This window comes from Stenella coeruleoalba, assembly GCF_951394435.1.
Source record: "Stenella coeruleoalba genome assembly, chromosome: X".
Lineage (NCBI taxonomy): Eukaryota > Metazoa > Chordata > Mammalia > Artiodactyla > Delphinidae > Stenella > Stenella coeruleoalba.
This window is the reverse complement of record NC_137152.1, coordinates 110618817-110744922: the sequence shown is the minus strand read 5'-3', so window position 1 is coordinate 110744922 and position 126106 is coordinate 110618817. Positions and strand designations below refer to the sequence as shown.

The following is a 126106-nucleotide window of genomic DNA, read 5'->3' as shown; positions in this document are numbered from 1 at the left end:
ATTGATGTCACCTTTTCTTGTTTCCCATTGTTGCTGTGATTTCATTCGGTTTACATTTATTTGTGACTGAGTAACACATTCACATGGTTAAATATGTGATAGAAAAGAGTGTGCAGTGTAGAGTCTTCCTTCTGCATTTTCCTCCTAGTTCTTCATTGGCAACCAGTGTTGTCAGTTTCTTATGTACCTCCCAGAGATGCTTTTATGCACCTTCAAGCAAATACATAGATATTCTCTGACACTCTTTTTTACACACAGTAGTATACAATATACTGTCTACATCTTTGTTTTTTCATTTAACACTATACATTGGAGATTACTCTACATCAGCAAAGTGCTCCCTTTTTTTTTGGCGGTACGCGGGCCTCTCACTGTTGTGGCCTCTCCTGTTGCGGAGCACAGGCTCCGGACGCGCAGGCTCAGCGGCCGTGGCTCACGGGCCCAGCCACTCCGCGGCATGTGGGATCTTCCCGGACCGGGGCACGAACCCGTGTCCCCTGCATCGGCAGGCGGACTCTCAACCACTGCGCCACCAGGGAAGCCCAGTGCTCCCTTTTTTTTTATTACAACTGCATGGTATTCCATGTATGAATGACACACCATCGTTTAACTAGCCTCCTCTTGATGAACATTTAGGTTGTTTCCAGTCATATGATATTAAACAATGTTGCAACAAATAACCCTATACTTATTCACTTTTCTTTTTATGAGTCTGGAGTTTGGGGGGTAGGGGCCTGGGCTGGACCCATGAATTTGGGGGTTTTATTTGTTTATTTATTTATTTATTTATATAAATTTATTTATTTATTTTTGGCTGCGTTGGGTTTTCGTTGCTACGCGCGGGCTTTCTCTAGTTGCGGCAAGCGGGGGGCTACTCTTTGTTGCGGTGCGCAGGCTTCTCATTGCAGTGGCTTCTCTTATTGTGGAGCATGGGCTCTAGGTGTGCAGGTTTCAGTAGTTGTGGCATGCGGGCTCAGTAGATGTGGCTCGCAGGCTTTAGAGCAGAGGCTCAGTAGTTGTGGTGCACGGGCTTTGCTGGTCTGCAGCACGTGAGATCTTCCCAGACCAGGGCTCGAACCTGTGTCCCCTGCATTGGCAGGTGGATTCTTAACTACTGCACCACCAAGGAAGTCCTTATTCACTTTTTTTTGTTTTTATTTTTTTAATTTTATATTAGAGTATATTTGATTTACAATGTTGTGTTAGTTTCAGTTGCACAGCAAAGTGATTTATACTTATTCACTTTTTAAAGTTTCTTTCCAGGCATATCTGTGGGATCTGGAAGGCTAAAAATCACATATATATATATATGCTTTTAAACCTTGACCAATCAACATGTTAACCTGAACACATCACAGTCAAAGGAAGGTAAGTTAAAAGCTATTGCTGTGGCACATATATACACTGGAATATTACTCAGCCATAAAAAGGAGCAAAATTGAGTTATTTGTAATGAGGTGGACAGACCAAGAGTCTGTCATACAGAGTGAAGTAAGTAAGAAAGAGAAAAACAAACGCATATATATGGAATCTAAAAAAATGGTACTGATGGACCTAGTGGCAGAGCAGGAATAAAGACGCAGACGTAGAGAATGGACATGAGGACTTCGGGGGGACGGGGAAGCTGGGACGAAGTGAGAGAGTAGTATTGACATATATACCCTACCAAATGTAAAATGGATGGCTTGTGGGAAGCTGCTGCATAGCACAGGGAGATCAGCTCGGTGCTTTGTGACCACCTAGAGGGGTGGGATAGGGAGGGTGGGATGGAGGGGAAATGGGGATATATGTATACATATAGCTGATTCACTTTGTTGTACAGCAGAAAGTAACACAACATTGTAAAGCAATTATACTCCAAAAGACGTTAAAAAAATAATAAAATAAATAAAAGCTATTGTTTATTTTCCATTAGTCAGATCAATGCATAGAAAATTGTCTGTATTATGCACCCTCTTCAAAGCCAGGCCTTACATTGTAAAGCTTCCAATGCAAAGTCCCGTGTGGCCTTGCCGATTTTGGTTGCACTGTGTGGGATTCTCCATGCAGGTCTGAAGCAGAAAGCCAGAGATGATGTGATCTCTGCTGCTTCCATCCAGACGCTACACTTGCAGACGAGATTGGTAAGAAGCATTTTCAGGAGACATTTCCTTCAATCAGTTTATTTGCTCAAATTAACATTCACCGAGTGCCTACTGTGGCCCAGCTGCTGAGCTGGATGCTGGGGATACAAAGATAAAAATGATAGTCCCTACCCTGTCAGGAGCTCCCAGTCTACAGAAGCCAATCAATACATGAGCAGACAACCATGAAACAACGTGAGAAGTACCACGGTAGAGGTGAAGACAGAATGCTGTGGGAGTGTTAAGGAAGAGGATCTACCCAGCAGGGAAGTAGGATAGAGAGAATGTCCAGGAAGGCTTCCTAGATGAAAATACACCTGTCATAACTTTGTATCCTGACTTCTAGCACCCCACTGACAAATCCCCATGTTCATTGTCTATCTACTGTCCTTGGCTTTTCTAGTCTGAATCTTCCACCCCTTTTCCTTCTGCAGCTATCTTTCTAGTCGGCTGTACTCACTCTGACATGCCAAAGGCTTAGGAGGAGTAAGATAGGAGAGGGTTGGTGATATTCATCTCCAGCATGGATGAATTGGTTGGGGATGGGGATAATTGGAATGTTGGCCTCGTTTCAGATATTAGTTTTGAGAGTATGATCAGAATCCTCAATCTCTAGCTGCCTACCTCCATCCCATGTCTCCAAGGTGAATTTTCTGGGCAAATGTCTACTCTTTGTTTCTAAATTTTAGGCACCATGACTCCACTCTCCATTAGTGTAAGAAAAAAGCTGTATTTGTTTATGTGTTTAAGGAGACAAGAAACACAGGTAACAGTGGTTACCACTGGCAATACAATGGAGTTTATGGGGAGCAAGTTTTACTTTTTAATCTATACCTCTGTGCCCTTTACATTATTTTTATTTATTAAAAAATTAAAAAAAAATTTTTGGCCACACCATGTGGCATGTGGGATCCTAGTTCCCCAGCCAGGGATCGAACCCCCCTCCCCTGCATTGGAAGCATGGAGTCTTAACCACTGGACCACCAGGGAAGTCCCTGCATTATTTTTATAATGAGCATATTTTACTTTTGTAATTTTTAAAACAAACTTAAAAATATTTATTTGGTTGCGCTGGGTCTTAGTTGTGGCAGGCGGGCTCCTTAGTTGCAGCTTGTGGGCTCCTTAGTTGTGGCACGCAAACTTTAAGTTGTGGCATGCATGTGGGACCTAGTTCCCTGACCAGGGATCGAATCTGCATCCCCTGCATTGGGAGCGTGGAGTCTTAACCACTGCGCCACCAGGGAAGTCCCTAAAATAAACTTCTTATGGAAGTAAACTTTTACATACAGAAAAAGTGCACAAATCATAAGCTTAATGAATTTTCATAAAGTAAATACACCCATTGTAATCATCACCCAAATTGTAGACTTGTAGATTTTTAATAGTATCTTGGAAGCCCACCTCTTGTCTCCTTCCAATCACCTCCACTTCTCACAAAGGTAACCACTATTCTGCCTTCTATCACCAAAGAATCGCTTTGACTAAGAGTTCCAGTTGCTACTTATCCTCACTAACACTTGGTATCATCAGTATTATTTATCTTAGCCATTCTAATAGGTCTGTAGTATTGTCTCATTCTGGTTTTGATTTGCATTTCGCTAGTGGCTAATGATGTTGATCATCTCTGCATGTGCTCACTTGCTATCCACGTCCTCTTGGATGCTAAAATCTTCCATAAATACAGAACATAATCATTTAAGAAAATTGTTTGAAGATAATAACACCATTAACCAGACTAGGGGTTATTCTTTGAGTGCAACAATTCTTCTGAGAGGCAGATTAGGGTGGTGGAAATAGCCAGATTTTGGTACTTGTTGTGGGATCTTAGGCAAATTATTGAACCTCTTTGTGCCTCGGTTGCTCTGTCTATAAAGCAAGGATAATAATAGTTCTTGCTTCATAGGGTTGGCCTGAGGATTAGATGAGAAAATTACGTAAGGCTCTCTGCTCCATGCCTGACACTGGTTCATCAGTGTCTCTCTGCCCTTCTGGCAAAGCCTGGAAAGAAGGCATGAAAGAGAAGGTTGTCCTTGAGGCAGTCAACGGCTTAGTATCTGAGGGAGAATGGATGAGTGATTCCTCTTTCTCTAGGTCTAAGGAAAAATACTCTAGAGTTGTGTCCTAGAGTTTCTGTGCCCTCACTTCCTGCTGCTCCCTCCACCCCACCCCCACCAAACAGCAGGAGAAGCCTGCTTTGAAGGAAATTCTAGAAGAAATTCTAGTCATAACTGGGCTCTCAGATGCTACTGCATCCCTTGTATGATTTAAACACCTACTGCTGTGTGTCTAGCAGAAAGACACAAGTCCCACAGTGCACTGGGGAAGCATCTCAGTAGAGTGAGTGCAGGGGGTTGCGGGTGTACGCAGGAGAAGGAAGGTGACGGCACCAGCGGGTCCAGGAAGGTTCCTGGAAGAGGTGACATCCGAGCCCTGAAGGAATTTTCTGAGTGAGGGAAGAATGCATCCCAGGTACAGGGAATAGCATGTACAAGGCCCCAGAGGCTGGAGACCAGGGGCTCTTTCTCTTCTTGAGGCTGCGTTCTTGGGACCACAGCCTTGTTCTGGGCTCTGAACAGCACCTCAGGTTTTTCCATTGTGCCCTTAAGGTGGAGCATCTCCTTATGAAGCCTTTATAGTTAAAACATCCCCTTTGTTCCAGGTTGAAGGGTCTCAGGGATCAAGTGCTGTACAGGCGTGTACATTTTGGGCACCCATCTTTCTTCAGAAATCAGCCTGATACGCTTGAATATATGATACTTGTCTGTGTGGTTCTAGCTCATTTCTCACCTCCCTCACTGCAATCTCAGATTGCCTTCTGCATTCCCTCCAGAGTCCAGGACTTCAATAGACTGGCTCCTAGCTCCTATGCCCCAAACCCTTCCGCATAGCCTCTCCCTGGGGCCCCTAATCTACCCCTACCCTAAACCTTCTTGACTTAACTTGTTCAGCGTTCTCTCTTCTCTCTCCCCCTCCCCCAGCTTCTAACTGCTCTCCTCCAAGCTGCCTTCTTCAGCTCTGACCCCAGGCTAGGGCGGTCCCTCCCTCATCCCTCCTGTGGTCCGTTCCGACAACCCACTGGGGCTATTTCTGAAATGAGCGCTTCTGCTCCTGACTCATGTCCTAGGTCTCCTCACAGGAGACTGTCTTCTTCATGGGGACTGACTCAGGAGCCCTCTAGTTCTCCCACCGTGTCTCCTGGGGCCAGCCTCAAGGTTTCCGAAACGGGGAAACTGAGGCTCAAAGAAAGGGGATGACTTACGAGGGTTAGCAGGCGGCAAGTTAGTGACAGAGCAGAGACCACCCCAGGCCTCCAGACTTCCAGCCAATGCTCTTTCCCAGGAATCAGGTTGCCTCTCAGAAGGCTCAGGTCTTCTCACTGCCATCAGCTCCCATCCACCGACGGCACCGGGTACCCATCTCTCTCAGTACTTCCTTCCTGAGCCACTTCACTAAGACTGGAGCTGACGCATCCAGGCTTCTGACTCAGCAGTCCAGCAAAGAACATCCAGCCATGTCTGCATCTGATTAAGGAGACGCCAGGGGCAGGAAGCCTATTTTTTCCTCTGGCAGGGTGGAGGGTGCAAAAGAAGGCGGGGAGAGTCAGTGAGATGGTAAGATGTCAGGGACCACGGGGGTGGGGCGGGAGGTGGAAGGGTTGGATCAAAAGATTTAGGATTCCTAGTGAAATACATTTGGGTACAGAAATACATTTACTGACTTAGAAGGACCGCTGTGATGCAATGTTAGTGCAAATATCGTGGCAAAAATAGAATGTTCCCATAGTTCTGCTTGTGTAAAAGTGAGTTGAGAGTGTCTCCAAAGTGCCTATGAGTGGCAGTTAGCAATTAGCTGTGTGTTGCCCTCCACTCTCTGCATGTTAATTTTTGCCCAGAAGTTAATAGTTGACGATGACCACAACCTTGGAGAGCTGCTGCAACACAGGCGTTCACCTGTAAATAAACGGAGCTGAAAACTTTCCTCCTTCACAATATCCCACAGCGAACAGTGCCATCTTGTCCAGTGCGGATTTAGACCGGCTCCCACAAGAGCACGTCTACATCTATTGCAACGTCTAATCCAGTCAGGGATTTTGACATCAAGTGTTTTCTGACTGGGAGGAGCAGGAAGCCCTGGGGCCTCCTATTGTCACAGGGTCACTGATGCCTGGAGACCTCTCTCTTGACATGGGGGATCCAACCGTATCTGAAGCGTGTTTAAATAAGCAACAGGGTTGACACTTGTACTGAGTTGAATAGCGTCCCCCTCACATTCTTGTCCACCTGGAATCTGTGAATGTGATCTTAGTTGGAAATAGAATCTCTGCAGATATTAGTTAAATTAAGATGAGGCCATACTGAATTAGGATGGGCCCTAATCCAACGACTGATGTCTTTACATGAAAAGGAAAATTTGGACTCAAATTGAGGAAAGATGGCCATCTGAAGATGGAGGTGGAGGTTGGAGTGATGTGGCCACAAGCCAAGGAACATCAGTGATTGCTGGCTGTCACCAGAAGCTGGAAGAGGCCAAAAAGGAGCCTTTGGAGGGAGCATGTCCCTGCCAACACCTTGATCTCAGACTTCTGGCCTCCAGAACTGTGAGCGAATACATTTCGGTTGTTGTAAGTCACCCAGTTTGTGGCACTGTGTTACAGAGGCCATTGGAAACTAACATGACACTTCCATAAATGGAAGAAATAAATGGCCCCACCTTCTGAAATGCTGCTCCAGTTGAGACATGAGGAGAAAGATGCTCATCAACAGAGGACACACTCTTAAGCCTGGGGACTATGTGGTCCCTCTGGTTATGCTCTACAGTGGTCTATATGTGCGTAGAAAAATGAGTCTGGAAGGCACCCCAAGATTTGTCTTTGGGTGGTAAATTTTGGGAGAATTTTATCCTTTTGCTTTAACTTGTCTGTATTTTCTAAGTTTCCCACATGGCTATGTATTACTTGTGTAAAAAATATATATCTCTATATACCTATCAACTATTTATCCATCTACCTATCTTTAATCACCAGTACGCTCATACACTCACAGAATCTTTCCAAGTTAAACAGCCCCAGAGTACCTTCATTTCTTGTAGATCCAAGGCTAGGAAATACTCCTGAAAAGCCCTGGCAGTGGGGAGGGTAGACAATAATAAAAGCCTGTATTTGTGTGGTATTTGATACTCTTCAAAGAGCACACCTCCATCTCCATCAACACATTCAACCCATTCAACCGCATAGCCCTCTGGTTGATAAAGAATCTGAGACTCAGAGAATTGTCCAAGGTTTCATAGCTAATAACTCATGGGGCTGTGACTAGCACTCACGGTCCTAACAACTGGTCCAGGAGCAGTTTCTAGAATGTAAGATCTATAAAGACAATGCTTTCTGTCTGTCTTGTTCTCCTAGCCCTTGTATCTCCAGCACTCAGAATGGTGCTGGGTATACGGTAGGTGATCAGTACCTTTCTAGTGAATGGATGTAACAAAAGCAAACTCCTCCCTAGAAGCATTTTCTGCTACTAGGAACATTTTTGTTCAGACCAAGCTGTTGTGCTCTGCAGACGGCAGCAGGGCTGCTGGAGAGGCCCCACTCTCTCCTCAATCCCTGTCCTTCCATATAACCTGCTCCTCTGACCCCTACCCCCGGTAAAGGGTACCTGATTTCCAGGGCTGGCCTCTCACATCACCTACAGAGTGGCCCCCAAGGGATATCGTTCAAGGTCAGTCTGTAAAGGGCTCCTTGTCCAACAAAAATGCCGCTCAACATAAAGATCCAGGGTCGGGGGAGGGCAGGCTCTGCCGACGGGTGGGTTTGTCAGCCTCAGAATGATTGGTTCTGGGACAAGGAATAAATAGGACTGGGACAAGGAATAAGACATATCAAGAAATACTCGGGGCTTCCCTGGTGGCGCAGTGGTTGAGAGTCCGCCTGCCGATGCAGGGGACACGGGTCCGTGCCCCGGTCCGGGAGGATCCCACATGCCACGGAGCGGCTGGGCCCGTGAGCCATGGCCGCTGAGCCTGTGCGTCCGGAGCCTGTGCTCCGCAACGGGAGAGGCCACAACAGTGAGAGGCCCGCGTACCGCAAAAAAAAAAAAAAAGAAAGAAAGAAAAGAAATACTGACACACAAGGGATTTCCCTGGTGGTCCAGTGGTTAAGACTGTGCTTCCACTGAAGGGGGTGTGGGTTTGATCCCTGGATGGGGGACTAAGATACCGCATGCTGTGCAGCCAAAAAAAAAAAAGAAATTAGAAAAGAAATACTGACACACAACACGGGGACTATAGCCAATATTTTGTAATAACTGTAAATGGAAAGTAACCTTTAAAAATTGTAGACAAATAAAAATTAAACTGCAGAAAAAAAGAAATCTTGACACAGAGACATGCTCACATAGAGGAGATGGCAGCAAGGTGGATGGAAGAGGGTCACAGTTCAGAAAGAGAACACGAGAAGTACAGAAAATGTCCAAAAGTGAGTCAAGAAGGAAGACTTCTTGAAACAAATGGGAAAAAGGAAGTGGGGTGAGGCAGGCAGAAAACACTCCCACCACTGCCTGTCATTGAAGCCCAACCCCCAGTTCTCACATCCCCTCCTAAGGATAGCCTCCCACCGCCCTCCACACGGGTGACACCTTCCCACAAGGCCTTGTGTGTGTGTGTTGGGGGGCTCCCAGAGGGCAGGCTGCTCCTTGCCCTGCCTGAGAGGGTGTGGGTGTGGCTACTCTCAGGGCTGAGAAGGGCTGGGTTTCCGGAAACCCAGAAGCCAGCAAAGAAATTGGAGAAGGGAGGGCGTGGGGTCTTCTGAGCACTGGGGTCAGGGAGCAGAGCTCTGGGGACCCCAAAGACTTTCACAATTCTCCCCTTCCCTGACCTTTTCCCACACAGCCAGGACAAGAAAAGGAAGCTTAAAAAGAATTATGGGGACTTCCCTGGTGGCGCAGAGGTTAAGAATCCACCTACCAATGCAGGGGACACGGGTTTGAGCCCTGGTCTGAGAGGATCCCACATGCCATGGAGCAACTAAGCCCATACGCCACAACTATTGAGCCTGCTCTCTAGAGCCCACGAGCCACAACTACTGAGCCCGTGGGCCACAGCTACTGAGCCCGTGGGCCACAACTACTGAAGCCCGCGTGCCTAGAGCCCGTGCTCTGCAACAAGAGAAGCCACCGCAATGAGAAGCCCGCGCACCGCAACGAAGAGTAGCCCCTGCTCACTAAAACTAGAGAAAGCCCATGCACAGCAACGAAGACCCAACACAGCCAAAAATAAAAATTAATTAATTAATTAATTATTTTAAAAAAGAGCAAGGTTTAAAAAAAAAGAATTATGGGCCAATTATCTGAAGTTAAGGAAGTTGCCTTAAAAAGGAACTCTCACACCCCTGCACCACTGTCTTAATTAAAGACCATTCCTGGCTAATTTGCTAGACAAGAGAGTTCACACATTTGTGATCTCTCTTGTCCAGCAAAAGTGTTTCGAGAGCACACATTTCTGTGTCCAGGTCAAACCACGTGTATTCTGGGAAAGGATGTCTTCCAGGCTTTGGAGCTCTATGGGAGGACAGTCGAGAGAATATTTGTCTTCTTCTCCAACACTGGATGCTTCTGCCCCCAGCATTCCAAGGTTTACATCATTAGTAGCCACCAGGTACAAAATGTCAATTACCAATGCTCCTATTTTCATACTTCTGAACAAAAGACCTTTCTCAAAATCTACTCCCAACTGGGAGCAAAATTATCATTTGCAGCTTAGGACGCATAAGACTTTTCCAGCCGCGGGGTGCGTATCCACAAAGTTGGTGAACAAGGAAATTTACTGCATTTTCAGAGTTAGCTCCTCTGAAACCGGAAATGTGAACAGAGCTGACTTAGTGCTAAGACTTTCTCTTACTCCTGTAAGAAAGAGGAAAGGCTGTGTGCAAGGTAGCAGTGATGTGCAAAAACCACAGTAGAGGTTTTGTGAAGAAGAGCAATTGCGGCTTTTGCACAAGTTATTCCTAAACCGAGGCTGGGGACAGCATATGACACCTTTCAAAGCAGCTTCTGGACTGGTATTTCACTGAAATGTAGAAGATCTCTGAGCAAGACCGGAAAGCCAAAAGTCTACGTTTCATGACCTCTGCAGGAAAGTAATCGTTGCATTATGGAACATTCTAGAATGGCAGGCTCAAACCATGGCCCGGAAGAACTGTAGGCCTTTTTGGGTGGGAGGGGGGGAGGCAGGGAAAATATAATTCCCAATTAGGTTTCTGATAGTTTTCCACTCTCTCCCCACCCCCTCACCTAGTTCTGTGCCTCTTCTTATAGCAGTCTCCTCTAGCACAGGGGATCTGATTCAATAGCTGGGAAAAGGATGTAGAGGAAACAGAGAAGAAAAATTAATGTCAATCTCAGGAAGTCCAGAACTTTTTTTTTTTTTTTTTTTTTTTTTTTGCGGTACGCGGGCCTCTCACTGTTGTGGCCTCTCCCGTTGCGGAGCACAGGCTCCGGACGCGCAGGCTCAGCGGCCATGGCTCACGGGCCCAGCCGCTCCGCGGCATGTGGGATCTTCCCGGACCAGGGCACGAACCCGTGTCCCCTGCATCGGCAGGCGGACTCTCAACCACTGCGCCACCAGGGAAGCCCAGTCCAGAACATTTTTAACTCAAAAGTTGCCTGCATATATAAAGAAACTGCATCACATACCCATTGTACTGGGAGTGCCCCTAAGTATATCATGTCCCTAGATGTAGCCCTGGAAAAACGCTTCACAGTAAATATTATTTTAGAACTAATCTATATTTGGATAAGAAGAAGAGAGAAGTTTTACCAGGTGAACAGAAGGATATCACTAATGAGTAAATAAGTGAACAGGAAGAGCAAAGAATTGGCCTGATAGAGTAGAATAAATTTCTTCTGTCCCTCATGGGGTTCCCTGGGCTGACTTAAGCCCCTATAGGATAAACTAGGAACGTTTTGGGGGGTTTTGGCCATTGCTCCTTGCAGTGGAAGGACAGAGTCTTAACCACTGGACCTCCAGGGAAGAACAAGGAATGTTTTAAATAGCTAACTCTTCTAAACAGCATTAGAGGGCTTCCCTGGTGGCATAGTGGTTAAGAATCCACCTGCCAATGCAGGGGACATGGGTTCGAACCCTGGTCCGGGAAGATCCCACATGCCGCAGAGCAACTAAGCCCGTGCACCACAACTGCTGAGCCTGCGCTCTATAGCCTGCAAGCCACAACTACTGAGCCCATGTGCTACAACTACAGAAGCCCTCACGCCTAGAGCCTGTGCTTTGCCACAAGAAAAGCCACCACAATGACAGAAGCCTGCACACCACAGCGAAGAGTAACCCCCACTCGCCACAACTAGAGAAAGCCCACGTGCAGCAATGAAGACCCAATGCAGCCATAAATAAATAAATAAATTCAAAAAAAAAAAAAAAACAGCATTAGGCCCAGACAGCTTCATAAATGAATTCTTTCAAACTTTCAAGGAGCAGGTAATCTTTTCTCTTTTTTAAATACATTTATTTTATTTATTTATTTTTGGCTGCATTGGGTCTTCGTTGCTGTGTGCGGGCTTTCTCTAGTTGCAGTGAGCGGAGGCTACTCTTTGTTGCAGTGTCCGGGCTTCTCATTGTGGTGGCTTCTCTTGTTGTGGAGCACGGGCTCTAGGCACACAGGCTTCGGTAGTTGTGGCGCACGGGCTCAATAGTTGTGGCTCTAGAGCACAGGCTCAGTAGTTGTGGCACATGGGCTTAGCTGCTCCATGGCATGTGGGATCTTCCCAGACCAGGGCTCAAACCCGTGTCCCCTGCATTAGCAGGCAGATTCTTAACCACTTTGCCACCAGGGAAGCCCAGAACAGGCAATCTTGTTACTTTAAAAAAAATGTTCTAGAACAGTGAAAAATAAGATCTCCATTTTTAAACCAAAGCCAGCATAATATTAATATTGAGTTCTGACAAAAGAAAAGCCTAATTTCACACTTCAAGGAATTAGAAAAAGAAGAAAAACTAAGTCCAAAGTTAGCAGAATGAAGGAAATAACAAAGGTTAGAGATGATATAAATGAAATTTAAAATAAATAGAAAAATATCAACAAAACTAAGTTGGTTTTTTGAAACAAGAAACAAAATTGACTGACTCTTAGCTAGACGAAGGAAAAGAAAAGGTAAGACTCAAATAAATAAAGTCAGAAAAGAAAGAAAGGACATTACAACTGATGCTACAGAAATAAAAAGGATCATAAGAGACTAGTATGAAGAATTATACATCAACAAACTGGATAACCTAGAAAAATGGGTACATTCTTAGACGCATACAACCTACTAAGACTGAATCATTAAGAAACAGAAAATCTGAATAGACCAATATGAATAAGGAGATTGAATTGATAATCAAAAACCTCTCAATAAAGAAAAAAAAGGAACAATCTGATTAAAAAAATGGGCAGAGGATCTGAATAGATATTTTCCCAAAGATGTCCAACAAGCACATGAAAGATGGTCAACATCACTAACCATCAGGGAAATGTAAATCAAAACCACGATAAGCCATCATCTCACAATTGTTAGAATGGCTGTTATCAAAAAACAAGAAATAATAAGGGTTGGTGAGGATGTAGAGAAAAGGGGACCCTTGTGCACTGTTGGTTAGAATGTAAATGGTGCAGCCACCATGGAAAACAGTATGGAGGTTCCTCAGAAAGTTAAAAATAGAACTATCATATGATCCAGCAATTCCACTTCTGGGTGTTTATCCAAAGAAAACAAAAACAATAATTCCAAAAGATATATGCACCCTCATGTTCATTGCAACATTATTTACAATAGCCAAGATATGGAAACAACTTAAGGGTCTGTTGATCGATGAATGGGTAAAGAAGATGTGATAAATCTCCCCAAAAAGAAAAGCCCAGAACCAGATGGCTTCACTGGTAAATACCATTCATTCTCAAACTCTTTCAAAAAATTGAAGATAAAGAAATACTTCCAAACTCATTTTATGAGGCCAGGATAATGATACCTGATACTAAAGCCAAAGACACCACAAGAAAAGGGAACTACAGGCCAATGTCCCTAATGAACATAGATGCAAAAATCCTCAAAAAACATATTAGTGGGGGAAGGATGGGGGAGGGAGGGATAGATTAGGAGTTTGGGGTTGACATGTACACACTGCTATATTTAAAATAGATAACCAAAATGGACCTACCATGTAAAACAGGGAACTCTGCGCAATGTTCTGTAACCTAAATGGGAAAAGAATTTGAAAAAGAAGAGATATATGTGTATATATAACTGAATCACTCTGCTGTACACCTGAAACTAACACAACATTGTTAAAATAAAAATTTAAAAAAAGAACAAAAAAATTAGCAAACCAAATCCAACAGCACATTAAAAGGATCAAACACCATGACCAAGTGAGCTTTATACCCAGGATGCAAAAATGGTTGAACAAAGACAAATCAATCAGTGATGGTCCACATTAACAGAAGAAAGGAAAAAAATCACATGATCATCTCAATAGATGCAGAAAAAAATATTTGACAACATTCAACACCTGTTCATGATTAAAAACTCTCAACAAACTAGGAATAGAAGAAAAGTACCTCACCATGATAAAGGCCATACAAGATAAGCCCAAAGCTAACACCATACTCAATGCTGGAAAGCTGAAAGCATTTCCTCTAAGATCAGGAACAAAACAAGGGAACCCACTATTGCCACTTCTATTTGACATAGAACTGGAAGTAGCCAGATTAGGAAAACAAATAAAGGAAAACAAATAAAAAGCATCCAAATCAGAAAAGAAGTAAAATTATCCCTGTTTGCAGATGACATAATCTCATATATAGAAAACCCTAAAAATTCCATTAAAAATAACTGTTAGGGGCTTCCCTGGTGGTGCACTGGTTGAGAGTCCACCTGCCGATGCAGGGGACGCGGGTTCATGCCCCAGTCTGGGAAGATCCCACATGCCGTGGAGAGGCTGGGCCCGTGAGCCATGGCCACTGGGCCTGCGCGTCCAGAGCCTGTGCTCCGCAACGGGAGAGGCCACAACAGTGAGAGGTCCACATACCGCAAAAAAAAAAACCAAAAAAAACAAAAAAAAACAAACTGTTAGAAGCAACCCAATCCAAACATGGGCAGAAGACCTAAATAGACATTTCTCCAAAGAAGATACACAGACTGCCAACAAACACATGAAAGGATGCTCAACATCTCTAATCATTAGAGAAATGCAAATCAAAACTACAATGAGAGGCTTCCCTGGTGGCGCAGTGGCTGAGAGTCTGCCTGCCGATGCAAGGGACACAGGCTCGTGCCCCGGTCCAGGAAGATCTCACATGCTGCGGAGTGGCTGGGCCCGTGAGCCATGGCCGCTGGGCCTGCGTGTCTGGAGCCTGTGCTCCGCAACGGGAGAGGCCACAGCAGTGAGAGGCCCGCGTACAACAACAACAACAACAACAAAAAACTACAATGAGGTATCACCTCACACCAGTCAGAATGGCCATCATCAAAAAATCTACAAACAATAAATGCTGGAGAGGGTGTGGAGAAAAGGGAACCCTCTTGCACTGTTGGTGGGAATGTAAATTGATACAGCTACTATGGAGAACAGTATGGAGGTTCCTTAAAAAACTAAAAATAGAACTACCATACAACACAGCAATCCCACTACTAGGCATATACCCTGAGAAAACCATACTTCAAAGAGTCATGTACCACAATGTACATTGCAGCTCTATTTACAATAGCCAGGACATGGAAGCAACCTAAGTGTCCATTGACAGATGAATGGATAAAGAAGATGTGGCACATATATACAATGGAATATTACTCAGCCATAAAAAAGAAATGAAATTCACTTATTTGTAGTGAGGTGGATGGAGCTAGAGTCTGTCATACGAGTGAAGTAAGTCAGAAAGAGAAAAACAAATACCGTATGCTAACATATATATATGGAATCTAAAAAAAAGAAAAGGTTATGTAGAACCTAGGGGCAGGACAGGAATAAAGATGCAGACATAGAAAATGGACTTGAGGACACAGGGAGGGGGAAGGGTAAGCTGGGATGAAGTGAGAGAGTGGCATGGACATATATACACTACTAAATGTAAAATAGATAGCTAGTGGGAAGCAGCCACATAGCACAGGCAGATCAGCTCGGTGCTTTTCTTTTCTTTTCTTTTCTTTTTTGCGGTACGCGGGCCTCCCACTGCTGTGGCCTCTCCCGTTGCGGAGCACAGGCTCCGGACGCGCAGGCTCAGCGACCATGGCTCACGGGCCCAGCCGCTCCGCGGCATGTGGTATCCTCCCAGACTGGGGCATGAACCCGTGTCCCCTGCATCGGCAGGCAGACTCTCAACCATTGTGCCACCAGGGAAGCCCCAGCTCAGTGCTTTGTGACCACCTAGAGGGGTGGGATAGGGAGGGTGGGGGGGAGGGAGATGTAAAAGGGAAGAGATATGGGGATATATGTATATGTATAGCTGATGATTCACTTTGTTATAAAGCAGAAACTAACACACCATTGTAAAGCAATTATCCTCCAATAAAGATGTTTTTAAAAAATAACTGTTAGAACTAATAAACAAATTCAGTAAAGTTTCACAACCCATAACACAAAAAAATCAGTTGTATTTCTAAACACTAACAAGAAACTATTGGAAAAGGAAATTAGGAAAACAATCCCATTTATAATAGCACTGAAAAGAGTAAAATACCCTTAACTAAGGAGGTAAAAGACCTGTCTATTGAAACTAGAAAACATTAATAAAAAATTAAACAAGACACAAACAAATGGAAAGACATTGCATGTTCATGGATTGAAAGACTTAATATTAAAATGTCCATGTACCGAAAGTGATCAACAGATCTAATGCAACCTTATCAAAATCCTGATGGATTTATTTACAGAAGTAGAAAAAAAACCCCTAAATATCATAAGGAACTGCAAAGGACCCTGAATAGACAAAATAATCTTGAGAAAGAAGAACAAAGCTGGAGGCCTCATACTTCCTGATTTCAAAATATATTACAGAGCTACAATAATCAAAACAGTATGGCACTGGTCTAAAAACAGACATATAGATAAATGGAACTGACCAGAGAGCCCAGACGTAAATCCACATATATACTGTCTACTATCTTTGACAAGGGTGCCAAGAATACACAACAGTGAAAGGATAGTCTTTTCAACAAATGATGTTGGGAAAACTGGATAGCCACAAGCAAAAGAATGAAATTGGACCCTTATCTTACACCATACACAAAAATCAACTCAAGATGAATTCAGAACTTAAACAGAAGACCTGAAACTATAAAACTCCTAGAAGAACACATAGGGGAAAATCTTCACAACATTGGTCTTGGTAATGATTTCATGGATATGACATCAAAAGCACAGGCAACAAATACAAAAATAGACAAGTGGGACTATGTCAAACTAAAAATCTTCTGTACAGTAAAGAAAACATTCAAAAGAGTGAAAAGGCATAAAATATTTTCAAACCATATATCTGATAAGGGGTTATTCGCCAAAATATATAAGGAATTATTACCAAAAAAGAAAACAAAAAGTAACAACTCAATCTTAAAAAGGGCTAAAGACTTAAATAGACATTTCTCCAAAGAGGACATACAAAAGCCAACAGATACATAAAAAATGCTCAATGTCACTAATCATGAGGGAAATGCAAATCAAAACCACAATGAGCCATCACTTCACACCTGTCACAATTGCTATTCTCAAAAAAAATAAAAGGCAACAAGTGTTGATGAGGATGTGGAGAAAATGGAACCCTTGCACATGTTGATGGGAATACAAAATGGTGCATCCATTATGGAAAACAGTATGAAACTTCCTCAAAAAACTAAAAATAGAACTACCATATGATCCAGCAATTCCACTTCTGGGTATATAACCAAAAGAATTGAAATAAGGATCTCAGGGAGATATTAGCACTCCTATGTTCATTGCAGCAATAGCCAAGATGTGGAGACAACTTAAATGTCCATTGACAGACAACTGGATAAAGAAAATGTGGTATAGACATATAACGGAATACTATGCAGCCTTAAAAAAGAAGGAACTTCTGCAGTATGGGACAACATAGATGAACCTTGAGGAAATTATGCTAAGTGGAAGTAAGTCAGTCACAGAAAGACAGACAAATACTGCATGACTCCACTTATATAAGGTATCTAAAATAGTTAAAATCATAGAATCAAAGAGTGGAATGGTGTTTGCCAGCGGTTGGGATGGGGGAAATGGGGAGTTACTAATCAATGGGCAAAAGTTTCAGTTAAGCAAGATGAATAAGCTCTAGAGATCTGCTGTACAATATTGTACCTATACTCACAATAGGTACGCTTTAAAAATTGTGTACACTTAAAAAATTGTTAAGAGGGTAAATCTCATGTTAGGTGTTCTTACCACAATAAAATAAAAAATTTTTAATTAATTTAAAAAATTTTTATTTTATATTGGAGCACAGTTGATTAACAGTGTTGTGTTAAAATAAAATTTTAAAAACCTCACAAAGAACATGGAAAATTGAACTGCCTATCAGTTTCACACATAAATATTTTCTGAAACTATGCTAAGTAAAATACTAGTAAATGGAATCTAGCAGTATGTTAATATACTCATACCTTCACCAAGAGGGACTCATTCAAGATGCAAAAATAGCTTAATATTAGAAAATCTATTATTTGAATTCCCTTTAGTAACAGAACACTATTGTGATAAATGGTGAAGAAGCAAAACAATTCAACATCAATTTCTGATAATGCTTTTATTTTATTTATTTATTTTTATGCCTCACCATGCGGCATGCCAGATCTTATTTCCCCAACCAGGGACTGAACCCGCGCCCCCTGCATTGGGAGCGTGGAGTCCTAACCACTGGACCTCCAGGGAAGTCCCCCTGATAATGCTTTTAGAAGAGAAAGAATAGTGACAGTCTTCATTCATAAGTTAATTTATAGTTCAGCCTTACTATCTCTAACTTCGGGCATGTCATACATTTATGTGCTTCAGTTTCCTAATATTTTAAATAGTGATAATAATATATACTTCTCAGTGTCTGACGATTCAGTTTTATATATATATATATGAAGTGCTATCACAGTACACTCAGCTCCCCCTCCACCTCTTACTGCCTTTTTTCTCACCTGTGTAACACTCATTAACACTGTGTGCAGCACACTAAGGTAAGTGATATACTGTCAATTTTCAGTTTTCCCGGTTTCTTCATTTGCACCAGTGGATGTAGAATGTTTTTACTGCCGCTCTAGCTTGTTTGTTCATGCATGGTCTTGTAAACAAAGTAACACTTCCTGACTACCCCTCTATGCTAACTCCTAGACCCTCTTTTAAGAAGGTCTTTAGGAAGATTGTACTGATTGGCTTCACTGGTTGTATTAACCATTGGTTCCCAGCCCCATTTGCACATTAGAATCACCTGGGCAGCTTCCCCACGTGATGCTACTGAGTAGCTAGAATTGCAAACTGGTGTAGTAGTCACTTCACTCAAGTTACTTTTACTACCTCTACACAAATTGACATATACAGTCACTCCTCAGTATCCACAGGGTATTTGTTCCAGAACTCCCCTCGGATACCAAAACCCACAGATGCTCAAGTCCTTTACAGTGATCCCCCTCTGTATCCGTGGATGCTCTGTGGCTCTGCATCTGTGGATAGAGAGGGTCAATATTCGGTCAGTGGTTAGTTGAATCCGCAGGTGTAGAACCCTGCGGATTCCACAGATGAGGATACAGAGGGTCGACTGTACATCATTTGATTCTGAAATCAGCTTTGATTCATGACTAAAAATTAACTGAGTGACTCACAGTACCTAAAAGATCATTCATTAGAGTGAATGCACTTTCAGAAAGAAAGACAACTTAAAAAAAGAGAGGGCGGAGAGCAAGTAACCATAACTTGGAGGAATCTCACAATTAGGTACAAGAAAGAAGAGAAGCAAGGCAGGGTCAAAGAATAGAGACTCAGGATTGGGCAGTACCATAGAAACCAAAGAGGGGGAAAGAGGCAAGAAAGATTAAGCTCAAACTTCCTGTTTGCCCTCAAGCACTGCCCACCTGCCCACCCAAGGAATGTTTTTCTGGGCTAAGCAGCTTGGTTGGACCCTCAGAACAAGAGCCACACTTCCTGGCTTCAAATCCCAACTCCATCATTCTCTAAGCACACAACATTGGACAAGTTACTAAACTCTCTATGCCGTCATCTCATCACCTGTGAAATGGGCCAACAATGGGTCTCTGCTCCTAGGGCTATTGTGAGCCCTAAACAGGGCACCAAGAACAGCACCTGGAAAACAGAACATAATGTGCTGAGTATTAGATTGTTGTTTCAAAGATCCCCATTGCAGACCCTCATAGCACCATGCGTTCCCCTCCTGTAGCATTTGTCCAAATTGTCATCTTACAATTTCTTTTGGTGATGCATTGTCAGGTCCACCAGGATAAACTCTCTTTTGAATAACTCAAAGCCAACTGATTTGGGACTTTAATTACATTTGCAAAATCCCTTCACCTCTGCAGTATAATGTAACCTAATCACAGGAGTGATGTCCCATCGTAGTCACAGGTCCTGCTGACGTGCAAGGGCAGGGGATTTACAGAAGGCATGTACACCAGGGCATGGGAATCTTGGGGGGCCATCTTAGAATTCTGCCTACCACCGTGATGATTTGATTGATCTTTCTTCCACTAGATCCTAAAGTCCACAAGGGCAAGGGCCATTTCTGTTTGGGGGGATGAGTGAGTGAATGAAAAATGAAAGAGAACTAAGGAAAAATAGTTGTGGGGATATGTGATTTGATTCACCAAAAACTTTACCACTATAGTCAAGAGGGAGCCCTTATAACTTCACAAAAAGTTGTGGAAAGTTGCAAAGCTGTATAACCCAGGTGAACATCAAGGCTGAACCCCTCTTTGGGGTTTGTTGTGTTGCCAGAGGCCATGGGGGAGCTGCCTGGGGCTTCTGTTGGCCCAAGTAGTTCCCAAACCCCAGGGTCTCCACAGCCCCAGCTAGCGCCCTGCCAGCACCCGGAACCTAACACCTGGTGCCCCTACGATCAGGGCACCCTCTGATCTCAAGTGTTTATGAAGAGATCAAGGGCATCCTGAGCAAGGGAAGGAGGGGGAGAAATGGCATCTAAGGCCAGACCTGAGAACTTCAGAGAATGAATTCAATACCTCACCTAGGTGGCACCCAGGCTTTTCTGCTTGGTGTGAGTGGTTTCGCAGTGGCGAAATGGTCTGAACGGTACCGCACTCTGCTGTCCTGCCGTTCACCTGCCCCATTCCTCTCCCAGCCGCTGAACCCCCGTCCTGGGCCACGACCCAGGATGGGCCCTGGGGTTTCAGTATTTTTATAACACCTTGATTCAGATATAATTCCCATAGCATATAATTGGGTGCATTTAACGTGTGTAGTTCAGGGCTTTCTGGTATATTCACAAATTGTGCAACCATCACCACCCTCAAATTCTAGAACATTCCCTTTAGCAGTCATGCCCCATTTTCCCTCTATTCCCCCCCCACTCAATTTTGACTAAGGCGGGAGCCCTGCCCCCAAGGCTGTCCCAGTCCAAGCTTCTCGTCCTGGCTGTGCTCCTGACCAGTTGTGTCGCCGCGTGGCCTTCCCTTTCTGGGTCTCAGTTTTTCTTGATGTAAAATGAGAAGTTTGGACCACAGAATGTTCCCCGAGGGTCTCTGCTGTTCCTATATTCTACCCACCAACTGCTGCTGTAAGTAAGCTGTTTATTTAGGCCGACAGCCCAGCATCCCTCTTGCCCCATTGTGCCTTCACTCTCATTCACCTTACCTGCCATATCCCCCTCTCCTTTCACACCTCCTTCATACCCCTCCCTCCAAGAGCCAGCCCCAGCATTAGCTCCTCCAGAAGCTCTCTTTTCTCTAAACTCCATGGCAACGGAATCATCTACCACACAACATGGCCCTTCCTTACACACAGAAAATCTGTGCTTCTTGTGGATGGCCAGGAAACGGTATCAAATATTTTCACTGCATCCCACATTGCCATCCTCTTTCTTCACCCGGTGCCTTGTATGGCTATGTTTTTGAGATTCTTTCCTCTTTGACCCTTGACAAGATACCGCAATACTTCAGAACCTGGGGTGAGAGTGGGAAGGAAATAGGATGGGACGAACATGGGCTGACTACTTACTACATGCCCAGTCCATGCTGAGGAGTTGATGTGCTTTACCTCATTCGAAGCTCCCAGCAGCCACTTGTGAAAAGAATCCAAGCCGGGAAGGGTCCAGTTAACTGGCCAAGCTAGTAAGCAGCCCAAAGCAGACGAAAATCCAAATCTGTCTGATTCCTGGGTTTGTGCTTTTAACCTCTGTGCTACGGTGGCTCTCACTACAGTAGAGGATGCTGAAAGGGATGTAGTCAGATAAAATGCAAATTCCTCCTCTAAGTAGTGGGCGTTGGGTTCACTGACAATGGAGAGCAGAAAGGGCAGCCCCAGCCCTCCCCATGCACTGCTGGGCACACAGTAGGCCCTCAGCTCCTGTTTGCTCAGGCCCTGGGCCCTCTGTCAAGATGCTCAGATACTAGAGCAGCTTTATGGGAGGGTGTGGCTGCCGCCCTGGATCTCAGTGGAAAAAAGTTTACCCCAAGAGGCTTAATTGCTGTTAAGAATTCATTTTCAGTTAGCCAGGGATTTCTTTAAAATTGTTCTTAAACCCATTTTATTATTTTTCACAGACACCTCTACATTTTAGAATGCTTCACCCACCGATGCCTGATGGAGCTCTGGTTTTCTGATGAGAAAAGTGATAAGTGCTCATTGTGGGAAACTTTAAAATGCAGAAAAATATAAAGGAGGAAACAAGAAGCACCCACAACCCAAAGATAACCACTGATAACAGTTTGGAGTGTTTCCTTCCAGGCTCGCCAGCTTGCATGCTCTCTCTCTCTCAATAAAGAAATAAATATGCATACATAAGGCATCACTGGACTCCAACTGAATATGTAAGTTTATGACCCCTTTTCTCCCTGAACACTGTGTGGGCGTGAGCATCTTTCTACTTAAGCTGTTTCCCAATTTGTCCCTAGGAGGAACTGATTCTGTAAATCATATGTAGAGGGCCCTGGCTCTCAGAGGCAAATTCCATAACTATCAAATACCAAAGCCTAATAATCAAATGAAATCAGCTCCAGTGCCCTGCGGGTGGCAGAGAAATTTGGAGGTTGTCATGGTAGCCTTGGAGTTCTCTTCCATTCATGTGGCACTTCACTCTGTAGCACCAGGCACTGGTACTTACCTGTTTCTTTTGTCCTCAGCAAGTACTAGGTATTAAGCTTCTTGGGTGCCCTGTTCCTCCACCCCTCATTTTTTGCAATGAACAATTGCTGGATTGATTCAAATGTATTTTCGAGATTTTTTTTTTTTGTCAATGTAGTAAGCAGCCCTCACAAAATATTTTGGTCAACCTAGATTCACTGGATGACCTGTGGGGACCGGGGAAAGCTCTAAGCGGCAAGTCCTAGCCACGAAGGTCATATTCCTTCCCGAGAAATGGAGGTACCAGCTCGCACCCAGCAGCCTCCACGTCCCTTTTCCCTACCTCAGGCCCCATGCCCTTGGCGCTGAAATCAGGGGCCTCCGTCTGGACCTTATCCTCCTCCTTTGGCTCAGCTGAGACTGCACTGGCAGGCACACGGAAGAATGGGCTGCACCGTGACCTCAATTTAGAGCAACTGACGGGACTGAGGCTGATCGTCTCATTCTGGGGTGATTCAGAGTTTCTCTGAGCCTACTCATCGCCAGCCAAGAGCCCAGCGGAGCCCCTCTCCTAGGCAACCTTTTTAGGATGAAGCATTGCTCACCTCGCTGAGATTCTCCGTTTCTGGAAGACTGAGTTAGGCAAGAGAAAAAATCAACTCATGCTGCCAGCCTGGGAACTTAGCTTTACAATAACTGGACAGAAACCCTTCTCTTAAATAAAATGCTGAAAACACATTCTTTAATGATATTGCCAAAGAAAAGAAAGAGAAAAGGAATAAATGAATCACAAACCTGCCTTTCTAGCATAGCCATTGTTGTCACAGTTCCTTCATCTTTTCTTCACACAAAAATGTTCCTTGTAATTATAGAACCCACATGTTTGTATCCTGCTTTTTTAAACTTACCTTTGTTTTTTAAGCTTTATTGAGGTATCATTGACAATGTTGTACGATATTTAGAGTATATGTTGTGATGATTTGATATACGTATACCTTGTGAAAGGATTCCCCCAGCTAGTTAATTAACACCTCCATCACCTCATGTGTTTATCTTTACTTACCCTTTCCTAATAAGCATCTTTCTATGTTACCCCACATTTTAATAACCACCGTTTTAAAAGGCAACATAATAGAATGCTTCCTTTAGTAACATCACACCACTGTGAGACTGTGATTTTTCTCCTATTGCTCTGCAGTAAGTGCAGAGTTAAGAGGTTTAAGACATGGCTGCTGCTCTCAAAGCGTTTCTATTCTCTCTGGTGGAGATAGTTATTTCTTCAAAGACCCTTAAGTTGGAGCTCCAAGGCCTGAGTAGCGTCAGGTTCAGGATTGTCTACACAGGTACCCCTCCATGAGCAATGGAGTACATGTGAGTGCCAAGGGACGAGTCATTTTCAGTGACCCACATCTGCCATCCTCTGTATTGGCACCTATATGACCTACTCCCAGCTAAAGAGCTGTTTCGATGGCCTTGATGCGGGGCTTGTATATGTGGACGCTTCTCCCACACCTTTTAATCTGGTTGGTGGGTTTGATGGAGAAGGTGACCTGATGGGTTTATACCCTACCTCCTCTGCGGTAACCAAGTGAGAAGATGCTAGCCTCTTGAAGGGTATCACATTACACCTTAAGGTGAGAAGCGGAAACTCTCTGACTCTAAGTGGCTCAGCTGATGGAGGTGTCATCCAGACTCTGTAGTTCTGATAAGGGTTACTGCATTTTGTCACGTCGCTGAAAACTTCCAACCCTACCTTTTACTTCGAAACCAGTAAACGTTTAGACGTTCTTGCAATCTATAATTTGTGTTTGTTGATTTCCACAAGCATTATCAATCCAAGTCATTTGCATTGTGGTCCTCTTGGAAAAAGTATGGACCCTCTAAAGTATCCTGAATTTCATGAATAAAGCATGACCTTCATCCAAAGAATTCTTCATCGCTGGCTGCCCGGATTCAGGAAGTAACAAAGCTTCCAGCGACAGTATTCTCAAGTGAAAAGGGCCATTTAAACATTTGGTGGCTTTAGCTATTCTGTCCTCTAAACAGCGTACCACGCCTTTAGTTAAAGCTCAGCTTGGCTAAAAATGAGTGTTCTGCACTCTTCTAGCTAGCTCTACAGTATGTTTTTATACTGAGGCCAAGATCATGTGTATTTGTGATCTTGGGACTCTGATCAATAGTATGCTGGACCAGTTGAAATAAACATCTTTCCCTGAGGCACCAACCCAGGCACTGGAATACAGGCAGTGCTAAATCAACTGGAAATCAAGGTTTCAACTTTGAATTATAGAAACAGATGTTACAGAAGGACCCAGGGAAGCAGCCTTCAATGCCATTCCCTATAACCTGTGGAGAGGGAGTCTTGAATACTCATATTTTCTCCTCTTCTTTAAGAACATCTTCTGGGCCTCTCGCTGCTCAAAGGTGGCAGCTTGTACCCCATTATTGTAAAAAAGACCTTTTCCCATTCGAATTACCTATTTGGCTTCCTCGATAAAATATTTCAGTCGTTTTGTCCACAGCCATTGTCTTCCTCTAATTGCTCTGACTCAAATGAAAATTGACTTTGTGGTTGGAAATTATGTGACATTACCAAGAAAGCTCAGTCAGTACCAGGACTCTTCTCAAACTCCTGTTTGCAAACCCAAGGAAAGACCTTTAGCAGGAAAGGCCAAAATACTGATATGCAAAACAATTATGCGAGGTAGAACTCAAATGATTAGCGAACCTACCCTTCTCTCCGTTGTTTTTTCAGTCAAAGGAACCAGTTCAAGGAAATTTTTAGTGAGGCTACCTACTGATTATTTGTGTTCATGAAGGACAAACAAGTTCTGGAAAATTAAAAGCCAGACAATATCAAAAGTTTATGTTAACTTAGAAGTTTCGAAATTATTTCCCACCAAACTTTTATTTTTGCTTTTCTCCTTGCTCTGGGCCATCCTTTGCTGGAAGGAGAAATATGGCTTTTAGAGCCAGAAAGCACAATACTAGCTGCACTAAGGATCAAACCGGAAGCTAAGAACAGCGAAGGGTCCAGGGAGAAAGTCATCCTGTTTCTAAAGGGATGATGGGGATGGTGGAGTAGGTAACAGGTCATAGACTCATGAGATACTGGGTTGAAAGAGACCTTGGAGCAATGGGCTAAAATGCAGATTCCAACACAGGAGATTCTGATTTGGTTTGTCCGTGTTAGGGCCCAGGATGCTATTGGGAACAGGTATCCCAGATGATTGGGCTGCAGCTGGTTCATGCTGATCCCACCTTGAGAAATCCTGCCTTAGCAGGAAGGGGGTACAACCCATTCATTTTTACAGATAAGGAAAAAGAGGCCCTGAGAGGTTGGGTAATTTGCTCAAGGTCCTTGAGAACCAGATTAAGAAGCCAGGTTTCTCAGTCCAGGGCCTTTGTCTCTCTGCTGTGGTCCTAGAGAGAGTTCTTTTCCTTTATTCTGGGCTCTTCACCTGAGTCTGTGTCAATGGCCAAGGCAATCAGGCCTATTGTTTCCAGTTGCAGCTGGTACCTCTTTTCACTACATGCCTCAGACTAGGTGGGCTGTGCTGGGAAGGGAGGGGCATCCACAAAATGGATGTGCCCCCCTGAGCTTCACTGTTCCCCATAAACTGAGTGGATCACAACATAGACTTTCCTGGGGCCAGAGTCCCAGGCTGTGAGGACAAAGTGCTGAGCTCTGTAGTCACCATTGGTTGAACCACAGCTATTTCACATCAGTGACCCTGAGCCCTGGAATATATCTGTCCTCTTGAGGACTTGCCCCAGGATACCTGGCCCCTTGGCATATACAGGTCATTAAAGACTTGGATATTTGATCACCTTACCTATCCAAAAAGAATAATATTAATTGACTGTAGACTGCCGTAACAAAGTACCACAGACTGGGTGATTAAACAACATAAATTTATTATCTAACAGTTCTGGAGGCTAGACATACAAAATCAAGGTGTCTGCAGGGTTGGTTTCTTCTGAGGATTATCCTCGTGGCTTGTAGATGACCATCTCCTCTCATGTCTCCACATAGTCTTCCCTCTGTGTGCCTCTGTGTCCTAATCTCTTCTCATAGGGAACACCAGTCATATTGGATCAGGGCCACACCCATGACCTTTTTTAACTTAACTACTTCTTTAAAGACTCCCATCTCCAAATACAGTCATAAGTACTGGGGGTTAGGACTTCAACATATGAATTTTGAGGGACATAATTTACCCCATAGCATGTTGTCGTTATTTCTTTTTTTAAAAAATAGTTATTTATTTATTCTGGCTGCTCCAGACCTTAGTTGTGGCATGCATGCAGGATCTAGTTCCCCGACCAGGGATCGAACCCCGGAGCCCCTGCATTGGGAGCGTGGTGTCTTACCCACTGGACCACCAGGGAAGTCCCGTCTTTCTTTGTTTCTACAATAAACAGGAATGAGCAACTGATAGTGGAGTGGGATGGGAGCAGTGTAGAGGAGCGGAAGAGTGCAAACAAATCCAAGTATAGGGCTGCCGAGAGAAGGGAAAAGTGTTTGTTAAGTAAGAGAACTCAGATCTCAGGGAGGAGATCCATCAATTCAATACTAAAATCATGCACCATATAGTTCTATTTGCACAAAACCCAACATTTCATAAGAATAGATGAATGTTTCATGAAAACTCTCCACATGCATGAATTGATATTATATTTTACTGAAAATATGTGCTCTTCTGAATCCATGAAAAGATAACCATGCCTTTTTTTTTTCAATCTTTTGGAGCTTTCCAATATAAAATTCCCCAAAGCTCTTAACTTTCAGGGAAAAAATGGTAACAGATTATCTCAGAAATTAAAAAAAAGATAATAACGGCATCAAATATTTCACCACTGAGAACATAATAGAGATGTTATAGACCTCCTATTCAGATGCTCCTAAGATGTGGTTTGCTATGGCTGACCTTGAAAAAATAGAGGTCTTACCTATCAAGGGTGGACTGGCAAGAGGAAGGAGTCCATCATGAGGGGGGGATGGAGAAAAACAACTTGGTGATGACAAAATTGTCTTGGATCAGTCCTGCAGTTCACAAAGATTAGGAAGCTATTTTTTAAAATATTTATTTATTTAGGATGTGCCGGGTCTTAGTTGTGGCCTGCAGGATCCTTAGTTGCAGCTTTCGGACTCCTTAGTTACGGCATGCATGTGGGACCTACTTCCCCAACCAGGGATCGAACCCTGGCCCCCTGCATTGGGAGCGTGGAGCTTTACCCACTGGACCACCAGGGAAGTCCCTAGGAAGCAATTTTAGGTGGAGCCCATTTGTTTCGTGAATGCGGGGTTAGGCTATTTGAATCCAACTAGCTACTGGGGATGTAGGCTTTGCTCAACCAGAATCCCATTTGGGGAAGGTCTGGAGCCCTAGACCAATAGCCTGATGGGTGTCTCTTTGCAAGGAGCCCTGCCCAGGCAGGGTCATTACAAGGGCACAGAGTAGCAGGGAGACTCGGAGGAGGGAGATGCTGAAGGAAGGAGTGAGAGGGGCCACCCAAAATACACTGCCAATGTCACCCACTGTTGTGGTTCAGACCAGCCTCGGGTTTAGAGTTCTATGGGGGAATTAGAAAGTGAGTGCTGAGTCACCTAGGCAGAGTTGCTAGAAGACGGAGGTGGGCAATTCTGAGTTTTGGTGTCAGAGAGTATGGCTTCTGGTGGGGCACAATCTAACTACTACTCTGGAATTCAACAACAAACACTGGAAAGGCGAAAGAGAAATACTTGGTGCACGGAAGTTTTAACTCGTAGGCTTAACCTTCAACTTGGTGCATCTGCTTTTTTTATGAGGTGGTCTGTCGGCAGGCCAGTTCTTCATCACAGGATCATTCCTTACTTGAAGCAGCATGGTAACTTATGGAGTGTTGCTACAGGCCAGGTTCTAAGTGCTTTACAAACAATAACTCAGTTAATCCACGAGACAGAGGAGGAAATGGAGGTACCCAAAGATGAAGTAACTTGCCTAAGATTATAGTGCTAACGAGAATCAGAGCCAAGAACAGAATCCAGGCAGCCTGACTGCAGAGCCTTTGCTCATGATCACTGCAACTTACTCCTGCTTAGTCACTGCATACAAGAGAAGACAGTGGAGGCAAGCAATCCCAACTTTCCAGAACCATTGGGGGAAAACTTTCCTAGAGAGGCTCATTTATCGCACAGCTGAAGGCCAGCCCTTTATGTGTGGGAACTTACAAATTATACCTGCTGTTGGCTAGAAATCGTCATAAAATGTTACTTTCCAGCAGAAGCCTCTAAACACGTGGTTCCATCTTCTCAAAGATTAAATTCAAGACCGACATGATTCATGCGTTCGCTCCTCATTCGAGCGCTTGTGCTGTTCATGCGGCCATTGAAGCCAACAGTGATGGTGGAGCTCCAGCTGAATGAGCCTTCTGGTCTGTGTAGGATGACAGATTCCCAGTGCCCTGCCCGAATGCTGTAGCAAACCGGTTGGCATGTCTTCAGCTGGAAACACAGATGCCTTAAGGATGACTCCAGAATCAGGGAGACACGGTGATTCCTGTTCAAGTGGCTCTGCCACTTACTAGCTCTGTGATCTCGGGCAAGTCAGTAAACTTCAGTTTCCTCATCTGTAAAAGGGGGATAGAGATACTTTATATCTTCAGGGTTATGAGAACCCAGTGAGATAATGCAGGGGAAGCACAGTGCCTGGCTCCAGAGTGAGCCTTGTGTTCATGAACCAATCAGAAGCTTCCTTTCATTCTACACAGGAAACCCACCACTCTTAAGCACTGTGTGTCATCTCAGGGGCTCTGGTCTTCCCGGCTCTGTTCGTTTCTGGCCGTATGCTCAGCTCGTAGGTTGTCAGAAAAGCCTCTTCCAGTCCTGAGCCAAGCAAGCCCGGGTCTGTCTGAAAGGGAGCAATAACATGGGTTATTGGTTAACATGGCTGGAGAATCATGCCTTGTACAAGGCAGGCACTCAATGAGCGGTGACTTGAACGGAGTCCGCAAGAAGCCAGCTTGTTGATTCACCTCACCCTGCCTTGGCCGTGCCTCACTTTCTCCACCTGCACATGTGCCTAATAATACTCGCCACCTACACACTTTATTGCTGTTGTGAGGGTTATTGTAGGCAAAGGCCATAGAGAGCGGGGGATCATTAGAAGATGTACATCTAACAAAGTGGAAACCTTTGAACTTTCAGCTCTGTGGGGTTGTCGTGTGGAGACCTGTTATCTTCATCTTTCAAACTCCTCTTCAGCCTTTCAATTACGTTAGAAGTGAAGTGTTACCTTCCAGCCCCAAGCTGGTGTGTACAGATCCAGGAGAGCGTTCTGGCCTCTGGCGGCCGGTACTCCAGCTTACCTCTCGCCAAAAGTACCTTGAGTGACGATGGTGACAATATAACGGGTGCTCCTTATCATAGCCACAGCCATATGCAATTTAATGTACAGGTGGGACAGAGGGTAGTCTTGTTTGCCCCGTAAAAAAATGTACAGAGTCTGAATTATCAAAGGCTATGGGGAGGTGAACAATTTATTTTCAGGAGAACTTTTAAAAAAATCATTTCAGTTCATTATTCTTTCACTCGCTTTCCAAATATTTACTGAGCACCTATTATGTGACAGACACTGTTTTGGGCCCTAAAGGATACAGGAATGAACAAACCATACTTGACAGGATAGGCAAACGGTAATCAAATAAATAGATAAATTATTAAGACGATTTTAGATAGTAATGAGACTTATGAAGAAAATGAAGAGGGGTCATTGGTTAGAGAACGACCAGGGTGGGGGAAATGGTTTAGTTGGGATCATTGAGAAAGGTCTCATCTAGACTAGCTCATGTCATTCTGGGGTTTGGGAACTAGAGGTCACAGAGGTTTGGGTGTCCACCACTAGAGATTCCTTAGCCTAGCTGGGATTCCCTTCAAATTGTAAACACAGCAAATTCCCTGGCGGTCCAGTGGTTAGGACTCCATGCTTCCACTGCTGGGGGCCGGGTTCAATCCCTGGTTGGGGAACTAAGATCCCACAAGCTACGTGGTGAGGTCAAAAATAATTTGTAAATCCTACCTAAGGGAGTCACACTTAGGACCACCAATACCTTCACGCGAATTTGGTGTTGAATCCTTTCTTCCTGTCCAGAGGGACGAAGCACACATGGGCCAGGGGAGTGAGTGGGACATAGGATGAGGTGGGGTAGAGAGGGAGCCCTTCGTAGTCTCTGCATCATCGTTTCCGCCTTCACATCAAGGTGCTTTACCCCTCAGGAACAATCTTTAGATGACGAGCAACTAGAAATTGGTTTGAGAGGTTTCCAAAGCCGTCGACATTGTGATCACTGTTGCCATATCTGCATTCTTCCCTTCCTATCAACAAACACTGGAAAAGCTCTGATTCATGGCGTCGGGCTTGCCATGCGGGCTTCTTGTTCTGAGTCAGAGTGGAAGAGCTCAGAGGCCTTCGGGTGGTAGGGCTTAGTAATGAGGAAGGAAACGGTTACTAGGAAATGAAGAGTTGCACTCATCAAAGTGATCGGCAACCGAAGAATGGTGACTTGGTTCTTTGTTACATGGTGGAATAGAAAAGAGTAGGTGTGTGACAGAACCAGACCCAGATGACCCCGCATTGCTCAAAGGGCCAATGCCAGCTTCCTATGAAGCTGCCTAGGAAGTAGGTGGGGGACGGCCCCAGTTGTATCTCCATGTTGTTTAATTTTGCTTTTCCTGAAATAAGCAATTTCAATCTTTAATTTCCATGCGGAAACACTCCCCACTCTCCCCTGCCCCCAAAATGTGGGTGTGTAGAATAAGACTTTGCGGGCGGTAATCGGTGACCTGAATTTGGAAGTTTTACTCACAGCAGCTCTCCTCTCATCCGCCTTTGAATTGCTCTGTTTGTAATGGCTGCTCACTAAACTGGCATAGCAGCCAAAGTCAGTTGAACATTCTAGAAACATTTGGAACTCAGAAACAATGATATAGAGCACTTATCATATGCTTAGCTGTGTTGGCATCATTTTCTATATAATAACACATTTAATCTTCCAATAATTCCTTAAGGTAGCTCTCCTCTTACTATACCCATTTTACAGATTGGGAAACTGAGGCCCAAGGAGGTTAATTAACTTACTGACCTATGGATAGCAAGGCAGGATCTAAACTTAGGCAGCCCCCTTCCACTGCCTATCCCTTAATCATTATGCTATTCTTGTTTCTCCCACTGTCTGTGACGAGTGTTACCCAGCTCTCAGTGTCTCTAGCTGCTCTTGTGTGTTTTTGTTAAACTCTACCTGTGACGCTCATTTCATGTATTATTTATCTTCTCCCCAGCTACTTCCAGAAAAGATTGGAGGTGGTGACTTATCCTCTAAGGATTCAACACACCTAGAACAATAGTTCACCAAATGTCTGGCTTATAATTATTTGTTACCCACCCACACATTTCCCCCAAGTGTTTTTCATACCTGCCTCTTCCTCAGAGAATCAAGGCTGTCAACTTCTAAAGGCCAAATGAGCACCATAGTACTATCTGGAAACTATGAGTTGGGTGGGCACCATGCCCAGAGGTGGCCCTAGCAGACACTTTACCTTTCAGAGATGACTGATTTCATTTTCAGAAAAGCTGAGCCAAAGCAAAATTTTGCTGAATACTGGGATGAGATCCAGAGTTCGGCTATTATATAGAGGAAGAAATCCTACCTGGGGCTCTTAGGCAGGACTTGACGCCTTAGCTGGCTTAGTTGTACCTGGTTAGCTGGTTGAAGCAGTGTGCTTATAATGACAGGGTCATGAGTTTGCTACTAGGGGCAAAGATATGGTGGCTGGGTGTGGTTTGGGTCTTGCTCCTAGAGACACTTGCTGAGGGGGAGAATCTGAAATCTTCAAACCAAAGATCCATGTACATTCCCAGAGGAGTAGGTCAAAGTGAAAATAGAAACCAGAGAGGCACATCCTAACTGACCTTTGTAGCAAAATGGGATGAGATGGTCTCTGGGAGCTAGGTGCCAAACTTGTAGTTATTTACAATAATCCGCAGGTCAATTTCAAGATGTCTCCTATAGGGGCTTCCCTGGTGGCGCAGTGGTTGAGAGTCCACCTGCCGATGCAGGGGACACGGGTTCGTGCCCCGGTCCGGGAAGATCCCACATGCCACGGAGCGGCTGGGCCCGTGAGCCATGGCCACTGGGCCTGCACGTCCGGAGCCTGTGCTCCGCAACGGGAGAGGCCACAACAGTTAGAGGCCCGCGTACAACAACAACAACAACAAAAAAAGATGTCTCCTATAAAAGAAAACGCAACAACAGTGCAACCTCGAATTCTATTTCCCCTTCCTCCACAGAGATGTCCTACCACTAGGGTCGTCCGGCACCTTTTTCTCTCCCTTCTTGACCACACTTTTTTTCTCCAACCCCTTCTTAAAATTCACTGATTCCATGATAGTAACCCATAACAAAGGGTTTTTACCTTGGGGAGGATTAAAACCTTGTCTTCTATTCCACGGAGAGAACAGGAGGAAATAAGCTTGGGAGAAGCGGGTTTGTCTGCTTACCATGGGCTCACTCCCAACATCCCCTCTGGTCCACTTCAGCACGTGGATCATTAATTTCGAATGTATTTCTTGGCATGGTCACCCATTGCTTCAAGATGGCAGTGTCTGTTTTCCATTGACCTGAGTATTTGTGTTTCCTAACAAAGCCCTCTGGGGCATCTCACAGACCTAAGTCAGGTTTGAAACATTCGAAAAAGGTGAACGACGTGAAACAAAAATCTAGAGGAGTTGTTTTCGAGTTTAAGTAAGCAAATGTCATACATTCCCATCTGGAACGAAGTTGTGCCTGGCATGGGGTAGCGGTGGTTCCCTGGGTGCCTCATGGCCTTCGCAGGGAGCCCTTTCCACTGCTGCACCCTCTAAACTACTGGAAAAGTCTATAGAGCCTGGGCTGACTGAAGGGTGGCACTAGTTAAAGATGCTAGTCTTCACTGAGTAAGAACCACTCCCTTCACTGAACACTGAGGGGAAGGCCCATCATCTGAGCACACCAGGAGGTCAAATGAAAGATGAAAATGGTCTCCATTTAAGGAGCACTTGCTGTGTTCCGGGAACTTCCCATGGAGTAGCTCTTTTTATCATCACAGCAGCTCTGTGAGGTAGAAAATGTTATGAATGTCCTCATTTTATAAGAAGCCGAGGATCAGAGGGCATAGGGGGCTCAAATGCACGGAGAGGCCCCTGGCTGTGTCTTCTGGCACTGTCCTACACTGTCCCTCAGCGGTCCCCAGTGCATGAAGGTGGGGCTGGAATCGGACTGTAGGCACCATTTAACCACCACTTGGATTTCCTCGATTCTAAGGTACTATTGGGTAGCTTAAGAGGCACCATTGGTTTAGAAAGAGCTCTGGGGAAAGAACATAAATCCCATGGTTTTGGTAAATTGCATGACAGTGTCGAGGTTAGGGTCGTGACTCTACCACTTAGTAGGTGTGCCCGTGAGACATCTTGGAGAACTGACTTCACCTTTTTGTGCCTCAGATTCCCCAGCTGTCAAAGAGGGGATAATCTAATCCCTAGGGTTATAAATGAGTTAATATAGATAAAGCGCTCAGAATGACACCGGGCACACATTAAGTTGTAGCCACCGTTATTATCATCATCGTCGTCATCACATCTCACCATCATCATAATCACACATTCTGATTTCAGAAATGATGAAACGTGGAAACGTACTTTTTAAAAGTGACAAAATAGAGAAGATATTGATCTGATTCAATGACTGCTGCCATGGGTTGTGTAAGGTGTCTTCTAATTTCATCAGCTCTGTGTCCTAAGCATTAGTCACTTCTGCTACCCCCAGGATCACTTTTTTCCTAAAGTCCGAGGAAGAAGCTTTGCCCCCTCACGTTTGCTCTTCAGTCGGATGTCCGTTGATCAGCCACTTCTCTGGGTGTGGGTCAGCCATTCTCCCACATAGGCCACTGCTCACTGCCGAGCCTGTCGCCACGTGGGGCTCTTGGACAATGGTCCTTCCCAGTGTGCTGCCACCCTTCTGCCTGGGCCCGAGCTCAGAGCTGAAAGTGGAGCAGACCCTGTTCCCCTTCTAGTCCTCACGAGCTCCACCACGCAGAGTTCTGTAGGAGTATTGGAGGGTTGGGGATGAGGGTGACTAGACAGATTACAATGACGGAGACAGGATGCAAAACTATACACTAAAAGTGGCTTTGGCCTTTGTGGTGTTCAACAGAAAAGCATGAAAGAATTAACCCCTCCCTAAGGGTCCTTTGTGGACATGTCCCGGTTCCTAGTCTCGCTCTGCCCTATTGAAGGCTGTGGGCTTCCTTTCTAAATAAGGCCCCCATTTTCAAGACGGGAATGACTATCTTCCTGGAGACTCCACCCCGTGATAGCAAACTTTGAGCACCTCCTATAGGCCAAGCACTGCTGTAAGCACCTTATCAGTATTAACTGTGGACTTCAACAATTAGGAAATGACCACATTTCACACTTTAACATTTCTGCCACCAGGATGTCTCAAAATCAGTGACGTATGGAGTTTAAGGGGTAGTTTGGTTTTTTCTCTTTTAGTAGCACATAAAATAATGGTCTATCCTACAGATGATGATGTCTTCGTCTCAGTGAGATGGAAATTTAATCCTTACAATGACTGCATCATGTAAGGACTATTTTTATCAACATTATACAGGTGACATATTTGAGGCTCCAAGTCACACAGCTAGTGAATGGTAATTGTGAACCTAGGCAGGCGGGTTCAAAAGCCTCTACCTTTAGGACGTGATCTGCCCCTCTTGGGATCAACATAGGTCCCCATTAATTATCAAGGACGGTCCAGTCTAATTCAAACTGAGGAAGAGGAACATCTTCCAAAGGTTCTCGAAACCTGTCCAGCTGGCCCCGCCAACTTCCACTGTCACCCAAAGCGAGTGCCTGTGTTTTGTTTCCCCTTCTGCTTTCAGACTGTGCAAACCTATCACAGAGCCACCTACTCCAAGAGCTGGTAGAAGCTTTGAAATGGAAAGCTTTTTTCTTTATTTTCGAGGCTGGGTCAAATTCCAGGGCAGGACTACCTCCTACAGTCTCTGAAAAGGGAAGCTGGGTGAGGATTTACTAATTCTTCTGGGGTGTAGAGGTGACAGAACGGGCAGTGTCTGTCCTTCCGGTGGCATGTATTTGTGATATTATTATTTATTATATCTTATCTATTCGATGTGTCTATTTCATCCGCTCATTTCCTGTGAGCTTGTGACAGAAAGAAGGAAGTTTGACACCAGAAGCAGAGATTTATGTCTTCAAACTGTACCTGCATCAAGCAAATAAGAAGCCAGAATACTTCAAAGTGAGGAGGGCCCATCCCAACCCAATTTCTAAAAATCGGAGGGAAACAACTATAGCATACCGAACAATTCATGAATGTCAGAGCAGTCTATTCTAAGCGTTTCCAAATGCTGCCAATTTGTGTACTTTCTTTTGCCAGGCAGACCTTTGTAAAACAGGATTTTCACATCACCAGGCAAGAAAGCAAGTTCAAGAAGAAACTTACTATTTTATTATTAACATTAATATACTTAACACAGGGATCATGGGACTTCATTCCTAATATAAAGTGAGTGTTGTGGGGAATGCTTTAAAAGAATACCTCACTGTTCTCATGTTTAAATATCTTGTGATATGTATCATATTTTGTGCAAAAATGTAAATAAGTATTGCTTTTTCTTGTTATATGTTGTACTTTTTAGTGGCAAGTAGAGTGATTTAGTTTCTCCATTTTCAAATTTTGTAATAATGGCTAAATCAGCAATATAAACCATATAAATCATATTTTTCATATAAATCAGTTTTTTTAGCACCAACTAATTGTGAAAACCACGTAATGTTTTCTACTATTTGCATGAGTGATCCGTAAGCCCATGTTGGAGTGCTAGCTATAGGTTATCATTTTCAAAATATTTAATGGTTAAATACGTTTGAAAACTTCTAAAGGAGACACTGAACTTTCAAAAGGAGAGCTGAATAATATAAATTAGCTTCTATGAAGGTCAGCCTTGAAAAAGCTTGCCCTACCGTTGGTTCTTTCCTATACGGCTGCACTGGTCTTTTCCCTATGTTTCTTTACGCTATTAGTTTTGGAAACATTTTACTGCTCTGTTTATCCTTAAAAATACTTTGAGATAATACCCTACAAGTTCTACAAATGCAGCTGTGATACAGAACATCACTTGTGGGCCCGTCAAACAAGCTGGGCCACTTTCGAGTTTCCAAAACTAGTTCTGACTTACTGGCCGCAGCCTGTCCCACATCTAAATGTGCCACTTCCCACAAACGACAGAAATTGCTCTATTAAACTCTAACGACTCCTTGGCAGAATCTAACGCCATCATCCACGCATGTATCCCCTTATGCTTTCATTCTTCACACTCGTGTGGGAAGACCAAGCGCTCTGGGATGGAATTTCACTACCACGCTTGACTATCTTTTGCTGGGATTTGTATCTTTGTGTATTTCATGACTCATCTCGTGATGAGGCAAAGTTAACTGGAAGTTAGGGTGTCTAATATTTTTCCCTCGTTTGAACAATTTCTCACTAGTCCAAGAAAAAGTCTTTCTGCAGTTCTGCCACTTTGAGTTTTGGGGAAATGTGAATTTTAGTAGATTCACAGATATGGGCCACTATCACCACAGTAAATTCTAGAATTTTAGAAGTTTCAAGACCTCAAAAAGAAACTCTGTACCGTTTAGCCGTCACTCCCCTACCCCACCCCCGCTCCCAGTCCTGGGCTACCACTAATCTTTCTGTCTCTATAGATGTCTCTATTCTGGACTTCCATATGAATGGAATCATATAGTATGTGGTCATTTGTGATGGGTGTCTTTTCCTTAGCATAATGTTTTCAAGGTTCCTCCCTGTTTTTGCACAGGTCATTACTTCATTCCTTTGTATGGCTGAATTATATTCCATTGTATGAATATACCACATTTTGTTTCAACAAAGATGCTTAAACAGAGTCAGTGTGGGACTGGTGACAGGGGCTGGGACAGGTATTAGTAGGCCTGATGGATCTTAGGACAATTGTAAGAGTCTCTGAAAATAGACTGGGCACAAGAATATCATGCAGGATTTGCAAGTCCCTGCAGATAGACAGAGCCCTTTGGTCTAGGTTATCATCAGAGCACAGTTTCCAGGCTTGCTGTACTAGAGATGCTAATAATTTGCCTGCCCACCCACAGGGAATCTGCCCAGCCCATCGCTCCTGTGACCCTAAATGTCCATGAGACCACACCCTTTCCAGTCTTGTCTGATTGCAGCTGGATTGGTGGGCATTTGAGCAATGATGGCCTCTTCATAGGCAGGTTAGTGCCCTATTCAGGACTCCTGTGGCCTGGCTGAAGAAGATGAACTTGAGCAATCAGATTCCCCTCTTGGGAATATGGTACTGGGGAGCCGAGAGTCTGAGCCATCGTCTAAGATGGTACCTAAAGGCTGTAAGGCAGACTTGGAGCTGGACCAAATGTGAGGGACCATCCCTGAGCAAAAGTTAGGAGGAAACAAGTCAAGAGAAAGAGAAGAATGGAACAGATATGCGGAGAGGAGCAGAGACACCAAGAGAGACAACGTAGGCCTCTGGAAGGAAAGTCAAAAATTGCGGCTGCCTCATTTCCTATCCCAGGTCCCACTGTGGCAGCTCTCTTGGGAGTGCCATGAGATCTGTGTCTCCTCACAATAACTTGTGCCCACCTTTCTGCTCCCTCACACACTTTGTTGTTAAACCAGCTTGAGTGGGTCTCTGTTCCTTGCATCCAAAGGAGCTCTGACTGAAATATTAATACGTGAAGAATGGTATGGATAGAGTGAGGGGCTGGGAGTGGGAATGGAGGAGGGTTGGGGCCGTGGAAGTTCAATAGGATGATGGACATTAGCCAGGCAGCCCTGGGGGGATCCGGCAGCATGAGTTGGGGATGGAAGAGGTGCCTGGTAACAGGTGAAAATACAGAGGGGCAGAGGTGCCTCATGTGCTTCCTGTCCAGAGCTACGTGTTTGTGCACTTGCACGTGTGTACACATGTGTGTATGTCTGTGTGTGGTAGGTGTACAGGGGTAAGGCACTAACAGCAAAATCTTTTTTTTAATTTAATTTTTATTTTATGTTGGAGTATAGCTGATTTACAATGCTGTGTTAGTTTCAGGTGTACAGCAAAGTGAATCAGTTATACGTATACATATATCCACTCTTCTTTAGATTCTTTTCCCATATTGGTCATTACAGAGTATTGAGTAAAGTTCCCTGTGCTATACAGTAGGTCCTTATTAGTTATCTATTTTATATATAGTAGTGTGTATGTGTCAATCCCATCTTCCAATTTGTCCCTCCCCGCCCCATCATTCCCCGGGAACCATAAATTTACTTGCTACATCTTTAACAATATTTCTGTTTTGTAAATAAGTTCACTTGTATCATTTTTTTAGATTACACATATAAGTGATATCATATGATATTTGTCTTTCTCTGTCTGACTTACTTCACTTAGCATGATAATCTCTAAGTCCATCCATGTTGCTGCAAATGGCATTAGTTCGTTCTTTTTTATGGCTGAGTAATATTCCATTGTGTATATATATACCATATCTTCTTTATCCATTGGTCTTTGAATTTGAATCAACTTTGTGTTCTTGGATTAAATTCTACTTAGTCTGTTCTCCATATCTATGAGTCTGTTTCTGTTTCATAGACAGATTCATTTGTGTCATGTTTTAGATTCCACATATAAGTGATATCATATGGTACTTGTCTTTCTCTGTCTGACTTACTTCACTCAGTATGACAGTCTCTAGGTCCATCCACGTTGCTGTAAATGGCATTATTTCATTCTTTTTTATGGCTGAGTAGTATTCCATTGTATATATGCACCACATCTTCTTTATCCATTCCTCTGTTGGTGAACATTAATGTGTACAGGGCTGGGGTGGGGCACTAACAACAAAATCTTAAACCGAAGGTGAAATAAGCATGTAGACCCTGGAGGTCCAGTGATACAAGTGACGGTCACACTTAGCTGGCAGCATGAGCACTGCCTGGCCCTCCTGCCTCTCGTCTCAGCCACGTAGAGCTGCACACTTCATTTAATCATTGGTTGATGTTAGCAGGGACAAAACCATGCTGCTTAGAACTGCCTCTGGTGAGAACAGCTGTTCTAAAGCAGAGAAAAGCTTGGGGAGAAGGGTAAGGGAAAAGTGTCTGATGAAAACATTTTCCTAGATTTTCTTCTTTAGATATGTATCTATGGAAATGTACACAGGCTGTAGTTGTGAACCTATTAAGGCTTCAAAACAATAACTCCAAACTCCTCAGCTAAGTCATGGGAAATTTTTAGTAACTGGAAGCAGAGCTGATTCCTCAGTCTACTGACATTGATAAGTTTGAACGCCCAGCTTATTGTTCTGAAGTTAGCTGAAGACACATCCTTGGTGCTCTCATGGGCAGGGCAATGCAGTAGAAGAGTCGAAAATCTGGGCCTGGGGAAGCCTCCTGCTTGTGGAGGCAGGACTTGACATCCTTTAAATTTTTTCTTTTAAAAAACGAAGTGCTAGGGCTTCCCTGGTGGCGCAGTTGTTAAGAATCCACCTGCCAACGCAGGGGACATGGGTTTGAGCCCTGGTCCGGGAAGATCCCACATGCCACAGAGCAACTAAGCTCGTGCGCCATATGAGCCTGAGCTCTAGAGCCCACAAGCCACAACTACTGAGTCCACATGCCACAACTACTGAAGCCTGCACGCTTAGAGTCCATGCTCCACAACAAGAGAAGCCACCGCAATGAGAAGCCCGTACACTGCAACGAAGAGTAGCCCCCACTCGCTACAACTAGAGAAAGCCCACACGCAGCAACAAAGACCCAATGCAGCCAAAAATAAATAACTTAATTAAACAAACAAAAAACGAAGTGCTTTTCTTTTTCATATTCCACAAGTACTACATGTCCTTATGGAAAAAAATCAAAACATACACAAAAACGTAAAGAAGATTTAAAAAAATATCTGTGGTAACCCCACACACAGATATAACCACTGGTCACATTATGCTGTATGGTAATTGCAGCCTTTTTTCCCTATATTCACACCACTCTTACTGGCATTCTGCCAGGAGCAGCCCGGCACGTCTGTGGGGTCTGATGCACAAAAGCCTGGCAGAGGGAAGAAAAAGTTGAAACAACTCTGCCACCTGCTGCCCGACCCGTTCTCCTAAGCAGCTTTTTGGCTTTTTAAAGCTCTTGTTCTTTTTAAAATGCCTATTGTTTGTATTTTTCTAATTACAAAGATAATATGTCCTGGCTATAAAAATTCAAACAATAGAGAAGCGTATGAAGTCAGACGTGAAAGTCCCCCTTCCATAATCCCACTCCCCAGAGGTACCGCTATGATCAGTTCAGTGTGTATTCACACAGATTTTCTTCTATGCCTTTATATACATACATGATTCATTCATTCCATCATTCAGAAAAATGTTTCTTTAGGGCCTCCTATATGCCGGGTTAGACACTGGGCTTGGAGCTGTGAAAAAAACAAACCTCTTCCTTTTTGGAGCTTGCATTTTAGTGCAGGCAGACAGGCAGTAAACAAATTAACAAAAAATTCATAATATGCAAGGTGATGATATGGAGAAAGTAAGACAGGATAAGAGAGCTGGGGAGTGCCCAGCAGGGTGGAGGCGGGTCGCTAGTTTACAGACGGTGGAGAAGCAAGGTTCTCAGAGAAGGTGACACTTGGGAAGGGCCCTTAATTAAGTGGAGGCAACCGATGTGGTTATCTGGGGCAAGAGTGAAGACCTGAAGCAGAAACAGACTTGAGAAACATCAAGGGGACTTACTGGCTGGAATGGAGTGACCCGAGGGGAAGGGTAATAGGAGACAAGGCCACAGAGATCACAGGGATGGGGTAGGGGCAGGTGACCCTGGGCCTGAAGAGGCAAAGAGAGGAAACAGCATTACAGGAGCCCCAAGAGAGCTGGAACTATGGAGGAAGGACCCTGTGATAACAGCCACTGGAGGGTTTTGAGGAGAAAAGAGGAGGAACATGGTCTAACTTAAGCATTTTAAAGGCTCACTCCAGCTACTGTTTCGAGAATAGATTGTATGAGGTTAGAGTAGAAGCAGACAAGTGAGCAAAGGTAGAAACAGAGGTCTGAGGCTGGGGGCACTCCAGTGTTTAAAGGTGGAAGGTGAGGAGGAGCCAGCTAAGGAGACTAAGGCATGGCCAGTGAGGTAGGGAAAAAAAGCCAAGGGGAGGGGGGCGGAATGTTGATTTGGAAGCTAAGGGAAGAAAGTCTATCAAGGAAGTGAAGTAATTCACTGTGTCAAATGCCACTGATGGGTCAAGGAAGATAAGACTTGAAAACTGACGATTGGATTTGGAAACATGGAGGTCACTGGGGAATGTGGAGGCCGTGGGAGAGCATGGAGGTCATTGATGACCTTGATACGAATATGGAATGTGGGAGCAAAAGCCTGATCTTGGTGGATTCAATAGAGAATCATGGCAGAAATTGGAGACTTATTTTTGTAAACACTAGAAAAAGAGTAGAATGAGAGGGAAAAATGTAACAAGAACTCCACCTGTAGAGCAGGTAGTTCTTCCCCAAATATGGAACTCAAAAGGTAGGGAATGAAAGGGGGTGGAGGACTGTTTTACAGGAGACAAAAGAGACAACTAAATGCAATACATGATTCTCGACTGGAGATCAGAATGAAAAGATAAGAAAAAGTATTATGAGACAGTTTAGGAAATCTTAGTTTGGACTGTTTGTTATTAATATTTCATCAATGTTAAATGTTTCAGGTGTAATTATAGCACTGTGCTTATGTAGGAGAATATCTTTGTTCTTAGAAGATACATGCTGATGTATATAAGAGTGAAGTGCTGGTAAAATGTCTGCAATTTACTTTCAAGTGTCCCACAATTTACACCCACACGCACCCACATACATAAAGAGATAGACCAAATGTGTCAAAATGTCTTGGGTCATCTGCATCAGAATTCTCTGGGATATTTCTTGAAAATACAGATTTCTGGGATCCTTCAACTCTCTTTCCCTTTTTTCCACTTGCATATTATTGCAAATATTTGTATATATTTAACTCTTTAAAAGGCTTATGAAGATTACAAAAGTAATACCTAGTAGCTGTAAGGAATAAAAACCCCTCAAACATTAAAGAAGTACAAAATGAGAACATCTCTATCCCCTCAACCTCCCCAGAGGTCATACCCACTGTCAATGGCTTCTTGTGTTTTCTTACAGACTTTACTTGTTCACATATACATATCTTTGACTTTCTTTCCTTTTTTTTCTTTTTACACAAATGGGATTATAGTATGCATATTGTTCTGTGTCCCCCTTTTTTCTTCACTTAATATTATATCTCAAAGATCTCTACATGTGTTAAGATAGGCTCAAGGACGTATTGTACCATGCAGGGAATATAGCCAATATTTTGTAATAACTGTAAATGGGAAGTAACCTTTAAAAATTGTATTAAAAGAGACTTCCCTGCTGGTCTAGTGGTTAAGACTCCGCACTCCCAATGCAGAGCGCCTGGGTTCAATCCCTGGCCAGGGAACTAAATCCCACATGCTGCAACTAAAGATCCCACATGCCATAACTAAAGATCCTGCATGCCGCAATGAAGACTCCACACACGGCAATGAAGATCCTGCATACCACAACTACGATCCAGCACAGACAAATAAATAAATATATAAATATTTTTTAAAAATTGTATTAAAAAAGATTTTTCCATGTGGATACATAGAGGTCTTCCTGCTTTTTATTGGCTTTTTAGCCAAAAAAAATCTTCCTTTGAAAGATCCACCATAATTTATTTATCCAAATATCTATTGATAAATTATCAGGAGCATATAACAATTGTAATTATTTATGCACCCAGCATTGGAGCACCTAAATAAATATATAAGGCAATATTAACAGATCTGAAGGCAGAAATAGACAGTAATATGATAATAGTAGAGGATTTCAATACCCACTTTCAACAATGGATAGAGTATCCAGACAGAAAAATCAATAAGGAGACCTTGGACTTAAACTACACTTTAGACCAGTTGAACCTAACACACATACAGAGCATTCCATCCAAGAGCAGCAGAATACACATTTTTATCAACTGTACATGGAGCATTCTCCAAAAGTAGATCATGTTAAGTCATAAAATGTCTTAATACAGGGGCTTCCCTGGCAGCGCAGTGGTTGAGAGTCTGCCTGCCGATGCAGGGGACATGGGTTCATGCCTCGGTCCAGGAAGATCCCACATGCCATGGAGCAGCTGGGCCCGTGAGCCGTGGCCGCTGAGCCTGCGTGTCCAGAGCCTGTGCTCCGCAAAGGGAGAGGCCACAACAGTGAGAGGCCTGCAAACCACACACACACACACAAAAAAAGTCTTAACACATTTAAGAATACTGAAAGCATATCCAGCATCTTTATGGACCACAATGGTATGAAGTTAGAAATCAATTATAAGAAGAAACCTGGAAGATTCACAAATATGTGGACATTAAACAACTTGCCCTTGAATAACCAATGGGTCAGAGAAGAAATCAAAAGGGAAATAAAAAATATCTTGAGACAAATGAAAATGGAAACACAACTTTCCAAAACTTATGGGATACAGCAAAAACAGCTCTAAAAGGCAATTATAGTGAAAAACACCTACATTAAGAAAAAAAGAAAGATCTCATAAACAATCTAACTTTACACCTTGAGGAACTAAAAAATGAAGAAAAAACTAAGCCCAAAGTTATTAGAAGGAAGGAAATAAAAAAGATTAGAGAGGAATTAAATAGAGCCTAAAAAGATAATAGAAAAGATCAATGAAATTAAGAGCTGGCTTTTTGAAAAGAAACAAAATTGACAAACCTTTAGATAGACTAATTAAGGGAAAAAAAGACTCAAATAAATAAAATCAGAAATGAAAGAGGAGACAGTACAACTGATAACACAGAAGTACTAAGGATCATAGGAAACTACTATGAACAATTATATACCACAAATTAGATAACCTATAAGAAATGGTTAGACTCCTAGAAATATGCAACCTACCAAGACTAAATCATAAGAAAATAGAAAATCTAAACAGGCTAATTACTAGTGAGGACATTGAATCAGAAAAAAAAAAAACTCCCCCAAACAAAAAAGTACAGGACCAGATGGCTTCACTGGTAAATTCTATCAAACATTTAAAAAAGAATTAATACCAATCCTTCTCAAACTCTTCCCAAAAAATTGAAGAGGAGAGAACACTTCCAAACTCATTTTGCAAGGCCAGCATTACCCTGGTACCAAAGCTAGAAAAGGACACTACGAGGTAAAAGATCTGTGCACTCAAAACTATAAGACATTGATGGAAGAAAGATGCTTAATATGCTTTCAGTCTTCTTAAATGAATTAAGACATTTTATGACTTAACATGATCTACTTTTGGAGAATGCTCCATGTACAGTTGATAAGAATGTGTATTCTGCTGCGCTTGGATGGAATGTTCTGTATATGTGTGTCAGGTTCAACTGATCTAAAGTGTAGTTTAAGTCCAAGGAGACACACAAATAAATGGAAAGATATTCCATGTTCTTGCATTGGAAAAATTAATATTGTTAAAATGCCCATACTATCCAAAGCAATCCACAGATTCAATGTAATCCCTATCAAAATTCCAATGACGTTTTTCACAGGAATAGATAAAGCAATCCTAAAATTTATTTGGAACCACAAAAGACCCCGAATATCTAAAGTGTTTTGAGAAAAAAGAAGAGAAGCTGGAGGCATCATACTTCCTGATTTCAAACTGTGTTACAAAGCTGTAGTAATCAAAACCATATGATATTGGCATAAAAACAGACACATAGATTAATGGAACAAAGCCCAGAAGTAAACCCATGCATGTATGGTCAATTAATTTTTGACAAAGGAGTTAAGAATATACAATGGGGATGGGTTATCTTAAAGAGTCCTTAATAAAGTCCATAAGGCTTGCTGAGGCTTTTTAAAAAACTATATTCCCAATGAGATAATTAGAGGGTGGCCCTTAAGTCTATGTCTAGGTTGACAGGTTTTGCAGGGAAGACGAACTTGAGAAGAGTGGAGGTCCTGAGAGTGTAAGTACATCGAAATTAGAAAAAAAAATAATAAAGAGAATTAGGAAAACTTTGGACTTCAAAGGTCATAGATTACTGAGTCAGACCTGAGATTTCTAAGGATTTATATATGCAGTTGATATTTGGATTACTTGTTGATAAAGGTAAGTGGAGAAACTAGAGTTGTTTCCAAGTGTAGGTAAGATATAATGAGAGGATGGAGGTGGAAAGTAGGGAGACCCAGAGAAAAGTGGGAAGGTCATATTGGGCCAAGATGGTGGTAATATCCAGCACAACAGATGGTAGGGCAGACTAAAAAAAAAAAAAAAAACAATGGGGAAAGGATAATCTCTTCAATAAATGGTGTTGAAAAAACTGGATAGCCACAGGCAAAAGAATGAAATTGGACCCTTATCTTAAACCATACATAAAAATCAACTCAAAATGGATTAAGGACTTGAATGTAAGACCTGAAACCATAAAACTCCTAGAAGAAAACCTAGGGGGGGTATGCTTCTTGACACTGATCTTGGCAATGATATTTTGGATTTGACACCAAAAGCAAAAATAAATAAGGGGGACTACATCAAACCAAAAAGCTTCTCACAGAAAAGGAAACCATCAAAAAAATGAAAGTGCAACCCACAGAATGAGAGAAAATATTTGCAAACTACATATGTATTAAAGGGTTAAATATGCAAGTAACTCATACAACTCAGTAGCAACCCCTCTCCCCCAATCCACCAATAACCCAATTTTAAAATGGGCAAAGGACCTGAATAGACATTTTCCCAAAGAAGACATACAAATGGCTAACAGGTATGTGAAAAGGTGCTCAACATCACTAATTATCAGGGAAATACAAATCAAAACCACAGTGAGATATCACTTCACATCTGTTAGGATGACTATTGCCAAAGAGACAAGAGATAACAAATGTTGGTGAGGTGATGGAGGAAAGGGAACCCTTGTACACTGTTGGTGGGAATGCAAATTGGTATAGCTACTATGGAAAACAGTATGGAGGTATATGAAGGAAACAAAACCATTATCTAGAAGAGATATCTGTACTCCCATGTTCATTGTGGTATTACGTACAATGGCCAAGGTATTGAAATGACTTAAGTGTCCATCAACAGATGAATGAATACAGAAAAGTGATATCTATATACAACAGAATATTACTCAGCCTTAAAAAAAGAAGGAAATCTGCCATTTGCAGCAACATGGATAAAACTGGAGGGCATTCTGCTGAGTGAAATAAGCCAGAAAGACAAATACTGCATGGTATCACTCATACGTGCAATCTTAAAAATAAAAAAGTGGAACTCATAGAAATAGATGGTAGAATAGTGGTTGCCAGGAACAGGGAAGTGGGGAAATGGGGAGGGATTGGTAAAAGGGTACAAGATTTCAGTTATAAGATGAATAAGTTCTGAGGATCTAATGTATAACATGGTGACTCTAGTTGATAATACTGTATTGCATAATTGAAATTTGCTAAGAGAGTAGGACTTAAGTTTTCTTGCTGCCCCAAAAAATAAATAAGTGAAATAAAAGTTCACTATACGAGGTGATGGATGTCTTAATTAACTTGATTGTCAGACTCCTTTCACAATTTATGTATGCCAAATCACCACACCGTACACTTTAAATATATTACAATTTTATATGTCAATTTAGCTTCAATAGAGCTGGAAAAGGAGAAGCAAACACATACACACACAAATGTCTATTGATATTTGCAAGCTCCTGCTTTGTAAGAAAAAGCTTAATGAAGCTACATTTTTCCCATACAGCAAATGACAGGGAGAAAAAATTGCCCAAAGTGAGAAAGGTAGTAAAAACACATCTGTTTATTTACAGATCAATGGAAAGGGAGAGAATGAGCTACACCCCCTCCCCTGACCTCCATCATTATGTTCATTATGTATGACTGCACTTCAAGGACATTGCAGGCCAATCGGAGTGGAGCCTGGGACTCATTTTGGAGCTCTATTCGTTGTTTGAGGAGGACCGGCTGGGTAAGGAGTGCAGAGTGGAGAAAGGATATTCAGATTTGTGCCACAGTGGGGGAAAAGTTTCTCCTCTTTCAATGAAAGAAATAATTACAAACCACCAGCAACAAACAGATCTTCTGAAGACCTTTTAGACTCTGGCTTATTTTTGCACAAATCCTGATCCAACGACTTGTCTGCTGATAAGGACGAAATCAATCTGCAATATCTGTCAGTGCAACTCTTTACCTAGGAATTACTAGGAAGCTTTATTTCTTATTTGGTGCCGTGATCTATCTGGTTGGCATATTTGGGAAGAACAAACTGGACATGCTTGGTTTAAAAAAAAATACTGAGAGGCAATAGAATTTTTCCTCTATACCAGAACCTGAGCAAACCTAAGGATTTCAACGGTTGGTTTCGTGTCATTCAGCTTTCTCCCTGGCATATGGTGAGAGGGTTTTTGTTGTCATGAAGCAAACAAAATAGGTAATCCTGAGCAGAAAGATGAAAATTCTCCAGATCATCTAAGGGGCTCAAACGTTCATCATGATCTGATTTTGAATTCCCATTACCCCTACTTTACCTAAGACAAGGGCCTTTGCTGTACTTCTCACCAGAAGCAACAGTCTCTTTTTTGAGATTTCTATTTCAAAGATGAAATCAATGGTAAGACGGCTTTGCTCTTTTGGTAGCAGAGTTGTGCAATCTTCCTCAACTCTGCAGCTGGAAAGCTGCGCTGTGAATGAGGTCCTGCCATCTCCCCAGCAGGTCCCTTCAACTGGCCTCAGGGAATTCAGAGGAGCCACAGGATGGGGAAGCCCTGGAATTTGCTCCCTAGTCAGAGAATCCCACGTGAGCTGGTTTTGATCTGCAGGATTGGAAACAGTGACCATGAGAATAGATGGACATAAATTCTACTTGAATTGTGTCAATAACTGGTAAAGAGACCATTCATGGTATTTGCTTGCAAGAATCTTTGCCCAAGTTGATGAGATCAGCTATCTTTTCTGTGAAATTGTGATGATCACCTGCTAATGTTGCTGGAAGCTAATTGGTATGTTAATATGTGACTTGGCAGAAAGGCAAAGGGGGTGCTTCCCTGGTGGCACAGTGGTTAAGAATCTGCCTGCCAATACAGGGGACACAGGTTTGGGCCCTGGTCCGGGAAGATCCCACACACTGTGGAGCAACTAAGCCCGCGAGCCACAACTACTGAGCCCACGTGCCACAACTACTGAAGCCCGTGTGCTTAGATCTTGTGCTCCGCAACAAGAGAAGCCACCACAACGAGAAGCCCGAGCACCACAATGAAGAGTAGCTCCCGCTCGCCGCAACTAAAGAAAGCCTGCGTGCAGCAACAAAGACCCAACGCAGCCAATAAATAAATAAATAAAATTTAAAAAAGAAAAAAGAAAGGCAAGGGGGGCAATACCAAGATGTCTCAAGAATGGACTAGTTGATTCCAGGAAGAATCAGAGGCCAATCATTAAAATGATCTTCTAATAGGAAGCTATCAACAAGTTCCCCACTTAGGTACTTTCCAAGAAAAGAGGAGTTACAAATAACAACAAGAAGCATTCCATTCAGATTCTGCTATTGCATACATTCCTTCCAAACCTGGAGTTCTGTTTTTGTTTGTTTTGCCCTAGGAAGAAAAATTTAAAGGAGAGTCTAGACATCATTCAAACACCCACCCTAATTCTGCTGGTACTAAATCCTAATATAAGGTGTACTGAGTTAAATAGTGCCCACCCCCAATTCATGTCCTCTCAGAACTTGACCTTATTTGGAAATAGAGTCTTTGCAGATACAATTAGTTAAGATGAGGTCATACTGGATTAGGGTGGGCCCTAAGTCTGAAGTCCGGTGTCCTTATAAGAAGGTTGTGTGATGACACAGGCACACACAGGGAAGAGAGCCATGTGAAGCTGGAGGCAGAGACTGGAGTGATGCAGCCACAAGCCAAGGACTGCTGGCCACCACCAGGGGCTAGGAAGCAGCCAGGACTGCCAAGGGTTAGCAGCAACTACTAGAAGCTAGGAGACAAGCGTGGACCTGATTCTCCTTCAGCACCTCCAAAAAGGGGCCTACCCTGCTTACACTTTGACTTCAGACTTCCGGCCTCTGGAACTGCAAGAGAATCCATTTCCATCGTTTCAAGCCCCCCACTTTGTGGAAATTTAATACGGCAACCCTAGGAAATTAATGCATAAGCTGAGATGTTTGGGGAGAATACTACTGTCTGATGAATAAGCCACTTCAACATTCCCCTCCCCCCTTCCTGCACTCATCTGACAACACCTTATTTTAAAAAATAAATTTACTTATTTATTTTTGGCTGTGCTGGGTCTTTGTTGCTGCACGCGGGCTTTCTCTAGATGTGGCGAGCGGGGGCTACTCTTTGTTGAGGTGCACAGGCTTCTCATTGCGGTGGCTTCTCTTGTTCCAGAGCACGGGCTTTAGGCACATGGGCTTCAGTAGTTGTGGCACACGGGCTCAGTAGTTGTGGCTCGCAGGCTCTAGAGCACAGGCTCAGTAGTTGTGGCGCACGGGCTTAGTTGCTCTGTGGCATATGGGATCTTCCTGGACCAGGGATCGAACCCATGTCCCCTGCATTGGCAGGCGGATTCTTAACCACTGCACCACCAGGGAAGTCCCTGATGATACCTTTGATGACACATCTACAGACCACCAAGCATTCTTTCTCCATTGAGGAGCCACCCATGTAGGCAACTTAGGCAATGATTACTCAAGAGATATGGGTTCAAATTCCAGCTCCACGGACCAGCTGTGTATCTTCAGGTACAATAAATAACATACCTCCTCTGGGTCCAAGATTTCATCAATCCATTGAGGAGGGTGAACCAACCTGGAGGCTCTTTAAAATTCCTTCATGCTCTCATCCTCTGTGCTTTCACTGGAGGATGTTCATTTCCCCCAACAGAGAGTGTGTATAAACTTCTTGAGGTCAAAGATCTTTGTCTTGTTCATTGCTGTTTCTTCTAAGAAACTAAGCCACAACTAATGAACCCACGTGCCACAGCTACTGAAGCCTGTGCGCCTAGAGCCTGTGCTCTGCAACAAGAGAAGCCACTGCAATGAGAAGCCTGTGCACCTCAACGAAGAGTAGCCCCCGCTCGCCGCAACTAGAGAAAGCCTGCGCACAGCAACGAAGACCCAACACAGCCAAAAATAAATTAATTAATTAAATTAAAAAAATTTTCTGACTGAGATAGACTTGAGGTCAAGTATAATTCACTTAGAAATCTAACAGAAAACCAATCCGTTCTGGATCTCTTACGCTACTGCAGTGGACTATTTCCACTGTATCTTATTACATTCTATGAACAGCATAGGAACAGGACAACTTCCCAAACCCAGATTGATTGCGATCAGATGTTCAGATGGGGGGAGGGGGGAGGAGAGAGAGGAAAGGCCAGGGAAGGACAAGGCCCTTCATATCCCCTCTCACCCCTAGGACCACCATCCATAACATTTAGTTTAGAAGGAATATCAAGGTCAGCTCTGATGGAGGAAAGAACTTTAAAAGGCCAGTGTAGTTTGAAGGATGGGGAAGGAGCTTGAGTTGGCCACACATATGCTGATTAAGTGTATTTGGTGATTAAGTGTGGTTTTCTTTTGTTTTGTCTTTTAATGCAGCTAGAGCCTCCTCTTCCATCTCACTGAGAGTTGGCCCAGAGCAACTTACTCATTTGCTGTTAAGGAAACGGAGGCCCGAGTCAGGCGCTGTTGGGTACCTGCTCAACGGCCTTCTCAGCTCCATGTCTTCCTGATAGTGTCTGGCTTTCAAGCCAAGAGCCCTTGATCTCAGGGAAGATGTCCCCAGCCACTGTCATTACTTGTTCAAGCCAAGCATGGTAAACCCGTCTCTCATATTATGTTATGGGTGGCCATGTGGCCTAGTTTGGGTCCATGAGACAAAGCGGAAGTCCACTGGGGGGGTTTCTGGAAAAGGTTTTCCTCTCTGATCAAAGAGAGAGGCATAGAAATAGAAAGTCTCTCCCCTACACCCACTTGCTGCTTTTGGAAGTTGGCAGGTGATTGATTGTGTGATGCTTGGAGCAGCTGAGTGCACTGCTGAGTGGGAGACCATGCTTACCCACTGAAGGTAGCAGCGTGCAAAGACAGAGAGAAGGGGGTGGGGCTTGAGCTGCGGTCTCCTCACTGGAACTATTTCCAAACTTTTTATTATGTGAGAAAATTAAATGTATTTGTCGTTTAAACTGGTGTTAGTTACTCTACTCCTTGAAGCCCAAAGCTACCTAATTGATTCAAGACACAAATAAACTGAATGACATGTCCAAGAGCACTCAGGTCATTGGCGTCAGTGCAAGGGCTAGATCTGGAATGAGTGTGGAGTTTGGAATTAAATAGACCCATGCTTTTTTTAAAATTCATTTTATTGAAGTATAGTTGATTTACAATGTTGTGTTGATTTCTGCTGTACAGCAAAATGATTCAGTTATACGTATATATATATTCTTTTTCCTATTCTTTTCCATTATGGTTTATCACAGGATATGGAATATAGTACCCTGTGTTATCCATTGTTTATACATTCTGTATATCAGAGTTTGCATCTGCTAATCCCAAACTCCCACTTCATCCCTCCCCCACCCCACCTCCCCCTTGGCAACCACACGTCTGTTCTCTATTAGACCCGTGTTTGAATCACTAATTCACTGTGTGCTCTTGGACAAGTTATTTGATCTCTCTGGGCCTGTTTTTTCCCTCTGTAATATGGGACTAACATGAGCATCCACCTCATGGGGGTGTCATGAGGTTTAAATGAGATCATGTAATGTGGCCAACAGTCAACGAATGTCAGCTTGTTCTGCTTCCTCCTTGACACCACGTCCAGTGCAATCTTTTTTTTTAATTAAAAAAACATATTTATTGTAAGAAACTTAACTTTAGAACTTTAATGCAGTAAAAATTTTTAAATTAATCTTATTTTTATTTTTTACAAAATGTATTTGAAACAGTGCAATCTTTCAACCTTGTCTTTTCTTTCCTTTAGAACTATACTAGCAGTTGTATTTTCATGATAAAATATTAGCTGCACACGATCTCACAGTACCTAGAGGATTAATTTTATTTCATTGTAAACATTTTAATATATTTACAATGTGTCTCCTCTTGGAAAGTCCCCCAAACAGTAGACTGCTTAGTACATTAGTATCCAGAAAAGTTACTGCTGAATGCCTATATCTCTTGCTCTGAAAAATAATAGAGACCTCTTGAAATCTGATGCATCATCCTGAAAATCTTTAAGTACTTCTTAAAAGTAATCCTGGGGCTTTCCTGGTGGCGCAGTGGTTGAGAGTCCGCCTGCCAATGCAGGGGACACGGGTTCGTGCCCCGGTCCAGGAAGATCCCACATGCCGCGGAGCAGCTGGGCCCGTGAGCCATGGCCGCTGAGCCTGCGCATCCGGAGCCTGTGCTCCGCAATGGGAGAGGCCACAACAGTGAGAGGGCCGCATACCGCAAAAAAAAAAAAAAAAAGTAATCCTTAAATCTCTGTTTTTTTATGCTATTTTCAGACACCTATGACAAAAGCAGATGAATATAAAGAGTGGCTCAGTTGTTTCTACCTGTGAATACTGGAGAGAAAAATGATGTCTAAATAAGAGTATTTGGGCTTCCCTGTGGTGCACTGTTTAAGAATCCACCTGCCAATGCAGGGGACACGGGTTTGAGCCCTGGTCCAGGAAGATCCCACATGCCGTGGAGCAACTAAGCCCGTGGGCCACAACTACTGGGCCTGTGCTCTAAAACTCACAAGCCACAACTACTGAGCCTGCGAGCCACAACTACTGAAACCCACGCGCCTAGAGCCCGTGCTCTGCAGCAAGAGAAGCCACCGCAATGAGAAGCCTGCACACCGCAATGAACAGTAGCCCTGGCTCGCCAAAACTAGAGAAAGCCTGCACGCAGCAATGAAGACCCAACACAGCCAAAAATAAAAGTAAATAAAATGAATAAATTTTAAAAAATAACAGGAATTTATGAAGTGGCCATAGTGTTTCTACAGAGCAGGTCCTAACAACATCACACGTGAGCAAATGCACTGTGATCAATTCTTTCCAGTTGTTATCTCATTAAATAGTGCCAACAACTCTATGTGGTGGATTATGTTATCCCCATTTGAGGGATGAGAAGACTGAGGCTTGAGAAGTTCAGTGATCTGTCCAAGGTCACACAGCTAAAGTGCTACAGCTGGGATTGGACCCAAGTTCTGTTAGATTTGAGAGCCCAGGCTCTTAATTCCTATACTTTACAGATGCCTAAAATGCCTGCTAAACTTCCCTGAGTTACCACATTTTCTTGAACAACTGGACTTAAATATATGTCGGTTATCCATCATAATACTAGTTAGCGTTTATTGAGCACCTACTATATGCCAGGTAAAAGATTTCATTACCAGAACAACCCTGAAAGATATGTATTATTGCTATAATAACAATAATAATAACTTTATTTATTATAAGTATAAATATCAATAGCATCAACATTAATTAATATCAACATTAACGGTAATAGTTATTAATGTTAACATTCATTAACAATGCTGATTAATAATATTAGCATTAATTAATAACATTAACATTGATTATGAATTGATGGTATACATTATAAGTTATTAAGAAGAGTTATATTATTTATTAATTAATAGTATTATGAATAGATATATTGCTTATTTGTTTTGTTTTGGGTTTTTTGCGGTACGCGGGCCTCTCACTGTTGTGGCCCCTCCCGTTGCGGAGCACAGGCTCCGGACGCGCAGGCTCAGCGGCCATGGCTCACGGGCCCAGCCGCTCCGCGGCATGTGGGATCTTCCCGGACCGGGGCACGAACCCACGTCCCCTGCATCGGCAGGCGGACTCTCAACCACTGCGCCACCAGGGAAGCCCTAGATATATTGCTTATTATAATAACTTTACAGATGAGGAGAGTGAGGGGCGGTGGTGGGCTGTAACTTCTCCAGGTTTGCACAATTAGTAATGGGCATTCAGTTCCAACACAGCCCAATTCCAAAGCCTGTGTTCTTTCCACTGTAGCACGTAGCTTCCTATTGTAAACAAGAGTAACTGCCATAAGGAAGCTGCTGCAAGTTTAAAATGGAAAGTATATCTATAGTAATATATCTTAAGTGTCTCAGGGCCTTTACATTTCTTTTGTTACCCAAACAACTAGAAGAGTACTAGATACCTAATGGGCACTCAGGGATTGATTGCTTGGTTGATCAACTGAGAGGTTGGTAACCAGCAATGATCTGTTACTTGCATACATTTCCTTCTGAAGAAATATTTAAGGGCCTGACAGTGATGTGAATCTCATCATGAATTCCAAGATATGTGCTATATTTTCACAATGGCTGCAGGACAATTTCACAACAATGACAATGTCATCAGTTTGTGAAAGTCTTAAGGATACAATTGTCAAAAGGAAAGCTGGTCACATCATTTTTTTTTAAGGCTACATACAGCAGTGGCTTTACAAGAGGAAAAATGAAAAGACTAGAGACGATTCTTCATTAGCCCTTCATGCTTAAGTCAAGAAATGGATTTGAATCAAAATAGTTTGTAGAACTAAAATCTTAAGTGTCATGGCCATAACTTTCCAGAAGATATATAACTTGGAATTCTTGACATTTTACATATTCATAAACTTGAAGGGATAGAATGAATGGGGGGTGGGAGTTGATGTGTATTTCATGAAGAAAATAAACTTTGGTGTTTTAAGAAAAATGCACTGCAATTTCATTTATATAATTTCAGACTGGGGGCCTGTGGAAAACTAGAGAGAAGGAAAATGGAATCCAGTTCTGGCCCAGTTGCTAACTTACTGTGTGACTTTGGGAGCATTGTCCCTTCCCCTCTCTGGAGTTCCATTTCCCCTTCTGTACAATGAAGGTTTGACCTTGTGACCTGTAAAGTCCCTTTCATGTCCAAGTCAGTCCATTCTCTTTCCTTTTACTCTCCAGGTCATTACTGCAGGAGGGAGAGTGGACGATCTTGAGAAAAGCCCCTTTGATAGCAAATATCCTGTCTCATGAACCTGGAGGACATTATGCTAAGTGAACTAAGGCAGTGACAGAAGGACAAATACCACCCGATATCACGTCTATGGGGAATTGAAAATAGTCAAACTCATAGAAGCAGAGAATGGAAGGGTGGTTGTCAGGGGCTGGGGGAATGGAGAAAGAAGGAAATATTAGTCAAAATGTACTAAGTTTCAGTTATAAGATGAATAAGTCTTAACAGGGAACTATATTCAAAATCCTGAGATAAACCATAATGGAAAGGAATATAAAAAAGAATATATATATATATATATATATAACTGAATCCCTTTGCTGTACAGCAGAAATTAACACAACACTGTAAATCAACTATACTTCCAAAAAAAAAAAAAGATAAGTCCTAGAGATCTATTGTACAGCATGGTACCTGTAGTTACCAATACTCTATTCTATACTGGAAAACTTGCTAAGAGAGTAAATCTTATGTTTAAGTGTTCTTACCACAAAATAATAATAATAGTGAAGGAGGTGGGAAGAAATTTTGGAGGTGTTGGATATGCTTATGGCAAAGGTTGTGATGAGAGTTTCACAGGTGTGTACTTATCTCTAAACTCATCAAGTTGTATATGTTGATATTTAATGTACAGCTTTTAGTATGTCAATCATACCTTAATAAAGTGGTTTAAAAAAAAAGAAAATACTCTGTCTTGAGTTGAAAGTACTTGGAGACTATAAGGCTCTTCATTCATTTTTGGAGCGAATAGCATGTTCCATATGTATATTAGTCATGACTCTTGTGGCTGCCAGACACTTAAACCCAGCTGGATTTTGCTTATGCAAAAAAGTGAGACTTATTGGTTAATGTAACCAAGCCATGGGCAAGTCAGGGACAACTGGAACAAAAGCCTCTGTTAACTGACAGGATTCTCTTTCTCCCTTCCCCCTCCCTTTCTTTTTCTGACTCCCATCTCTGCCTTTCTGAGTGTCAGCCTCATACTCTCAGACTAATTCCTTTCACACAGCTGGATACATGGTAGCTGGCCAGATCTGTACTCACGCCTCCCAGAGTTGATGTCAGAGAGGAATTTCTACTGGCTCTAATGTATTAGAAGTACCAGGAGAGATTTTGATTGGCCTAGCTTGGATCAGGCGCCTGCATCTTTACCAATCACTGTCCAGGCAACAGAGTTTTGAAAGAACATAGCAGTGGTCCTTCAACCGCATGGTGGGAGTGGAGAAAGGAGCACTTTCCAGAAGGGGAGTGCTGCTCTAGGTAGACAAAACACTAGACAGCGGCTGCAGTGAGGCTTCATTGTCTTTGATGAAAGACTGCTGAGCACAACCCGCAATAACACCAAAAGGTTCTATGGCATTTTTATAATCAGGAAATGCTTTGGACTGAATGTGTCCCCATCAAAATTTGTATGTTGAAATCCTAACCCTTAATGTGATTAGGTCAAGAGGGTGAAGCCCTCATGAATGGGATTAGTGCCCTTATAAAGAGACCCCATAGAGATCCCTCATTTCCTTCAGCCATGTGAGGACACACCTAGAAGACACCATCTGTAAACCAGGAAGTGGACTCTCACCAGTCATCAAATTTGCTGCTGCCTTGATCTTGGACTTCCCAGCCTCCAGAAGTGTAAGAAATAAATTTCTGTTGTTTATAAGCCGCCTATTCCATGGTAATTTGTTATAGCAGCCAGAACGGACTAAGGAGAGTCTTGGAAAAGCAAATACATTGCTACCTTGAATGTAAAGGACTGAGGGGTTTATTGTGTTTTATCAGTCTCCTTTCTGCAATGCAGATATGACTTGTGATTTGGCAAGAAACAACCATTTTCTATAATGTCTCTCAAGGAGTAAGCAACAGAAACTTCATCCATTTTTATTATTCATAACAGTACTTGATACTTACATACTATGGCATTTTCATCAAAGGATCTCAGAACATACAATTAGCAAGTATTAGTCAGTTTTCAGATGGGAAGTCAGAGGTGCTGAGAAGGCAAAGCCAGGCACTGTAAGTCTGCCTGGGATGGTGAACTTCTGGAAAGTACCTTTTCTAACCCTGGCCTACTCAGCCAGTTCAAAGGTGATATGCCCTCCAGTCCAGAAGCACTATTCCACTCAAAAGTAAAGAAAAGAGGAAGGTAGTGTTTTTATGGAATCAGAGACTCTCAGATATGGTAGAGGACTAGGAGATCAGATGCAGCCTAACCTCCAATCTGTGCATATCCTCTTCCTAGATCATCATCCATCATGAGTGGCCATGCAATGTCTAGAAGATGAACACTATTTAGCTCACTAAGCAACACATTTTATTATTGAAATGGGAAGGTTATTCTTTACATTGGAATTCATCTTCCCCAGGGCAGTGATTCTTTTTTTTTTAATTCACTCTTGAAGGTATGTTCTGTGACTGACACCTACCTAAGTGTAGGGATTCAGAGGTGAGTAAGCATTTGTCCCTGTCCTCCAGGATCTCGGAGGAAACGGTGGAGGAAACAGACATATCTGTCAGCGGCAGGTGCTTTAGTGAAGGTGTGAACATGGGATCGCAGAAGCGGATATGCTTCCCAGAGAGGCCAGGGAAGCTCTCCTGGAGGGGCTAACCCCATAGCTGATTTTTGAAAAGATGAGTAGGAATCTGCCAGATGAACAAGGGTGGATCCTGGATGAGGCAGAGATGAGAATGGCATATGCAAAGGCTCAGAGGTGAACAAGAGAATGACCCATGGAGGGCACCACAGGTAGTTCAGTGTGACTGGAGACATGAGGTTTGAGGTTTAAGAGGCCAGGCTGCAGAGCAAGGTGGGGCCATATGATGAAGGACCCCCATACCATAGCAAATGTGCCATGTTTTCCCTATTAGCTAGTGGGCCTCAGCCTTTCTACGGTCATAGCTTACTGAGAATTGGACCAGAGGCTAGGGGGCCTCTCCCCAGGAAAACGCATGGACACACGCACCTGTGTGTGCATGCACACATACACACACACCACATTTCTTATCATTTCACAGATGCCCTAAGGCTCGTCCATGGATGCAGGCATGCATGCGTTCATTCATTCAGTATTCATTGTGGGAATTAGAGGCCAGGAGCCAAGCCCTGGGTTAGGTACTGGACATAGAACAGTATTATGTGTTGAATTGTGTGCTTCTCCCCACCCCACCCCTGACCAAAAAAAGATACACTGAAGTCCTATCCTCCACTAACTCAGAATGTGACCTTAGTTGGAAACAGGATCTTTAAAAAGGTAATAGTTAAAATTAAGTTATTAGAGTGGGTCCTGAGCCAACATGACAGGTGTCCTTATAAAAGAGGAAAATCTGGACACAGGGAGAATGCCATGTGAACATGAAGGCAGAGATCAAAGTGATGGCTCTACAGGCCGAGGAACACCAAAGATTGCCCACAAAACACCAAAAGCCTGGAACAGATTCACCCTCACAGCCCGCAGAAGAAACTAACCCTGCTCATAACCCTGGAGCTTATACTTTACTGGGGAAGAGAGATCATTGAACAGATACAAAAATGTATGCAGTGCACAGTGAGAGCAAGAGCTCAGGGGGTTATGGGAATACATAGAAGGGGACGTAATTTAATATTGGTGGTCAAAGAAGACAACCTAGAAAAAATGTCTTAAAAGATGAGGAGAAGTAAGGCATGCTACAGGGTGATGAGGTGGGAAGTGGGTTGTGAGAGGAGAGGATATCCATGAATTCCAGGATCAGAAAGAAGGTCACAATGATTGAACCTAATGTGTAAAGGGGAGAAAGGTCAGAGATGAGGACATAGACTTGGGGTCAGATCTTGGAGATTCTTGTAGGCCAACTTAAGGAGCTTGGACTATAGTGTAAGGGAAATGGTGAGTCATTGAAGGGTTTTAATCAGGGGAATCAAGATTTAGAAAGATCACTTTGGCTGCACGGTAGAGAATGGATTTGAGAGCACCTAGAGTGGCAGCCAAGAGACCAAGTTAGGAGGCTGTTACAGTAGTCCACTGAGAAATGACGATGACTTGGACCAAGGTAGTAGTGGTGGAGGTGAAAAGAGCTAGATGGATTTGGGATATAATTTTGAGTTAAAGCCAATAGAACCTCCAGGTGGATCTACCCTGCAGGTAGTTGGAAATACCTTCAGAGATCACCTCTCTTTCATGCATCACTCATTTCTCCCTTCCTATTGCATCAATTCCATAAACATACAAACACATTCTAATAATTCCTATCTTAAAACAAATTCTCTTTTGATGCTATATACTCCTCCAGCTATTACCTGTTAAAGTAAAATTTGTTTTTCAAAGCAAAATTTTTGCAAAAAAATGTTTGCACAGGATTGTCTATACTCTCTCCACTTTCTCATTTCCCATTCACTCTTTTTTCTGAAAAATATAGCTTTATTGAAGCTATAATTCACATATCTTACAGTTCATCCAGTTTAAGTGTACAATTTAATGGTTTTTAGTATAATCATAGAATTGGAACATTTTCATCCTCAAAAACAAACTCTGTACCCTTATTCTATCACCCCCATATCCCTCATCCTACCACACCTTAAGAAACCACTGATCTACTTTTTGTCTCTGTAGAATTGCCAATTCTGGACTTTTAATTTAAATGTAATCATATAATATGTGGTCTTTTGTGACTGGCTTCTTTCATTTAGTGTAATGTTTCAAGGTTCATCCATGTTGTAGCATGTATCAGTACTTCATTCCTTTTTATGGCTGAATAATATTCCATTGTGCAGACATGCCTTTTTTTTTTTTTTTTTGCCGTACGCGGGCCTCTCACCGTTGTGACCTCTCCCGCCGCAGAGCACAGGCTCCGGACGCGCAGGCTCAGCGGCCATGGCTCACGGGCCCAGCCGCTCCGCGGCATATGGGATCTTCACGGACCGGGGCACGAACCCATGTCCCCTGCATCGGCAGGCGGACTCTCAACCACTGCGCCACCAGGGAAGCCCATGCCATATTTTTTTATCCATTCATCTGTTAACCCACTCAGTCTTCAATCTTCCCCAGTTGGACTTTTATTCCCCACCACGCCACTGAAAATACATTTGTCAAGGTCACTAATAAATTCTACATTACTGAACTCCATAGTCATTTTGCTATTTTCATATTATTCAACCTCTTAAGCATTCAACATGATTGAACACTTCTTTCTTTTTAATTAATTAATTTTAATTTTTGGCTGCGTGTGGTCTTTCTCTAGTTGCGGCAAGCAGGGGCTACTCTTCATTGAAGTGCATGGGTTTCTCATTGCGGTGGCTTCTCTTGTTGCAGAGCATGCGGGCTTCAGTAGTTGTGGCACGCGGGCTGGGTAGTTGTGGCTTGTGGGCTCTAGGGCGCAGGCTCAGTTGTTGTGGTGCACGGGCTTAGTTGCTCCGCGGCATGTGGGATCTTCCTGAACCAGGGCTTGAACCCATGTCCCCCGCATTGGCAGATAGATCCTTAACCACTGCACCATCAGGGAAGTCCCAGAACACTTCTTCTTTTTTGAAATAATTTCCTCTCCTAACTTCAGTGAACCATATTTTCCTACCCAACTGGTTACTTTTTTCCGTTTTGTTGCTACTTTTCCCCCTTTTATCCCACCTCTAAATGTTGGAGTGTTCTAGAGTTTGAAGGTTGGGCTCTTTCATCTGTCTGCGCTCTCTAAATGATTTCATTCAGTCCCATGGCTTTATATATTATCTATGCATGCTGATGACTCCCACATTTTCATCTTTAGTCCAGACCTCTTCTCTGAGCTCCACATTCATATATCTTACCTCTTGTTTAACCACTTCCTTTATATGTCTAAAAGACATTTCAAATTTAACATGGCCAGAGTGGAACACTTGATTCCCTGTCATCACAAACATGTTTTTCTTACAATTTTCCCCATCTCAGTAAATGACTTCACCATTCAACAGTGGCTCAAGCAAAAACCTAAGAGTCATTCTTAACCCTTCACATTTTCTTCATCACTTACATCCAAACCAATGGGCTATATGTTTAAGCATGGTCCAGAGAAAATAGTCATCCTTGCTTGGACCACTGTAATAGCATCCTCACTGCTCTCCCTGATTATACTCTTGACCCCACTTCAATTTATTCTCTACATCACAGCCGGAGTGATCATTCTAAAACGAAAATCTGATCACGTCATTCAAAATCCTTTCAAAGCCCTCCAAAGCCTTATTACCTATCTAAGTGGAATCCCTTGGAATAAAATCCAATGTCCTCACTATAGCCTATAGGGTCCTACAGGAATGACTCCTGTCATTCTCTTTGATCTCTTCCACTATTACTTGCCTCCTTACTCATGCTGCTACACTTCTTTCCTTGTTGTTTCTCAAATACACTTATCATGTTCCCATCTCAGAGCTTTTGCACTTCTGTTTCCTTTGTCTTGGAGGCTATTCCCCCAGATGTTTGTATAGCTAGATTCTCATTGTATCATCTCAGTTCAAATATTACCTTCTTTTGAGAAGGCATTCCTTGACTACCCTATCTAAAACTGTACCCACCATTTTGTTTATGACAGGGAGGAAAGTACTTTTTAAAAATGAAAATGGTATGGGAAAGTTATACAGTACTACTTCTCTTAGTCTATCAATGAAACTATCCTATAAAATTCTTAGAGATAATAAAAAAGATTATCCTCTAAAATTCTTAGTTAAAGTTAAAATGTATTTGTTATAATAAATATTTCAGATGAACTAGCATCATTTCATGAAGTTGACAAACTGTTTCAAAGCAAACTCTGTAAGAAAATATATTAGTAAGGAAAAGGTATATGCATGCTGTTTAGGAAGGTATAATTTGCAGCATAGACCCATTTTAGGCAGAAAGGATAAAAATGTCAACATCAACCATTGTGAGGACATTCTCTTTAGTCAATATAATTTGCCAAAATAGTAGTAACTATAGTAGTAGAACAGTGGGTTTTGAGCTATGTCTCTGGTCTTGGAAAATTGTAGTTGAATAGAAACCCCTGGGACTTCATAGAAGCTTACAACACTGCAATCAGGTTCCTTTAGGGGTTTCTAAAATCTTGAGAGATGGCCTAAACCCAGAGCAGATGACCACAGGATTATGGCTTCTAAGGGCTCAGAAAACTAACTTTCATTGGAACTAAAGCCCATACATGTAGGTCAAAACCTACACACTAAACTAAGCAGGGCAACTACATGCTAAAATAGAAGATTTAAATAAAATCAAGAGTCTCCTAACATAATAATCAAAACATACAGGGTACAATTTAAAAAATCACCTGTCGTACCAAAACCCAGGAAAACTACAATCTGAATTAAAAAAACAATCAATAGACATTAATACTGAAATGAATCTCATGTTGGAATTATCTGACAAGAATTGTAAACCAGATGTCATAAAAATGCTTCAACAATCTATAACAAATTCTCTTGAATTTACAAATTCTCTTGAAACAAATAAAAAAATTATGAGTTCCAAAAAGTGAGGAAGGAGAGAGTGGGACTGAAAAAACATTCAAAGTAGTAATGAATGAAAATGCCCCCCAGTTGATAAAAGATATAAACCTACAGATTCAAGAAGCTGAGCCAATATCAGTTAGGATAAAACCCAAAAAAGTCCACACCAAGACACAGCATCATGAAACTCCTAAAAACTTAAGATGAAGTCTTGAAAGCAACCAAAGAAGATCACAGGATTATAGGTAATCTTATAGGGGACCACCAATTTAAATCACAGTGGGCTTCTTATATGATAGCCTGGAGGCCAAAAGGAAATAAAACAATATTTTTCAAGTGCAGAAAATACATGTCAATCAAAAATTCTGTATCCAGAGAAATTATCCTTCAGGAACAAAGGAGAAATCAAGACATTCTCAGATTAAGGAGAACTAAGAGAATTTGCCACTAGCAAACCTTCCTTGAAAGAGTAGCTAAATAAAAGTCTCTAAAGAGAAAGGAAATACCAGAAGAAGGCAGGAATCTTCAGGAAGGAAAACAGAGCATGTAATGGGTAAAACTAGAAGTAAACATTATAGACTATCCTTCACCACATGATTCTTTAATTATATTTTATGACTGAAGCAAATTATATAACACTACCTGATATGGAGCTCAATGCATGCAGAGGAAATATTTAAGACAATTATATTTGAAAAGTGAAGAGGGTAAAGAGACCTAAATGGAATTAAAATTTCTGTACTTCACTCAAAGTAGTAAAATGTCAACATTAGTAGTAAAATGTCAACAAAGTAGTAAAATATCACCAATATTGGTAGGTGATAATTTATGTATGTGTGTGGTAATACCTATAGCAACCACTAAAAAAAACTGTACAAAGCAATATGCTCAAAAGCATTATAAATAAATAAAGTAGAATTCAAAAAATTGTTCAAGTAACCCACAGGAAGAAAAGAAGAAGGAAAAAGAAGAACAAGAAATTGGGCTTCCCTGGTGGCACAGTGGTTGAGAGTCTGCCTGCCGATGCAGGGGATGCGGGTTTGTGCCCTGGTCCAGGAGGATCCCACATGCCGCGGAGTAGCTGGGCCCGTGAGCCATGGCCACTGAGCCTGCGTATCTGGAGCCTGTGCTCCGCAGCTGGAGAGGCCACAGCAGTGAGAGGCCCGCGTACCGCAAAAAAAAAAAAAAAAAGAACAAGAAACAGGGAACAAACATAAAACAAATATTGAAAAAACAGACTTAAGTCTTAACAATTCAATTATTACTTTAAATGTAAATAGCCTAAATTCAGCAATTAAAAGACAAAGATTAGCAGAATAGATTTTTTAAATGACCTAACTATATGTTGTCTCTAAGCAATAATCTACAAATATAACAATATAGTCAATTTGAAAGTAAAAGGATGGAAAAAGATATACCTTGCAAATATTAATCAAGAGAAAGCAGAAGTAGCAATATTAATACCAGATAAAGTAAACTTCAGAGCAAGGAAAATTACCAGAGACAAAGAAGGATATTACATTATGATAAAAGTGTCATTCCATGAAGAAAACCAGCAAAAAACACAGCTGTGAGCAAAATCTATAGATATGAAGGAGGACTAGACAAATCCATAATAATAGTTGGAGACTTCAATACCCCACTCTTAACAATTGATAGAACTGCTAGACAGATAATCAGCAAGGATATAGACAATGTTAACTCAATTAACCAACAGGATCTAATTGACATATATAGAACATTACAACTAATAACAGCAGAATACAATTTTTCTTTTTCAAGCACTCATGGGATATTCAAAAATATAACTATATCCTGGGTCATAAAAAACAAAACAAAAAACCCTTAACAAACTTAAAAGAATTAAAATCATACAGCATATGTTCTTTGGCCAAAATCAAACTAGAAATAAATAACAAAGATAAAAGTGAAATCTCCAAACACTTGGAAACTAAGCAACACACTTAATAATCCATGAGTCAAAGAGACAGTCTCAAAGGAAATTTTAAAAACACATAAAACTGAATGAAAATGAAAATACAACGTAGCAACATATATGGGATGGATCTAAAGCAGTGGTGAGAGGGAAATTTACATCACTAAATGCTTACATTGGAAAAGGAAAAAAGTCTCAAATCAATAAGTTAATCTTTTTAAGAACCTAGAAAAAGAAGAGCAAGATAAATCCAAAGAAAGTAGAAGGAAGCACATAATAATAAGAGCAGAAATCAATGACATTGAAAATGGAATCAATAGGGAAAATTAATGAAACAAAAAGCTGGTTCTTTGAAAAAACTCAATAAAATTGATAAACCTCTAGCAAATTTGAAAAGGTACAAAGAGAGAAGACACAGGGCTTCCCTGGTGGCGCAGTGGTTGAGAGTCCGCCTGCCGATGCAGGGGACACGGGTTCGTGCCCCGGTCCGGGAAGATCCCACGTGCCGCAGAGCGGCTGGGCTCGTGAGCCATGGTGAGAGAGAAGAAACAAATAGCCAGCATCAGGAGTAAAATAAAAATATCACAGCAGATCCTGTAATCATGAAAAGGATAATAAAGGAATACTACAAACCACTTTATGGTCCTAAATTCACATGCAGGAACTTGTACACAAATGTTCATAGCACCTTTATTTCTAATAGTCCCAAACTGGAAACTTTCCATATGTCCTTCAGTGGGTGAATGGTTAAACAAACTGTGGTACAACCATACTGTGGAATACAACTCAGCAATACAAAGGAATGCACCACTGATATATGCAACAACTTGGATGAGTCTCGAGGGAATTATGCTGAGGGAGAAAAAGCCAATCTAAAAAGAATAAATACTGTATAGGTCCATTTATATAACATTCTCAGAATGACAAAACTATAATGATAGTTATAGAGAACAGACTTGTGGTTGCCAGGGATGGAGAGAGAGGATGGGTGTGGCTATAATAGTGTAACACAAGAGAGTTTTGTGGTAATTGCATAGTTGAGCGTCTCGATTGTGGTGATGATTATACAAACCTTCACATGTGATAAAATTGCATGGAGTCTTACCCCCACACTCATACACACACACACACACACACACACACACACACACACAGAAACACGAGAGTGTATGTATGTAACAAGTAGAACTTGAATACGATCTCTGGATTTTACCAGGAGCAATTTTCTTGACTTTGATACTGTACTATAGTTGTGTAAGATGTTAACTTTGGGGGAAGCTAGGGGAAGGCTGCTCAGGACTTCCTTGTGTATTTCTTTGCAACCTCCTGTGAATTTATAATTATTTCAACATAAACCATTATGAAAAACATTTGTACCAAGTGAGAGATTCCATATATGAAGTCCTTCGTCAACTGAGAAGGGCTGCATACATGCCTATTATTAGTGCTATCATTACTCATCTACCTTCCTGGTCCCAGCTTTTCTCCATGTACAACAGCCCCAAAGTGTATTGTCAAAATAAGCAGTTTTGCGCGTTGTAGTCACTCCACAGAAAACCAAAATACTTTTGTTAACCTAGCTGAAGCTTACAGTCCTCTATCAGGCTGCCTCCCCCTAGTCCTTCTTTGCTCCAAGACAGAGCATTTCTGGTCAGGCCATAAAACATGTTTTTATTAACACAGTAAGAAGCACTTCAATAAGGGTGAGCCTCACATGTAGTCAGAATAAGAGTTAACCAGAGCACCAGCATCCTCAACTTCAGAGAGTATATATGTATACAATTGTATATGTATAACGGGTGTGATGTTTGTCATTAATTTATAGGAATCCAGACATAATAAGGACACTCTGCTCCCCCGATTTGGAAATCAGCTTATTATGACTTCAAATATTTCCCACTTTACCTGGCCTCAGTTAAGACCACGGGCACTGACATAAGGTCAATGTAGGTCTCAATCCCAGCTCTGACACTTACAGCCTGTGAGAATATGGGCCATTTGTGTTGAATTCGCTAAGCCTCATTTCCTCATCTGTAAAGTGAGGTCTTAATCACAATTACCCAGACGGTTGCTGGCATGAGCCAATGAGATTTTGAAAAATTGCTCGCATAACACCTTCTGGCATACAGTAAAAACTTAATACACAGGAGTAGTTGTAGTAGTGATAATTATTATTATTATCATTATTATGATTCTTATTTCACCACCCACCTCTCGTGGTGGCCAAGACCTAGAACCTGTGGTTTTAGATGTCACTCCTTATTGTAATTCTGAGTGAGGCTGGTTCTTTCTATCTGCACCCTCTCAAAAACTTTTGAGAAAATCTTCAGGTTTCAAGTAAACCTTTACTTCTTTGGGGTCTACACTGTGGTTTTCACTGAGTTTCATTCTGATATTTAGATTCAGCCAAAGGTACAGTTCAAAGTGAAATTTAAAGAGGAAATATTCTTTTATGCAACTATAACTGAAAAAAGTTTCTGCAAAATGGAAAGTGCTGAGTTTTGGGCAAATTTGAGGTAAGTTTGCTTTCTTAGTCCAGACAACTCTGCCTGTACTGGTGGCGCCATGAGCGTGCAAGAGAGAAACGGCTGTGGGAAGAGAAGAGGCCCCTCCTCTATCCAGTAGTTATCCTGGATATAACGGAGAGATGGTTGTAGGAAGGGTAAAATGGGACCCTGTCCAGAGGCTCAGTGTCTGCTGATGCTTTGTCACCTTTAGGCAGTTGCTCTTAGTCAGAGGCAATGTTTGACTGAGGCTGCAGTGGGCAGGGGTCAATGCAAGGGCCTCCTCTCCAACTTCCCAGATGGAAAGTGTCGGGGAGGGGGAAATTTCCTCCTCTCCCCCACTTGAGTTCTTGTGGCTGGACTAATAATAAAATTGACACAAGACGAATTCACAGGAGAAAGAGAAACAAATTTCAGTTCATGCGCACAGAGGTCTCATAGAAATGGAACGTGAGCAGTGGCCAAAGTAGGCAACTTTTATACTTTTTAGACAATGAAACAATAAATTTGTAAGGAATTGACAGGACAAAGAAATGTAGTTTTTGGGTGCTCAATTAGAGAAGAATTTAAACAGAGTATGAGCTTGAGGTAGTCAATGAAAGAAGTAACAAGGTTTGTTTCTACAGTCTTCTTGGCCTGAATTCCCCATCTCTGGTGATAAGCGTGCACCTTTCACATGAGATTTATTTCCTGCTTTCAAGGAGACAGAAAGGAGGTCAGAGTGTCCCTCTTACGTTGACCATTTCTTAACTAACTTTAATTCAAAATAATCAATATGCCACTGTGACATTTGGGGGGTTGGCCTGCCTTGAGTCCCAACAGAAGTAACTGTGCAAACACAATAGAACTGTCAAAAGCACATGATACCTTCTACGTAAAGTGTGAAACATAGGCCAACAGTGTAACTAGTTCTACAGTACTATAGAAATAGATAATTGCTGCAATAGACTGAATGTATCTCCCCCAAATTCATACGTTGAAATCCTAACCCCCCAATGTGAGGGTATTTGGAGGTGAGGCATTTGGAAGGTGACTAGGTCCATGAAGGTGGAGCCCTCACGAGTGGGATTAGTGCCCTTTAAAAGAGACCCAGAGAGCTCCCTTGCCCCTTCTACCATGTGAGGACACAGCAAGAAGACGCTGTGAACCAAGAATGTCTATGAACCAAGAATCAGGCTCTCACCAGACACTGAATCTGCTGGTGTCTTGATTTTGAACTTCCCAGCCTCCATAAATCTGAGAAATAAATTTCTGTTGTTTAAGCCACCCAGTCTATGGTAATTTGTTATAGCAGCCTGAACAGACTAAGACAGTTGTTTGTGAAGATAGAAAATTAAAACTTGAAAATTCAATAATGTCATACTTAAGTAATCAGCACTCACACAACCTGTTAGTCATACCATTCCCATGACTAAGGCAGTGCATTTACCAATGAAAGTTCCTTTCTGGGGTGCCTTCTGGGTATAGTGCTATAGACGCACACATTTTAAATGTCAGGCTAAACAGCATTTTGTCTGGAGCAGCCAAGAAATAAACCCCTGGGTGAATGGAAGATCCAGGAACATCTGTTCAGGGAAAATACCTGAGCACTCTGGTTGAAGGATCTTGGGAATATAAAATACATTTGTAGAATTATTCTTTGACATTGTCTCTGAGTTTTAATTTTTCAATTTCCATGCAGATTTTGGAATGCATTGCCTGATAAGGGAATTAGGAAGAAAAACAAAGGTACCAGATAAGCCCCCCTCATCCCAGCTAAAGGCATACTCTTGAGTGGTTTTTTAAAAACTTTATTTATTTATTTACTTGGCTATGCCAGGTCTCAGTTGCGGCATGCGGGATCTAGTTCCCTGACGAGGGATGGAAGCCGGGCCCCCTGCATTGGGAGCGCAGAGTCTTAACCACTGGACCACCAGGGAAGTCCCCTCCTGAGTCTTTTCAATATCACTTCTTTCTCTGACCTTTCCTCCGGTCTCATTAGGTTGAGGCCTTATGGGATCTGTAGGAGAGAAATATTTACCACCTCAAGATGTCTCTTTGGCATGTGGATTATTTCGAGCTGAAAACAATCAAGGTCCAAAAAAGACTCAGGAAGAAGCTTTGGCCTTCCCCCTGGCTGCCTAAAGAGTGTAGATAGAGGACCAGTTCCAGGCAGGAGGCTACCATCATTGGTAACTATAGTGAGAACTAGGTGTGTAGACAGGGAGGAACCCAGCAAAGTCTGTTATAATTACTCTCTGTGTCCCATTGTCTCTGCACGAAACAGCAAACTTTTTTTTTTTACAAAATATGTTCTTTTCCACCTCCATGTGAATTGTCTTTCTCCCCTTTGAAGCCCCAAACCACTACCGTGAGTATCCTCTTTTGTCTTTAGCTGAAGTTTGGTATTAAAGGTGAGGGTTTAGTCCATTTTGGGAGTTAGTTTTCCTGGGTCTCTCCCATGTATACGTGTTCTTAAACTTTGTTTGATTTTCTCCTGTTAATCTGTCTCATGTCAATTGAATTCTTAGACCAGCCAGAAGAACCTAGAAGAATCTAAAAGGGTAGAGGAAAATTTCTTCCACCCCAGTAAATCTCACAGTCTCTCATACCTTTCCCTCACAGTGCATATCACACTAAGAATTAGATAACAAATCGTGTAATTGTGAGTGTAGTGCTTTTCTTCTGCTAGACTATACGCTCTATAAGGACAGGCCCTGTGTCCAGTGTGGTCACTGCTTCTGGGACTACTAGCTCACGACCTGGCACATAGTGGAGCAATGTCTGCTTATATCACAGACATGCTCAATCCACATTGAGCATAGTGGATACTCAGTAAATATTTCTGAGTTAATCCAATGTCCCCACCATCCTTGATCTGAACTAGCTTGAAGAACTTCTATGCCTTGCAAACAAGAAACTTGAATAGAATGCAAAGGAATCAATGAAAACTCAAAGTCTCTGAGAAGGCTTAGCCCAGGTTTCTTTCCAAGAGTTTATTTGCAAAGGGATTCCTTCTGTTTTTAATGAAGGGCCCACATTTCACTCCCAGAGGCTTGGCTAACTAGATCTGTTTCCTCTTCTCAGCCGTGGAGTAAAGTGTTACACTACTCCTCCTTTCCTCACCTCCGTTCTAGTTTCATTTCTAGGTTGCTAATCTGACCTTTAGTTTTTTGGTTGGTTTTTTTTTTTTTTAAGTCACCAAATGCAAAGAGAAAGTAGGTATTTTCCCCAGGTATTATTACCAAAGTGAGACCACATCATTTCTTAGAGTCTCTGTAGTTAGAGACCCATTTGCTGTTCAGAGTTCCTGCTCCCCATAAAAGTGCCAGAAGGGGATCCATCCTTATCCCAAAGCCAGTTTTCCTCAGAAAAGCTAGGCTGAGATGTTTATATGAATGTAGATTATTGAGAAGAGAATGGTGTGGTTTAAAATTTGCTCAGGAGGGACTCCCCTGGTGGTGCAGTGGTTAAGAATCTGCCTGCCAATGCTGGGGACATGGGTTCGGGCCCTGGTCCTTGAAGATCTCACATGCTGCAGAGCAACTAAGCCCATGTGCCACAACTACTGAGCCCGTGTGCCACAACTACTGAAGCCCACGTGCGTAGAGCCCAATCTCCGCAACAAGAGAAGCCCACGCACTGCAGTGAAGAGTAGCCCCTGATCGCCGCAACTAGAGAAAGCCCGCGCGCAGCAACGAAGACCCAACGCAGCCAATAATTAATTAATTAATTTTTAAAAATTTGCTCAGGAAACCCAAGGACTTAGCAAATGCCAGGCTTTTGAATATAGGACTTAGGAATTACTCCCCCAAATGAGAGATTTGCTCCCATTTAGTTCAGAATTTAACAAATGCACCCAGTTTCCTTCTCTACCTGCCCCAACCCCTATAGTATTTAGGCAAAACTTGGAAGCCTGCCATCAGGCCTGTTGTCAAGCAAAGCCCTGTAATGGATGGGAGGCTGTCCTAGAAACTGAGGCCCCCTCATACCCACAAGGCAACATATCAAGAATTACATAAGCTCTAAAGAGACTGAGGCACTTCTTGAGAACTCCTTTTAAAAAGAATTATTACTCCACTCTTATGTGGAATATGTGGGCAACATATTTTAATATATAAGCAGACATTGCTTTTCTACCTCAGTTTCCAAGAGACATGGCCGCTCCTAATGATCTTTTGATCTCAGCTTAAGATGCCACATCACCTCCTCCAGGAAGCCTTCCTTCACCCCCACCAAGAGAGTATCTTCCTCTGTGCTTCCAAAGCAGCCCCAGCAGAGCACTTGACTGCTCACCTCCTTCTGCCTGTTTCCTCTTTTGTCTCTCCCACTGGACCTAGATCCCCTGAAGGCAAGAACACATCTTTTCCGGTCAATCATTCTGCCCTCTCTTGCTTCTGGGTCTTCACTCCTAATTATCTTTCAGGGCTTTCGCTTAAGCCCTGCCTCCTGTGTGAAGCCTCCTCCACACTCTTCCACCCTAGACGGAATTCCTACAGCCCATGTGGCCTCCTGGATTTACTGAAACCACATATTTGCTAGTCTATCTCCAGTGGTGTGCTGGTAAATGGTTAATAACTGGTTTTCTGAAAAAATATTCCTGGTTGATAGTGATTGCTGATTTCCATAGTATAAATACTCCTACCGTGGTCAATTTCAAGCTACCAGTGTGAGGTCACTCAACACCTACTTGGGAAGAAGTGACTGGCTGTGCAACATTATACAGTATTTCCACCATGCAGACACAGTGGATGTGGAGAACCTCAAGAACACAGGTAATCATAAAAGGCACCAAAAAATGATTAGGAACTGATAAGCTTTGAGTATTTATTTATTTATATTTTATTTATTTATTTTTGCTGCATTGGGTCTTTTTTTGCTGCGTGCGGGCTTTCTGTAGTTGTGGCGAGCGGGGGCTACTCTTCATTGTGGTGCACAGGCTTCTCATTGTGGTGTCTACTCTTGTTGTGGAGCACGGGCTCTAGAGCGCAGGCTAAGTAGTTGTGGCGCACGGGCTTAGTTGCTCCGTGGCATGTGGGATCTTCCCAGACCAGGGCTCGAACCCACGTCCCCTGCATTGGCAGGCGGATTCTTAACCACTGCGCCACCAGGGAAGCCCGCTTTGAGTATTTATTAGCTTTGTTTTAACTATATTTGCTTTAATTGTAAGTTTACATAATTTAATTTTTAATAGCAGTGTGTTTAACAATCGGTTTGCAAAATTTCTGTTTATCCACGCTCTCGAGCCAGCAGGAGCTCACGCCAGCACATCATTCTCTGTCTCCCAGACTAGGCTGTCAGCTCCTTGAGGACTGAGACCAGGACCATCTTGTCCTCACCGTACCTCCTGCCCCGCAGCTGGGAGGAGACACTCACCCATGTTCACTGGAGGTAGCCGGGCGAATCCAACCTTTGGTTCTCCCATCGAAGAAGTTCAGAGAGAGCTCGCTGTGCTCTTTAACCACAAAGGTGTTGGGAAGGAAGAGATTTCCCTCTCCCCTTGTAGGTTCTTCTGGCCTAAAAATTAAACTGACACGACACAGGTTAACAGGAGAAAATCACACAAAGTTTAGGAACATGTATACATGGGAGAGCCCCAGGAAAACTGAGTAACTCCGAAAATGGACGAAACCCTCACCTTAAATACCAACTTCAGCTAAAGACAAAAGAGGATGTTGGGGGTAGGGGTTTGGGACTTCAGAAGGGAGGGAAGGCAATTGACATAGAGATGGACAAGCAAATGTTTGGTAAATACATGTTTGCCAGGCCAGGCAGAGACAGTGGGACACAGAGTGGACTCTGATCTCTAGGTCCTCTTCCCCCAATCCCCTGCCCCCAGCCCATATTCTCTGCAGATGTCTCCGCTGATAGCTTTATTCTGGGAACAGGCCCTCTGTGTACATTCTTTTAGGCACTTAGGGGGAAGGTGAAAATTTCTTCCTGAGTCTTTCAGGCCTTGATTGTTTTCAGTTCGAAATAATCCGCATGCCAAAGAGACATCTTGGGGTGGCAAGTTTTGCTCCCCTACAAAGGTCACTTGGCAAATGCTCTAGAGGAAGCCTTCCGACCTCAGCTAAGAACAAGGTCAGATCTCTGACATATAACACCTCACGACCAGCTTCCTACCCGCTGAGCTACCAGGAGGCTGAGGGGCAAACACCAGCTTTCTTCCTAAGGAAGCAAGCAAGATAGTGCAGTTCTGATCTTAAGGCCAAATTCACGCCAAATCCCGTTCGGCAAAAGAGAATTCTTGCCTCTCCAAGCCTCAGACACCGATCCAATTATTTCAAGACCCATTAGAATTCACAGAATTCCAACCCAATGGGAGAATGTAGACATTTCCCTGAGGTTTCTTGGAATGGTTTTGACTACCCCAGAGCACCAGGCCGGCCACCAGCAGGATAGAACCACGGAAATAGTTACAGTATGTTTCAGGCCAAATCCAAGTCATAGTAAGTGTGAAATAATATTCATATATACGGTGAAATGAGAAAAATTTAAACATAAAAATTCTTTTCTGCCCTTTGGCCACCTCTCTCCCCCGACTGTGCATTGTGTATCTGCATTATGGATCCACCAAACCTCCCCCATCGAGAGGAAGACCTGCTCAACCATAAAGAGCAACATTCTCTCAGCATCAACAAGACAACTCCTTAAAGAACATTCCTGGGCTTCCCCGGCGGCGCAGTGGTTAAGAATCCGCCTGCCAGTGCAGGGGACACGGGTTCGAGCCCTGGTCCCGGAAGATCCCACATGCTGCAGAGCAACTAAGTCTGTGCGCCACAACTACTAAGCCCGTGCACCACAACTACTGAAGCCCACGCGCCTAGAGCCCGTGCCCCGCAACAAGAGCAGCCACCACGATGAGAAGCCCGCGCACCGCAACAAAGACCCAACGCAGCCCAAAATAAATAAATTAATAAATTAATTTTTTTAAGATAACATTCCTTCTTGATCTTGTAAAGGGTCACATGACCCACCACAAAAGTGCTTAAATCTGTATTACGTAAACTGTCAATAATACGTCATTTGATATACAGCCCTCTGTCTCAAAAAACTTATATAAATTGTGGCTTGACTTCTAACGGGTAGAACAGTCCTCAGAGCTTTCTGAGATGCTCTTCCTGGGTTATAATCCTCAAATTTGGCTCAAATAAAATTTTCCAATTCTTTCTTAGATTGATTAATTTTTCGTCGACATAAGCCTACCTTTCAGGCACTGGTGAAACCTTCTGGAAAAGAACTTTTAATAATCATAGCAATACCTAACACACAATGGGTGCTTCGTACCTCTGTGCCAAGCGCCATGTAAGGTCATCCTCACAGACTAATTAACGAGGCCTCACACAAAGACCTCAACTGGTGGCATCCTCATCTAAATTGTCTGGGGCTGTTCCCAATCCAGTGAGATCAGACTGTGGTTGGGATCAAAAGGTTCTGCTTCATTAAGTGTCAGAATGTTGTCGTGGCTCTCTAAGAAATCACAGTTGGGGGGAAAAGTCTCTCAGGGACTATTTTCCTTTTTGCCAAGATGGTGTCATTCAAACTGGCGGGAGAGGGACTTCTCTGGTGGCCCAGTGGTTGAGACTCCACACTCCAAATGCAGGGGGCCCCGGTTCGATCCCTGGTCGGGGAACTAGATCCCTCATGCCGCAACAAAGATCCCACGTGCAGCAACTAAGACCCAGCACAGCCAAAATAAACAAGCAAATAAATAAATAAATGTTTTTTGAAAACTGGCAGGAGATGTGGCTTCCTCATTAATGTGCCCAAGTCACCTCGACTCACTCCAGTGAGAAGCACAGCAGGAAGACATCCCGCGGGCTCAGCTTTGCCCCTGTCTGACATCCGTTCAGAGAGTTGAAATCCGTTGGCTTTTCAGGGCAGTGGGTGACACTACCCACGGTCCTTACAGATCTTCAATAGGTTGACATTTCACATCATTTGAATAAATCAAAGTGACAGAGGTGCATTAAGTTGCTGAGTTGGGGAGAAGATCATAGAGAAGTGAAAAAGACATTTTCATTTTCTTGCTGATGAGCAAAATAAGTAAATTTTGAAAAGGAAGTGAGAAGCTTTGTGGGAGGACCCTTCTCAGGGAGAGAGCTGCAGTGGTACCTCTGTCTTGGCCAGTAATAAACTGCTGAGGAAATGTCTCAAAACCACCCACCATGTGCACCCTAAAACCCAACGTGTAGAATTCACATTCTCCCTGGAAAAAACAGAGCCCTGATTAGGTAAATCCTGACCTTGGAATACAAACTCTCAGTGTCACATGGAAAATTGAATCTGGTTTCCTCTAAGTGAAACTTGAGCCTTGGTCCTCCATGGCTGTTAATCTTTATTTTTCCTGCAAAAAGAAAAAAGTAGTTTCTCTACCGTTGGTGAAAACACAGGGTATAGGCGCTCTTCTATTTGTATGCAGAAACAGCCTAACTCGGCTTCCAAGCTGCTTTTTTTCAAAAGGAGTTTCAATGGAAGCAACCTAGATGTCCATTGACAGAGGAGTGGATGGAGAAGATGTGGCACATATATACAATGGAATATCACTCAGCCATGAAAAAGAACAAAATAATGTCATCTGCAGCGACATGGAGGGGCATAGAGATTATCATACTAAGTAAGTTAGAGAAAGACAAATATCCTATGATATCACTCATGTGGAATCTAAAAATATGGTACAAATGGACTTATTTACAAAACAGAAATAGTCACAGATGTAGGAAACAAACTTATGGTTACCAGGGGGGAAAGGGGGGAGAGATGACTTGGGAGATTGGGATTAACATATACACACTACTATATATAAAAAAGAGAACTAATAAGAACCTACTGTATAGCACAGGGAGCTCTACTCAATACGCTGCAATGGTTTATATGGGAAAAGAGTGGATATATGTATATGTATAACTGACTCACTTTGCTGAACAGCAGAAAGTAACACAACATTGTCAATCAACTATACTCCAATAAAAATGAAATACAAAAAACAGCAACAACAACAACAAAAAAGGATTTTTAAGAATTCAGTGAGTGTAAAGAAAAAGCAAAGCAAACAAACAAAAACCCCAAGTGGTCCTGCAATTCGAGTCAGAAGTTGAAAAATACGACTGCGAGGCCTCATTCAGGAAGGAAGATCTTTTCATGCGAATCAACTACTAATTATAAAATAGGCGAGAGCAGGCGCTGTGAGGGACTAAAAAGGAGGGGGTGGGGCGGTACTACTTCAGCATTTAGTCACCCTGGGCTGGAAAGTGGGCGTTGTAAGACCTGGCACTAAACCCCAGCGAGTCACTCTGTAGCGTGGGTTTCTCGCACTTCGGGCTTTCAGTTTGGACACCACTGGGTGGGGGAACTAACGTCATTGTAAGACCAAGTTATCACATTGCCAATGTCCACTGCCCAGAACCAAGTCAAGGGGAGGGGATTTGTGGTCTAGAAAGTAAACGGAAAGAAAGTGGTCTCAGTGCTGTCTGCGTATTAGAATCGCCTGGGGAGCTTTGAAAACTCTGTGTCCAGGCTGCACTCCACATGAATTAAATCAGAATCTCTGGGAGGAAGACTCAGGAATCAGTTGTTTTAAGCGAGTTAATTAATCAATTAATTAATTAATAAGTTACTGTTGATTGATTGATTTACTTATAGGTATCGGTATTTAAAAAAAAACTCCTTAGGTGATTTCAAGGTGCGGCCAAGATTGAGAATCATGAATTAAACAGCAATAAAGCACAGCTAAAGTAATGAAGTATTCTAATGTGTGCAGTCTGTGTTTTTTCAAATGATGCTTTCTCTTATAGTTGGCATGCAAATGGGCGATTAACGTTAGCGTTGGTATCTCGTTTCAGTATTGAAATACGTGTAAAGTGAATACCTAATCAAGGGACCAGGTCTGATGTTGAGGTAGGCTGGCAAGGCTGATGCCCTCCTCAGAGAGATGGGCTCCTTTGAGCTCATGGGCTTGGCACTTGGTGTGCTTGGCCAATCAGTTGCTACCAAGTGATCAAGGCGGCACCAAGGTCTGAGAGCCAGGCAGGCAGGTGGATCTGGGATTCGAGTGGAGACAGTGTGGAGAGGCATTGAACATGGAAGTCCCCGAGATGGGATGGCGCACTAGAACAGACTCAGAGAGGGATGCAGCTTCATTCTGCCCCACGCTAGAGTTCTTTACTCAGGCTCAGGCGGTGGCCACCCTTCTCTTTGGCGGGGGTTTTGGAGTTTGAGGGGAAGGATCTGCTACGGCATGTGCTTCCGGTAGGTCTGAGTTAGTTTCATGTTCATTGCGTTCTAGTCAACAGCCACCTATCTGACTGAGGACAAAGTTTCGAGGTGCCTAAGATTCTCCTGGCTAGGAGAGCTGTGTGCTGATGTGGTGGGACTGGGTACACAGGGCCATTCCTCCAGGTTGAAGTCCTCGTTGCCTTCAGGGTCTGACTGTTAAGAGAGCACCCAGTAAATATTGTATTGCAACTCATTTGAGGACATTCATTCACCTGACAACTCTTCATAGCGTGCCTGATAAATTTCAGGTGCTTGTGAGAGAGGACTGAATCAGCTAAGTGGGGCTTGGGATGGGGGTGAGGGTGTCCCAGTCTTCTGGGGAAGACAGCTCCAACAGGGCTCAATGAGTCCACAGAACAAGAGGGACATGATATAGTAAGAGTTCCCAGAGGTACTGAATCTTAGAGAACGAGTAGGCACTCCCTAGGTGAAGAGAGTTGGGAAGGACGTTCTAGGCAGAGGAGACAGAGAAGGAAAAGCATGTTTCTATTGGAGATCACATGCAGATCACTGTAGCTGGAGTGTTAAGTGCTTATTTGTGTGAACTAAAGGAGAAGGAGGGATCAGGCATGACTCCCCAAGAGATTTGACCGTCATACTTTGCTGATGGGGTTGTAAAATGGCAGGGGGGGATGGGGAGTGACTAGTAATGGATAAGAGTGTTGTTAAATGATGCAGAGAAAACAGGTGACAGAATACAGTTTTTTTTTGGCTGCACCTCCCGGCTTGCAGGATCTTAGTTCCCCAACCAGGGATCGAACCCACGCCCTCAGAGCTAAAGCATGGAGTCCTAACCACTAGACCACCAAGGGAATCCTGGCAGAACACATTTCAGAGGGACTGGTGCCTGTGGGGCCTCCGGGTACTGATGTTCAGTAGCCAGGTAGATGGTGAATCCCAAGCTCCTGGGAGAGGTCTTGGTAGGAGGTAGTGATTTTGGAGTTATCAACTTGGTCATCAATGGTCATTGATGTTATGGGAAAGGATTCCATCACTGAGGAAGAGGTTGTGGTGTGTGAGGGCTGTAGGCCAAGGAAAGATCCCTGGAAAACACTAACATTTAGGAGATGGTAGAGAAAGACGAGCTCATGCAGGAGCCAAAAGAGGAGGCTCAGGAAGATTTGAGGAGAAGCAGCCAAGTGAGAGGACGGATTGTCATGGGATCCCAGAGCACTGAGATACAAAATCCAACGTAAATACTATTATATAATTAAGTCGTTGCCCACATTCCTAATACCAGCCCATACTGACCCTGTTTTGCCTGTATGGGTAAGATGAATTTTGTGCAATGATAAATTCTCTGTAATTAAAAAGTTCTCTTTAAGAAGAGAATGTTTTCAACAAGAACACCTTTTAATTCTTTTTCCCCCCTTTTGCTACAAAATGCATTTACAGGAAGATATAATTGTGGGTTTGACTCCAGACCACGGTAATAAAGCGAATATCGCAATAAAGTGGGTCACATGAATTTTTTTTGTTTCCCAATGCATATAAAATTTATGTTTACACTATATCGTAGTCTATTAAGTGTGCAGTAACATTATGTCTGAAAAAACAATGTACATGCCTTAATTTAAAAATACCTTATTGCTAAAAATGCTAACCATCATCTGAGCCTTCACGAGTCATAGCATTGATACTAACATCAAAGACCAATGATCACGTCCACCATAACAAATAGAATCATAATGAAAAAGTTTGAAATATTGAGAGAATTACCAAAATGGGACAGAGACATGAAGTGAACATATGCTGTTGGAAAAATGGCGCCGGTAGACTTGCTCGATTCAGGGTTGAGCACACAAACGTTCAATTTGTAAAAAACCCAGTATCTGCAAAGCACGGTAAAGTGAAGCACAATAAAATGAGGTCTGCCTGTATTTACAGCCAGATAAAATTCTCCGAGTGCATATATGGTACATATTATAAGGTCTTTCTTTGATACATGTCCTGATAATAAGGACATTTAATAAGGACATTTAATAAGGACATTTAATACATTATTTAAATGTCTACCAATAAATAAGCCACAAGGATATATTGTACAGCACAGGAAATATAGCCAATATTCTATAATAACTTTAAATGGAGTATAATCTATAAAAATTTTGAATCACTATGTGTACACCTGAAGCTAACATAATATTGTAAATCAACTATACCTTAATAAAAATTTAAAAAAATACATAGCAAACAAATATCTTTGTCTCTTAAAATATAATTTAATTAAACTGTTAATGTATAAGCCATGCGACTGGTCACTGACATGGGTGGCTTGCAACCCTTCACTGATGAGTCCAGAGCTATATCAACACATCACCCGACGATGAGAATGTTTTTAACAAGAACATTATAAAAGTCTCTTTTACAAGTCCTGGTCCCTGGTCCCGTTTCCCCCCTGCCCCTGCCCCTAGAAAGACAGAGGTCATCTCTCCAGGGCAGAATTAGTTCCTCCACCCTCTGCAGCCCCGTTATTCCTGCAGGTCCTCTTGGAGACAACAGGAAGAGGTGTGGTCCCCGGAAGACTGAAAAATGAGCTGTCGGCGTGGGCTCGTCACACGTGCCCCAAGTTGTCTGCCTCACATGTTGACAGTGATATTGAGTTGACGTTTATTAAGTGCTAACTATATGTCTGGCATAAGCCTTTACTCATTTAGTCCTCAAAATAACCTTACAAGTACAATTATTCTTCCCATTTCAAAGATGAGGGAAACAAGGCAAAGAGAAGTAAAGTGACTTGCCTGCCGCTGTCTAGCTAGAGCATGGTAGGGCTCTAAGAGCACTTGGCCTTAACCAAGATCTACCGACCTCTCAGGAAGGAGCTGCAGGTAGCAGCGTGGTGCAGGAGTAAAGGGAGTGGATTTGAAGTCAGCCAGTCAAGTCCAAGCTCTGTAATCTAACAGCAGGCTGTGCTACATTTGGCTACTTACACACCCTCTCTGAGCCTGGGTTTCGTAATCTATATCATGGGGATATTAATACCGGCTCTGCGAACCTCACCGGTTTGTTGTGACGAGCAATTGAGATGTGTACTAAGCGAATGCTTAAAACGATAAAGCTCTGTGCAGACACAAGTAGGTGGTACTCTTATTTTCCCAGAACCTCATTTGGCAGTGGACACAAAGTAGGAGCCTAGCACCGCTGATGGGGGGAACTCAGGGATCCTGATCCACGCTCTCTGGCGACACCAACTGTACTTTTTTTTCCGCACCACTCGGCACGTAGGATCTAATTCCCCCACCAGGGATGGAACCCGCGCCCCCTGCATTGGAAGCCCGGAGTCAACCACTGGACCGCCAGGGAAGTCCCTAACTGCACCTTATTGTAACTCTCTGTTTGGATATCTGTCTGGGACTTGTCATCTCTGTCTCCACAGCACCTGGCTCAGTACCTGGCCCTGAGAGGCGCCTGGTATCTGGTACTAGTTTCTGGGGCTAACAGTGAGAGCGGCAATAGGAGGAGAGGCCCCAGCAGCAGCACTTTGAAGGAATGACTTCAAAGTCATTCCTTCAAAGGAATGACTACAGTCCTACCGCACCAGCCTGTGGCCAGCAGAGGGCAGCAGAGACCCTAGGCCCAGACCGTGCCGGCGCAAGCCCGGATACCCGGCCAGTCTCCGTGCATCTCTGACATTGCATGGCATTTGGCCTCTCTCCCAAGGGGTATAAATTGTGCTCCGTTTGACTAAAATGTTTCCCCAAACCTTAGCAGTTTTCAAATTTCGGCCTGAAACTAGGGCAACAGGAGTCGTTTTAGTCACCAAGGCCATTCCCAAAGTTTGCTAAGCCACCACATTCATGAGGCCTGAAACTCTCCAGGGAGGGACGGTGGCGCTTCCCAACTCCTTCCCACAGAGCTCAATGCGTTTGACAAATGGTATTATCGAGTTTGGAAAGAGTTCCTGGCTTTAGAAGATCGAGAATTGGAAACTTCTGTTTCTTTCTTTCCCTTTTTTTTAAATAGTGTATTCAAAGGTCGCTTAGAGAGAGCTGCTGTCTACATATTATTTTGATGTTCTGTCGTTAATAGAAGGCCCCACAAGTCCGTGTTGGGAGTCATTTAAAGTGGTTGAATGGATGGTAATTATTTTAGCTAGCCGTGGAAAGTAGGGCCCAGCATACTGGTGAAGTGGCCTGCTTCTACTAATTGATGGGCCAACCTTATTATTTTTTCCATTTGACACCAAAAGCCTGCTGGAACTAATGGCCTTTCAAGAGAAGGCAAAAGCTTTCTATTTATTTACTTTATTCTCTGGCTTTTACAGGGTTCCATTTTAATACCCCTTAATTACTCTACAGCAGTTGAGTGAAGGGGTTAAGAGTAATGGGCTTTGGAGTCAGACAAAACAGGGCTTGAATCCCAGCTCTCTAACAGCTCTAACAGCTGCCTGGGCTGGGCCACTTATGGTACCGCTCCAAGCTTCAATTTCCTTATCTGTAAAACAGCAACACTAATTCCTGCCTCAAAGGGTAATTGTAACGATTCAATGAGATGATGCGTGTAGAGCACTTAGCCCAGAGCAGGGTACACCACGAGTGCTCGGTAAATCACAGCCCTTGATATACTCAAATACTATAAGAATGTTAAAACACACGGGCACGCGATCATGAATTCACACTGAGGACAGTCAATGGTCATGATAAAATGCCCGAAACAAGCCCTCATCAAGTAATGAGGTTCAGAGAGATGACGTAATTGCCCAAAGTTGGTAGGAAAGTGCTAGAGATGGACCTTAAGCCCTGTCTGTCTGAGGCTAGCACTAAGCCTCCCATGTCACCTTTGTTCTGGAAGGGCAATCGACTCTTCCCTCCAGCCTGAGATCTCTCAGAACCAGGTTGTAAAAGTCTGTCCTGCGTCCCCTTCAGGGTCCATCCTCAAGTCCACTGCTCTAACTGAGGCTGGCTCCCAGGAAGCCAAGTTATTTGCCTAAGGTCACACAGTTGGCTGAGCAAGGAGACCTGGAGAAAGAGTGGTAAATCCATTATTCCTTAGCCTTGATGTTGTACTTCTGGAACATAGAGTATAATTAATAGTCCAGGCATCCAGTCATTCATAAACATGGCACTAGGGGTACAGTGATGATCAGGGAAGACCCAGCTCACAGTCTAATGAGGAAGACAGACAAGGGGATAAACACGGGGTGACCAACGCTGTAATGGGATGCCTGGGGAGCCGAGGGAGCTCAGAGGAGGGCAGCTAACCCAGACTTGGGTGGGAGTGAGGGTGTGGGTCCAGGAAGGATCTATAAAGTTCATCTGTTCTTTCTGTTGGCCAAGAGTAATATCAATTGGTCAGTGGCACAGTGCTATTTTCATTCATTTTTTGAACAAACATTTACAGAATGAGGTCCCTGTGCTAGGCACAATAAAATACAGAGATGACTCAGCCCTGGGTATTGCGCCTCTGAAAGCTGGCTCTTTCCTTTAGGAAATGGGTAGCCGTGGTGCTTTTCAATGTATTCAGAATTATCAACTCCATCAGCTTCAGGTAACAGGTAACGATAACTAAGTCTGAAAAATTCATTGGTTGGATTTCTGCCTGGTTAAAACATCTGTTGATTATTTGTTCTTTTTGCATCACAAAATGTGTTAGTTTGGGGCTTCCCTGGTGGCACAGTGGTTAAAGATCTGCCTTCCAATGCAGGGGAGATGGGTTGGATCCCTGGTGCAGGAAGATCCCACATGCCGCGGAGCAACTAAGCCCGTGCGCCACAACTACTGAGCCTGTGCTCTAGAGCCTGCGAGCCACAACTACCGAGCCCACGCACCTAGAGCCCGTGCTCCACAACAAGAGAAGCCACAGCAACGAGAAGCCTGTGCACCACAACTAAAGAAAGCCCGTGCGCAGCAACGAAGACCGAACGCAGCCCCCCCACACACAAAATGTGTTAGTTTGTGAGCAGGAAAGTGCACCTGAATTTCTGGAGCTTCCTGCATGGTAATAGGTTATGATATTAACTAATGAAGTCTTGAAGACTGACCTTCACCTTTTGAGGATGAAATCAAACTCAATGTCAGTGATATGAGCAGACATGTTAACGTTGAGGTTTGTCTTTTTGGTTTTTGGCTTCCATTTTTAAATTCTAGTTTTATTCCATTTAGAGGCGTGGCATTTTGCACCATACATTTGTTCTGCTTGTGTTTTTTTTTTTTAACCATATATAAATGGAATCCTGCTACCTTTTCTTTTGGAACTCCAAAGCATTTCTCTTTTCAGTAAAAAAGACAATATTATCTCAAGGTACCAAGCTCTTCTGACCCGGAGATGGAGTTGCTTCTATCATAATTTCAATAATTCTAGAAGTTACTGGGGTTAAGTCAGTTAGAGTGGACAGATCGCCATTGCGATTAGGTTTGGGGACACAAAATCCTCGTGAAAGGGTTGGGAAATTTTGAAAATGTGTCCCAATTGTCTTCCCCAAAGTCCCTTTTCTGTCATTAGCAAGCTGGATGCAAACTAACAGAAAATGAGAATGTCACGCTATCTTGGCCAGATACTATTTCAATGTATTTCACTTTCCAACTTCACAAAGAATATATTCAGAGTATTTCCAATGAAATCCGCTGCTGTTGCCTTCACAATATGAGGAAATCGTTACCAGAAAACTAGGTTTCTGTACCATCTAGTGGTATAGCTGACACATAGATATTTTTTAAGTGAATTGTTCTTTAAAAGAATCTCTGTGGGCTCGGGTCATTGTGGATTGTTTCATAGAGAGATTCTAGGTGCAAGGAAATGGTCAGCTCCTTCATTCTGGTATTACTATTACGAGCTCTGTTGCTTGACTCCTTACCTTGTCAGGAGAACAATAGATTCGGGTCTGCAATCTAAAGAATCTAGGTCTGCACTGACTATAAGTCGGGGCACGGGGGGAGAAGGGCCAGCATTAAGTGTGCACTGTTAGAGCATAGTACACTGTTAGAGCATAACCTCTCTCTTTTTTCTTTCTGGGACATCATTTAAAAGCTCCCAGAACTAAGAAATTGTTTTTAAACTTCAAATGTGGTAGAAAGCACATAACATGAAATTTATCATCCTAACTGTTTCCAAGTGTACGGTTCAGTAGTGTTAAGTATATTCAAAATATTGTGCAGCAGATCTCCAGAACATTCCGTCTTGCAAAACTGAAACTCTGTAACCGTTGAGCAACCATTCCCCGTTCCTGCTGCCCCCTCTAACAGGTTTTATCAAGGGATCACTCATAGACAATCCTTTATGGGTCAGTGTTTTCACTAAAAGGAATAATTGTCGCAAAAACTGCTCCCTCCCTTTCCCTGCCCACAACTTGGGAACAAAAGAATGATTCTGAAGTAGTGACATTTTATCTTTTGTTAACCCCAAATCTCAGAGCTGAGTTCCCGTTTCCCACCATCGTTGCCCGCGAGGGCTGGGAGCAGAGGTTTTGAGACCTTGAAAGGCAGGATTCTGTATTCTGTAAAAATAAAAAGTTAAAATTAATTATTGTTTGAATGGAAGGATTAAGTCGAGGGAATTTAAGGCTCACCAGGGAAAGGTTGCAGAGAGATCCCAGTGGAGGAATAGAGAGCACACTTTCCTCTAAAAAAAGGAGAGAGCTGGTTTGGAATTCCGGCTCTGCAAAGTTTCAAGCTCTATGGCTGCGATGGACTGAATGTTTGTGTCCCCCAAAATTTATATTTTGACCTAACTCCCAAGGTGATGGTATTTGGAGGTGGAGCCTTTGAGAGGTAATTAAAGTCCTGAGGGTGGTACCCTCATGAATGAGATTAATGCCCTTATAAAAGAGACCCCAGAAAACACCCTCTCTCCTTCCCTCACCTGAGGACACAGCAAGAAGATGGCTGTTCATGAACCAGGAAGCAGGCTTTCACCAGACAGAGTCTACCTGTGCCTTGATCTTGGACTTCCCAGCGTCCAGAACTATGAGAAATACATTTCTGTTGTTTAAGCCACCCAGTTTGTGGTAATTTGTTATAATAGCTCACACCACCTCAGTTTCCTCATCTGCAAGGTGGGAATAACAACACCTATGTGTTGTGAAGCAACAACTCCACACACACACACACACACACACACACACACACACACACACACACACACTAACATGTCCTTTTTCAAAAATCACAAAGAGGATAATAGAAGCTGGCTATTCCGTAACTTGCCTTTCTCAACTAATGATATATCTTAGATGTCTTTCATTACCAGTGTATATAAATCTACCTGATTCTTTGTACCTGGTCCATAGTGTTCAATTGTACAGATGTATTATCATTTATTTAGCCAATTTTTTTGACAGGAATTGGGATCACTCCTAGTTTTTTTGCTACTAGTAACCATACTGTAATAAACAATTAACCTATTTTAATTATCTATGTATATTTTACAATGAGCTTAAAGTATATGTGTGTGTGTGTGTGTGCAGTGCATGTGTATACCTCTTGTACTTAATAATATGCATTTTCATGCATAAATATAGATCTATAGCATCATTTTTTTGGGGGGGGCCACACAGTGCAGCATGCAGGATCTTAGTTCTCTGATCAGGGATCAAACCCACACCCCCTGCAGTGGAAGCGCTGAGTCTTAACCACTGGACTGCCAGGGAAGTCTCTATAGCATCATTTTAAGGGCTGTGTATTATGTTATATTGGATGAATGGAACATAATTTGTTTAATGAATGCCCTACTGTTGGAGATTTATGCTGTTCCTGATTTTTCACTAGTATAAACAACGCAATGTTAAACATCTGTGTGCTTAAATTTTTGTGCATTTGTCAAATTATTTTCATTGGACGTACTCCTAGAGGTGAAGTTGCCAGGTCAAGGAGTACACATATTTTTGAGTAGTCATTTCATTTAAAAGGAAAACGCCCATTCTGTCACACAGATTTGCTAAACAGAGGTCCTCAGATATATAGCCTCAGGAAGAAACATTTATATCACGTAGGTCGGTGGTTTCCAAACCTGATGTAGTAGGCAGAATAGCCCCAATGATGGCCATGTCCTAGTCCCCAGAACCTGTGAATATGTTATGTTACATGCTAAAGGAAACTAAGGGTGCAGATGGAAGGTTGCTAATCAGGGCGATTATTCTGATTATCTGGGGCCCAGTGAAATCACTAGGATCTTTAAAAATGGAAGAGGAAAGCAAAAGAAGAGAGTCAGAAGAAGATGGGACTATGAAAGAATGATCAAAGAGATGCAATATTGCTGGCTTTGAAGATGAAGGGAGGAGACCATGGGCTGAGGAATGTGGGCAGCCTCTAGAAACTGCAAAGGGTAAGGAGACAGATCCTTCCCTACAGCCTCCAGAAGGAATGCAGCCTCGCAAACACCTTGATTTCAGCCCAGTGAAACCCATGTAGAAGGACTTCTGATCTCCAGAACTGTAAGAGAATCAATGAGTGTTGTCTTAAGCCACTAAACTTGTAGTAATTTGCTACAGCAGCAATAGGAAACGGGTACACTTGTTTACACCCAAAACTAATGACGGGGTGTGGGGCAGGGAGGAGATGGGGGAAAAGTAGGAGAATGGGGGAGTCTCATCCCCAGAGACTCTGATTCAGTAAGTCTAGGGCAGAACTGAGGAGTATTTTTCACCGTGCTTCCCAAGTGATAAAACGCATCAAGTGGGGCTCTCGAGAGGCACTGATATAGACCACATGGCTCTGCAGAAGTAGCCATCTCCTGTTACGTAGACAGTCATTTGCTGGCCTGGCGGATGGTCCAGGTAGCTGATTGAAGATGGAGCTGACCTGGGGCTCCAATCTGGCACCAACCTTAACTCCATGTCCACGTGACAGTGTCAATCAACCTCACTAATCTGACCCCAGCTTGATTTTTCAACTGCTTATCAACCCAAATGCTCCACTCCAGTCAGACTAGTCTAATCGTCATCTATTCAACGAGTCTTGAGATTTATTTGTCTTTGCTCTTAAAATACTGCCCTATTGTCAGCTGGGTCGTCCAGAAAGCAGGCTCCGAGAAAGAGTTAAAGATGTGAGAGGTATATAGGGGCTTGGGGCGAAACATCTGCAAAAGATAAAAAGGGAAGGAGGCAGGGCTTCCCTGGTGGCGCAGTGGTTAAGAATCCTCCTGCCAGTGCAGGGGACACGGGTTCGAGCCCTGGTCCTGGAAGGTCCCACATGCCGTGGAGCAACCAAGCCCGTGCACCACAACTACTGAGCCCATGTGCCACAACTACTGAAGCCCACGCACCTAGAGCCCATGCTCCGCAACAAGAGAAGCCACCGCAATGAGAAGCCCGCACACCACAACGAAGAGTAGCGCTGCTTGCCACAACTAGAGAAAGCCTGTGCATAGCAACGAAGACCCAACGCAGCCTAAAATAAATAAATTTATTTTTTTTAAAAAAAGGGAAGGAAGCAGAATTGAGGAGGAAGAGACTCAGACTAGGATGCAGATCTGATAAAGTCTCAGCCAACTCAACAGGAACCCTGGAACAAATACTGCCCAATAGAGGAGTCCCATGTTGGGCAGTAATGGCCAGGTCCTAACACTCCTGTCATGCTCAGTCATTGGCTGCCCATGAATAGCATGACTGAAGCAGATCCTAAGGTGCTGATAGGTGGAGGCACTCAGCGGACAGCACTTCTTGGAGCTGAATGGCAAACCCCTGGCTGCCAATTCTTCCGTTTTCCAGTTGGCCAGACCCTGTCCTTTCTTTGAGCCCTCCTATGGCAACTGTTGACAGGTCTTGTCATAACCACTACATGTATTTCGAAATATAGGCTGTCTGAGCTGGAAATGTCCTTAGGGATCATCTCATTTTACATATTGAGAAACTGAGACCTGGGCGGGGTGGGAGGGTGAGTCATTCAAGATGGCACAGCTAGCTGGTGGCAGAGCCAGAACTGGAACCCAAGCGTCCTAACACTCAATTCCGGTTTGCAGTTAACATTAAGAAAAGGCTGATCATTTTGAAAGATGAGTGGAGGGTCAGTCTTCACCTAAAACGTAATTGTAACTGCTGTAAATCAATAGACTAAACTTGCTTCCAAGTATGCTGAATCATTAAAATGAAGGGAAAAAATAACCAAACTTCTCTTTGAGAAGATCTCTGAGGCTTAGTTTAATCTCAATTAAATTGATAAGAAATAGTGATAAAACTGTAATCCTTATGAAAATTCTATAGCCCATTTCATTTCTATAATCACCACTAATCTATAAAAAATTCAGTGACATACTATTTTAAAATCGTACTAATCTTATTAAAGGAATTCGTACGGACCATTGCATTATTTTGAAAATACAGACGGTTTACAAAATGATTTTCAATTATGTCAAGCTAGAGAAAGTTATGGAAAGGGCAGAAACTATTGTTTATACGGGAGAAAGATGTGATATAAAGATTACTTAGCTTTATCTCTGGAGAGGTGACTTTCTTTTCAGCCTTACACGTGATATTGATTTTTAGAATGGAAAACTGCTTCAACACAAGTCTCAATTGGCTTTGCAAACAACATCCTTATTTGGAATTCTTGATAGTCTTTACTACCAGAAAAAGGAAATTGTCACCTTTTGTTTTAGCCCAGGTATCATTCAAGTATGTAAGTTTCCAGCACATTTGGAAACAATTTCCATTCTTTCAGACTGTAAAGTTCAGCAATGAGTGTGTTTGGGTTGGGGGAGATGTGGCAGCGGGTGAGTCAGTCAATCCCGCCACTTGTCAATTTCTGAAAATTGTAGAGAAAAATGTGAATGAGGTTTATGGGCTGTAGCCCTATTGGGCCTGACTTTCCAGTTTCAAACCTTGATCGATCTGCTAATTCCACCCCCTCCCCAACTAGCATCTCACAAGATTATCAACTAGGAGTGTAGATGAAACCCTACAGATAACACAGGGGGCTGGGTGTGTGTGTGTGTGTGTGCGCGCAATTAGCAAGAGCAAAATGCCAAAGTGAGCCAAAGAAATGCTTTTCAAGTTACCTTTTTGGAAGTGAGGTGTGAAAGTTAAAAAGGATGGATCTAGAAAGACAGAAACCAAAGTCTAGGATTAAGTAGATGATCTGGGGAGGGATTTACTTGTCTCAGAGGAGCAGGGGTCTTTCAGAGGCAGGAGACCTTTTCTTCCCTCTTTATTAACGTGGGAAAATTGATCACTGCTTTCAACTTTATTCAAGAAAGAGCTTCCAGGCTGAGGGATTTGCAGGGAAATATTATCAGATTACCCAGGCTACACAAAATGCCAGCCCTCTTGGAATCATTTTTCTTTTCCCTAAATAGCATATTGAGTTCAGTTCTGATGGGCATGTTATCTTCTAACAGATGAATCTTTCTACAGCGAGCCAAGATAAACACACACTTGTTTCAGTGCTGGAATCAGCCTCCACCCTGAATTTTCCCAACCATCACCTAAAATAGAACACGGCTTTTGAAGGCAAATAACTGAGAGAAAATGTACTGGTCAAGTTTTTTTTCTCTTAGTAAATCTCGGAAACCTATGTAACACACTGGAAAAACTGCTTGAGACAAGAGAATTACTGTATTACTGCCAACGTTACCAATTCACTCGTGCAAGAGCTGATGGGAGAACAAAATATCCAAGAGCCGCCCTGATGGTAACCTTTGATAAATATTATGGTGGAGAGAAAAGAGCCCCGAGATCAGACCCGGGTTCCAGCGCTGGCTGTGTGACCTTGGGCAAGTCATTGGCCAACTCTAAGCCTCAGTATCCACATGTATTAAGTGAAGATAATCATGTCAATCCTAGGGTTGCTGAGAAGTTTGCATGAGATCATGGATGTGAAAGAATTTAGAATTAAGAATAGCATAATCCAAAAATGTCATTTGATTATTCACCCTTTGAGCTGTTACACGGGAGCAGCTGGGGTGTGCGTGGGGAACACTGGTGGCAGGGGCCTCCAGGGTTGTCAGGGCTAAGTACCGAGCTCACACCGGACCATGAGCTGTCTATCAGATCGGAGAGATGAATGAGTTTGGAGAAATTTGTCATCTCATCTGGAACAATCTGCAGAGAAGTCCTGCTACCAAGTCTTGGACCCACGTGGGCAGCCACACTGGTGGCCCCAACGGTTCTGTGCTGGAAAGAAAGTTACTATTTTCCCGATGTCACTAACAGCGGAAGAGCTACAGGAAAGCTTCCGTGTTCATGGCAGCCAGGCGGGCCTCTGCAGAAGGCTGTCAGGTGCAGATGACCTCCTCCTCAGAGGGAAGGCAGCCAGCAAGTCTTGCAACTCATCCAAGAAACGTTCTGGATACAGAGCTCATTCTAGGCCCCACTTGGGATGGCGTGGTTTGCTTACTAACGACTTGCAAGTTACTTCTCAGATTGCTCAGCCATTCTATTTGGAATCACTTTTTTAGAATTCAGGGATCGAATTTTCCGGGTGACTATCTCGTTCATCAGGCCCAGCCTGAGACCTTTTCAGCTTCCTTTCAGACTCCAGCCACTCTCAGTGGGTCTTGCCCACCCCATTTCCATTTTGCTTTTTGTAGAGGCAAGAGGGAAGATGGAAATAGTCTGGTTAAGGCTAGAAAGTGTCAGGCTGTTCCTGGAACCTCTATTCAGTTCGAAGAGTGGGACAACCCCATCGGGTACCACGCCATCAGTCTTGATGTGGAAGACCCAGCTGATGGAGGGTAAGGCGGCTGATTTCTAAGTAGGAGGGCAGTGGGTGCAGGGGGTGTGAGCCTCTATGCTCCCCACCACGGAACATCTCTTTTAACCATCTTATATGCTGAAAAAGTTAAAAAAAAAAAACCTAATGTGGGGCATAGGTGCCAAGGAAAAGTATAGAATTTCAGGGAGAACAGAAACTTGCTTTGGACTCAGTGCTCTTTTGTGGCAGAAAGAGATAAGGACGGCGATGTCTCTAGACCCTCTGGATTCTCAGTAGAAAACCATAAGCAGGTTTGGAAAAAGGAATTCTCTTCTTTAAACCGGAGTTCAGTAAAAGAACAGATCTTTTCTTCTCTCTGGAGACTGGCTTTCTGAAAAATAGGATAAGCATGATGAGGAAAGAAGCCAGCTTGGGGTCCAAGGAGCCCAGGTTTGAATTCTGACCTACCTCACCACTCCTAGCTGTGTGACCTTGGGCAAGTTGCCTAGCCTATCTGAGCCCCACTGTCCTCAACTGGTAAATGGGAATACTAATGATACCTACCTCCTACATGAGTTACACACACGTAAAGCCCTTAAGAACAGTGTGTGGCACAGATATGTTCAATAAATATTAGCTCTTATTTTGTTAAAGAGGCAGTGCCTTTATAGGGAGTAGAATTATTGTGGGGTCATGCTGCAGCTTAGATTAGTGGGTAAGACCAAGGACAGAGAAAGCTGACGCTGACACTTACCTTGACTTTGGGCAAGTGACTTAACCTCCCTAAAGCTCCATGTTCTCATCTGTGAATGAGGATATAAACAGTACCCGTGCTGTGGGGAGCTATTGGTTCTTCTTTTGCCTCACTTCCATGGCTCTTGTCATTCTCCTCACCTTCTAATGATCTTTACTTCATGCCACTTCAGCCAGCCATTTGCCCTGGTCACACGCCAGACCTCATCATGGCCTACACAGGTAGCATCCTTGCCCTCTCAATTTCGAACATCCGCTCTCCAACCACCATGTCCCAATGTCATTGGCTTACGTAGTCTTATCACCGCATTTTATATAACCTCATCCTCCAATCCATCAACCTCCACTACCCGGCACCTCCCATCTGCCTCCATTTCCTTCTTTGAGCAGCTTACACGCCATGGTCCCTTGTTCCAATCACTCGCTTGCAAATACCCTCAACTCCTTTTCCTCTTTCTCCACCCATCGCACTCACTCATCAAAATCTCAACCCTGGATGAACCTCACCGTTTGCCTTCTCTGCATTACACTAACCCAACAGCACTGGCAAGAGTCACCCAAGCCTGTTTCCACTTAAACTGGTGATCTCAGCCTTCATAGTTGACTGAGAAGAGAGAAATCGTGTAATTAGTACATTTCAGACTCCCCACAAACAAGCCTGCAAATCTACTTGCATCTGTGTCCTTATTCTCCTTCTTTTGTCTGCTTTCAATGGCAGAAGGTCCCCTCCTCTTAGCAAATGTCAGTACTTCCACATGTCCCTTTCAAAACTTCTCAGTGTGGGGAGGGGGAAGGGTAAGCTGTGACAAAGCGAGAGAGTGGCATGGACATATATACACTACCAAACGTAAGGTAGATAGCTAGTGGGAAGCAGCCGCATAGCATAGGGAGATCAGCTCGGTGCTTTGTGACCACCTAGAGGGGTGGGATAGGGAGGGGATATGGGGATATATGTATATATATAGCTGATTCACTTTGTTATACAGCAGAAACTAACACACCATTGTAGAGCAATTATACTCCAATAAAGATGTAAAAAAATTTAAAAAAAAACTTCTCAGTGACTTCAACCACGAATTTATCCTCATCCTCCCGTCATCCATCTCTTCATTTTGTATAGGCTGTAATATTTGCCTTCTTTAAAAAAAAAAGATCCACTCCACTAGTCTCCGTAGCTACCACCTTATTTCTGTTCACCCCCCTCAACGCTATGCTCTCCGAGAAGCTACTGGCATTTACTGTCTCCACTTTCTCATCTCCCATTCCCTCTTCAACCCACCCAACCTCGCTTCCGTCCACACGCTATAACGAAAACTGCTCTTAACTAGGTTATCAAAATCTTTGATGCCACATCCAATAGAAATTTCCCTGGTCTTCTCTTATTTGATCTCTCGGAAGCCTTTGCCACAGTTGATCATGCTCTCTGGAACTTTCTCCTCTCTGAGTTTCTGTAACACCTCACGCTCCTGGCTCTCCTCCCACCCAGGGACTGCTTCTTCTCAGTATCATCTTCTGGGTCCTTATGTCCTCAACTTGTAAATATTGGCATACTCCAAGACTCTGCCCTCTGCCCTTCTCTCTTCTCTGCCTGGGTGATCATTCAATGGCTTTCAATGTCATTTTATACTGAACAATCTCAGAAGTTTATCCAGACTCCCCTCTTGAACTCCACACTTACATACACAACTGTTGAAGAGGGATATCCGCTTGCACGTCTTGTAGGCACCCAGACTGAACGTGGTCAGAGTTTTGTTCTCCTACAGTCTTCCTCATTTCCATACATATATCCACCCAGTTGCTCAAGCAGGAAACCAAAGAGCTAACCCCCCTCAAATAGATCTCAAATGCATTAACTTCATTTGGCCTCCACTGCTGCCATCTGATCCAGGCTACCATCCTATGCTTCTGGCCTCCTAACTGGTCTCTTTGTTCTCATCCCTTTCTCCAGTCAATCCTCTCCACAGCAGGTTTCTGCACCCTTATTAAGTGCAAACTGGGGGCTTCCCTGGTGGCGCAGTGGTTAAGAATCCGCCTGCCAATGCAGGGGACACGGGTTCGAGCCCTGGTCCGGGAAGATCCCACATGCCTCGGACCAACTAGCCCGTGAGGCACAACTACTGAGCCTGTGCTCTAGAGCCCGTGAGCCGCAACTATTGAGCCTGCGTGCCACAACTACTGAAGCCCGTGCGCCTAGAGCCCATGCTCCACAACAAGAGAAGCCACTGCAATGAGAAACCCGCGCACCGCAAGGAAGAGCAGCCCCCCCCCTCGCCCCAACTAGAGAAAGCCAGAGCGCAGCAATGAAGACCCAGCGCAGCCAAAAATAAATAAATAAAATTTGTAAAAATACTTAAAATAAATAAATAAATGCAAATTGGCTCACACTTCAAACCCTTCCATGGCTCACTGGGTCACTTAGAAGAGAAAATCCAACCTCCCACCATGACCCAGAAGGCCCTGTGTCACCCGGCCCCGGTCGACCTCTCCAGGCTGGGCTCTGGCCCGTTCCTCACTCACTTCCGGGCCTGGGCAGGGCAGCTCCCTCCATCTCCACTCCAGCTCTTCCTAAAGCTCACTCCATCCCTCACTTCATTCGGGTCCCTGCTTGCACATCACTTCCACACAGAAGCCTCCCTTGACCACTTTATCCAAAGTTGGCCTCCATCTTTCTCTATTTCAACACTTGGTATGCTTCCTTCATACTTACCGTAACTTGCAAATATTTTGTTTTGTCTTCTTTATTGGTTTTTTGATGGAGTCTACCTTCCCCACTAGACTATTAACTCTCTGGGGAGCAGGGACCAAGACAGTTTTATACACTATTAGATTTATATATGTAAATAAAAGAGCACCGTGTCTGGCAAATAGCAATGTCAATATTATTATTACCTGTAAAAACTGAAGAAATGTACAAGGAATCAGTGTCTATTTGTACAGATTAAAAAAATCAAATTCACTAAAAATTTCGGCACCGCAGTTTTGGGGAGTCCCCTCCAGAAAGGTCTCTCCAACTAACTACCCTTCCAGCAGATCGTTCTTCTCTCCACAAGGTCTCTGCCTCATGGGTGTGGGACACCTGCATGAGGGGACTAGGCCATATTGGAGGGGAAGGAGGGGACTCGGCCTTCCTTCCTTCCTTTGACAAATATTTATCTGGGGTCTCACAGAGGAAATCTTTCAGAACTACCAAAATCCTTCCTGAAAGTTTCATCCAGCTCACTTCAAAATCAGGTTAATATATGGGAATTCCCTGGTGGTCCAGTGGTTAGGACTCAGCGCTTTCACTGCCAGGGCCTGGGTTTAATCCCTGGTCGGGGTACTAAGATCCCACAAGCCACGTGGGCAAAAACAAAAAACAACTCCCCCCCAAAAAAAACAAGCCCCCCCCAATCAGGTTAATATAAAATATATCAAGAATCAAACATATAAAGAGGCGACCAAGTCCCACGCCAAAGCTACCAACCAGGAAGTGATGGCACAGAATCTGGGCATTTCACGAGCTCCCCTGTGGTTCTCAGCGCCAGGCAAGATGGGGAAACTGGCAGTGTGCTCTCTTAAGAGCATGGGTTTTGAAGGGGTTTCCTGGTCCTTTTAGCCACCTAGGGAGTCACCCCACTTCCCCGTCCCCACGCCCTGCTGCCTCCTCTGCCCAAAGCCACAGCTGCAGCTTGGCCAATGGGGATGGGGGCTATTGGCATAGCCAGGTACCCATTCCCCACCTCCTGTCAACTGCTCTCTGCATGGAAGGCTCATCCCCTTGGCCCTTTCTCAAGGTAATACTGCTCCTTTGCATGCTTTCCAAGTCTTCTGCACCCACTCCTCTTATTCCAGGATGGTGTCCTGGCCACAGATGGACAGTGAACCCATATACAGTGAAACAACCGTACCAGTTGCTAATCTTCACTGTTGTACACTTGATTTAAGTTGGAATTGTTTCGATGATTTATGTTTCGTGTAATTTTCGATGCTGATCATTGTAGGACACGGCAAGGGCAGAGAGAGAATACCTCTGCTGCCTGCTGCTGTGTGATCTTAAGGCGAGTAAGGCCTTTCACCTGTTTGAGACTCAGTCCCCTCATCTATAAAATGGGCATACTCATTCCTTTATTCAGTCAGTCAATCCCTATTTACTGGCTACCTCTCGTATAAGGCACCTAGGATGTCCTCATACCCGTATCTCAAGGTCGTTGTGGGGACTGAGCGGGATGCAGTGTGTGGGTGCTGCTGTTAATTTGGGCCTGTGAACAACGGAAATCATCAAGTTTTTAGTAATTCTAAGGCTTATAATTTTTAAATGTATAAACTCTTAACAAGTACTTAGGAGACTTGATAACCCTGATGTCATTCATTAGAAGGCCAGCAGGGCTCATCCCCTCAGGCGGAGCCTTCCATGAAGCCTGGCAAAGCCGCGCTACCTTAAATCTACCTCCCCACCTGGGCACCACCAGTTCCTCCCTGAGGGTGATTTGCGCCTTGCTTGTTTCTGTTTTACAAAATGGTGCCAAACAAAATTAATTTGTACTCTGTGGGCAGATAGATTTTTACCATTTCCTTTTTCGATGTTCTTTCATTGTTTCCAGCATCTGTGCACTCATTCATCTGACACATATGTACTGACCTCTGCGCCAGGCACTGCCGCAGGTGCTAAGGATGGGGCGGTTCACCCCTCAAAGCCTCAGCCCTCAAGGACCGGACATCCTAGGGAGGCCTATATATCGTGCTCACCCTCACTCCACACCAAACTGTAAAGTGCCTGAGATCTGGGGCCGTGGTGGCAGCTCTTCCCTTGATGCCTCTCAAACACACAGCAGGAGAACAGCTGAAGGCACACAGGATGCCCTCCCGAAAGGCACTTTTTGCTGCCTTATGTTGTGCCCGGCTCACTGGAGCTAATTCCCATTAGAATGTAAATTCTAAGCATTTACATATATTATTTCAATTAATCCTCACAGAAGCCTGATGAGGTGGGCATTATTTTAATCATCATTTTATAAATGAAGCCACTGAGGTATGGACAGGTGAAGAAACGTGGCTAAGTTCCTAAAGCTAGTAAGTAATGAAGCTGGATTCGACACCAGGTCATGAAAATCCTCATGTCAACCCCTGAGACTGTCCTCATTTGACATCACTTTCAAATTGAGCGTGGGCCCAGACAGACTCCTAGCCTTTGGTGTCAGGTGGCATTTTCTCTGACTGCAGAGTCCCGGGGTGGCCCTATGTTCTAGGCTGAAAACTGAACATCTGGGAAAGAGCAGGCTAGCCCTCATGAATTTGTTCGTTTTCCTGCGTCACCTTGGTTATCTCACTTAAATCCAGCGCAAAGAACTCAATAGAGTTGCTTTTATAGCCAAATTAGAAAATGGGCAAGACATTTTACAAGATACCAAGTGCACGGGCTCTTTGAGACCAAAATGAAACCTATTCTAGGGATGAAAATACTAAGTAGAAATGGGGGTCATTTCAATTGCTGGAGATCTTGGGTTTGTTTTTTTTTTTTTGAGTTACTGAAAAAACTTTATTCACAGAGCAAGTGTGAAAATGTCTTTTTATTGGTATTAAAAGGGCATTTTAAGGCTGTAATACCAGCTCTTTATTCCTTAAAGGGAAGCAGTTACTATAATGATGTACTTGGAGCCACACGGCTAAGTTACCACCTTCCCTCTTCATTGGGGAACCATGAAGTCTATTATGTTCCCTCAGGAGGGCAGCTTTCCATGAGAAATTGCTACATTTGTAAAGAACATATTGACCATGATGAAAAGATTTTATCCACATCTACACGATGATGACAAAATTGGACATGACTAAAAGGTTTGGGCAGCCCAATTCTCAGGAACAAAAACTAGAAACAAATGTCATGATACCCATAAAAATGCCTTGATGTGTCTGTCGAGCGTGGGAGATCCTGGTTTTTATGCTACAAGCTTGTTCTCAGGATACAGAGACATGCTATCAAAGGCAGAAGCAGATACTTACTTTCAACTGCAAGGCTGGAACTGGCAGGTCCACCATCAGGGGGGAAATAGATTTTCTTACCTAGGAAAATAGAAAACATGATTGGGAATGAAATCGGGGACTGGGTTAGAAAGTGCCCAGAAGCCCCCCAGGGAACCCCAAATCGCCTGGTCCTCAATTTATAGACACCTGACATTTTATCAGTTGCTACAAAAACAGAGAAGCTTCTGTTTTGAAGGCCCTGTGGGTTTTGTTCCCATGTTACAGGCAATGTTTCTGATCAAGGGTCACTGACTTCCTCAACAGCTCCTGGACCGTCGGTCACCAATTAATCTGACAGATATCTGCATTAGTAGGAGAGTCTGAAGAGTTGGTAGCAGTCGAGACTTTAGCGATCAACATTTGTTTGAGAATGTGTCTAGAACTTTCAGGAATTGGATAATGCCTGCATGGTGGCTTTGCCGTGATGTGCCTGGCATATAGTAGATGCTCACTAAATCTTTGCTGAATTGGATTTGAACTGCACGGGCTTGTTATGTTTGGGAGGTGATGATTTGAGCCATCTGTGTTCTAACCATCTGTTGAGACGGGGCTCTGCTGTGCGTGTGCACAAGCACATATACACAGTTGGCCTCATCTGTCCCTCTGAATCCAGCAGGAGCAGATTTTTGAAAAAGAGGACTAGGGTGGGAATTCTCATAGGTTTCCCAAGCATGACATTTTTATGATTTACTCTTTAGGTACATTCCTAATCAAACTGTGGGAATGATGGAGTGGTATTTTAATGGGAAATTGGTTTTCGACATTAGGATGGAGCACAGCACCTGACCTGGGTAGGGCTAGACTGGCCCTTTGTGTAATATATATACTTGGTTCGGAAGTAAAAGCAGCTTCTAGCAATTTCTTTCAGGCATGGAACACTAGAACCAGATATGTATGGACCAGGGAGCTGGAAAGAAAATTCATCTAGGGTACAGAAAGCCAGAGGATTAAATATCTGTCGGGTGAGTGAGTAAATGAAATGGTGAATGAGCCTTAAGGATGCTTTCGTTTGTGGAGGGGTGTGGGTCTGGGAGCAGAAGCCCCAGACAGTCAGGCACCGTGACGCTCTCCAGGCAGCAAGGGGGCTGCCTCCAGTCACTTTGAATTTTAATGTGTGGAGCAGATGGATGGTATAGATGGCCCCTGTTCTTGCCTAGGGGTCTGGCATTATTGCAAGTTGCCAACCTGTTTGGAGGATAGAGTTTTGAGCCTGTAGGTATGTCCCTGAGTTCTGTCTTACAAATGGATTATTCGGCAGCTCACAGTGAGGTGAGTGCAGGACCCTAAGATCTTAGGCAGCAGCCCATTTTTCTAGGGTAAGTCCAAGTCAGCAGACCAGGGTGAATACTCTGAGCCACGTGCATCTGTCTGGCTATCTATGCAACCCTTTAGTCGTTAAACGGTGACTATCGACGCAGCCTAGTGAAGACAAATGGAACTTAAGCAAAACATTCTATCCCTCAGAAGCCCCGTAGCTGGAGTGGCAGCAAGTCGTCCTCACATCCCATCTCACGCCAACTCACTCTCAACCACAACCAATCAGAGGCAATCCTCCAAGCATCTGGAGGCATTTCCTTACTGTGGGCTGAGCCGGAAGGCAGGTTGAAGAGCAATCCCATGCTTCCGGCCGTCTGGGCAGAGTTGCCATCCTCCCACGAGGCAGATTCCTGAGGATGGGTTAGGCATCTCTCTGGCTGGAGGAGACTTAGGAGGGGCTCATACTTCCCATCAGGCTGGGTCTCTGGAACCGAGTGCCCAGTGGAAAAGGCATGAGGGTAGCCAAGCTCTGGGAAGCTGGAGCTGGCGAGGGAGGAGAAATGCCTCGGCTCGCCAGGCTGAATGGAAGGGCTCCCGGTCAGGGACACTGGATACTGATCCACAGCCATGGGACCAGATCCACTCAAGCTGCAGCTGGCGGCACCATTTGCAAAAGATACTTCCGGCTGTGGCTTTGTCCACTGAGAAGAGAAACGCCACTGATTTGGAGGCATGCCACTATCTGGGAAGGAAAGATTTAGAAGACAGTTTTATGTATTGTTTTCAAAATGGAATTAGCTTAATTTATTTCTGGTTAATATATACTATTTTTTAATTGTAAAAAAAATCACTCTAAGCATAGTATCTAGAGACTGCCATTGTCTACCTTTAGGTGTACTTCTTCCTAAGATTTGTTTCTATTCATGTATGCATTGTTTTCACATCACATATTGTTTTCAAGGTCGCTTTTGCATTATTAAAATATCGCAAACATCCTCCCAGAGCAAAGAATAGAGCCAACACCAGCTTTTTAAACGGCTGCAGGTATCCCATCATAAGGCAGTACATCCCTTGTCCAACTAGCCCCTCAAGGAAACTTTTCTAGAAGTAGAATTACTTGGTTAAAGGTGATTGGTGTTTGTTTGTTGCCGTTGTTTGGCTTTATTTTATAGCTGGTGCTTGGAACACACCGAATAGGAGGACTCCACAGAACTTTACAAAGGGTTTAATACTTGCTTGCATCACACAACTCTAGGGATTGAAACCCCACTTTCAAGAGAGGTCTGGGGCATGGGGATGTTAACAGACTGGACCAAGTTAGCCAAGCAGATTAGCCAAGTAGGGATCTGAGCTGGAGGGATCAGTGATGGGCAGGGAAGTGGTGGCTTGAACCTCTTCCTGCGAAAGCAAAATGCTCAAGGTCAAGCAGCAACTCAGTTTCTTCTTGCAAAGTTCTTGTGGACAAGCTAGTAGGGATGGAGTCTCCTTTGGTCTCAGAGACACTGTTCAAATTGCGCCTCTAACAGCTGCTGAATCAGAGTTCTCGAAGCGTCTCGGGCAGCCCATGACATGGACGGGCGTTTTCCCCATTCTCAACACCCACTCAAGGAGGAGGGGCGGGAGGGAGAGAGCGAACTCTGGCAGATGGCGCTCAAAGCCTGGAGGTTCTTATCTATCCAAGATAATGCAGAGGGCGCGTGGGTGTGGCTGTCAGGCCCCATCCCCCTCCTCCTGCACCTGTCCCAGTGCCCCTGAATGTTCAATTTGCCTGGATTTTGTCTGAGAGGTCAGCCCAGTGATACTGGAGTGTCCCACCCACCACTACAGCAAAACAAGCCCTAACCTACACGGCACAGATACTCTGCCCAACTTTTCCCAGCGCTCACGAGAGATGGGCGATGGGTGGCTACTTTTAATGAAGCCAAGGGCAAGGAAGCGTATGAAGATTTGTTCCTGGGGATGGATGTTACTTTTGAAAACTGTTATCTGCGGGCTAGTAGCAATTCAGGGCGCTGTGTAGCACAAACAGTGATTAAGCTGACTTAGGCTAACCACTGTTTGTGCTTCGTATTGAATGAGGGCACAGAACATGTCCTAAGCACAAATGAGAAACAGTGCGTGGCCTCTGATAACTGGGCAGTTTCCATCTGAACTGGCTTCACAGATCTCATGCACAGGACCTAGGTTTTGAACACTTGAAAAGTGGAAGGCAAGGCCCCAGCGTGTTTTGAATATTTTAAAAAACTGCTTCCCTTCCAGAATTCTCTGAGTGAAACGTTAAGGGGAGTGGGTGGCGCGCCTCTGGCCGAGGTCACACTTGGTCACTGAGTGCACCAGAGCACAGTTTGGCTGGAGCATGTGGCCCAATCCTGAATTCACAGCAACCCAATGGTGGGCCTTGGGTGGCCTGGGGAAAGCACCTGGCCAGAGCAGGCTTGGGTGCGGTGTCCCGTGGAGCAGAGACCCTAGATTTTGGTGGGCCTCTTTCCCAGGCTGCTTGGGCAAACAGCTTCCAACAACCACGGCCATCTATCCTGGGGACCGCTGGAGTGACTCCCGGTTGCCACCGCTAGAAGTGGTCCTGGTGACACTTCCTTACCCAAGATCCCCCTCTTAGCTACTTGGGAGATGAGAGGGAGCCCTAGGGAAGACTCTGCTGCCTTCTCAAACCCCAACCTACACTAATGAATGGAGAGCGGGCAAGGAGCTCTTTGGGGACACTTAGGGAAGGCTGGATTTTTCTCATTCTTTTTCTTTTCCTTCAAGGTGACACTAGGCAGTGTTTGTGAAATGTTAACCACCTCTTATCTTGTGATGTCTTGAAGTAGATGTGGCTTTAGTCTTTTTTTTAAATTAAAGTATAATTGGCTTACAATATTATTTTAGTTTCAGGTGTATTTTTAGAGATTATACTCCATACAAAGTTACTATAAAATATCGCCTATAGTCCCTGAGCTGTACATTACATCCTTGTAACTTATTTATTTTGTACCTAGTAGCTTGTACCTCTTAATCCCTTTCTCCTATTTTGCCCCTCCCCCTCCCTCCCAGGCTGGATTTTTCTTTCAGTAGGAATACAAAAGGCTTCCATCCCCTCTACTCCAACTCTGAACATGTAGCCCCAGCCTCTTAGTCCCATCCATGCCTCTAGCATTCCTGAGGCCTCTGGTCCTAAGACCAGGTCCTGTTCAGAGAGCGCAAGTCTCCATTTCCCACCCTGCCCTTTTAGGGTGAAAATAGCTAGCTATTCTCTGGCATCCTAAGCAAACCCAGAGGCACCACCCATGCCACCCATAGACACTGCTGAGAACCCCAGAACCTTCTAGAAAACACCTCCAGGCATCAGAGTTTGCTTCCACCCCAGAGGACCCTCCCTCCACTCTATCCTTGCGTGGTGGTCCCGTCTCCCATTCCAGACTAGTTTCTGGACACACCAACTTCAATGTCACCCCCTCAGAGAGGCTCTCCCTGAGCTGCCAATGTCCAGGGTGTTAGCCTGCTACTCTGTGACTATGCCCTGCTTACCGCTCCGTGGCATAAGCCTAACCTGTGATTCCATTCCCTCCTGCCCTCCTTCCCTCACTATCGGTCCTCCCCACTAGCCAGTAAGCTCTAAGAGGACTGAGATCCCTTCTCTTTTGTTCACCATCACATATTCAGGAACTTGCACAGTGCCTGGCACAGAGTGGGCCCTGACTAAACGTTACTGTAATGAAGGCACACCCACGTGTGTGCCCTCACACGTGCACAGGCATACTGGCGCGCACACACACACACGCGCACACACACAGTCCCCACTAAATCCTTCTCTGTGGACGAGAGCAGCACGCAGAGGGTCTAAGAGCACAGACTTTGAGGCCAGACAGGCTGGGAGTCCAATCCCAGCTCTGCCACCTCCTATACGTGTGACACCGAGCATGTCCCCTCCCGTCTCGGAGCCTCTTGGGGCTGTTGTGAGATGGAAGGGGACAATACATGTAAAGCGTTTGGCATGGTGCCCGGGACCTAGTAGCCACTCAAGAAGTGAGAGCTGTTGCTGTGGTTACTATTAGTATTATTTTGGTTTAGAAACGCAGTGTAGGCTCACATTCACGGGTTTCTCCCCTGGTCTGCAACACTCCATAGAATCAACCAGGAAAAAGCAAATTGGTAATGCATGAGGCCTGAGGAGCCTCCTTGCCCTCAGTCAGCACAGAAGGGAGGGCAGGAAAGGACAAAGCCAAGGCGTCTGGGAAGCAGTGGCAGCCGCAGCGCTTCGGGGCTGACGTGGAGGATGGAGTAGGTATTGGCTATGAGAGAGATTTCAGAAGCCTTGGCTTGGTGTGTACCTTCCCAGAAATAATCCATCAGAGGTGGGCAGGAACAACTGTACGTCTAGAAGAGCTTTTGTTTATTGAGCACTTACTATGGGCCAGGCTCTTTATCTAGCATTCTGGATGCGTCTCCCGTGAGCTTCACAGGAACCCAGATGAGAAAATAGTGGTTAAACGAACTCGCCTAAGGCCACACGTAGCTAGTAGGTATAAAGCTGGCTGATTCTCAGGCTCAGACTTCATTCACTGGTTCTGTCTCCCATAACTGCAAGAATGCAGCGAGCCTGCACTTTCACACACTCCCGTGGCTGGACGGGGGGGCAGATGGGCATAACATTTCTGGGAGCAATTTGTCAGTAGCTATCGAAACCCTAAAATTTGAGTGGACTCTGATGCAGTCATTCTACTTACAGCCATTTATTTTAAGAATATAAGCAATGATGCCTGCAAAAATTGAGCTACAAGGATATTCGATGTGGTATTTACATATAGTGAAAGACTGGCAACAATCTAAATGTCTGAAAATTTTAATAGATCTGGTACATCTATAAAAAGGATACTCTTGAGCCATAAAATGATGTTGTAGTAGAACATGTAACGGCAATAAAGATACATACGGCTTATTGTCGGTTAAAAAACCAAGTTACAAGCCATGATGTGCAAAATGATGTTAGTTTGTAAAACTTAGTATGTGCACGTAGATGCACATGTCGTTTTGTGTCCTGGATGCTTCTGTGTTTTCTAAAGTTTCAAAACTTGACACATTATTTTTGTGATTAGAAAAATTTAGTTAAGTAAAAATTTATGAACCCACTTGACTCAGTGAACCTGTCACAGCTGTGAAATAATTGCCCGATTACCTTCCACCCATCTTTTCCTCCTTCTCTGTCCCGTCTCCACCTTTAATATAAATGCTGTTTTATGATGAAGTTGAAGCCGAGATCCCTCTGAACACACACACATATCTTGCCCCACGAAGGTCCCAACTTTGACCTGCCTGATTCATTCATCCCAGAAACAAAGAGGATATTCTTTGTATTAGCCGACGGCTGAAATAACACCAGAGGCAGAGACAGCTTATGGAGGACAGTCCTGTTCCAGGGCACCCAGTTCAGGGGGGGGGGTCCTATTCAGTCCCACCCCCTCCTTCATGGCCTCCTGCCTGGGTTACCTAGTCTTTTGCTGATTATCCAGGTTCCCTTTCCCAACTGAAAATAGGAGATTAAACATAGAAAGTGTACTAGTATTTTGAAAGTAGCTAAGAGCTCAGTATCTGGAATCAAATGATCTGGCTGTGAACAGCTGCCCCTTACTAGCTGTGGAATCTTGGACAAGTCATTTGCCTCTCTGAGCCTCAGTTTTCTTACCGGGAAAATGGGCATGGTGAGAATTAACCAATAGGTTGGTCTGAAGATTCAGTAAGATAATTCATGTGACAGCCCCTAGCAAAGGGTCTGGCACACAGGAAGTGCTCAATAAATATTAGTCATTATAAACATTATTAGTGAGAGTCCTAATAGGCATTAACTCTCTGGCTGGGGTGTCGTCAGGGTCTACAAAGGCAACACAGTGGAATAGTCAAGAGACTGATTCTGGAGTCTGACTGACCTGGGCTTCAATCTCTATCACTCACTGGGCTGTGTGACCCATCCCATCACTTACCCTCTCTGGGCTTCAATCTCTATCACTCACTGGGCTGTGTGACCCATCCGTCACTTACCCTCTCTGGGATGCAGTTTCCTCCTCTGTAAAGTGAAGCTATTAATACCCATTGTAAAGTGGTTTTGTGAAGTACAGCACGCATGTAGGAAAATGCACAAGTATAAGCGTGCAGCTGGGGGGAAAAATTTTTCACAAACTGAGTGATGAGTACCCAGATCAAGGAACAGAATATGACGGTCACTCCAGAAGCCTTCCTCAGCCCCCTTTCCCATCACTAAACCCCTCCAAATGTAACCCCTCTCCTGTCTCCTAACACCATAGATTCTGTTTACCCAGCTTTGACCCTTATCAGTTGTAGTGGATTTAAAGGACTGAAGTGAATGCAGTTACAGCACAGCACCTGGCACCCAGTGTGGCTCCCTGTAAGTTAGTGCAGAGTCCTCTCCCTCATTGGGAAGGAAGACACGAAGTCATCAGGGTTCGCAGGGGCCATAAACAACTAGCATGACTATACCTCATGCAGATATTCACACTAAAACAGAAACCCAAGACACGGAAGCAACCTAAATGTGCATGGACAGAGAAATGGATAAAGAAGATGAGATACACACACACACACACACACACACACACACACACACACACACACACACACACACACACACACGGAATATTACTCAGCCATAAAAAAGAACGAAATAATGCCATTTGCAGCAACATGGATGGACCTAGAGATTATAATACTAAGTGAAGTAAGTCAGAGAAAGACAACTATCATATGCTATCACTTATATGTAGAATCTAAAAAATGATACAAATGAACGTATTTACAAAACAGAAACAGACTCACAGACTTAGAAAACAAACTTATGGTTACCAGAGGGGAAAAGGGGGGAGGGATAAATTAGGAGTTTGGGATTAACAGATACACACTTCCATATATAAAACAGATAAAAAACAAGGTCCCACTGTACAGCACAGGGAACTCTATGAACTATATTCAATATCTTTTAAGAATCTATAAGGGAAAAGAATCTGAAAAAGAATAGATCCATATATATGTATAACTGAATCACTTTGCTATACACCTCAAACTAATACAACATTGTAAATCAACTATACTTCAATTTTTAAAAATTTTTTTAAATAAAAAAAAAGAAAGGAAGAAACCCAGTGTTTCTTCCCCACCCCGACTGGATTCTGGAGGGGGCAAGAGAAGGAGACTGGCTATAAAAGACCTCTGAGGGCTCAGGCTGTACGTATACCTTCTTCTCAGCAGCCCTTGACCATGTTGCCAGGCCTAGGGCTGGGCTCGAGGCTGGGATAGGAAGAATACAGGGTGGTAGTGTACCAGAACCGTGACCCCAGAAATACTAACTTCTGAAGCTTCTCGAGTTACCTACTCTAAAATCCCCAACGTCCTTCTAAAAGGGAGATAATTCAAAGATACTTTCAGCTTGTGTTTTCTTTTCTACAAGTAGGGCCAGTATAAATTATACCTAAGTAAATAAAAAAGTAACTTTGATTTGAGAAAAGCAGCCAGGAAGTTCAACGGCATTTCCTAGCCATACGGGCCTCAGTGTTTGGGCTTTACGTATTTGGCCTGACAGAGCACCCTTAGAATGTGGGTGAGCCCGCCATGGGAGCCCGTGAATGGAAGCCTGTTCTCCGTGTGGCTTAGCTGAGGCCTCTGTAGGGCCAGGCAGCCTGGGACTGGCCTGAAGAGGCTGAGAGGATGCTAAGGGTCAGTAATGAATTTCCCACTATTTTCGAAGCTACGTGCATCTCATGTAACACTTCCAGTGAGAACAACTGGGGACCCGCCTCCTTTCAGGGGACCCTCCCCGGAGGCAGCAGAGCTTATGAGAAACTTGACTCCTAACTGCGATGAGAGGCCTTGAGGAAGACGGACTTTCTCCTTCATTTGTTCAAGCAGCTAGACGAACGAACATTGGCCTAGCCCCTACCACGCGCTGCGAGGGAGACACATCTTCACAGTCCCGGGATCTGTGAGACTCTCACACGGAAAATGCAACAACCCAGAAGGTAGGTGGAGAAGAAAGCCGCCTCTCTGTTTGGCCTGGGAAGGCTGGCTTGGGCAAGATATAAGGCCATGTCCAAGTTCCCTTGGCGGGCAGGGGCTTCACAGAATACAGAGCAAAGTCAGAAGGCATAAGAAACAGGGCAGCAGCCACCCAGCAGAAGCACCTGGACAACTTGGGGGCTGACGGGAGGGGCCTTTGATCCTGATGTTTTGAAGGTGGGCCCTCGTACCCACTGTAGCCCTTCAGAAACATGCGTCAAGCCTTCACACCACCACCGCAAAAGTAACTACCACCTACATGGCATTTACTATGTGCCCTTTGACATGCGTTATCTCATCGATTCCTTCTCTAGTTCAATAATACTCAGCTTTACAGATGAGGGAACGGAGGCCCAGAAAGATGAAGTGCTGTGCCCTGAGATCACATGGCTGATCAATGGTGAAGCAGGCCCCGCCCCAGGCTGCCTGGTTCTAAAGCCATATACCAAATGAATCTCTCTCTACAGTGACTCCATAATTGACAGAATCAACACCTTGTGATCCACGTCACAACTTCAGGGGGCTTCCCTGGTGGCGCAGTGGTTAAGAATCCGCCTGCCAATGCATGGGACACAGGTTCAAGCCCTGGTCCGGGAAGATCCCACATGCCGCGGAGCAACTAAGCCCGCGTGCCACAACTACTGAGCCTGCGCTAAGAGTCCGCGAGCCACAACTACTGAGCCCATGTGCCACAACTACTGAAGCCCACGCACCTACAGCCCATGCTCCACAACAAGAGAAGCCACCGCCATGAGAAGCCCACGCACCGCAACGAAGACCTGATGCAGCCATAAATAAATAAATATTTTTTTTTAAAAAAGAGCTCTACAAATCACAATTTCATTCATTCACGAAATATTTATTGAGCACCCTCCATGTGTCAGACATTAGACTGGGTACTTGGAAAACATCAGTTAACAGGTTGAGTCCCTGCTGCCACAGAATTCAGAGTCTAGGGGGTAGGAAGAGCTAAGAAACACATAAATATATAATATGCCACATGGTGACAAATGCTAAGAGAAATAAAACAGGGTAAGACAGAGAGTGACAGGGTGGGGACTTCTATTTTTTAAATAGATCGTTCAGGGAAGGCCTGTCTGAAAAGATGACATTCCAATGGAGACTTGAATGAAGAAAGGGGAAGTCATGCCGTTATCTGGGGAAAGAGCATTTCAGGAAGTGGGGAGAGGAAGTGCAAAGGGCCTGAGGCAGGACTGTACTTGTCAAGTTCTACAAAGAGAAAGGAGGCTACACTGGAGTGAGGGAGGTGGGAAGTGGTAAGATATGAGAGCAGAAAGATGACAGGGGCCCAGGCCAGGGAGGTCCCCATTAAAGACCTTGGATTTGATTCCAAGTGAGATGAGAAGCTAGTGGAGGATTTCAAACAGAAAAGTCATATGGTATGACTTTCAATTTAATGGTATAGACTGAAGTGGGGCAAGGGCAGCAGCAGGGAGACTGGTGAGGAGGCTGCTGCAAAATTCCGGGGGGGCTCCCCTGGTGGCGCAGTGCTTGAGAGTCCACCTGCCGATGCAGGGGACGCGGGTTCGTGCCCCGGTCCGGGAGGATCCCACATGCCGCGGACCAGCTGGGCCTGTGAGCCATGGCCGCTAAGCCTGCGTGTCCGGAGCCTGTGCTCCACAACGGGAGAGGCCACAACAGTGAGAGGCCCGCGTACCACAAAAAAAAAAAAAAATTCCGGGGCGGGGGTGTGGAGACGGCTTCGCAGACCAAGGGGACAGCAGTGGAGGTGAGGACACGTGGTCAGAGCTCGGATATATTTTGAAGGTAGAAGTTACAGAATTGTTCGAAGGATTGGATGTGGGATATAAGATAAAGAGAGCAGTTAAATATGACTCCAATTAATTGGAAGGATGCAGCTGCCACTTATGGACGGAGCAGGGTGACGGGGAAACTAAGAGTTCAGCTTGGGACCTGTTTGGTTTGAGATTCCTATTAGCTCTGTGAAATGAAGGTATCAAGTAGACAGCTGTGTAGATAGGTCTGAAATCCAGTCTGGGCTAGAGATACGCGTTTGGAATTGACCAGCGCACAGGCGGTATTTATATAGATGGTATTTAACACCAAGAGACTGGAAGAGATCCCCTAGGGAGTGAGTGTAGAGAGAGAAATTGTCTGAGATCAGAGTTCTGGGGCCCTCAAATGTTTAGGAGTTGAAGCGTTGAAGAGGAGAGGACATCCAGCAAAGGAGACAGAAGGAGGGTAACCAGGAAGCCAGGAGGAAAAGCATGAGGGTGTGACATTATGGAATCCAAGTGAAGGAGGTGTTTACAAGAGAGAGCAGTCGACTGCAGCAAACGTTGCTGACGATGGCTCAGCTAAGATGAGGACAGAGAAGGAACGTTTGGCTTTGGAAAGTGGAGGTCCCCGGCTAGCCTGGATAAGAGTGGTTTCAAGGAGTGTTGAGGATGAAACAGAGTGGAGTGGATTCAAGAGAGCAGGAGAGGAGAGGAAGAGGACGGAGAGTCCATGGACACCAGTTATAAGTCTTGCTGCAAAATGAAGCGAAGAGATGTGACAATAAGACAAGAGTTGGTTTTATCTCAGGTTGGGTTTACAAGGCGAGCAGGATAGAAGTGAGGGACCATGAACTGCTGGCGCTGACAAAGAAGGGATTGTAATATATCCAAGCCAAAGTGTTCAGAACTAACCCAGAGTCAAATACCCAAAGTGAGCAGACTTGTCTAGGCATGAAGAGCCTGCGGTTTTGACCCTTCCCAGGAGCCAGTTAGATCCTGTGAATCCCACTTACCGCATGTCAATTCCCCAAACGACTCAAGAGCAGCCATTCCTGCCGCTGCTCTAAAGCGCTCAGCACACCGTTAGACAGCACACCTCCCCGCTGTCCACCCAGCCCCTGGTGCCCAGTGTTTCCTTTAGGATCTGCTGCTGCTACACCCCCTTCCACATGTTTCCTGAAGTCCCAAGAGTCTCTGAGGAAATCACGTCACCTGACTGGAAAAGTTACTTCTGGGAGAGAAGCAAATTCTGAAAAGCTATATCAGCTAATACACCCACTCCCTGCCCAGACTGAAAGAGTCTGGCCAGCCAGGGTGTTGGCGTCTGAAAGCAGAGGTCCCACTTGGAGACATTCAGCACGTGAGCGCGGCGCCTTTTGACATAGCTGTCTTGAAATGTGTTTTGAAAAGAAAGAATGCTTATTATTAAAAAAAAAATGACCCAAGAGCTTGTGCAATAGACACCCCTGATGCTGTGAAGGGTGGGGAGAGGGATGCCGCCAGACAGTTCATTTGCCTCCCTCTGGCCCTGGCCCTGCTCCCCAGAGCACCCACTATTAATTGAGAGGAGGCTGGGTGTACACGCGGGGGACACGCATGCTCTTATCACAAGTCCTTTGGTGTTCCTGACCTGTCAGACAGAAGTAGTAGTAATAATAATAATAGTACAGATAATGGTGCTAATAATGAACAGTTGTGGCGCTCTTACTGTATACTGAGTAGTGAGCTCAGCACTTAACACAATTGAGGACATAAGGGAATAGGTATATCAATTGGATTAAACAGTGTCCTTTTTGTTTTTTGGCCGTGCCACACGGCTCGCGGGGATCTTAGTTCCCCGACCAGGGATGGAACCTGTGTCCCCTGCAGTGGAAGCACAGAGTCGTTACCACTGGACCATCAGGGAATTCCCTAAACAGTGTCCATTTTCATGTGAAACTTCTGAGAAAAGGGTGTGGCTTCTCACTAGACAGTGTGACGTGCCTTCAGGAAATATACACACGTCTAACAGCATTGAGGGCATCAGAACTGGTCTTTCCGTGATAGCCCGATAGGTAATTCCAGCCCCACTCTCCCGACATGCTCACCATTCCTCAGGATCACATCTCCACTCTGGCTGGAAGGGCTGAGTCCCTGGGGGCTCTTGACATTGCCCAGAGCTCTGGAGAAGTGTTCGTCCACTACGCTGCTAATGTCCCCTTGGAAATAGGTGAAAAGGACACAGCGGGAATTCCATTCAGTCTTGATAGGACTCTGCATCTGGACGGCGGTCTTCCTCACTTCTTCCATCGTGACACAGGGGAGAGCTGCGGAGCAAACGCAAAATGTCACTGGTACTCTTTTTCCAAGCGGCTTGGCTGTAGTTTGGAGAAGCAGCGTCCTTGAGGGCGAGCAGTTTGCTCCTAAGGTTCGGGCTCTCTCACTGGGGCCCTGGGTAGCTGCGCAGCTGCTGAGTCCAGGAAACAAGACAGAGCTCTACCAAGTCCTGAAGCGACCCTCTTACAAATGAAAAAGATTGTCTGGGAGCATGATTAGAAGAGCATCAGGAAATGAAAAAGAAAGAGAGGCAGGGAGGGAGGGAGAGAGAGAGAGAGAGAGAGAAAGGAAGAAAAGAAAAGAAAAGAAAGAGGGAGGGAGGGAGGGAGGAGGGGGAGGGAGGGGACACTGAGAACAAAGAGTGGAGTAACTTGCCTTCTGGGGAAGTGTCTGCCTCCCGCGAAAAGCACGTGCAGATCCCCCTGAACAAGGGCACTGAGTGTCCCAGGAGAGCTTGGCTAAGCAGTCCAGTGGGTACTGACAATTTCAGGTTCCCTAATAAGCACTGCTTTCCACCTTGGCGACTTCCACGCAGGAGCATCAAACACATCAAATTCTCCCTCCCCTCTGAAGCCATAATCTGTGTTCGATGGGGTCCTGCACCCACCCCCACCCCATCTTAGAAACTAGCAATTACAAACAACGCCAGTTCTGAGGCCTCCAGACAGATATACTCTGCCCAGAGTCATTTAGAAAATGTCAGAGCTTTAAATCCAGGTCCAATTGACTCTGAATCCCATATTCTCTCTCTCTTTTTTTTTTTTTTTTGTCGCGCCGCATCACTTGCAGGATCTCAGTTCCCCAGTCAAGGATTGAACCCGGGCTACGGCAGTGAAAGCCCGGAATCCTAACCACTAGGCCACCAGGGAACTCCCAGACAGATATACCCTGAAGCAAATGCAGAGAACACTTTTCACACTAATATTTTGTGGCGACATTGGGGAAAAGCGCTCTGTTCACCACGCTTCCTCTGAGCCTAGAACGGTGCCTGATGCCTAGCTTAATATTGAACAAATGCTCAACAGCCGTTGGCTAAATTGCCTTAAAGTTGGCCTCCATCATTGGATTCTACCTGTGAGCTCCTTGAGGGCAGAGGCTGTCCTTTTGCACCCAGGCGGGGACCGGCACACAGTGGGCACTGGAGACAGGCCCTGGCCTTCCTTCACCAGGAAGTAACCAGTCTGGGTGCCTCGTCACCTCTGGCCATCCAATCCGACTTGCCCCGTGCTCTGGCTAAAGACACCTTGAATCTATTCTGATGCATATAATGCAAATGACTAGAGTTTAATAGCTCTTCTCCCTCTCTAGTCTCTGAGATCCTCGAGGATGGGGACCATTTCTTATTCATTTCTTTATCTCTAGCACCTAACACTTAGTAAACAATGGGCTGAGTGGTGAAATGCCATTTCGTGCAGTAAAAGCACAAAGCGAGGAAGTCACACCAGTCACAGGTCAGAGGACCTGGGCTTGCCCTTGGCTGGGTGTGTGCCTTTGGGGGAAATCACAGAGCCTCTCTGGGCTTCAGATTCCTCTAGGGTAAAATGAAGAGGTTGGGGTGTCTGAATTCTGCAGCCTGTTCTTTTATGGTCCCGCCAGAAGTGCCAACAGATTATGATGAAACATTACGAGGGAATCTGGCAGTGAGCAGAGGACCCTTACTTAAAAGTTCTCCTTTCGGAATCCTAGCCTCAGTCACGGCTGGATTCTCTTGTCTCCAGAAGCCTCTGATGGAGCACGTCAATCTGTTTCCCCCGGGTGACAACCATGCTAAGTAAGCATCACAGGTACGACCTGAAAACTGAATCCACTGTATCCTTATTTCAAAACACACGGGAACAACCACTTTGAAAAACTGGCGGTTTCTTCTAAAGTTAAACGTACACTTAACCACATGACCCAGCAATCCCACTTCTAGGCACATGTAACCAAGAGAAATGAAAACAGATATCTGCGCAAAGACTTCTACATGTTCTCAGTGGCTTTATTTATAATAGCCAAAAAGTGGAAACAACACAAGTGTCCATCAGCAGGAGAATAAATAAACTAGCTGTGACACTTTCATACAATGGAATGTTCGTCAGCCAGAAAAAGGCACAGACTACCAATCCACCCAACAGCATGGATGAATCACTAAAACATTAAGCTGAGTGAAAAAAGCCAGACACAAAAGACCACATATTGTATGATTCCACTTACACGAAACAGGCACAAATAATCTATGGTGATAAAAGAACAACGGTCGCCTGCGGGGTGGGGCTTGGAAAGGGGTGAGAGGGAAGTCGTAGGAGTGTTGGAAATGTCTTACATCCTGAAGAGGGTGAAGGTTACACGTGGATGTAGACATTTGTCAAAACTCATCAAATTGTGCACTTAAGATCTGTGCATCTCACTGAAGGCAAATTATTCCTCAGTGAAAAAGCACATATTATCGTCAGATACTTGGACTCATAGAAATAAAGCAAAGGTGTAATCCTTGGGCCCGTTACACGGTAAGTCAAAGACAAGTACTGTATGATCTCACTTATATGTGAAATTTTCAAGAGGCAAACTTGTAAAAATAGAGAATAAAATGGTCGTTCCCGGGGATGGGGGCAGGACCAATGTTGTTTAAGGAAACAAACATGCCATGAGTAGTGAGTAAGTCCTAGAGCTCTACTGCGCAGTGCAGTGAAAGTAGACAACGATATTGTATTATAATCATCAAACTTTCTAAGAGACTGAACTTAATTATTTCAACCACTAACAGGAAAGGATAATTATGCCTCATGATAGAGGTGCTAATTAATAGCTCCGACGGCAATCATATGACAACATATAAATTTATCACATTAGCATGTTGTACACCTTAAATCTACAGAAGTTATACGTCAAATATATTTCAAAAAATAGCAAATCAAATAAATAAAGCGACAGTGTTGTGAATGACGAAGTAATGATAAATGTGGACGCAGCCCTTCTTCTAAAGCGGCAGTTTACAGAAGACCTACCCTGTGTCGGAAGCTACAGATATACTTTCTCCAATCTTTACAACCTTCAAGGAGGTATTCTTGTCCCCATTTTATAGATGAGCAAATTCAGGCTTCGAGAAGGGAAATCGAGGGCCCAGGCCACGCAGCTCGGTGGTGGCAAAGCTGGGGTTTGAACTCAGGTCTCCCTGACTTCAGTGTCTGGCCTTTTCTCCCCATCCCTTTCTAACTACCTGGTGGGGCTAACCGTCCGTTCCCCTCCACGGGACTCGCACCAGGACCCTAACCCAGCTCTCTGGCTCCCCGTCGGGCGTGCAGGCAGGCGGCCCGTGCGCTCTCGCACACATCTTCTGGAAGCCTGTACCGGCAAGGGCCGCTTGGCGCCTTTGTGGGTTTTGCCCTCTTACCCTCTCGTCAGTGGCCACTTCTCTAGCTCAGGCTTGACCCAGCCTGCCACCTCTCTTTGCTAAGTCTCCCTGAAGCCACGAAAAGAGCCGGCCGGACTCTTGGGACATCAGGGCGGTGAAGCACGCTGCCAGCCCCCGTGGTAAGAGACCACAGGCTAGCTCCGTAGCGATACAGCAGGTCAGAGCACCGTCTCAGCGCCCTCACCTGGGGGGCTCAGACCTTACACAACTGCTGATCCTGAATAAACCCCGAGACCTGCCCGTGCCCCTCTCTTTTCCTCACCAAACACATGACACATACTCGAAAGGAAAGCCCTGGGTTACGGCTCTGGACCCAGCTGATAAGCAGTTCTCCGGACTGTACTCAGAGCTCAGGGGCGAGGATCTGTATTTGCGGGCGATTCAGATTCTGAGAACTGTTATCTGATTTAATTCTTTCATCCCCACACGAAGCCTCCTCGAGGGCTCTCTTCTTTATTTGGGAGTGAATTGGTGGGGTGGGTTTGACTTAGAAGGGGGGCCGCAAAGCTGGATCTAATGGGAGGTCAACGAGGCAGAAGAAAGGGTGGGACTTTCCTAGCCAAGATGTTTCTGTATCGACGCCTGGCTTTGTAGCGAAAGTCTCTTGCTGACAAAACCCTCGGCCTTGTCCAAGCTTTGTCAGCTGTGCCGTTCGAACAGCAGAACTACAAAAGCCCACTGTAACTTGCAGTTTCCCCAACGCACAAAATATCAAGACACCAAGTAGGCATCAAAATACTGCTCGGTCTTCTGCACAAATATTTTAACGTGGAATCCAAGAGGAACGGTTTGACCTGACTTCTACCAGGCTGCCTACCTTGACGTGCTTACCACCCTTCTGCGAAATGGTACCCAGCACGCCGGCGGTGGGATGGGAAGTCAAAGAGGTGATCACCTGGAACAAAAACCCCAAAGGGACCGGACTGTATCTCACTGAACAGAGCATGTGATGCCCTCCACCACCACCCCGCCCCCAGCCCCGATTCCTTCCCAGTTGAATTCCCATCCCTCCTGTCTCCCCCAAAGTCCCCACCTTCTCTTACCTTAATTCTCGACCATCGGCGGAGACACAGGAAGATGCTATGGCCGGGCAAACGTACCTTTTGATGGCCGGAGCCGCCTGGCCCGTTTTAGAGCAGCTCAGTGCCGGCCCGAGCAGGGCCTGGCGATCTTGTGCCCTCCCCTTGCTACTTTCTACCCTTCTAGCAGAGCCTAAACGAGGCATTTCCTGCTAGCTATCTATTAAGAATGCAGAAAATGTACTCCAACAAGTCAATCGGGTTGGGCACCTGCAGGAATGAGGAAAATAGGTAGTTCTTTTTTTTTATTTCTTTCTTTTTGCATTAAAAAAAAAGCACTTAGCGATATTGTCTCTTAAAGTGGGCGGCCAATTGTTTGCCCGGAAACCACACACAGAGTAGTAATGTCTGAAGCCTCAGTGGCGGGGCTGGGATCCAAGTGATGTGACTTTCAGTCTCTGGAACAGACAGGAAGTTTGGCTGGTCTCTAGTTTCGTCCTCTCTCCCCTTGGGAAGAGAAGGGGAGCCCAACCCCCTAGGATTCTGGACTTTCTCAGGCTTCCAGGGGGCCCAGAGGGATTGAGGACTTCTCCAAACCGGCAAGAGATGGAGCAGTTCAGGACTCCAGCTGCAGGTTTGGAGCAAAGGAGTCCCAGCCCTCGTCCTGAAAAATCTTCAATAGTACCTCAGTAAGTGGCACCCACCATTCAGACCCCAAAGCCTGGAGCCGTCCTTTGCTTCTCCCATTCTCTGTTTCAATCATATTAATTTAACAGATATTTATTAAACACCTACTCTATACCAGGCATTATTCTGGGAGTTCTGTTCCATAGTGAACAAAACAGACCGAATCCCTGCCTTCCTGGAATAAATATACACACGTTCTATGTTTGTACGTTATGTGGACTTGTCAGATGGCAGTAAGTACAAGGAGAAATTAATCAGCAAAACGAAGCAGAGACAGGGAATAGGAAGTGTCTCATTTATCCAAGGCGGTCAGGAAAGAATTTTCTGATAAGGTGACGTTTGAGCAGAACCCCGGGGGGAAACCATGTTGTTACCTGCTTTCCTGATATCTGAGGGAACATCTAATACAAAAGGCAGGTTCACACCTGGCTTGTTCACAGAAGAACGAGGTGGCCAGTGCGTCTGGAGAGGCGGAGGGAGGAGAGATGGGGCCACAGCACAGACAGCCTCTCCCGCCACGCTTAGGCTGTGGGCTTTTCCTCTAAGTGAGAAGGAAACCTGTTGATGGTTTCCATCCTTTCTCGCCACCTCCACCTTGCTCACCCTCGTCCAAACCCCCATCATTTCTCCCCCGGACCACAGCCTCCTAACTGACTCAGTACTTCCACCCTTCGCCCTTTCTAATCCTTCACCCCAAGACAGCCAGAGTGATCGTTTGAGGACATGCATCAAATCCTGTCACTCCTTGTTGAAAATCTTCCAGTGGTGTTTGTTCCTGGCCCGTGACCCGCCCCCCTCCCCTTTGCTGTCTGTCCTCATCTCTTACCACCGTCCCCTTCGCTCCACTCCAGCCCCACTCACTCCTGACTGGTCCTTGAACAAGTTAAACACCCTGTCGTCTTCACACTGACTGTTTTCTCTCCCCGGGATGCTCACCCCCCTGACACCCTCCTGACTTGCCCTCCCCTTCATTTAAACCTGGGCTCAGTCACTTCTTCCGAGAAGCCTCCCTTCATCATCCTATCCACGTCAGCAGCGTCTCGCACTCTCTGTCCTCTTACCCCACGTCCTATTTCTTCACAGCACTTTTCATCTCTGGACGTCATATTGCATATTTATTTATTTACAGTTGGTTGCCCCTTCTAAAATCATGCCTGGTATATGGTAGGGGCTCAGTAAATATTTGTTGAGTGAATGAATGAGTAGTGGAGGGAGAGAAATTATTCAGGTATTGACACAAATAGACAACCACAATGGTAATGAATCCATAGCTGGTGCAGGAGAGCCTGTGATAAGGAGCCCTGACTCCGTCAGCAAAGGTAGGGTTGTCTTCCTTGTGCAAATCAATGCTCCAGCTGAGATCCGAGAGGCTGAGAAGGAGTTAACCACGCAAAGAGGGGAGGGGCGACTGGTCCAAGCGGAGGAAACCGCCTGTGCAGCAGCCCTATGGCGGGAGGGGCCTGGGAAATATGAGTCACCGGGAAAAGGAATGGAGACAGTGGGAGAGAGCGTGGTGCAAGGTGAGCTGGAAAGGTAAGCAGGGGGCCAGAGCAAGAAGGGCTTTGCAGGCCCTACTGAAGCATTTTGTCTCTTTCCTAAGCAGCAGAAGAAGAGGAAGCTATTTAAAGGTTTTTTGGAGATGTGCGTTGAGGAGAGTGGGGAAGGGGAGGGAGTGGGAAGTGATATAATCAGGTATGCATTTGTTTTCTTTTTTATTTATGTTTTATATATCCCACGGCTTGCACAATCTTAGTTCCTCAACCAGGGATCGAACCTGCACCCTCGGCAGTATGAGCGCAGAATCCTAACGACTAGACTGCCAGGGAAATCCCCAGATATGCATTTTGAAAACCTCTGTCTGACCGCAGTATAGAGAAAGGATGAAGGAGCACATGGCCGTGAATAAACCAGTTGGAGGGCTGCTCGTGTGGTCTGGGGAGAGATGATGGTAGCTGCATCTGGGGGTTGAGGTGGAAGCAGAGAGAAGTGGATGGACTCAAGATGTAGTATTTAGAAAATAAACTCGACAGATTTGATACCGAATTTGATATAGGGAATGAGGGGTCTCAAGGATAACTCCTAGGTTTGCAGGTTGCATAACCTGATTGATTAGAGCACCTTTCACGGAGCTATGAAACATCGCAGGTGTGTCTTCTTTACGAGAGGAAATAAAGATTTCTGTCTGAACATGTTGATTTTGAGGAATCTTTGAGCTATCTAAGAAGGGATGACAGTAGTCAGTAGGGAGAGAGGTCTCAGTTGGAGCTATAAACTTGGAAGCCGATGTTATGTAGACGGTCATGTTATGTAGACGGTCTAACTCACCCAGGGGCAGTAGAGAGTGAGACATAAAAAAGAACTAAACCACTCTAAAAATACGGGGGGAAAAAAAAGAACAAAGACCTGCTCGTGTAACGGCAACATTTACCGGCCAGGTGGAAGCAATGAGCCAGCAGACATTACTGAGAAAGAATGGCAAAGGAGGAGGATAAACATCAGGACCCTACAGCCCAAAGGAGAACATGTTTCAAGATGGTGGAACCCATCACCTGGGTCAAATGCTGCTGAGAAGTGGGAGAATCTGATGCCTGAAAAATTTCTGTTGGATTTAGTAGCATGCAAGTCATAATTGACTTTAGTGAGAGATGTTTGCTGGAGTGATGAGGCCAGAGGCAGACTCCAGCGGGATGGGAGAAGAGGAAAGTACGGACAATGTGAGAAGGACTTTGCAAGAGTTTGGAGGTGAAAGAGAGTGGAAAGATTGAGCAGAATCTGGGAGTGAGAGTATGAGTGGTTGACTGACTTCACTGTTCGTTTTTCTTGAAGGGATAGATTTCGACATGATTAAAGGCCAATGGAAAGGATCCAGTTCAGAGCACGAGACTGAATATACTACGAAAAGAAGGTATTAATAATATAAAACATTGGAGAAAGCAAGAGGAGAGGATGGGCTCAAAGTCCAGGTAGAAAGATGGGCTTTAAATACAAGGAGAGACTGTTTTGTCGTAAGAGGAGGAAAGGGGCATAGGATGGTCCCAGACAGACAAAGTTTATAACCTTGGTACCTATGGTAGATAGTTATCTACTTATTTTCAGTGGGAGGAGAATTGGACTAGGAGGCAAGAGATCCTGACTTTTGTATAGGATGTTCCCCTAAATAGATTCACAGCCTTGGGGAAGTTCTCATTTCTTTGCCCATTTTTAAAGGAAGAGTGCGCTATTAGATGATCTCTAGGATTTTTTTTTTTTTTTAGGATTTCTTACAGCTGTGCTTATTCTAAGTAAATCAAGAGAATGTGAAATTCAAAATGGTAGAAAATTAACAACCTGAAATGTTTACTTTTTATTGTTTTCAAATGCAGTGCTCACTTCCAGTTCAAGGTGATGGACCTAGGCAATGTATTTAATCTCATCTTCCCTCCCAAATGCCCAAAGAGATATACAAATAAGAAGAAAACAAATCCAGAGCAGTGCTAGAAAGCCCGAAAAGGTATCACCTTCAGACCAGATAAATATAATGGCTAATAAGTTATTCAGCACTTCCGGTGGGCCAGCTACTGCACTAAACAATTTACATGTACTAAACCACTTAAATAATTCTACAAGGCAGGCGCTATTATTATCCAATTTAAAAAACGAGTAAACAGAGCCACAGAGAGGTTAAGAGCTTGTCCAACCCAGGCAGTCCGACTCTAGAGTCCGTACGCTAAACCACCGTTCTGTGACCCTTCAGAAACAATAGGATATTTCTAGAAATTATACTGTGGAACCCACATCCTGCTAACACAGAAATAGGAGAAGGATATTTGAGAAATAATTATGAATCCTCCAAATAGAGCCCCAGAAAAACTCAGAATTCGCAGAGGCTAGGAGCTAGCGTGAGTCATGGAACAGAAAGTAGAGAAGTTAAAGGTCTGCCAAAGCAGCTGGGCCATTCTCCAACTCTGCGCACAGTGTCTTGCTGTAGTGTTCAGCCCTGGCCATAGCCAGTGAGAGCAGCTTTCTAAATAAAGCCCTTCTGTGCGCAGAAAGGGAGCCCAGCATCGACTCTGTGGTTGGAGAGAGAAGTGGGGTGTGTCCGGGTAATTTGGGGACCATCATAAGGATATGGAAACAAAGGACATGTTGGCACGGCAGTTAAATCCTCTAAGCCACGATACACCCAATAAGACGATTTCCCCACCTCTGGCTGCCACCTGTTCCCCATCCATGCTTCATAAATGGGGACCCTCCTGTTGGTACATCCTAACCATTCGCCCACACAGCTCTGTCACATTCCGAGAGAAAACCTGTCGGGTGAATAGTGATTCACAACTGCTGAGGACTCCAACCAGGTTACCAAAATGTAGCCAAGTCCTTCGTATGAATGGCTTGTCACCAGACATTTCAGGAAAATCAACAGCACCACAGAGAAACACTAGGATGAACAAGAAAACAACTGACTCCTGAGGGAAACGTTAGTGTGGAAAATGTTTTTAAAATTCTACCTTATATCTTGAGAGATGTCTAAGAGAATATTGCATCCCTAGAACAAAAATAGTCTGCTAAGAAGAAGTGGTCAGAGAATAAGACAGAGTTACAAATGGGAAACAATTGTTGAAATAAAACAGGTCAATCGCAATGGGCATAACTTGAAAATGGTCTTAGTAGCTTGGAAGCCAGGTCATGGAAGATCAGTAGGACAGACTATGGACAACAAATGAGTATTTCATATTTTTATAGGTTTCAAATCAGTAGGAAACAGGTGGGTGGATCATTTGATGGTATCGAGACAATTGGCTATTCATTTGGAAATGAATTAACTTAGAGGCATATCTTAAAGCTCAGTTATCCCCTTTCTCTCCTGCTTCAACTTCTCAATCTCTACTGGATCATTTCCATCATTATCCCAACCACCTCCATTTCCATTCCTTTCTTCCCCTTCGCAGCAACACTTCTTGAACTTCTGGTCCATGGTTGGTCATCATCTCTACATCTTACCTTTCCTTTCCCACCTAAACTCAGTCCAGGAGGGTGTCCATTCTCACCACTCCAACGTATCTGCTCTTGTCAAGGTCACCAATCACCTCAACGTTACTAAATCCAATGACATCTCTCTGTCCTTGTCTTACTCGACCTCTTAGAGGTGCTTAGCAGGGTTGATCACTTTCTTCTGTTCTTCAAACATCCTCCTCTGGGCCTCCGTGGCACCGCTCTCTCTTGTTTTTCTCTGGCTTTGCTGCCTCTTTCTTCCCAATCTCCTTTGCTCAACTTCTCAACCTTGGGTTACCTCAGGGATTGGTTAGTTCTGGCCTCTCTCCTCTGATGCTATAATCTCTCATTTGATGATCCCAGCCTCAGAGTCATAAATATCTTCCATGTAACGATGACTCACAAAGTTACATCTCCAGCCCAGCCCTCTCCCCTAATAGGCACCACAAACATCATATGTTGAAAACTGAGCTCTGAATTCCCCTCACTCCAATTGTTTCTCATGTTTTATGCAAAAGTAAATACCATAAGAGTTAAAGATAGAAACATAAAAATTAAACTATTAAACTACAAAAAAGAATATATAGAAATATATATGGGAAATATATTACAATAAGTATCATACTGAGATGGGGAAGGTCTTTCTAAGCATGCCACAAAGCTCAGGAGACATAAAGGGAAAGATTTCCCAATTGACACACAAAAAACTTCTGCATGACTAAAATCAACGTAAAGTTCGAAGACCAAGGGCAGACTGAGATAAACTGCTTGCAGTACTTATCACAAATGACTACTATCTATAATAGAAGAAGAACTTCTACAAATCTTTAAGAAAAGTCAAGCAAGTCAATAGAAAACTTGACAAAGGATATGAAGAAGCAAATCCAAGAGGAAGAACTGTCAAGTGATGAACAGAAGCTTCTCTTCCTTAGTTATTAGGGAAGTACAAATTAAAATGAAGTACCATTTTCAACTATCAGATTGGCAAACACTTTAAAGGTCAATAACACTTAGTATTAACAAAAATATGAGGAAACTGCACAGTTTCACACACCGTTGCAGTGAGTGGTGTTGTGAGTTCAACATTTCTATAGGGCAATTTGGCAGAATCAATCAAAGTTTAAAATATATACATGATTTATAATGCAGCACCACTACTTTATGGAATCTATTTTAAAGAAATACTAGAAGACATTTAAAAATCAACTTGGAGACTTCCCTGGTGGTCCAGTGGGTAAGACTCCATGCTCCCAATGCAGGGGGGCCCGGGTTTGATCCCTGGTTGGGGAACTAGATCCCGCATGCGTGCCACAACTAAGAGTCTGCATGTGGCAACTAAAAGATCCCACGTGCCGCAAGGAAGATCCTGAGTGCTGCAACTAAGACCTGTCACAGCCTAAATAAATAAATATTTAATAAATAAATAAATTAAAAAATAAAAGGGTGAATTTTATTTTAAAAGATCAACTTGCATTTAACAAAAACAACATTCTGATTTATAATGAGATAACTACAAGTCAACTGTGAAGTTTCAACATGAACACTATTCATCTGTGCAAACCTCCAGAGAGACTGATAACGCTGTTGGCCTTTGCTTAATTTAAAACCAAAACAAAACTAAACCAAACTAAAGAGTGTCAATCTACAGAGAGGTACAGTAAAAAATTCTCTTTTTATTGGATGGGTAGAGCCTGCAGCTATTAAATAAGCAAAGGTATTCTCAGGGGGAGGGGGGCCAGGGGATATTTCTCTAAAGTATTTATTAAAATTTTATTATAGTTTATGGTAGGAAATGAAACACACTCGTGTCCCTCCTCCTTTGCTCCTTTATTAACGAATTAGGATTCCGGTAATCTAAATTCACAGTCCAATAATAGCCAAGTATTATCCAAATCTTTTCCTATCATATTTATTTAGTAAAACTAACCCATCCATTAAGACTGCATTATCTAAAATCAGTGTTTCCTTTGCAATGCCCCACAGCAAAGCGGATGTGTTCATTACAGTTAACAATCATCGTCAATCACCACGTGATCAATTTAGTTTCAGCTGATACCACCATGAGAAGCGCCCTCCCTCTCCTGTTATTGGCATGCCCGACACTTACGCATCTTTGCAGCTCACATACTCTTCCTATGAAGATTTTCCTGACTACCCCCTGCCGTATGGAGACAGGATCAGTGCTTCTTTATGGCCCCACTGCTTCCAGGCCAGCCTTCTATCAAGACCGGCAGCACCAGCAGAACCTGGGAAGCCCGTTAGAAATGCAGAATCTCAGGCTCTACCCCAGACCTACTGAATCACAATCTCTGGGGGTGAGGCCCAGCGTTTTAACTAGTTTTTCAGGTTTCTCATGCTAAAGTTTAAGAAGCACTAACCTAAGTGTACTTGACCAGAGCCTCATCAGTCTCTGGGTACAAATGAAGTCACATTTACATCACTGCCCAAATGACACTAGCTCCCTCGATCACCCACATTTGCAGGACTCCCCAATCCTTTCCAGGTCTGCTCCCTTCTCCCCATAGTATTTCTGGGAGTGTGTCCACACATGCTCCAGAGTTGATCAGGGCAGCTGCTCACCTCTGGTATGCCTGGTCTCCATTGCTGTTCAGTAGGCAACTTTTAAGCTGACAGTTCTGCATAAGCCACTTAAAAGCTAGTCCAGTCCCTCAATTGAGCAAACTGTGTTTTGGCCTCGAGGAGTGAGGTGTGGGTAACTGCTGGTCACAATGGAAGGCTAAACATGTTATTATCTGCCCTACAATTTGCATCGATCAATTGAATTGCCCAGCCAAAGGCAACTTGTTTGCATCTCTCCAATTGAAATAGCTTACTCAAGGGTTTGGACCTGTAATTATCCTCTCCTCTCTTGTACATCCATTTCTCTGCAGCATCCCATCAGCATACAAGTGATATGTGTGTGTGTGTGTGTGTGTGTGTGTGTGTGTGTGTATACACCCACTTTAAAAAAATACTTCTAGTTCTGGTCTGGCATGTAAGAAGCGTGGAAGTCACCACTGCATCCTAACAATAAGTAAAAAGCTAAACAAACGAAAAAATCAACAACTCTTCTTAGATTCATAAGAAAAGTGAGGTCACAGGGCAAACCACTGCTCCCAAATTGAAGAGACTGACTGAATTACAATTTACTAGAGCAGAAACCCCTGAGTGAAGTGGTGCTGGGGCAGGAAAACCTGAACTGTAATCGACAAATTGCTGGAGGCTCAGTATAGACAAGTCTGAGAGATAAAATACTCCAGGGGGACCTAGTCATCAATGAGTGTCCACATTTTATGAGCTTTACCTCCAGGAGCTCTACCAGGTTCTCACAATAAATATCCGAGAAAAATCCCCTCGTGCTTCCAACAGGCGGAGGGGAAAAGGAACCATTTTGAAATACACCGGAGCACCCTGTTTTTCTTAAGGTCTACCCTCAAGAGAGACTAGTTAACCAGAGCCTAACCTACTGGGGTTTTTAGCGGAGCCTAACTGACCTGAGGGAAGGGAAATACTCAACTCCAGCCCCCTCTAGCCATCCTGTCCCACCTAAGGGGGAAGAAAGAGCTGAGAAACACTTGTGAGGTTCACAGTCCAGAGGCATAGGCTCACTAAAAGACTGAGACCTAATCATAGGACTGTAGAATGCCTCCCCTCCCCCAACACCTTACCAGCATGCCACTAAAGTCCTATTTATCAGAGTTCCTTTCACCTCATACATCATGTCCAGATTTCAAGAAAAAATTTCAGGGCATACTAAAAGACAAAACACACAATTTCTGGGTTTTTTTTTTAATGATCTCTCAATAGAGAAAAAAAATTTAATAAATTTCAACACACATTCATAATAAAAACTTCAGGAAACTCAGAATGGAAAAGAACTACCTTAATTTGATAAAGGGCATCTGTAAAACACTGACATAATAATTAATAATACATCAAAACTCACAATTTGAAGAAACAGAGCAACGATTGGAACCAGATACAGCAGGGATGTTGGAATTATCAGACCAGGAATTTAAAACCGCTATGACTAAGTTGCTAAGGGCTCTAAATGGATAAAGTAGACAGTGTGCAGATAGATGGAAATTCTAAGAAAGAACCACAAAGAAATGCTAGAAAAAAAAAAAGAAATGCTAGAGATCGAAAGCACTGTAACAGAAATGAAGAATGCCTTTAGTGGGCTTATTAATAGACTGAACACAGCTGAGGAAAGAACCTCTGAGCTTGAGGACATCTCAGTAGAAACCTCTAAAGCTGAAAAGCAAACAGAAGAAAAAGACAGGGGAAAAACCCAACTATATCCAAGGACTGTGGGACAACTACAAAAGGTGTAATACACACGTAATGGGAATATCAGAAGAAGAAAGGAATTATTTGAAGCAATGATGACTGAGAATGTCCCCAAATTAATGTCAGACACCAACCCACAGATCCAGAAAGCTCAGACAACACCAAGCAGAAAAAATGCTAACAAAACTACACCTAGGTATATCAGTTGCACACGACAAAAAATCTAAGATAAAGAAAAAATTCTGAGAGAAGCCGGAGGGAAAAAACACCTTACCTACGAGTAGGAGCAAAGATAAGAATGATATCTGATTTCTCAGAAACC

The 126106-nt window shown here is 43.8% G+C and overlaps 1 protein-coding gene across 4 annotated transcripts; it reads right to left on the bottom strand.

Annotated features, from left to right (window-relative positions):
* Positions 1-29159: 29159 nt before the first annotated feature.
* VGLL1 (vestigial like family member 1) lies at positions 29160-115928 on the bottom strand. 4 transcript variants are annotated; one of them, XR_013825589.1, is made up of 5 exons: positions 111195-111724; positions 99612-100031; positions 98012-98071; positions 72819-72971; positions 29160-29293 (listed from the first exon to the last, which is right to left on the bottom strand). XR_013825589.1 is itself a non-coding variant. In XM_079909682.1 (5 exons), the coding sequence occupies exons 2-5, from the start codon at positions 111394-111396 to the stop codon at positions 85052-85054; spliced, it is 783 nt and encodes a 260-aa protein (XP_079765808.1). In that variant the 5' UTR covers positions 111397-111413; positions 115861-115928; the 3' UTR covers positions 83628-85051. The 4 variants fall into 4 exon arrangements, 2 of the variants coding, with proteins under 2 accessions (XP_079765808.1, XP_079765809.1); XR_013825590.1 differs by lacking the exon at positions 29160-29293 and adding an exon at positions 69247-69462; XM_079909682.1 differs by lacking the exons at positions 29160-29293; positions 72819-72971 and adding exons at positions 83628-85152; positions 115861-115928 and having other exon boundaries at positions 111195-111413.
* Between the last annotated feature and the right edge of the window lie 10178 nt (positions 115929-126106).

What these genes read in the sequence shown, in the direction of transcription:
- VGLL1 (XM_079909682.1), bottom strand. Translation starts at nt 111,396, where the DNA reads ATGGAAGAAGTGAGGAAGACCGCCGTCCAGATGCAGAGTCCTATCAAG. An exon ending in AGATGTGATCCTGAGGAATG is followed by an intron (nt 100,032 to 111,194) that starts GTGAGCATGTCG and finishes TTTCCTTCCCAG; the next exon opens with ATAGTGGCATGCCTCCAAAT. An exon ending in TTCCAGCCTTGCAGTTGAAA is followed by an intron (nt 85,153 to 98,011) that starts GTAAGTATCTGC and finishes TTATTTTTACAG; the next exon opens with AATACAGAATCCTGCCTTTC.